General features: G+C 41.5%; 2 protein-coding genes and 1 long non-coding RNA gene across 3 annotated transcripts; all 3 read right to left on the reverse strand.

Moving 5' to 3' along the window:
- Positions 1 to 4,389: 4,389 nt before the first annotated feature.
- LOC139458954 (uncharacterized) lies at positions 4,390 to 15,555 on the reverse strand. The gene is made up of 3 exons (XR_011652677.1): positions 15,468 to 15,555; positions 10,132 to 10,269; positions 4,390 to 6,040 (listed from the first exon to the last, which is right to left on the reverse strand). It is a non-coding gene; the product is annotated as an uncharacterized lncRNA (long non-coding RNA).
- A 30,107-nt stretch (positions 15,556 to 45,662) lies between these two features.
- Positions 45,663 to 80,479, reverse strand: LOC139459660 (pre-mRNA-splicing factor 38B-like). Its single transcript, XM_071241267.1, has 8 exons — positions 80,171 to 80,479; positions 71,598 to 71,793; positions 57,877 to 57,994; positions 55,521 to 55,700; positions 54,788 to 54,877; positions 52,375 to 52,503; positions 48,735 to 48,818; positions 45,663 to 48,050 (listed from the first exon to the last, which is right to left on the reverse strand). The coding sequence occupies exons 1-8, from the start codon at positions 80,202 to 80,204 to the stop codon at positions 47,949 to 47,951; spliced, it is 933 nt and encodes a 310-aa protein (XP_071097368.1). The 5' UTR covers positions 80,205 to 80,479; the 3' UTR covers positions 45,663 to 47,948.
- Positions 80,480 to 93,150: 12,671 nt separating this feature from the next.
- Positions 93,151 to 116,556, reverse strand: LOC139459661 (uncharacterized). Its single transcript, XM_071241268.1, has 23 exons — positions 116,476 to 116,556; positions 115,389 to 115,451; positions 114,107 to 114,266; positions 113,237 to 113,430; positions 112,314 to 112,592; positions 111,082 to 111,226; positions 109,968 to 110,176; positions 109,230 to 109,337; positions 108,567 to 108,647; positions 108,073 to 108,214; positions 106,757 to 106,870; positions 105,638 to 105,726; positions 104,682 to 104,747; positions 103,386 to 103,524; positions 102,620 to 102,733; positions 101,492 to 101,580; positions 100,910 to 101,080; positions 98,528 to 98,669; positions 97,987 to 98,100; positions 97,460 to 97,551; positions 96,250 to 96,897; positions 95,264 to 95,390; positions 93,151 to 93,419 (listed from the first exon to the last, which is right to left on the reverse strand). The coding sequence occupies exons 1-23, from the start codon at positions 116,504 to 116,506 to the stop codon at positions 93,215 to 93,217; spliced, it is 3,522 nt and encodes a 1,173-aa protein (XP_071097369.1). The 5' UTR covers positions 116,507 to 116,556; the 3' UTR covers positions 93,151 to 93,214.
- Positions 116,557 to 121,896: the final 5,340 nt, after the last annotated feature.

Genomic DNA, 121,896 nt, shown 5'->3' on the forward strand with positions numbered 1-121,896 from the left:
CAAGCAGCCGCACACACACACACACACACACACACACACACACGAGTATGTGAGGGGGGAATTATCGTGAACGCGACGTTAAACCCCATCTCACCTCACCTCATAGTCCTGCACCATGACCGTGGAATATATTTATTTTATGAAAAAATAATAATCTAGAAATGCATACAAAAGCAAGTCTAAGCCAGCTCAAGCTAGCTCAGCATAGGGAAAAAAGATATTTTTAGAGTCAAGAAGGATATTGTGTAATATAAGATTTCAGAGACTAAATGTTAGTCTACTCACCTCAGCTTGACAATGAATAAAAGAAGTGAATGAAGCGCCTCAAAAATGCACCAACGGTTCTTTTCGCCTTCTTCTTAGTTTGGTTGGTTGGTTGGTTGGTTGGTTCTTGGCACCCATTCTCTTCGAGGCTAAAAACCCGTGTTCGATTCCCACATGTTTTGATTTGCTTGGGGTTTTTTGCGTTAAAGCCGCACACAGCTATATTCAAGCTTTTTGACGGCGGCCTGTAAACAATGGGGTCTGAACCAGACAATTCGGTGACTGATATTGTGAGCAACCATCCACGCGGTCGGGGTACGATGACACGCAATCAATCAGGCTACCGCCCCATCCATTTTGTGGCCTCTTACGACTAAGTACAAGTGTCAGGGGTCACCGGCAATGCACACATGATCTTATTCTTGTCGTGCATTTGAAATCTTTCCATTTGTCAGAAAAACTTATGTTTCCACTAAAACTTCGTCGTTATATGATAATAAGTCAGTGAGTATGGTTTTACCCGGCTTCTAGCAATATTTCAGCAATATCACGGCGGGGGACACCAGAAATGGGCTTCACACATTGTACCCATGTGGGGAATCGAACCCGGGTCATCGGCGTGACGAGCGAACGCATTAACCACTAGGCTACCACACCGTCCCCCACAGATGGCGTTGATCGACGCTCATGCTCTCGATCACTTGTTTGAAATATGTACGTTTTTTACTTGTTACCAAAGTAAAAGTTTATGTTCTAGGTGAGTAAAACTTGCGCCGTTTCAAAGTTTCGGATCAGAAATGTGTGTCCGAATCACCAAGGTGTCATGGCGTCTCAGATCATGTGAACAGCAAAGTCCGCGTCAGCTTGTAAACTTCCGAAAGGCGTGAACATAAACAGCCAAATGTCACCGCCATGTCACCAACTCAGTTGAGGATCAGCAGAAATAAACGAGCCAGAATAATTTGAACAAGATCTACAAACCAAATCGTATGAACTGCCCCCTGAGAGCGGAAGGTACGGGGGTCATATCAAAAGACGTTAAAAGATGGTACTTGTTGTTACCCTGTCTGGCGCTCGGCATTAAAGGGCGAAAAAAAGGACTGGTCGGCTCGGAGTCAGTATTCTGTGTCTGAGTGGGGTGTTCATGTTACACTGCGGCATGGTATCTCATTAGGCCACTCACACACACACACACACACACACACACACACGTGCATGAACGTCGCTATATAAGTGCTTTATTCTTGGACGCCACGTTAAACCCCATTTCACCTCACCTCACATCTAAACTGCGTCAGTTTAGCCAACATCCATCACCCCTACCCCCGCCACCGCCCACCCACCCTACCCCTTCCTCCACCCCTTTCTCATTAAAGATCAAGTAATGCTTGACAATCAAGTAGTGATGTGTTGTTGTAGTTAAGTACCGAAAAAATGTGTGTTGATCGAGTCATAAAGTATTACTGTTGCGTCATCCAAGAAAATGCTGAGTCGACGCTTTAATGAACAAGTACCCGGTGCCTTGCTCATTGACGATAATGAACCTATCACGATTTTGCCGTGAGAACCATTTAATGTGTTGATTCCTTGACGATCAAGAAAATAATGGCCCGTTGTTTGTATTTTCCCCTGTGTCGGATTTCCAACAAGCGCGTCTTTGTTCTGTTTTATCATTGTTTTCCCAAATTGATAGCATCGCCCACAACCACACGTATATTTATACAGTCTGTCATTGTTAATCTGTTAACAGCTCCGTCAACATTCACACAGTAATTACATGCATTTAAATGGTGCATTATCTTTTTTTCCCGCTATTCATTGTAAGCTGACAGACAAACACGTTCACTATTATTTTCAAGACTAAATACCGGATTCATAACGAGGCTAAGTTAATCGGTATTTGCCTAGCGTTATGCCATGGATAAATGCCTCAGTTGAATGATGAACGGTTTGATTACATGAAACTGTAGCAATCCATTTTGAAGCGTAACATTTACTCAATATTTGAAAAAACAAAACAAATGAACGCCATCATATTGATTTTCAATACCGAATTATACTCATGAATATACCAACTGACGTTGACCTCTTCGTGTTAACACATGACATGTATGCAACCACTGGCGTAGTTCGGGAAAATGTAAGAATAAAAGTACACCTCCAGTTTAATGTTACTGTGTCATCTTGGTAATCATAATTATGGGATTCCGCGGTTCCGCTGTAGCAGCAGTTGAAAAGACGAGGGTAGATATACACACAATAAGAAACATCCCTTGTTTTCCGAGGAAGGATTAGGATGCTTTCGGTATACGATCCACAGTAAATACTACTGCAGAAACTGAATTTCAGGATTTAACTACAAGGCTGAAAGTATTAACATCAATTTGATGCTGGTGATGAGTGTAGGATCCATGTCCTGTGTTGTTTGTACTCTTCGAGTAAACGTACTTGAGTTAAAAATTGTTGTAAATAATATTATGTTTCACGTGGATCGTTTGAACGCAACGTAACCACGGAGCGCGGGCAGTTCAGTGTAGTGTAGAGTTGCGTTCCGTAGACGTGACGGGATCCACAAATCGTGCATCTTCCCGAGGCAAGTGAGTTAACTGACTAAAAAAGTCCAGTTTCCACTGGACTTTTAAAGTCAGTTAACTCTCTTGCCTCTTTGCCTGATTATTGTCACTTGTCATCGGTAAATAGGTAATCACTTAGACCCCACTTTGGATATTTCTTGACGTTTACCACAGTTTGCAAACAGACGAGCGTGGGTGTGGTGCTTATAAATCAAGGGTCGTAATCGGGTCGAATATATTGTCCACTGATGGAGATTACTCATTGTCCTTGGTCTCGTCGACTGGTGTGTCATGTTACCCCACTGGCCGATGAGAATCCGAGGGATAATATCGGCTGATACAGATAGCGGCTGATTTTTTTCATCCTCGTTTATCAAGGGTATTATAGCACCATTCTGATAAATACTCTATTCGCGTCGAAAGCTTCGTTTTTTAAGTCCTATATGACTGACATGACCTCAAAACACTCGTCAAATAAACCTCTTTGAAAGTTGATGATAAAAGAGAAATAGATGATGACGTCAGTACCTGACGTTATATGTTATTATTGGATAAAGATCTTCTGCGCTAGATAATCGAGGATGGATTAGCGGTGAATTTGCGATTCCTTTGATCTGCCCTATTTACAGCAAAAGAGGAATACGTATACAATAATATTGATACTGTAATATTACAAGACCCCAAAAAGAACTGGGGCCTTTAAACGATCCAAATATATCTCTGTTTCCTCACTAACGTGTAAACCTATCTTAAGATAATACTTGATATACGGCAAACCTCTCAACATTATTTATACTAAAAACAAACCTCTTTCAAGATCAATGTACGAGGTTTAAGCAATTTTCAGATACACAATCACGTCTTAACTAATAGTGTGGACTCCGCGCGTGTCTACAGTGTTTGTCTGTGGTGGTTTTAGACTCCTGGAGCACTCTGCACACAACGCAAACACGAACATGACATCAGAGACCACTTTATTCTTATAAAAGAAACGCCAATGGATTGTGAGAGATGGTTGACACAGGAGACAAAATAACGGACTCAATTCGACTACAGATTACAACTAGCCTCAGATATAGCCGCTTGTCCGTTGTCCCGTGCGTACTAATATTTAGGGCGGACTAGTATTCATTTTAAACCCCTATTTCGCCAGTTTAGCGATAATTTCTAATTCATTTCACATGATTGTTGATCGAAATTGACCATTTCCTGAATCGATTATTACAATGTTATAAATAATATGACGTCATTCCGTGGCGTTTGATTGGCTAACTAATAATTTCTTTTTGCGTTTATGTTTCCGAAAACAACATTAGGCAACGCCCACCTACGGACTACAGTTTCCTGATTGGCTGATACTAGAATTGGTGGGGTTCGTGTTGCATTATTGCGCTGAACGACGTCATAGACATCGTGTTGTTGTGTACTGTGTTTATGTGTTAATGAATAAATAAAACGTATTTATTTATTTATTTATTTATTTATTTATTTATTTATTTATTTATTTATTTATTTATTTATTTATTTATTTATTTATTTATTTATTTATTTATTTATAAGAATTGACTTCAATATGTTTTTGGGTTTATGAAGTATAAACGTAAAAGCGCGGGTTTTACACAAAGTGCACATCGGCTTTTCAGTTTATACCTTCATAAATGCACAAACACATATTGAAGTCGATTCTTAAACATTCGTGAGGAATTAAAGGAGTACCAAACCCTGACAAATTGGCAGCAAATTCCAAGCAAGTTTGATTGAAACGTTCAAACGCGACGCTGCCAACTTCAGTTGTATTACAGATGTAACTCTAGCAGTTAATTATCATAGACACTGTGTCCCACATGCCCCTATATTAATATTGCTAGATCTAGGCTGAACATTCATTGAACATAAGCCCCCTGCTCTTGTAGCGGGATGATGCTACTAGTCCGCCTTACTAGATAGATATTTATAATTATCTATTATAAAGTGAAATCTCGTTAATCCGGACTTCAGTTTTCGCTGTGAAATTTTCCGTATTCTTAAATTTCCAAATTCATAGTGGTTAAGTCCATGTGTACGCATGGCGGCCTTCTCAGCAGTATTCGCACGGAAGGCAGGGTTTCCGGACTAGCGGGGTTTCCGGACTAGCGAGTTTTCACAATACAGAGCTAACTATGTACATTGCCGTATCACCTTCAAGCATATTACCACAAATGTCACACTGCAAATTAACAAACAACAAAACATATCCACGCTTTTGATGCAGCGACATCTATTTGTCCTCTTCATCAGCCATTCTTCAAGCAGAGCGTTCAAAACATTTCCGCTGATTGTGTTCCTCTGCTCTCCAACGCCCTCTCACGACCAGCGCATATGGCCACAACGCCCTTTAGCGACGAATGCACACACTCGCTGATTTAAAGTCGTTGCCACCAGCAGTACTTTCTCTGAAATAGGCTTTCTGTATTTCATTACACGCGTCACCCACATAACATTGACCGCACACATGGGGAAATGTGAAGATTAGTCTGAGGTTATAATGTCTAGGACCACTGCATCGTTACCACGATAAGGTTCACAGTGTGTGCAATGTCTGTTATTGGAAAAGCAGTAGAACCAATGAAACAAATACAGTGAAACCCTGTTAATCCGGACGGTACAGTCCGGAAATGAAACAGTCCGGATAAACAAATTTCCGAAATACAGGAATCACAGTAGGGGTCAGTTTGTATATGATATATACACTACGCACATATATATATACCTTCCAAACATACTCATCCGGAACGTGGGGTGTTCGGATTAACAGGGTTTCACTGTATATTTAAACAATATTCCCATGTCCCTTACAACTGTGTGATCAGGTTAGGCTGGCTTCAGACAATGTTATATAGTACTTCCGGTTTACCTCCTTCCGCCCAGTCCGAAACGCACTGTTGTTACCCTAAACCCACATATTCTTCCGCTCCGCAAGTACTCCAATATTATTTGAATAGTAATGCGGGTTGTATCACAGTTCAATTCAAGTCGTTTTTGAATCACAGGTTGATTCATCAGCGCACGCATGAGAACCAGCTTCCGTAACCAGCTGCCTCTTCCGGCGTTATTGTCAGACTTGCGCATGCGTGTCAAACGCTCAATGTCTTTATGTAAATCCGTGTAAGAAGAGCGGTGAGGGGAGACAATCTCTGACCGTTGCTTCGGTATGTGAAACATATCTGAAACATACAAAAGTAAGCGCCGTCACGTCACATATCATTTCTGCTGACGTTGCAAGGAGTTGGTGCGAACATAAAGATCCTCCTCCTCGATGATCCAGTGTAAATTGCGGGGCAAAAGAAAGTATACACTGGAAAATACACACTTTACTCTGCCCATTACTGTAAAATTGCGACCCTCATGTTGTCTGAGACGACAGGTGTACGTCACCTGTTTTGAGATACTAGTGAGTGAGTATGGTTTTACGCCGCTTTTAGCAATATTCCAGCAATATCACGGCGGGGGACACCAGGATGGGCTTCACACATTGTACCCATTGTGAGATACTCATTGAGATGAGGGGCGGCTGGGTAGCCTTGTGGTTATAGCGTCCGCTCGTCACACCGAAGACCCGGGCTCGATGCCCCACATGGGTACAAAGTGTGAAGCCCATTTCTGGTGTCCCTCGCCGAGATATTGCTGGCATATTGCTAAAAGCGGCGTAAAAGCATACTCACCCACTCATTGAGATGATGCATGTAATATCGCCTATGATACAATTCCCTATTTTGATTTGACCATAATTTTCCCAGATCAACGGTCTTTCAAAAAGGACGTTTCCAAATTGGGCGCATCAGGGACAAAATGATGCAATTCACAAGTTTGACTATACGTTTCTGTGTTCCTTCAAGTTAACAATTGACTTGCCTTTGCATGTGTTTGTTACGGTGCCACCGGAAGGGCAGGATACACTCACCTTATCGCGAACACCTGGTATCATCACTAGTTTATAGCGATTCATGTACACATGCTCATGATAAAGTTGGAATCGTTTAATCGACTCTGCTTTTGAAATTTCCTTTGAATATGGAAAGGGTTTTGTCGCTTTCATTAAAAACTCGCTATGGGCAAAAGGTCACGTCGGCAAAAGTGGGCGATATTTCACCCCTGATTACTCCAGGTATTACATCACCATGATAATTACCATGGATCCATGCCTTTACCATAGCTTCATTCTGAGCCCAAGACAAATAGCACGACGCTAAATAGAGCCGTCCAATCAAATTACTCTCACAAGATAGGAGCTATGACATCACTTCCGAAACGAAGCGATGGTGACGAATGCATCTAAGGCTAATATCAACAGAATGGAGATGTAATACACTTCCGGGCAAAGGAAACTATACACCCATGTGTAATAGTGGCTGAACATACAAACAAATGTTTTTCGCTGTTGATGTGTTTCATACGGGTATCATAGATGTGATTTGGACCCTTGTTGTGGTGCTTCGGCGATTTTTTTTAGCCCCGAAACGTTTTCATAACGTTGGTAACTTGTTGGTCAAATCTAATTTTCAAGCGTATGCTTTCTTTTGCCCGATAGTTTAGAAGATTCAAGGCAGATTTTTTTTATCAAAGCTTCATTGTTTCTGGAAATACGTTCATCATAAGTTAAACATAGTTTTAACATTTGCTTCACACCTATGCTTCACAGCATAGTAAATTCAAGCAATATCAAGACGGGGGACATTAGAAATGGGTTTAACACATTGTACCCATGTGGGGAATCGAACATGGGCCTTCGGCGTGACGAGCTAACGCTTTAACCTCTAGGCTACCACAAGCCCGTGATACATATACAGTGTTGCTACCCACGGCTTAAAACAACATTCACTCACTCTATACCGTCTTAGCCAGACCACAGAACCTCCCGAAACTTGCTGTGAATAATTAAAAATGCAAGGAACTAATTTGGTGGTGCAAGCAAAGATGCTTGCATCTGTTTAGTTACCGAAATCACCAATTAGTTACGTGATCAAATTAGCACTTAGCCTAAATTTCGATTGACATAACCTCGATGTGTTGTGTGCGTGCGTTCTACTGCCGGCCACCCACGCGTCATGTGATTAGTATCATATAATCAATTTCACCTTTATGACATTGATGAGTTGTTAAAGTTAGTTTGTGATTATTTTACAGCTAATCTAACGTCAACAGCTTTTCCATGTGTGAAATGAAGTGGTAAAGTTTGAGGGGGTAAAATGACTGTAGGCGAAGTCACAAGCCGGAAACATTTCCAGTGGGCGCACTGACGTGTATGTTATCAAGACTGCTTAGGAGTGGGTGAGTGGATTAACTCCTTTGATGGAGAAATGAGTGAGTATGGTTTTACGCCGCTTTTAGTAATATTCAAGCAATATCTCGGCGGGGGACACCAGAAATAGGCTTCACACATTGTACCCATGTCGGGAATCGAACCCGGGTCTTCGGTGTGACGAGGAACGCTTTAACCATTAGGGTACCCGACCGCCCCTGATAGAGAAGTATTCCAGTGTTTTATCACGACATGTCAGCTTGGGGTGAAGCCCCAAGTGATGCAGGTCTCAGACGTTTACAATTTTGGTGTAACCCACGAGCACGGGTGTGATGCTGACAAACCTAGAAGCGTAATCAGGTCGAGACTGGGATTCGAACCCACGATCATAATGGATACGCTTAAGGGACGCAACTCTGCATAACTAACTGACACGTATAAGACGACTGGGCTTCTATACAAATGCACGATGGTACATTTTCCCTCATATGTCCTCGGCATATATCTGGAATATTGCTGAGTGCGGCGTTAAACAACAAGCAAACAAATCATGTGTTCTAATACAAAATATGCACGCTTTTTTCCAGTCATTCTATGAATATCACCAAACTTGGCGGATATGTATTAGATATATGCATGCGCACCAAATTAAGTATTATATATTTAAAAAGAAGCAACCTAACAGTAGTTCATATTATTCATTCGGCTGGTACCCCTCGTAACTGTTCACCTCATATTTGCACACACTGAAACACAAATGCTGATACGATCACGGAAACTGACGAGGTTTAACGAATTGCTCGACGTTTAAGCCACTTGACCGATCGGCGAAATAACGAATGTGAGGAGATTCAGGCAAGCGGCAAATATTATTAGCTTCTCTGTCCACAAATAGAAAGCATCGCATCCCAGCGTATAAACTGTAATTTATCAAGACAACGAGATTCTCAACTCGCTTGATGAATACACTGAGAGTATCCTATTGGCTGTACAGATTTGCAGGATTTTCTAATCTGTTTATGACAGTGACGTGGTTGCGTCTCAAAATATAACTAATCGTTTTATAATGCTCTATATACAGCTTGCCTTGAACACCCGGCGGGACAGACTTGTCTGATGTGCCACTGTTTGAATAGTAACTAACAGGGCTATTGTTTATGCTTGAAGGCACCGCATTCTTACTTGTTCAGAATAAAACCGCCGTCGATATTGATAGCAATAAGGTGCGTGAGTAGGGTTTCATGGCTCCTAGCAATAGCACCAGAAATGAACTTAGCACATTGTATCCATTTACCTAGGGAATCGAACCCGTAGGCGTGACAGACCAACGCTTTAACCCCTAGGCTAGTCTACCGCCCACATGCAATAAGGTTGAAACAGGGTAGATGTCTACACACTAACTTACTTACCCGCAGTTGTGGTTGGTCTAAGGAGCAAGATTCGACTTCGTGGTGAGGTGAGGTGAAATGGGGTTTAACGTCGCGTCCAAGATTATTGCACTTATATAGCGAGGTGCATGCACGTGTGTGTGTGGCTGCTTGTGCTAGTTCGGACTGATGCCAATTAATAGTGCTAGCCCACTAAAATACCATGCCGCAGTTTAACATGAATACCCCACTCAGACACAGTATACTGACTCCGAGCCGACCAGTCCTTGTTTTAGCCCCTTAATCCCGAGCGCCAGACAGGGTTACAACAAGTACCATCTTTTAACGTCTTTTGGTATGACGCGGCCAGGGATCGAACCCCGCTTACGGGCGGACGCTCTACCACAGGACCAAGGAGGCTGTCGGGCACACCAGAAACCTATGACTGTTGGTTCAAATCCCTGTTTTAGGTTTCTCAGTACCATATTCGTGCTCGTGGGCTCCACCAAAGTGAAAATACGTCAAGTGTCATATACGAAAATACGTATCAGCATGTCATAAATAGATAGAATTATAGATAGTCCGAAGGACCATATGTATTTTGCTCTGATACATAAATAGTATTGAGGAGACAAGAAAACTGGTTGACCTTTAGACCGGATGTACATGTCGCCCCACAGCGCATGTCCCAGCTGTCCCATGGCGCGCTTCCGGTGTTGAGCGGCGGTGTGAGTCAGGCCTAGCATCAGTACCAACGCCACCAACGTCTCCCTCAACATACTGCAGGCTGTAACAGATTATTAGATTCATTTAGAAGGCTCTAACAGATGTAACACCGAGATTCTACAGGATGTAGCAAGCTGTAACGAATGTAATAAATATATTTGGAAGGCTATAACAAAAGTCTCCCATAGATTCAGCAGGATGCAGCTGTAACTGATGTAACATTTAGAATCAGCCGCCTGTAACAGATTGAACACATAGATCCAGTAGCTGTATCGAGCGGTAACGGAGGCAACAAATTTATTTATTTGGCTATAACAGATGTAGATTTAGCAGACAGTGTCAGGTTTAACACATAGATTCAGCAGACTGTAACACATTTCTACACACAGATTGAGCAGACTGTAACACATTTCTACACACAGATTCAGCAGACAGTAACCTTTTTCTACACACAGATTCAGCAGACTGTAACACATTTCTACACACAGATTCTGCAGACTGTAACATATTGAACACATAGGTTCAGCAGACTGTAACACATTTCTACACACAGATTCTGCAGACTGTAACATATTGAACACATAGGTTCAGCAGACTGTAACACATTTCTACACACAGATTCAGCAGACTGTAACATATTGAACACATAGATTCAGCAGACTGTAACAGTTGTAACACATAGATTCAGCAAGCTGTAACAGATTTAACACATAGATTCAGCAGGCTGTAATAGATTGAACACATAGATTCCGCCGATTTTAACAGATTGAACACATAGATTCCACAGGCTGTAACAGATTTAATACATAGATTCATCAGGTTGTAACAGATTGAATGAGCAGCTGTAGCAAGCTGTAATGCATGTAACAAATACATTTAGCAGGCTGTAACATACGTAACACAGATTCAGTAGGCTGTAACAGACCAACACAGATAATTCAGCGGACAATGGAATGTAGATAAATTCATAAAGCCAGTGTTCGTGCGTTTAACACATGTCATTTATGAGCGGGCATCAAAAGGTTTTCAGCCTAGCATACATAGAACTGAAAAATGATCTGTGCTCTTGGGACCACAGTGATAGATCCAGGTACCGGTCACAAGCCTAACTGAAGTCTTCTGGGTTGCTACTGTATCGGGTTAACAGAGCATTAGGGGTGATGACAGCGTGACCTTTATATGATCAGATGGAGTCAAGGAACCCATCGGGGACAAACCTTTGACATGTTTTGATGTTCTCCAAGGATTGTTTCTATTGACCCTCATAAGTTCTATTGACCCATACTAGAAGTCTGTGTTTGTATTTTTGTTTGTTGTTTAGTGCCGCACTCAGCAATATTCCAGCTATTTGACGGCGGTCTGTGAATAATCGAGTCTTGACCAGACTATCCAGGATACGATGTCATGCATCAACCACCCGATCCCGTTTGTCGCCTCTTACGACAAGCCTAGTTGCCTCTTACGGCAAGCACAGGTTGCTGAAGACCTATTCTAACCCGGATCTTCACGGGCCCCAAGAAATCCATGATCTCCTCAAAGAACAATCGATTGGAGTGCATGGTCCCGGACAGAGCAGACATCATCTTCACGATAGAGATGTAATTTATGAATATAATCTTGTATTAAACTTGCTCTCAACATGTCAGCTCTATACAGAAGTTTATCAAGGTGAACCAGCTGCACAACATTGTGTATGCTAAATAATTGTAAAGTTTAAATACTGCATGGCTGTTCCAATCTTATTACAGTTAACTACGTTTATAACGAACTCAACGGGACAACTATTTTTAGTTCGTTATAACCGTAGTTCGTTATAAGCATATATACATCATAACTACAGCAAATAGTCGGGACCAAAAAAGTAAGTTCGTTATATCCGTCAGTTCGTTATAAGCGTGTTCGTTATAACCGTGCTTTACTGTATTTGATGTACACCTTATATAGATCGGCGTATAGTGGACAAGATGAAACTCATCGTCACTATCACTGGGACAAGTTGGGCACAGTGGCTTATCATTAAATCGCTGATCCCTTCCAGTTTCTAGGCCAAATTGTGTGAAGATAGTCGAAATGTCGACAAAATGTTTTTGGTATAAAGCAGGGATAGACTTCCGAAGATTATATTGTCAAGTATTATTAGCAACAATATTTTTATAAATAATAGATTTGGAAGAACTTGCCAAATAACTTCCAAAAACTTCGAAAAAATAACTAATATTTCTTATACCACATTTCACCATAACCGATAGTCGTCAATATATTTTTTACCTGATATGTCCAACTCTGTGCGTTACGGGGTTACCTCTTAATCGTATAGCAATTCATAGCAGCCACGCAGGATACAGTTATCAGTAACTATCAATTTGCTCCAACATTTGATTATATTGTATATTCTTATATATTGTAATGGGTAGCGACCTAGCTCAGCATACACCATTGTATAAAACAAGGGTAAGCATGTACTTCCTTACAGGGAGTATCCGCCATTTACACAATTTGTAAAGAGCAAATGTTGCTCATTGGCCTTGTTCATATAACAGCATTGCCGCAGAAGTAAACGTTTTATTATAATTATCATTATTATTAAACCTAAACAATAGGGACCGATAAATTGTCCCAGTAGAAACTGCCTGCCACAAAATTCATCGTTGCAAGGTGTTTTTCTTAAAAAATGGTAGAGGCATATAGTTTTAAATAAAAATAGGTCTGATTTTGCAGCTGAAGCTGAACAAATATTAAATCCCAATACAAAAAGAAAGTATACACTTGAAAATTGGATTTGACCAAAAAACTACAAACGTTATCAAAACATTACTGGGCTAAAAACATTCGCTGCAACCTTAAGGTCCAAAGTACGACTATGATACCCGTATCAAAAACATCACCGTCGAATAAACATTCTATCCTTTTTGTTACCATCAAACATGGGTGTATACTTTCTTTTGCCCGGCAGTTTACGACGGCGTTGAAAAAAACTGAACATCTGTGATGGCATCGTTGTCTAAAGACCAAGTTATTAGTCTTTGATTTAATACAGAAGTATAAAGTTTAATGAAGCAATCAGCAAGACTGATCCCCCTGTAATTATCCGGGTCAGTAACGTCACCCTTTTTGAAAACTGGGACTAACACTTCTGAGATCACGATTTGGGGAAAAGGCCTGATTATAAAATGCAGTTAAACATCTTATGCAAAATGTTAATTAAAAAGCTACTATGTTTAATTAAATGTTTATTCAATATGTAGTCCGGCCCATGTGATTTTGCACGCTTGGGGGAATTAACTGCTTAATTTTGGATACAGTAATTTCACAGTTCAATTTCTTCAAATATGTCAGAGACCAGAACGTGGCTGATTCGCAATTCAAATACTTCTGAAATGTTCCAAACATTCAGATAGAGGCACGTTGATACGATCCTTTTGGACAGTATGCTTAGGGATACATGTTAAGAAGAAAACACAGAAATAAAGGAGAAAGTGTATTTCAAGTCATTTGCGTCACAATTAGGTGTGATAATAGCGATTACAGTGATATTGCTAACGAATTAGCTGAGCTGCATATTTTCAGTCGTATACTATTTGACAGTATGTAATATAATGTAAGAAACAATGTTTGAAATGTACTGCTATACGTTGTCTCAAGGCTATTATCGATGTTCCTAAATTCAGATCCATACCCCACTTAAAATTGAATTTTGAACTGAACGAGCGCCGGTTAAAATACAGGCAAACTAACTTTACACTGATAATCTCCTAACTCACTCAATCTCCCATTCAATGGTATCCCGTATGGAAACACTGAAGAATAAAATCTATTGTTAAATGAAACGTTGATTTTCCTTCAGTAAAATAAGAATAATAATCCTTTTAATGTAAAAAAGTCAGCGTCAGAGAACAACAGTCTCAATTAACCACTGAAAAGGGTTCCAAAACGTTGATTTTCCTGTAGTAAAAATAAGAAGTATAATCATTTTAATGTAAAAAAGTCAACGTCAGAGAACAACCAGTCTCGATTAACCACTGAAAAGGGTTTCATTGAGCGTGAAAGGCAAAACAGCAGCGACATTTTATGAATGGATCACTGACAATCAGTATTGACACCATGTATCGAACTGACTCAGTTCATTTAAGCTGATTTTGTACTGACGTTCATTTATTTAGACGTTCAACCCAACATTCCAGTTGCTCAAGGCTTCCCGGCCTAGAGACATCAGCCGCTAAGTAGAATCTTATTCATTCTGTAAGTTAAGATATATAGCATATGACTTGAAAATACAGAACAAATGCTTACGTAAAGTATTTCCTATCACAACATTCTACTTCTTAATGTTACCTTGGACGTTTTGAGAATGAAGAACACTTTGCATTTTTTAATCTTGCTATAAGAAGGGTAATGAACATGTTTGCTCCGGCTATAAGACGAGTAATGAACATTCAATCCCAACTTCTATGCAAGGTGTATGTATACCCGACAAACATTAAGGCAAGCTGCCTTCCAATTGGTGTAACTTATCGACCACTCGATGGCAATACGATGCTCATGATATCAATCATATTCACTGTGACAGCATCTTAGTGAGAAGTACTAGGGTACAAGGTCGCTAATGATATATTCTTGTCCTGTTTGGAAAATACAAAATGTCCTGAAGAGAATAATTAACCTCGATTATCTGCCGAAACAGATTCCATTTGGCGTGAAAGGCAAAATAGTGAAAATCATATGAATGTTTCAATGAAAATCAAGGATGGCGCCAGGTGTTCGCGAACAGGGTAAGTATCTCTACACGAAGTTGCATTAAATTGCATAAAATAAAAGCGTTTGCTTCCTAACGCCGCACAGCACTACTTCTACCATACGTCGGTGGCCTGTGCAGTGATGGACCAGACAATCCAGTGACATGATAGCGCGTTTAGTGTTAAGTTTGAATTAGACGTCTTCGTTAAGGCACAATTACCGAACCATAATTTTCACATTGGCACTATCAACTATTAAATCAATTGTAGGAACGTTGCATATGCGTATATGAAATAAATTCAACTGGAGAACAGTTCACTATTAATCACACAATAGATATCACAAACCTTGCATAACAGCGCATGCATTTTCTCTACTGAATAAACCCGAACATTCTCTTATTTGTTTAGAGACAGATGGCAGTTAGTCCATTCCATCTATCTATCAAAACTCTCATTCACACTGGCGTTAAAACATGCCGTACATACATTCAATTGCTGAAAATTAAACTGCTCTAACACCTACCCCTGAAAACTGTTCGTGTATTTTGCACTGAACGTGCGCCGCTGCTAAATTGGACGAACCCAGGGTGTTTCTTCGCTTTGGCTCTCAGTACAGGAATTAATCACGAAGAAGTTATCCCAAACACTGCTGCCTTTTTATTGGAGCGAATCCGCCCACAACATTTCAGATTAGATCGACTAAGAGGCTCTGGGCCGTCGGTGTGCGGAGCCAAGCGACCAAGGCCACACGAGTCTGAAGTTGACACGTGTGATACGAGTTTGGAGTAATGTACATTGATTTTAGATCAATTGTTATGCAACACTACAAAGTCAATCTTCGTGCTTTCTGAATAGGGGGAAATCAAGAATTGAACATTCAGTTTAACAAGCCATTTATACTTTGATTTGGAAGCTGAAAATTATTAACCCAATGTCACATATAGCATGAGCATACTAGAGAGAGAGAGAGAGAGAGAGAGAGAGAGAGAGAGAGAGAGAGAGAGAGAGAGAGAGAGAAAGAGAGAGAGAAAGAGAAAGAAATAAAGAGAGAAAGAGTGAGAGATAAAAAGAAAGGGAGAGTGAGAGAACACCATACGACTTATTACGATATTATTATTATTATTATCATCATCTTCTTCATCATCATCATCATTATCATTATTATTATTATTATTATTATTATTATTTATTATTTTTTATTTTATTTTTTATTTTTATTATTATTATTTTTTTTTACAGGTCAAGATAAAAAATGCAGCAAAGAGGGTTTGGGTGATCCTGGCACAGTCAGGCTGGTTAGAGTCATCATCAGCTCAGGGCCCTTGCCCCTTCTACACGCAGCCTAGACAGCGAATGGGACTTCTCCCAGGAAGCGCCGCCTAGTCAAACCAACCCAGAACCTTTCGGAGAATGTGAAGACTCCCCCACACTGCAGCCTTCTGCATTGCCCAGATTGTCAGAAGGGCTGTATTCCTGGTAGCAAACCCTGGTACTCTCCCAATGTCAGTCAACAGTTTGGGAGCTACCAAATCTAAGGCACCGAGGACAATGGGGAGTCGGACAACTTGGCACTTGGGATGAAAGCGTGACATTTCGAAAGCGAGGTCCGCATATTTGCCATGTTTTTCCTCATTCTTGTCAATCACATTAGTGTCAAAGGGGACAGAAAATTCAATGGTATAAATGATTTCATTGGATTTATCAAAAAGGACAAGATCAGGTTTGTTGGCCTGGATACGTCTGAGGCTGTAAATGGGCCTATTTCAAAGAATTTTGTATGTATCATTTTCTATGACGCCCTCTACATTTTCCGCGTCGTACCATGGATGGACCTCTGTGTCAAAACCACAAGCTTGTCGAAGACGGTAATAAAATGATCGAGCTACACCATCATGTCGTTTAAGATACTGTGTTTGTGCCAAAGCTGGGCATCCACTGACAATGTGTTGGACAGTCTCATGAAATTCATTACATAATCTACATTTCATATTTACATTTGCAAAATTACACATTGGTGGTTTCGAGTTGGAAGTGACCGGTCCTGAGCAGCAAACAGAAATCCTTCGGTTTCACTTTTCAGGCCAGACGACTTCATCCAAGCAAAGGACTCTGCAGGATTGCTGAACTTCTCAACACACTGCACATAAACTGGATGCAGTGGTCGTTCAGATAGCCTCTCCTTTAACGTCTGGGCCGACTTGATATGGCACTTCGCTTGGTTGACACTCATTTCAGTACAGAACCATCAACAAAATCAACACCAACATTGAGATTATGTCCCACATTATTATTATTATTATTATTATTATTATTATTATTATTATTCTGAGGGAGATATGACATTGACATAGTGTGACATTGCAAGAGACATACCTTTTCTGAAGATGGCATATATGTGACCAAACACAGAGCAATTCCGCACGTAAACACTCACGTGCTCACCCTAATTTTCCCTTGGACTAAGGTATATTTTTCATCTTACAAGCTCACCTCATAAGTCTAGCGACTAAATATAATGAAACCTTTAACAATAAACGCGTTCGGAAACCATGTCATGTCAGTGATGTTGCATCCACGAAAAGAGTTAATACAACCTGTTGTTAATCGATTTCTCCTTCAAGAAAAGAACGGACAATCCTCTCGAGGAGTATCTTTGATTTGCTGACCTTACTTTCATTGTGCATCAATAAATGAATTGCCACACAAAGCGGAGTAAAACCAAACTCACTAACTCAATAAAGTGTTTTTAAAATGTAATCTATCACCCTTGTCGCGCAGGATCGTCCGGAAATATATGATATAGTATCTAAAATCCTTGGGGCACGGATGGAGCACGAATGGAGGCACGATGGGGGCACGGATGGGGAAACGGATGGTCCAGTCGTTTTAGGTGCCACAATTCGCTGTGCAGAGTTGCGTCCCTTGGGAACGCCAGAAACCGATGATCGTGGGTTCGAGTCCCGGTTCGCCCCAATTATGTTTCTAGGTTTGTCAGCACCATATCAGGGCTCGTGGGTTTCACTGAAGTGTCAAATGCATCACTTAGGGCTTACCTCCAACAAAAGGCTGACACGTCGTGATATAGCTGGAATACTGTTCAAAGTAAAACCCAACTCACTCACTCAGTCACTAGAGTCCGATTGATTGTCTCATGGAAAGATATAACATTTCACCACCTGATGTCATCACTGATTTTCAGTGATCCATTCATGTAACCTTCATGATTATTTTGCATTGTACACCCAAGGGTTTCTTTTTAGGGTCATATTCGAGACTGGTTCTTCTCTGGCTTTGATGTTTGTTTGTTTTTGTTTTTTTGTAGATCGTGATTATTTCATTTCTAAATATTAACGTCACGAGTAGCATTCACCATGATTGTACAAGGTGCCAAGGAAAGAATTGTCTCGAACAAACGAACGCGGCATGGTAAGCATCAATAATTAAAGTCAAAATACCCTATGGGTGTGAAAACTAGTCGTCGTGTAGCGATGGAATGTTGTTGTTTTAACTTTGGATGTTTTGTTTCCATTAAGCTTATATGAAAAGGAATAAATGATCATATGCTGAACTATCTGTTCCAATGAGTGCTCGTTAGATTATTAAAAGTCCTTAAGCGTTGAAATTGCAAAGGAAAATATACATAGGGATGTCGTTTCTGCAGATTTGCAAGAACATTTTCAAACAACATCTTCGGCGAAACACCCTCGAGCTTGTGGTTTCAATAAAGTATTACCAGGGAGGGTCAAAAAGTTCTAAGTTTACGAAATTTAAACTATGGGCCATAACAAAGTGAACTGGTCAATGTAGTACATTGTTTGAGTAGTTCATTACAAGTGTATTTGGTCTGTTGTGGCCGTTTGTATGTTAGTGACAGCCAGCTGTACGTGAAAGAGGTCCAAATGGACACAGAAACGGATATGGAAAAGAACGAGTACCTAGCAGTCATCAAGTTCATGACTTCAGAGAAAAGTATTGTCCAAGAAATTCATGACCGCATGTCCTAAGTGTATGGCATAAATGCGCTAGCTATTTCAATGTAAAACGTGGGGCAGCTATGTTAAAGGCTGTGAGCACAAGCCTTGATGAAGACCCTAGGTTTGGACGTCCCTGAACTTCCATCAATGAAGCATCAATCAAGGACATAGGAAAACGCATTCTGTCAGATAGACTTATTACCATTGCTGAACTTGAGGAAGATACAGGTCTAAGCCATGGATCCACTGAAAGTATTATTCATGAACATTTACATATGAATAAGACATCTGCTCGATCTGACCTTAAGAACAATAGAACTGACATTGCCAGAGAATATTTTGAGCTTTCGTCAAATTCAAGAAGAGATTAGTAACGGATGATGAAACCTAAGTCTACCACTATGATAGAATGGAATGGATGATCGGTGTAGAAAGTTATGGCCACTGTATTCTGGGTTCCAAAGGGTGTGACCCTAGTTGGTTACACAGAAAGACAAAAGACGATTACCGGTGCCTACTATGTTGATTTGTTTCATCACCTAAGAGATACTATCAAAGAAAAGCGACGAGAAATGCTGATTGTTGGGGTTCTACTATTTCATGACAATGCCTCTTGTCACACCTCTCGACTTGCAAAGGCTGTTGTGCGACAATGTTGATTCAAAGAGCTTCCACACCCTCCATACTCGCCAGACCTGACACAAACTGATTTCCGCCAGTTTCCTTAACTGAAAGAACACCTTCCTGGAAAGCACTATGACGACAACGATGACCTCAAAGATAAGGGTGGCTTAAGAAAACCTCTTCCTGACTGGAATTGAAAAGCTTCATTATCGATATGAGGAGTGTATTGAAAAGCAGGGAGACTACGTTGAAAAATAAAATTGAAAACTCTTTCACAAATGTTTGTTAGGCTTAGAACTTTTTTACCAGTCCTCGTACTGACGAACCTTTTGTTTAGATATAGGCAAAGTGTTTCAAGGATTTACTTTATAACATACATTTTATTTGTCTTAAATGACTGTTAACTTAAAATTATTCTCATTATTCAGTTAGTTCGCGATTATTCATATACAACTTAATTATTTGATGGCGATTTTAGTTGCCTACAACACGTATGTAAAGTGTCGGGCAAAATAAAGAATACGCCCATGTTGGATGATGGCTAAAACTGAAATAAACACAAAATGATCATTCCATGGTGACACGGGTATCACAGTTGTGTTGAGGACCGTGTTTCGACGACTGTTTTCAGACCAGTAAGGTTTTGATAACGTTTGTAATTTTTTGGTCAAAAGCAATCGTAAAACGTATACACCAAACACATCATGGAAAAGCTGCGTTTATAATTTTATGTCTCACAGCACTGCTTTGTGACACGAATTTAATTTTTTTTTAGGAGTATTTCACAATTTGCAGATAATAGCATTTGAAACGGATTCAGGGTTGGATTTTGACAATAATAATAATAATAATAATAATAATAATAATAATAATAATATTCTCCATAATCACCGTAAGTCACCACAATAGTTACAGATTAAGTGCGTGGGTGAGTTAACAGAAGCCCAGTTACAACACCTCGTGTCAGTATAATGTTTGAGGAAGCCCGGATTGATGCAGGTCTCACTTTGGTGAAACCCACGAGCATGGGTATAGTGCTGAAAAAAACTAGGAATATGATCAGGTGAATCGTACAGATAAAGACAAAATGATATTCATCTTCCAAACCAAGTTGACATACAGGACAAAGCTGCTTTGCCATCACTGAAGTTTCTTGCCAAAATTCCACATACCACATTGCACATAATAATGGAAGCCCAGCGACATTATCCCTTTTTGGATTTTAGATATAAGTTTGTATTTTAGATATACATGTAACATAATACAAACACACGTAGCAGCTATCTTGTCTTTAAATCTATACATTCATTCAGAAATGGACCCACGTGAAACAACTGAGTTTAAACTATATTATGTTCTAATGAAACCTCTAGCAGGAAACCTTGTTTGTCTTGAAAGCCTGTTAGTCTTGAAACCCTATTAGTCTTAAAACCATGTGAATCTTGAAACTTCATAAGTCTTGAAACAATTTTAGTCTTCAAACCCCGTTAGTCTCAAAAACCATGTCAGTCTTGAAACCTTTAGTCTTAAAACCCTACAAGTCTTGTAAACCCCATTAGTCTTAAAACCCTGTCAGTCTTGAAACCAATCAGTCTTGAAACCCCATCAAACATTAAACCCTATTAGTCTTAAAACACCGTTACTCTGAAAACCCTGTCAGTCTTGTGGTTTACAATTTTGCCTCAAAAATATATGTCTTGAAAACCGTTGAGTCTTTAAACCCCGTCAGTAGGGAAGTTTTCTGGTAGGAACATTATATGATATATCTGTGCATGATAAGCAGACATTACAAGTGGTTAATTTAGAAAATTGTATCACCTGGTCTCATTGCAATTTGATAGTGATTAAAACACATGCTTATGACATAGTCGGAATCGTTAGTTTATCTAGTAAATTTTGAATATCAACGCCCAAGAATAACCATTTTCGATTATCCGAGGAAACATTGAGCATAAGAAGGCAAAATAGCGGTAGTAATGAAAATCGTTGCTGACATCAGATATTCGCGAAAAGGGTAAGCATGTCCTGCCATTCCGGTTGCAAAAGATCTGTATCCAAGATATGTAGTTCGCCTTTGGGGACAAGTCTTGGAACCAAAACTAAATGATTAAGATTATAAAATTAGTTTCTCAACAAATGGTTCCTTTAAAATATTTATGATACCATTACACGAAAGAACGCCACTTTTATTCTCATTGTCCGGCCAATAAAAACGATAACAAATATAATCTTTTTTAAACCACAGATGTCTTTAAACGATGTGATTAATCTGTCATAAATTCGCTTGGAGAACACTTTAATGATAAATTTCGAGACGATGGTACGATAATAGAGGAAATGTAACCGCAGTTGTCATGAAATATTTAGCAAAAACCCCCAATAAAGCGAAACACGCAGCGTTTTAGTAAAACACATAATTTAACAATAAGGTCAGTTAAAATGATGACAATACATTCTACTTACTCATCGTCGAGAAGAAACCTTTAACATTCATTAAATTATCAGTTCAATCTGCTATCGTCAATGTCAATGAAATGTCAAATAATGCCAATGGCCCTTAAACCCCATTACAATAAATGCCATTGAAACCTTATCCCCAATGAACACCAAATATTTAAAAGCATACCAATGAAATAACTATTTTTCCGAAAATCCTAATGAAGTTGTACTTTTGAGATACACAAACTTTAACCAAGACACTGAATACAATCAAGCATGATACACGGCCGTGTTATGATGGCTTTCCAATGAAACACAACTTCCTAACCTTGTAATCTGCACGCCTAAAATACCACTGAGCTATAAAAATAACCAGATTGTACCATAAATCTGCCAAGTGTTTGGTCGACCTGTTTCAAGATCGAATTTCAAAACCGGATTTGTTACCGGGAATAGGAAATATTCGATCGTTCCGGTTTGCCCTGTCTATAGCTAAAGTTGTCTCATACGTCTACAGCTGCATAACGTGTGATCACCAACTACTAAAGCGCTGTAGGCGAATACACTGGCCCAGCTCTCTAACGCTGAGCAATTAAGCGAAAATTAAATCATTTCCTTTTCAATTGAGCCAATAACTAAATACCCCCTTTAAGGGTAGGCAATAATCGGGAACCTGCGGGGGCGGACATTAACCTTTGGCCTCGCGTGCGGAATCGACACAGGACAATAACTTCAGAGGTTTTTGTAGACGAGGATCATTCTATCGTTTCCAGTGGAAGACATGGAAGAGAATTTAATTAACATTCCTTGATGGGTAAAGAGACAAAGTAGTGTTATTTCCATTGGCTGCGTAAGAAGATCACACAAATTTTGAGATGAAAATAGTTTTGATAGCAAGTAATGAGATTTAGAGACTTGTTTTCATTGAGATGCACACAGTAATTATAGAAGATGTACTAAATTACTGCAGGGTCCCTATTGAAATATTTTACCGAAATTTGGTAAAATTATTATATGTGTGTTCAATTTGATAATGGTAAGAAACTCGTTTTGTGATTAGAATCAATTATGGGTCATATGAAACATGGATGAGATTGCAAAATTACGAAGAACGATATAAAGATCACTTACTAAAAGGACGCCATCGAACGATACCCAAAGAATGAAGACCTAAAGTATCACGTGACATAAATACGTTACATGGTAATCCTATTTCTGCACACGAACCCAGTTTGGACATATTTCAAGAAAACGCCAGTGACGCTAAAAATAGTGCAAAAATGTGAGCTTCGTTTTTGGAATGTGCCGTGCTTGGAATGAGTGCTCAAAGGGTAACTTTATGCAACTCACTACCTGTTTGTATAGCGTTTAATGTGTATCGAAAAATACCCCCACTTTAAATAATGATTACAGAACTTGTACATATTCCCAAGGAACCACTGCATGTAATCAAAAGAACGAGCAAAAGAAAGCATACGCTTGAAAATTGGATTTGACCCCAAAATTACAAACCTGATCAAAGCGTTACTGGGCTGACAATTGTCGTCGAAATACTGCAAACATAAGGTCTTAAATACAACTATGATACCCGTATCAAATACATCATCATCAAAGAACTATTTCTTTTCTTTTTTTCTCGTCTGTAGCCGCCATCAAGCATGGGTGCACACTTTCATTTTCCCGGCAGATTAGAAAAAAGCAACAGGAACGTCACAATGCATAGGATTTTACCAATTTGTTTCTCAATGCGATCATTTCCGAATATCACACGAATCACTACCTTAACTATTGACGTTAGTCGATTAATTCGGTATAGCCGACTATTCGTTCTATCCCACTCAAAACAAGGATATCTTGCTGGAATCTGACAAATGCGGACTGCTGTCGAAATCAAACGACATTCATCACTAAAATCTACTTTTCCATGTCAATACTAAACTGTGGTCTACTAATATTAAGGGTTGTAGGGTAGGATAGTGTTTAAAGTGTTCACTCATAACGCCGAAAACCCCGGCTGCGTGCTGTTGCTGGAATATTTCCAAAAACGGCGTAAAACAATGTCCACTCACTCACTCACTCTACACATTTCCCCGTGAAGATCCGGTTTAGAATACGTCTTCAGCGTCAATGCACTGAAAACGTTCCATTATCAAAACTGTCAAGGCCGAAATTGTCAATTTGATTTATTTTGTCAAGATGCACTTTTCAGTAACATGGATTTTTTTTTAAACTGTTTCTCCCTTTATATTCATATGTCATATATGTCATAGCGTTTATTTCACAGGTGACGAAATCAGCCGAACGAATATCTGTTGCTTCGACAAATCCATCGTGTTCGAGATATAAAATAATCCTAACTTGCGGCCCTTGTGCACACCAGAAACCTGTAATTGTGGGATCGAATCCCGGTTCGCCCTGATTATGGTTCTTGGTTTGTCAGAACCAAAGTAGAACGCGCCTGAGACCTGCAATGCTTTCCTCTCACGTTAAGCTGACAAGCCGCGACGTAACCGGAACACTGTTCAAAGCGGTGTTAAACCCTACTCACTCACTAAACAAGTCAAACGTTATCATCCAAACAATGCTGTCACGACGTGAATCATGTGAGATATTATCTATAATAACGTTTTCGTTTGACTTCAAATAACTTAATTGTTCGTCGTTGGCATAAGAAATTATCTTCAAGGAGCTGATATTCTTTTATACGCTTGTGAAGCAATCAGTACACCATCAGTGCGCGCTCAAATCGTCCCTCAACGAAGCAGCGTCCAACCAACGTCTAACCACGTTGTTGAGAGCTGAAACCGTTAAGAAATTATTGGCAAAGCGGCGGTGTGTCTCTAACGCCAAAACCAATAATCTATCTACAGACTCCCACCCCCACCTCCCCCTCCAAATCCCGGATCTACCGATTCCTTAAATCAATGGACCGTTTGTAATACAGCACTGTTAGTGACATAAGTCTGAGACTCGCCACTCTCCTCAAGCGGGCCAATCATGTGTCAACACTGAACCTGGGCTTGCCGCGTGACATTAAACTGGCTCTATATTTGGAAATCAATTCTGGCAGCCGTCAAACTTAATGGGTAGGGGTGGTCAAATACAGGCGTCGATCAGAGAGATAAGCTATTTTTAGTTTTGACGAGGGCCAACTATTGAACGGAAGGTCTCGTTGGCTTCTTCGTTACAAAGCACAAACCTTTGGAAGCATCAAGGAAGAGTTATATTTAGAACTTCTGACACTGACACCCTCCCCTCTTGAAGACAGGGCACCGGCAAATGACGCACTTTAATTAATTTGCAGGGTATCGGAGTGTTTAACGGCACGAGACAACGGAGAGATATTTGAGGTCGCGATCCAGGATGTCTGCTGCTCCGGCATCAAACGATTCATCCAGCGGTCTATCGCCGACATCGCACCTCGGTGTGGTTCGCGTAAAGAGCGCCAAGGAGACCATTTTTATTACATGGTAAATATTTGTCTGACGGGTATTATATTACTTGTTCAATATTATTACTTTCTCGAACTCACTTGAACTCTTAGCACAGGTCATACAAGAAGGAAATGTTTGAATCGAAATGGTTTTTACTTCTGAAAATATTTTATTTACGAATACCTTAACATGTATGTTTTCACTTTGGATTGATCTATATGAATATTGAGCAAATTTAAACATTTGTAAATATATTAGATTTGTTTTTATATAGAAAACCAAACTGTTAATAAATTCTGACATGATAAAGCAGAGATCTGATACAAGATAGTTTTACTTGTTATAAGATCAATGAATGCGGTTTTTTTCTTGAGCATTTGGATGATCAAAGCTACAACATTCAAGGCCTCAGTAAACCTTTCAAAAAGTTTTATGCTAGATACGAGAAGGGCACTTCCAAATGTGAGGCACCAGCGATCAAAATGATGTCCGAGGCAATTCCCTATTTTCACTTTACCATATATTCCTGTGTTGCTTCGGGTGAATAATTGACTTGCCTTTGCATGTGTTTTGACAGTGACACCGGTGGTGCAGATACGCCCACCTTTTCGCGAACACCGGGTATCATCGCTATTCATAATATACTGATTCATCAACACATGAACATGAAGAAGTCGGAATCGTTCATTGGCATCTCGTTATGGAAGAGATTGCTTATGAATATGGAAAGGAATTTGTCGCTTTGATTTGCATGTGTTTGTGACTGTGGCCATCGATGAGACAGGACACGCTCACCTTTTCCGGAACACTATTTGAGACCTATTCATTAACACATGCTTACATTGTAGTTGATATCATACAATGGACTCTTTTGGTTTCTTTTGATTACGGAAATGATTTTGTCCCTTTTATATTATGATTCTTAGCAAGATCGCAGAAACCATTATGAAAATAGCAAATATTTGTCTCAGTGCCTCCAGTCCGGCACTGCAATCTACATCCTGGCATTTTAACCATTGAAGCTTCTCATCACTCAAATTGTTAAAGATGATGAGGTAAGACACTCCCAGTGATGCAGACGTTTTGCACTTGTGAAAGCCACGAACACCAGCACGGTGCTGACAAATCCAGGCACAAATTCAGCTCGAATCTTGGATTCAAACCAATGATGAGACGTTCCGGGCTCGTCTTAGGCCCCGACACAGAGAACTGTTTGCCTTAGAGGACGATGCCCCTTGTGGTTTTGGTAATGCAATGCCTGGTGTTCGATATAAACTTTAGAAGACAGTCAATATCCGATGGGATAATGATCAAATTAAAGGCTTGCTGCAAACGGAAGACCTCCTACGGCCGAAACACCAAGAACTGTCATTAATGCTTACGCAATTTGGTTTTTTGATTCAACGCACTCCATGCGACCCCTCTGTCCTTCAATATGTCATATATATTAACCCAATTTTTAAAATTCCATTTTAATTTAATTTCTAAACGCCAGTGTTGTTGATTTAACAGCTGTCATTATCAACAAATGAGGTTACAGAGCAGCTGTTTGTCCTCCACCAGTGAAGACTGCTAACAGTAACCATTTCACATTATTCCTGTAAACTTACTTTTTTGACAAATCAGGCTGTTTTGAGAAGTCTCACAACAGCAAGCATCCTAATATTTATGTTTGATCATTCATCCCTAATCGCATCTGGCTGTATATGGTATTCATCATATGGAAACATAATATAATGAATACATCATACACTACCGAAAATTGGTTTGACCAAAAACTTACAGACGATATGAAGACGCTAGTAGGCTTGAAACAGTCGCCGAAATACTGCAAATTTAATGTACACACCTATGATGTCCCTATCAAGTACAACACCATCTAAAAACTAGTACTCGTTGGTGACATATTTAGCCACCATGAAACATGGGTGTATGCTTTTTTGGCCAGGCAGTTTATAATGTCATTTAAAAAATAATTGACTGCAGTGCAAGAGCTATTAAAGGTCAAGGTCACGTTCTTTTACGTCTCACTACCAACCACTTTATTGTATAGTGCCAGATGAGTTGCAGCAATTTACAAACAACACACCAAGAAAGCCCTATCTAATACGTATTGGCGGGCGAATTGAGTCGATTGTTTATTGAGCCAGTAGGTATCGCGTCGATGTAGGGAGCATAAGGAAAGTAGTCCGTGCCATGTGACCTCATTTGCATGTTTGTCGGATCGCCATCCCAAGTTTATAGAACTGGTTGAACGCATCATTAACATCATTACTTCTGTGGTAAAATATTCTGATTCTGATATTTTCGTGATTATTAACAAGAAAGAGTACATTTCTTTTATGACAAAAATGGGGGCATTGGTGGCCCAGCCCTCGTAGGCGCCGCAATTCGCTGTTCTGAGTTGTGTCCCTTGGACACTCAAGAAAGTTATGGTTGTGGGTTCGAATCCCGGTTCGCACCGGATTATGTTTCTAGGTTTGTCAGCACCATACCCGTGCTCGTGGGTTTCACCGAAGTGGTAAACGTCTGAGACCTGTATCACTTCGGGCTTTCCTGCCACATTAAGCTGACACGCTATGCTTAACTGGAATACCGATCAAAACTAGGCTGAAAACAGTCGCCGAAACACTGCAAACCCAAGGTCCAAAACACAACAATGTTTTCCGTATTAAATGCATCACCATCGAATAACCATTTTTTATTTGTATTTTTGATTTTTAGCAACCATCTCACATGGATGTATACTTTCTTTTGCCCTGCAGTTTATATAAAGATTTGGCTCCAATAATGACTACGAATGTTAATGTGGTGTTCACAAGAGTACATACTTTCTTTCACATCGACCAGACTCTTGTGTATTCTATTTATTATTGTTTATCAAGTTCTGTTCCTCGTTGAAAATTAAATATGTTAGAATGGTTGACAATAATAAATCACAACAACTTCTTTTTAAAAGTTGAATCTTCATGATATTTTATTTTTAGATGCAAATACCACCAGAGAATTGTCCCTAACTATCTTGCAAATTTTCATATTTTGTCCAGAACGGTGAATCTACGGCAAGCAAGCTCGTTGTTATAAACTTTCTCAACATAATTATAAAAAAATGAATAAAAATGAACAAATAAAACTTCAGATTTAATAAAACATCGTAAAGCTAATATTGCCCCATTGATTCTACCAGTCTGTTTTTCTGTATAATGTCACAATGCGGACAGCAGAAATTTGACGGAGACGAGCCATATTCGTAGGCTGATTAGGACGACAATTATTTAGGTTAATCATATCTACTGTTTGGCTAGACACGTTGTGTACAAAATTCCTTTTAAACGCGGTATTCTTGTCGTCCCCAAGTATAACATATGCTTTAGGCGTTTATTTTATAATAATTGTTTTTAACATAGTAGTATTTATATCTGTCGTATTTTTGGATTTTAATAATCTTGTCTGTATCCATAAAAAGCCCGGAGCGTTCTGCACTTTACAAGTTAATTGGAAAAAATAGTTCAATAATGTCTAATCGATGGCTAAATAGATTCTTGATACCCCCAAGTCATACATGGTTCCAATGTTGACAAAATGATGTAGGGAAATATAATCTGTGGCTGAAAACGTCGCCGATAAAGAGTATACCCGAGGGCAACGTAAACGTCACCGCCATGTTGTTTTTAGCCACGTCCTGGCGTGATACCGACAACTGATATTCACATGTCGACCAGGAAGAGACAGAAGGTGTATCGGTTACAAGCAATGTATGATGTCTGTTTAATATTACACTGTTATTTAGTATTGTCTATGTCTACCAAAGCTTTCCTAAAACACGTTCCAATTTCAACTAGGAACTCATAAGTATTTAGTATTTGGTAAATTAACAGCTATTCGTTCTTTCGTTTTCTATTGCAAATATTGTTTAATCATGATAAATATGATGGTTCTGTTGTCTGTGAATATGTGTCTGTTTTACTGTTAGTCTGTGCTAAAGAATGTGCTTGCATCTGTGCATATGTCTGTGTTTAGGCATCAACACCTATCCGTGTCTTTGTCTGTCTTCAGTGTTCAGTGTTCGATCACGATCACTTTGTCCTTGCCTGTGTCTACTGTCCGCATTTTTGTTATTTGTCTGTTTCAGTGTATTCCTGTGTCGGTTGTCCATATTACACTTTTGTATCTGTGTCTGTCTTTGAATGTGTCCACTGTCTTTACCTTTGTCTTTTCTATATCCGTTGCAAACAATCGTCATCAGTTTGGTACAGCAACATGACTTGCTACCGCTGGTGTTCCTACAAAATCATAATAAACTACACTGTTCTTGTAAGACCCGCTGCCCACAGATCCGTGAAGATCCGGTGTATTAAAGTCTTCAGCAATCCATGCTTGCCGTAAAAAGCGACTAACGGGATCGGGTGGTCAGACTAGCTGACTTGGTTGATGCATGTCATCGATCCCAATTGCGTGGATCGATGTTCATGATGCCAACCACTGGATTGTCTGGTCCAGATTCGATTATTTACAGAACGCCATCATATAGCTGGAATATTGCTAAGTGAGGCGTTAAACAACAAACAAACAAAACCGACAATGTCTCTTGGGTTAAGAACAGATATGTGCATGGTCTTTGGTTTAAGAAGTTATTGCATCAAATCTTTCTACCATTACAGTGCCGACTCAACTCAGTCATAATTTTGATGATCAGCTAGGTGCATTAGACTCGCAGTAGACACGCCTTTCCTTTGGGCGAAAAACATTACATATTTGGTATTGTGGCATTTGAAATTAATAACACTTTGACAACTATCATCAAAGCTATTATAGCTAGATTGATATAAAATTTAAAGAAACTGGTATTCTTGTGGTTTTAGGACATACGATAAAGAACTCGATTATCACTGTCATTTTTCAAATAAACGGTTGAAAGCTGTAGGCAAATTTGATCACCTATTTTTACAAACACCCGGTTTCACCAAACACCCAGTCCTGTTATTTCTTGGCTTACCTCAGTTCTTCCTCACAGATTCATATCAATTTTCATGGACATTTGTGTTTACATTTAATACAGGAGTGTTATATTCTTGTTATTGCAAGCTAAGCAGAATATCATAAGAAATCTTAGCCAGACAAGTCATCGACCCTCACATCGTCCAGTCATTATCAGCAATGGTTTGTTTGCGTTCTGTTGTGTAATGTAAATATCAGAAGTCCACCAAATGATTTTCTTCTTAGTTACAAGATTGACAGCACGAGCCAGGTAGCGAAAATAATAATCCCAGGCAGCTGTACAATTCCGATCACATGAAGTAATCAAATATGGGCTATACGTGACGGACAAAACAATTTGCACGGAAAAAACATTTTGTTAATCAGAAGGTATGCAAAGGTGAACATTTATAAGAATTCCCCTAACGCCGGCGGTGTGACAGCCGTCGGAGAATGTGATGGTGTTGCGGCAGTAGATGGCAATGTTGAAATGTCTATTTTTTTCATGATTGACATATTTTAGCTTTAGTGTCGGTGCACCGGAAGAGCAGGATATGCTACCTCTTTCGCGAACATCGGGTGTCATCACTGATTTTCAGTGATCTATTCGTATAATGTTCATCACTATTTGCCTTTTACGCCCAGTGGAATCTGATTGGGCAAGTAATAGAGACTTGTTATTCTCTGGCGTTGATGTTTTGAATATTATTGGGATGTGTTGAGGTAGCAATGAAGATTTGAATATAATGTATTATAATTTTGCTGCACGTGACTTGGGGATCCGGCATTATTCTCTGACGTTTTGTGCGGTGCTGGCGGAACTCGAGTTAGGGCGGTACGATGAGAGTAGTATCCTGTCGGGGAGTCAGTGTCACAGTTTATTACGACACAGTGGGGATTATCGAGAATAGCATGTGCCTAGCATCCCCCGTTTGCTATAAGAGAAGGCTAAATGGCATCGGGTGGTTTCGAAATAGCGCGGTATCCGCGTAACAATCTGAACATATCGACCTTCTTTGTGGACGACGGTGGCTTAAGGCGCAGGGTGCCGTGTCAGGTTACGTTAGTCGTGCGTTTGAATCTAGATTCCCCGACTATCGATTCTTGGTCTGCCAGCACCATGCCCTTGCTCAATGTCTTTCACCTTTGTCTCTTTATTTTTTTCCAACTTTAAGCTGACATGCTGTGATATCCTGTTCCTACTACCACCACTCACTCACTCACTCACTCACTTTAATGTCCAAAGGCAACATGAGTATATCTCTCCTCGGGAAACGAACCAACATTTCGTTATACAGAAAATTGTTTTCATAATATTTGAATTCAGGAATAAAACAAATATAAAGGCAATGAGTATAAAGGAAACTAAGAAATGTTTCTTGGAGAATGCAGGACTCAAAGTAATAGTTCACTGGTTCAGTTGTCGAAAAATCCTGGGTATTCAAAGAATCAAAAATATGTTTCCTAGTCATACAAAGAATCACAGAATCGAGGATATGTTTCCTAGTCATACAAAGAATCACAGAATCGAGGATATGTTTCCTAGTCATACAAAGAATCACAGAATCGAGGATATGTTTCCTAGTCATACAAAGAATCTCAGAATCGAGGACATGTTTCCTGGGTATTCAAAGTATGAAGGATCCAGAGTGGAATACGTCAGTGCGCGAGGTTGTCATTGGTGGAATGCACAAACTCAAACAGAGGAAAAAGAATTGGAATAAACCCATTCTGTCCCAGCCAGCTGTCATCCAAAGTCTGCCTGACCTACATGAAAAGTTTGGAGTTGTTCCCACTGGCAAGGCCTCAATTAACATAACCATTATATGTAAGCATCGCTACATTAATTGTTTGATCAAAGAACTTGGTACAAATGACATATCAAATTATGCCACATATAAGGACATGAGTAGGTTAACTGAGGACGAAATCTGCCCAAACTATGCATCAGTACTATCAACTTTTGACTTGACTCCACAACCTGAAGACATGTCCACTGCTCTTTTGTATTGGATTCCAAAACGTCAAAACAATCCGTACAGAGTGAGATATATTTCTGTGTCCAGCACATGTACCACCAAACCCCTGTCTCACAGACAAGCCATAATCCTTAATACAATCAAGGAAGTTCTTTCTTTATTGAGACAAATGGAATTAATGCCATGTGAATGCTCAAAAGCTCAAAGGATTGGCTTGACATTTTTTTGGCAATCTCAGAAAAGAACCAAGTTCCATTCCGTCAAAACATTTGCTTTTTCAACTTTGTACACCACTATCCCACATGAGTGAGTGAGTGAATTGGGTTTAAAGCCTCTTGTAACAGTATTACAGTTATATCGCGGCATGTCAGCTTAATGTGGGAGGAAGGCCCGAGGTGATGCAGGTCTCAGACGTTTACCACTTCGGTGAAACCTACGAACACGGGTATGGTGCGGACCATCTTTTCCACAGATTTACCCACCCGACCTAGAAGTAAAGGAGACCAGTGAGATCGCATCATCTGTATTATATTTAGATCTATGTATAAAGATTCACAGTGACAAAACACTCTTCACAAGCCTGTATGACAAGAGGGATGACTCCAACTTTCCAATAGTCTACTTTCCCTTCATGTGGAGCAATATTCCAGAAGCTCCAACCTTTGGTGTTTACATTTCACAACTTTTGAGATACAATCAGGCATGCGCTTTCTACCACGATTTCAAAGAGCGTCATACGACTCTTGCTCAGAGGTTGTTTGATCAAGGTTATGACATTCAAGGTCCCAGTAAGGCTTTCAAAAGGTTTTATGGTAGACATGTGGAGGACATATCCAAACCTGACGCATCAGTGACAAAAATTATGTCAGATGCAATTCCTTGTTTTGACGTTTTTCGTGAACACCTGGTATCATCACAATTTGACAGTGATTCATAAAAAACATGCTCATGATATAGTCGTAATCTAACAATCGACTCTGCAGAGATTTATACTGGATAAGAAACGGGTTTTGTCGCTTTATTCCCAAGGTAATCACAGAATTTAGGATATGGTTCCTGTGTATTTTATAGAATCAAGTAAATGTGTCCTGATTATTTAGTGAAATAATGTCGTATTTTTAGAATGAAAATACAGTTGTTCATTCAGACAAACTAAAACAAAATGACAATGCTGTTTTTGTGATTGCCCTAACAGAACATACACTAACTCAACAGACTTAGTACGTGGGCGGTTAAATGTGTAATAAAAATTAGATTACGTAACAATAATTTCGGATACTCACTTTAAATATGTAAACATTTTTTTTTATATATTGACACACCCACGGGCTACTAAATGTATAACATGACCGATGCCAATTATCTCTAACATTCGTCCTTGTTAGTGCCGTTCAGTTAGGTAATAATTGATTAAGTTAAAAAATAATCCACAGCTAGTTCTAAGATCAGGTGATACCGTCGTTGTATATCATATTTAAGTGACATATTCTTTTACAGTTCTGACGTTTATACCAGAAGAAAATCATACATCATTATTTCCTCTTATTTTTTAATAGTATAAGACAGTTATTTTGGTCATTCGTGTATTTATATGTAGTCAGGCTAAAAATGTTTGTACCATAGGTTCTTAAAATTGGTTCATTTAGGAGATGAGAATTTTTTTTAAATATACAGTCGTCAATTTGTTATCGGGATTACCCTCTATATAATTAGTTCCTGTTGAGTGTTGATGCAGTTTCTGCCAGGATTAAAACGTTACAACGAATTACATGAATACATCGAGAGAAAAATTCAGTTCGACTTAACAAAGGTTCACTGTATACAAGTTATTGTAGACATACGTGAGTGAGGTAGTTTAACGTTGCTTTGAACAGTATTTCAGTTACATCACTGGTGTCAGAAGGGATGCGGGGATAGATTCTGAAATACGTTTTAACCGGAGTGAAACCCTTTACGCCAAATGGAATCTGTTTCGCTGGATAATCTAGACTGGTTACTCTCTTTCATTGACAATTCATATTAACTGTAATGAATGAATTAAAGTTGAATCTTGTTTGACAATTTTATGACTTAGTACAATCAATAGCGTTTTCGTAGTAGGTACTTGTAAAGGGACATCGTGTGTCTTTTGTCAAGGCCTCTTCTGAAAATCGTTATCTATCTGTGGTAAACAACACAGTGATAGATAACACAACAATGCTATAAAATCAAAGCCGTTATAGACCCGAGTCTACATAGACGCGCGGTAGCTATTTTAGGAGCCCTTGAATAGCTCTTGTAGAGCTCTTTTAGAGCTCGTAACAAACATGACGGTATTAGATAGGTATAAAAACATATTAAGCTGTAAACCAAACAGGCTCCTCCAATCCCGCCTATCTCGTATGAATCTACATGTGTGTAAATGTCAAACCATTTTGCTTCCAATACCATATTGTTTTGTTGTCGAGATCGCAAGTAGGTCTTCGTCAAGCAATCTCCTCGTTATTTACATGATCTTGACGACTGTCCATACATGTTGACTTTTATTGGAGATAAATATCATAAATGTGCCTCATCGTTGTCTCGAGACGTGCTTCCAACCACAATGACAAATCGGCAGGTAGCTAATCAATGAGAAGTTCGTGCCGCCCACTCCCGCTACGTGAAGACCACTTGGTTACAGACATAATGTACTCGTGACGTTATACCATTGAACGATACGCTGTAGCCGCGAGTGATTCGTGATACATCAAATATTTGACGGACTTGAAGATATGTGCCAGAATAGGTTTTACATTTTGACAAAGGCTTGATACAAGACATACCTTGGTCATTATATGTTAGTATTGAGAGTTAAAACAATTTATTTCGCTTGGTTAAATAGACGTAAATTCTAATGAATAAATATTTGGTATTTTTAGGCGGATTAAAAATGAAATCTAGATAACGGTTAACGGTTCCAAGAAGAGGAAATACCAATTTGAAAAAATAAACATTCTTCAGATGCTCCTTGTCCTGTCGACCATTTAGATTTATTATAATCATAGATTATGTATTTCTAGAGTTTTTGTACAAATCTCAAATCCACCTACACTATGAAACATTCGACAACAATCGAAATAACCTTACACTATACAAGGCAACCCATTAACCCAGGCGATGTCGTCCAGATTGAAAGGTTTCTCGATAAACGGAACTATTACTTCTCACTAGTGTCATTTCATAACATAGGGGTGCGGGTGGCGCAGTCATCGAAGGCGCAACAATTTTATGTATTGCGTCCCTTAGACATTTCACGATCCGATTATCCTTAGCTTGACAGCACAAGACCCGTGCTCGCAACTGATAAGTCTTTAAGACCTAATTCTTTGAGCTTTCCTCTCACATTAAGTTGGCACTTGGTGACATAAAACTGAAACCGTTGATAGAAACTGGAAACCGAACACACTCACTTAGAAAGGCCTCAGGGGCGGTCGGGTAGCCTAGTGGTTAAAGCGTTCGCTCGTCACGCCGAAGACCCGGGTTCGATTCCCACATGGGTACAATGTGTGAAGCCCATTTCTGGTATCCCCCGCCGTGATATTGCTGGAATATTGCTAAAAGCGCCGTAAAACCAAGCTCAGTCTCTAGATAGATCTCAGTTTGTCATATATGGAACCCTGAGGACATCTGGGTTTGAATTGATCTTCAGCAACCCATGCTGGTCGTATAACAAGGCGACAAGCTGATCATGGAGATTTGATATCATGGTTTTAGATAAAATGTTATCAGATAAAATCCGATAACATCTATCATGGTTCGTGACAAACGGACAAAACAATGCCGAGAGGAGTGAGTGAGGTATATTTAACGCCGCTTTAAACAGTATTTCAGTTATATCACGGCAAGTCACGTTATGTTGGAAGAAAGCCCGAAGTGATGACAGCTTATGTGTTAACCACTTTGGTGAAACCCTCGAGCACATAAGGGTATTGGTGCTGACAAACCCAGAAACAAAAATCCGGGTGAATGTTGGATTCGAACTCACGATCATATGTTTCTGGTTGGGCGAAGTGCCGAAAACACTTTGCCTTGGCCCATATGGTACTTGTTGTTACCCTGTCTGGCGCTCGGCATTAAGGGTCTAAAACAAGGACTGGTCGGCCCGGAGTCAGTATACTGTGTCTGAGTGGGGTATTCATGTTAAACTGCGGCCTGGTATCTCAGTGGGCTAGCACTATAAATCGGCATCAGTCCGGACTAGTACAAGCAGCCAGACAAACACACGCACGTACATGCACGTCGCTGAATAAATCCAATTTCACCTCACCTCAAATCGGTGGTAAACCCAACTCACTCACTCACACACTGAAAGATGTCATCTCAGTGTCCACCACAAAGCATAGAATATGTGTAGACGAAAACTCTACAAGAACCGTACGAGATGGCATATTAAGAATAAAGTGAACTGAGAAGGGCGAGGCCACCGCCCATGATATTCGACTAAATGCTATTCGACTAAATGGTAATCGACTCTCAGTTCTACTGTATACAAAAGTATGAGTCATTGATTGTGCAATTTAAATATTGACCACGGTTTCTGTACTGGAAGGGCGAGGAATACCCACTGGAATGGTCAAAGTTAAAAGACGCGGAAAAGTGTGTCATTTTGGTATGGGCATGAGACATGTTTAAGTGGCTAAGAAACTTTTTTCTGTCTAACATTTGCAAGTTTTGCACTTCTAACATGATCAAATAAATAAACATCGCGAAAATGAGTTGAAAAGCAGCTTCTCCCAGCTTTAAGACAATCCATAAGTTTTAACCATCACTTTGTACCAGTCTTTACCAACGTGTCGCACCAGTTTGAGTCAAGACTTTACCATGTTCAAACTTCAGAAAATCGCATCCGACAACTCTAGATAGTCTCCTGTAGACACACTTCAGGCTTAACAATACAACCAGACTCGTTATCAGTCCTAAACATGGAATTGTTGAAATGAACAAAGTTTAATTCATATAAACCCGTCTTATAACTTTCATAATGAATTTTTTAAAAACCTTGCTTATTTTCTTAATTATGCACATCCCGAGGGCCACAAATGACCCTTTGATATCTTTAGTACTACTTAACACGAATATTCATAACGGTCAGAAACTAAATAACATAGAAAGTAATTTTTTGAAATGGTAGCAATAATGTATATGTTTTAATTCAGTTTTAACTCACCAGTCTGATCAGCTCGTGGAGAAGTGTTGCTATCTTTCTATTAGTCTAGATCCTGCACGAGCGAGTGGCCAACACCGTCATACATTGCCTGCTGCCTCGCAATAGTTCCATAGAGCTAAAAGTTTTCAAGACGGTATGGGTGTCTTTGAGTTATGAAGCCAGTGTGAGGCACGTGAGAATTGCAACAGAAAATAGCGTAGAGCCCTTTCCTTGAGGCGGACGCCCGATTGCTCAGCGCGTGGGAGTGGGGCCGGGCGACGCGCGACGCGCGAGGGGGGCGAGGCAAGGGGGACGGCGGGTTGAGGGCGGTAATTAAGACGGTTGATGGAAAGATATATCGGTGATGTTAACAAGCTGTGAGGGAGGCACACAATAACGAATGTCAAATGAAGATGTTGATATTGTCCTAGGAGGACCAACTGATAAATGACGTCGTGCTGTTGGTCGATATGATTGTCTCACTACTCATATGGCTCGAGGCGATAGCTCGGAGAGATTTAGACGCATTTGTACAGCCTTCCCTGAAATAAACGAATGCTTTATATTCGCAGGACACGGTTTTGTGTTAGCAATACTTAATTGTCGTGATTTCAGTGCATAAGAGTTGCTAATTGTATTTACTCTGGCTATTAGCGTGCAAGGCGGTATTGCAAAACATCGATACTGATATTCGATCAACTGTTACCTGGTTAAATATATATATTTAAGGTATGTCAGATCACAACGGCATTAATCTTCAGGAGCCTATGTATGTCGTAGGAGGCGATTAAGGGGATTGGGTTGTCAGGCTCGCTGACTTGGTTGATGCATGTCAAAGTATCCCAATTGAGAAGATTGATGCTTATGTTGTCAATCACTGGTTTGTCTGGTCCAGACTGCCGTTATATAGATTGACTATTTCTGAGTGCGGCGTTAAACAACAAAAGAACACAAAGTCATAAGGTCAGTCTGGCTACATGCCCCGTGTTTGTATATTGTTTACTCTGGTAGGTTGGGTAGAGATTTACCTTAGCAACCTCGATTACCCAGAGTATTATATCTCCACTCTACTTTGATAAATACCCTGAGCCCATTCGCCACCATAGTTTCGTTTCGGAAGTGACGTCGCCAACTCCATCGCTCTTATCTCAAACTGAGCACTGAATTTCTCTCGCTCAAACGAGTAATTTGATTGGACTGCTACAGGAGAACCCGGACCCGTGGTTAGCCACGTGATATATTGTTTAATGACAAACATTATCTAGAACTCTATGGTCACACTACAAGTCACTAATGTTCGCATTTCCTTCTGACTATGCACCCACTCCTTCTGACTTTCCATATGGTTGAATAAAGACATACCTTAAGTCAACTTCAGTGTATGCATGACCAGATTGTTTAATACATGTATCAAAATACGTTTTGCCAGGGATATGGTAAAAGAATTCCCGAGCGGACATTTTGTACCTATCTCTTGAAACCTACAGTGGGTACCCGGGTAGGGCTGGGTAATAGGGGGTAGGGTACCCGGGTAGGAACTTTGGACTCGTCTCAGCCATAGACTGCTATTTTTAACTTGTGTCATTCGAAAACGGATTTTAAACGAAATTCAGTCCATGGTGGCGAATGGCTGATAAATGTGCTGAAGAGGTTGACATTTCTTGATCAAAACGTAAAGAACATACAGAAGCGATAAAACAATTCCGACAATTAAATAATTAATTCATTGTATTTTGTGATGACCTTCCAGAACTTGTGACAAGTAGGCTAAGCGAACAGGGCGCCACCAGGTGACGCTAAGCAACGCTGGCGGGTTTTACACCTGAAAGTTTCTTGGGTCTCGCTCCTGCCCAGCAACTGTAACACATATTACTTTTACGAAAAATGCCTCTGTTCACCCGGCGACGGTTATGTAACAGACAGCTAGGGTTGCATACTGCCCAGGGAGTTGAGAAAGCAATGTGAACTGTTGAGTTGATCAAAGTACAATGTAGCACCATAGGTAAGAATTGATGGGTTGGCTGTGGGTGAGTGAGTGAGTGAGTATGGATTTACGCCGCATTTAGCAATATTCCAGCAATGTCACAGCAGGGGACACCAGAAATGGGCTTCATACATTGTACCCGTGTGGGTAGTCGAACTCGGGCCTTCGGCGTGACGAGCGAACGCTTGAACCCCCAGATGGATATGGAGCAATACACATGTGCATTACTGTTGTTCAACTGAAAACCTTTTAGAGAAAATCTTTCAAATGTAGACGACTTTAATGAAGATCTGGACGAAACTGAGTATGCCTTGTCAGCACATCGAATGTTAAGTAATCCCACGAATGTAAAGGTCAACCGTGACAATATCGGAAATAATGTGATAATGACCAAGCAAGGAATCGCTCCAAAGGTCAAACGCTTATCTTGCAGTACCAAAACGGCGGCAGATATCGTCCCACCATCTCCCACACTTGACCCATCATGGCATACACAGCGCGCTTAATACCCAGAGAGACGGGACCAAGTTCACTTCTCGTAACCGTAAATGTTAACTCGAGACTTGCCCCTCCAGCGTTCTGCAGCCTGCGCTGTGATGATTCCGTCAATCGCATGTCATGGTGGGCACTGAATGAGAACTCAATTAGCGTTATCTCGCTCTGGAATCGGATTCCTGCAATGCCAATGTTAGAACCCGAATCTATTGGGTTCTGAAAGGTTAGTTTGAATGCGTGTTGTAGAATTAAGACAATTTGGCACCTATACTTTCAAGACCATGTAAAAATATATACTACACATCTTATTCAAAATAAGTTAGCCATTAAATTTTATCCTTCCATAACTAACTCTTAATAGTATACCTCTGATTTATAGAACCAATGTGACGGTCACATATTTTATAAAGGGAGCGTCTTTCAGAATCATTGTTTGTAGGTAGAATTGATTTTTTGTTTTGTTTGTTTTTTTGTTTAATGCCGCGATGTTCCAGCCATGTGTCGGCGGTCTGTAAATAATCGAATCTGAACCAGACAACCCCGTGATTGATATCATGAGCATTGATCCACGCTATTAGGATACGATGCCATGCATCAACCAAATCAGTGAGCCTGACCAACACATCCCGTTAGTCGCCTCTTACGACAAGCATAGTCGCTTTATACGGTACACATGGGTTGATGGAGACCTATCTAACCCGATCGATGCTCATGATATTAATCACTGGATTGTCTGGTCCAGACTCGATTATTTACAGACCGCCGTCATATAGCTGGAATATTGCTGAGTGCGGCGTTAAACAACAAACCAACAAACCAACCAACCAACCAACCTATCTAACCCGGATCTTCACGGTAAGGCAGATTTGAAAATGATATCAACAAATGCAGCGCACAAAATACGGCGTGGTGTTCACAGATTCTCCAATATACTGGGAATTCATTCTTGCAGAAAATCTGCGCGTTTTATTCAAAATTCAGTGCGTGCGGTCAAGCCAATGTGTATGTAAAACAAGTAACAACAGCCATAGAGCCTTAGTATTCACTGACCACTGAAAAACATTAATGGTTATGGTCACTGTAGATTTTATAGCGGTGGAGCCGCTCACTCTAACGTCTGTCTGACTTTGGTCCCTTGTCTTTAAGTGAAGGTAGAACTAGGCGACAAAGTAGCATTGTCGGTCTGACTGGTGTCCCTCACCTGTCACTCACCCGTCATCACTCCTCACTCACCCTGTCCCCGCTCAGCACGCATCCTGTCATCACTCCTCACTCACCCTGTCATCACACCTCACTCATCCTGTCATCACTCACCCTGTCATCACTCCACACTCACCCTGTCATCACTCACCCTGTCATCACTCCTCACTCATCCTGTCATCACTCCTCACTCACCCTGTTATCACTCCTCACTCATCCTGTCATCACCCACCCTGTCATCACTCCACACTCACCCTGTCATCACTCACCCTGTCATCACCCTCCACTCACCCTGTCATCACTCTCCACTCATCCTGTCATCACTCACCCTTTCATCAATCCCCACTGTCTCTGTCATCACTCACCCTGTCATCACCCTCCACTCACCCTGTCATCACCCTCCACTCATCCTGTCATCACTCACCCTTTCATCAATCCCCACTGTCTCTGTCATCACTCACCCTGTCATCACCCCGCCTCCACTCACCCTGTCATCACTCACCCTTTCATCAATCCCCACTGTCTCTGTCATCACTCACCCTGTCATCACCCCGCCCCCACTCACCCTGTCATCATCCCCCCACTCACCCTGTCATCACGCCCCACTGTCCCTGTCATCACTCACCCTGTCATCACCACCCACTCACTCTGTCATCACTTACCCTGTCATCACGCCCCCCCCACCCTGTCATCACTAACCCTGTCATCACCACCCACTCACTCTCGCATCACTCACCCTGTCATCACCCCGCCCCCACTCACCCTGTCATCATCCCCCCACTCACCCTGTCATCACGCCCCACTGTCCCTGTCATCACTCACCCTGCCATCACCACCCACTCACTCTGTCATCACTTACCCTGTCATCACGCCCCCCCCCCCCCCCCAACCCTGTCACGCCCCTCACCCTGTCATCACCACCACTCACTCTGTCATCACTAACCCTGTCATCACCCCCTCACCCTGTCATCACCCCCTCACCCTGTCATCACTCCCCCACTGTCCCTGTCATCACTCACCCTGTCATCACCACACACTCCCCCCCTACACACACACTCACCCTGCCATCACCACCCACTCATCCTGTCATCACTCACCCTTTCATCAATCCTCACTGTCTCTGTCATCACTCACCCTGTCATCATCCCGCCCCCACTAACCCTGTCATCACTCATCCTGTTATCACTCCTCGCTCATCCTGTCATCACTCACCCTGTCATCACATCACACTCACCCTGTCATCACATCACACTCACCCTGTCATCACCACACACTCCCCCCCTACACACACACTCACCCTGCCATCACCACCCACTCATCCTGTCATCACTCACCCTTTCATCAATCCTCACTGTCTCTGTCATCACTCACCCTGTCATCATCCCGCCCCCACTAACCCTGTCATCACTCATCCTGTTATCACTCCTCGCTCATCCTGTCATCACTCACCCTGTCATCACATCACACTCACCCTGTCATCACATCACACTCACCCTGTCATCACATCACACTCACCCTGTCATCACCCCCACTCACCCTGTCATCATTCACCTTTTCATCAATCCCACTGTCTCTGTCATCACTCGCCCTGTCATCACTCTCCACTATCCCTGTCATCACTCATCCTGTCATCACCCCCACTCACCCTGTCATCACCCACCCTGTCATCACTCTCCATTGTCATTGTCATCACTCATCCTGTCATCACTCCCCACTCACCCTGTCATCACCCCCATCCATCCTGTCATCACACCCCCCGTCATCACTCCCCACTCACCCTGTCATCACCCCCATCCATCCTGTCATCACACACCCTGTCATCACTCTCCTTGTCATCACTCCCCACTCACCCTGTCATCACTCCCCACTTACCCTGTCACCACTCACCCTGTCATCACCCCCATCCATCCTGTCATCACACACCCCGTCATCACTCTCCACTGTCCCTGTCATCACTCCCACTCACCCTGTCATCACTACCCACTCACCCTGTCATCACTTACCCTGTCACCACCCGCCCTGTCATCACTCCCCACTTACCCTGTCATCACTCCCCACTCACCCTGTCATCACTCCCCACTCACCCTGTCATCCCTCCCCAATCATCCTGTCATCACTCACCCTGTCATCACCCCCACTCACACATCGCGATACACCAACTGCTTACTCCTGTAGTGTAACGAGAATCTGACAGTTTACTCCACATTCTATCGTGGAAGTTGCGCGGGCGCTGTGACATGCTGTCGTATACGGAAGTCACAATCAGACAGCTGTTGCTAATCAGTTTAAGTTGGAGACCTTCTCACAGTAAAGTTATTAACCGAAAAGGTCAGCCTAGCGGCTTAAGGATGCGACAGGACGGCTTCAGTACAAGATCTGAGAAAATCTTCACGCCGACTTGACATGATTCCGGCAACTGGCAAAAAAACGTTAATATTCTCAAATCATATTTTAACATTTTACATAAGACTGGATGAGTTAATTTGATAAAGAACCAACTTCAAGAGATTTCAATATCTTGATATCGCCAAGAGGACGCCAAGAAGACGCCAAGGTCATCTACCACAAACGCCATTAACTGCGTACTACAGAGTACTTTAGGTTAAAAATAAGATATCAAATCGGGACCTTTCTTTCTATTTTGCTAAAAAAGTACTCCTACACCTTTAACCTTTCACTTCCCACGACGTACGGATACAGCAAGAATGTATAGCCACCATTTTCTAATGGGTGCTCCGTCAAGGTGGGACGCAAGGCACTTACCCTGGATCGTCATGCGTAGTGATACGTCATCAAGGATGAAACAAACCTGACCTTCTCACCCCTTGGGTCAATGTCCCTCCGCGGAGGGTCTTCGAGATAGAGCCATCGAATTCCGTACGCGTTTCTTGTTAATTCATTAAGAACTGCCCACTCATGCCGATCTCAATCGGATATCGCACTGCAGAAATGAAACTTGTCTAATGCTTCGTAGTGTATGCTAACGATAACATCGGAATAGATCATGGCGAAATGGGGAAAGACAGCTTAAATATTTCCACTCGTTTGCAAGAGATCAGATATGTAAAAGGAATCTTAGCAGTGTACACACTAAGTAGCTTATCGTGTCTGTTGGAAATATATATATAGTTTTTTCAAACAGTATTGATTATGTACTTAGTGACAAACGTAAAAAAACTTTCATCATGTATACAGGGGCTTAAATAAGGTTCGTTACTTCATGCAAAGTGCAAGGACGAACACGTATTAGTCCCACTAAATTAGAACTACTTTTGTCTGGTCAGATCGCCTCCGTGGTCGAGTGGATAGAGCGTCTGCCCGGAGAGCCGAATATTGGTGGTTCTATCCCCGGCCGCGTCATACAAAAAGACGTAAAAAGATGGTACTTGTTGTTGCCTTGCCCGGGGGTCGGCATTAAGGAGATCAAACAAGGACAGGTCGGCTCGGAGACGTAAACTGTATCGAGTGAGGTATTGATGTTAAACTGCGACATGGTATCTCACTGAGTTCGCACTTTAAAACCGACCTACAACAAATATCAACTTTTTACGTCTTTTTGTATTACGCGGCCGGGGATCGAAACACAGACTTTCCGTGCAGACGCTCTATCCACTAGACCACAGAAGCGGTTCACTCTCTATAAACACACGGTACTTCTCACCATGTCTTTTTATGATCTACTGTCGTCCTTTTACCTTACTTTACATACAACACATCAGGTAATGCAAAGGGTATATATTTGTCAAGAAATTAATTTTTTTTTAAAGGAAACTTTAATATTGCGTTTGTACAATAACATAGACCGACGACAGTTTAAATGCATATAACATAGACTGACGACAGTTTAAATGCATATACATCATAGAAGTTTCGTTCTAACGTCAGCCTTTGGACAGTGCAAATAATAATTACATCTCTTCACACAATGTGACGTTTTTGTATTTCCGCCGTATGAGATCAAAGAAACCGTTTCTGCACATAGATTTATGCTCCAATCACCTCGGCTATTTTCATTCAAACATACACCTCTGACGAAACTAGCGCTCATTTCCTAGACCGTTTCAGGTATAATTCTTGTCAATAACCTTGTCCAATAGTCTTTTCTCAAATAAATCATGCCTGGAACATTCTGATAAGAGCATGCAATTCTCGGAAACTGTCGAGGTCATCCGACCGATGATGAATGATCTCATAGTGTGTGACGTCATTATGTTCCCTCCATAAAGTAGCAACACTGAAATCATGTTCAGGAATGACGTCAGAAATCTCGTGAATCACGTCGCCGTTCATTATAAAACAGATGACTGGGACCCCGTAAGGCAACTGTCTTTCAAAAGCATCCCGAAGAGATACGACATGGTGTAAAAATACCCAGCCGGCATCGTCGAAGGAATTCGTTTTCGCTATCCCCTACAAATACTTTACAAAGAGGACAAGACCATCGATTTTCGAAACAGACTTTTATTGAAACTAAATGCTTTTCTTTGCAGGGAATGCTTCGGTTTACAACTTGTAAAATGTTCAACTAACGAAAGTGATGTAATGTGCGTGACCTGAGAAATTAATTCAATGTGCATCTGAGAAACCCGGATTTTTTACTTAAAAAACTGATTAATTGCGAACTAAGAAAACTGATTCGATTGTGCTTTAGAAACCTCATTTTATGTGTACGTTACTTAGAAAAACCGATATAATGTGTACAATAGAAACCTGAATAAATTTGAAATTAAGAAACTGAGTAATGTGTAGCTTAGACAACTGATTTAACGTGTACCGTTGTAAACTGATTGAATGTGTAGCTTAGAAAGCGGATGTAATTTGTAACTCTCACGCTGATTCAGTGTGTAACTTAGAAAACTGATTTAGTGTGTAACTTAGAAAACTGATTTACTGTGTACCTAAGAAAACTGATTTAGTGTGTAACTAAGAAAACTGATTTAGTGTGTACCTAGTAAGAAAACTGATCTAGTGTGTAACTTAGAAAACTGATTCAGTGTGTAACTTAGAAAACTGATTTAGTGTGTACCTAAGAAAACTGATTTAGTGTGTAACTAAGAAAACTGATTTAGTGTGTACCTAGTAAGAAAACTGATCTAGTGTGTAACTAAGAAAACTGATTTAGTGTGTAACTAAAAAAACTTATTCAGTGAGTACCTAAGAAAACTGATTTAGTGTGTAACTAAGAAAACCTATATAGTATGGACCTAAGAAAACTGATCTAGTGTGTACCTAGTAAGAAAACTGATCTAGTGTGTAACTAAGAAAACTGATTTAGTGTGTAACTAAAAAAACTTATTCAGTGAGTACCTAAGAAAACTGATTTAGTGTGTAACTAAGAAAACCTATATAGTATGGACCTAAGAAAACTGATCTAGTGTGTAACTAAGAAAACTGATCTAGTGTGTAACTAAAAAAACTTATTCAGTGAGTACCTAAGAAAACTGATTTAGTGTGTAACTAAGAAAACCTATATAGTATGTACCTAAGAAAACTGATCTAGTGTGTAACTAAGAAAACTAATTTTGTGTGTAACTAAGAAAACTGATTTAGTGTGTAACTAAGAAAACTGATTTAGTATGTAACTAAGAAAACCTATTCAATGTGTACCTAAGAAAACTGATTTAGTGTGTACCTAAGAAAACTGATTTAGTGTGTAACTAAGGAAACTAATTTTGCATGTAACTATGAAAACGAGCTAATGTGTACCTTAGAAATTAATTGATTTGGCAGTATCTTAGAAAACTGATTTAGTGTGTATTGACCGGTGCCATGACACACGCGTGATGGGCATACCAGATAACAACCTTTTATGGGATTTTATGGGATGCGATCTAAACATTCGACCATTGTTCATCAGCCTCGTTTTAAAGAAAATACTTCTTAGGAACAAATAAATGTGTTGGCGTTAATGTAATACATACCTTTTCTTTTTCATCCATAATATGTTAAGATATGTGTCATACAATTTAGTAAAAGATGATTTGAAGCGATTTGCATAACCATCTCCATCCCTTGAACTTACACAACCTCCTTCCGATGATAACTGTACTGTCGGTACTCTATCTGTGCAGAAATATTTCTACACTTGCAACATGTATTATAGTAAGAACAGTAATTGCATTAACAACGATTATATACATAAGGCAAATATCAAAGCGGTACATGTTTTTGCATCATGACAACACTGGTTATCGAAGAACTTAATGTCATTCAAACTATGAGAAGAGACAGACACTATATACACTATTTTGACGAATTCGTTGCGTATATAATGTATGGATTAATAATGATTACAATCACTTTGAATAACAACAAAAAACATAACTATCTCCTACTTCCCATGGTAACTTTCATGGTTAAGCATCTGTCAGATAGCTACTTATAACAAATTCTTAACAAAATCCTAAATTTGAAACAAAAACTCAAGACTAATTGCATATGGAAAGAAAGAGAGGAAAACAGAGTGCTGCCATTGAAAAAAAAACACAAACCGGAAGTGACGTTGGCGGAAGTGACAATGTCATAAGCGACATGTGTTAATGCCGCTTATGACAATAATTGTTAATAGTGTTAATTCCACTACGTTTCAGCAGTATTGCACAATGGGTTTGATTGCAATGGCACTTAGTATCTCCTGTACACCAGGTACAGGTGGTAGATGTCCACGGAATATCTTGTACGGGCTTTGAGGAAGAATCAGAAAGGTCGACACTTGTCCTATGCGTTACGTCTCAATACGTCACAGTAATCGTGGCGTCTTTCTTCCCTTTGGGTTTCGGATGGCGGTCCACATAGACTAGCCTCTCAGCCATGACATATAACCCATCAACAGTCTGAAACATAGCAAGGATTAAAATTCATTTCTTGTTGCTCGTCCAGTATGATTTAGGTGAATGTTTAAGGTGCAGATAACGACCACAGTATGAGGTGAGGTGAGGTGAATTTGGGTTTAACGTCGCGTCCAAGATTATTGCATTTATATAGCGACGTGCATGTACGTGTGTGTGTTTGTGTGGCTGCTTGTACTAGTCCGGACTGATGCCGATTTATAGTGCTAGCCCACTGAGAAACCATGCCGCAGTTTAACATGAATACACCACTCAGACACAGCATACTGACTCCGGGCCGACCAGTCCTTGTTTTAGCCCCTTAATGCCGAGCGCCAGACAGGGTAACAACAAGTACCATCTTTTAACGTCTTTTGGTATGACGCGGCCGGGGATCGAACCCCGGACCTTCCGCTCTCCGGGAGGACGCTATACCACTAGACCACGGAGGCGGTCATACCACAGTATGACCATGAACAGAGCATCGAAATGCAGATAGATATAATGTGACTTTAGAGATCACAAACAAGGACATGACGATAGACATATTGTAACTACGTTGGGAATCAAACCCAGACTTGGCTTGATGAGCGATAGCGTTAACAACTAAGCTGCCCAACCACCGCCACTGCTTCATGATTGTCGATATGGTTATTAAAGAAGCATTCGTGAAAAATGCAATAGAGTTACCTCCTCCTGGTATAAGTCCTTGATTTCCCGAGGCCGTTTCTGACGTGACCTCGCACTTCCTTCAGATCCGACCGGTGACGTGGACTAAACGACACAACATGTACAACATACATATTGATTATTATATATATCGATCGATAATTTGGAGAACAAACGATGTATAAGATCAATACGATTGACAAGCTTAAAATGGCATCAGTTTCAATACGAACGTAACGTTCTGGTAACTATGTATGCCACAGCCACATGTTAAAATTAACATGAAACGAAGCTCATATCTGCAGAAATACCAGGTAATGTTCTGAACAGTGTTGATATCAGCATTATATGTTCTGAAGCATGTGAATATAAACTTGATGTTCTGAACAATGCGAGTGCCAACTGTATGTTGTGGATCGACGTTAAGCCATCAACCATCAGTGTTACATATCAGATAAAGTGTTGACGTTATCTCATAATTTGAAGGTGTTTCAGGAGAGTGAAAGGTTTGACGTTAATTCATCCACCATCTGTGTTTCAGGTCAGTGAAAGGGTTGACGTTAAGTCATCAATCATCAGTGTTTCAGGTCAGTGAAAGGGTTGACGTTAAGTCATCAACCATCAGTGTTTCAGGTCAGTGAAGGGGTTGACGTTAAGTCATCAACCATCAGTGTTTCAGGTCAGTGAAGGGGTTGACGTTAAGTCATCAACCATCAGTGTTTCAGATCAGTGAAAGGGTGACGTTAAGTCATCAATCATCAGTGTTTCAGGTCAGTGAAAGTGTTGACGTTAATTCATCAACCACCAGTGTTTCAGATCAGTGAAAGGGTGACGTTGTCATCAACCATCAGTGATTCAGATCAGTGAAAGGGTGACGTTAAGTCATCAACCTTCAGTGTTTCAGATCAGTAAATGAGTGAAGTGAAAAGATCAATCATCGGTGTTTCAGATCAGTGAGATGTTTGGACAATGTCAATCACCCAATAGTCATTCAACATAATGTTTATCAGTGCACCCGGGGCATGCAAGAATAATCAAGGACAACAAACTTTTAGCCGTCCGTTTTTTTGCTTTCTAAAATATATGAACAAAAATCAGTCAATCCAGTCTGGCAAAATGGTGTTTGGAGCTCAAAAGCTTTCGGGAGCCAAAACTTTCATTGCAATTTTACTATTACCCAAGATGAGCTCAGACAAGGCTTTCATAAGAGAAATCTTTCATGCCAATTCCCAGACCAATGTCTTTGTTCTTTTTCCAGTGTCTGAAGTAGCCAGGAGGTGGTCATTTTTCCCCATTTAAAGCTTAATACCTTTAAATATCTAGTGCAGTGTAAATGAAATAATTGAGAGGACAGGCATTATTTTATTATAGCGACGCTATTCTGAAAAGTTATTTCTGTAAAAGTGCTTTTACATTACATGTATTTAGTTGTCCGTTTTTACAATCCATGTCGAATGTTGAGGTAGAGTATAAATCTAGCTTTCTTTTGCAGATGAAAATATTAATATCACATAAAAGACTCTAAATGAACCCATTCTCTACTCGTAGCCAGAAACCGTAATTTTACGACAATAACATTTTCTTCGCCTTAGGCTTAACGACATTGCTATAGTATAGCGACCAGATTACGGCATCTAATGGTGGTCGGGGGTGGTATTTGCATTGCTTTGACAGGCAAGTAATGTGACAAGCGAACAAACGAGAGTCGGGCCTGGGAAGCTGTATATACATGCCAGCGAGGAGAGAAGACTTGATTGATTCTGGCCTCTTTCAGAAAAACGCCGTATTACGCCCAGAAGAAAAAACAAACATGGCTAACCGGTGAGATTAGAAGTCTTTCAAGCAGGCTGCATAATAAACGCTGCCAAAGCAGACCATGTAGCGCCGGAAATAGGCAAGAAGAGGAAATATTTGCATTTCAGATTTATTTGACATGCAATTTTAACCTTCCGTTTCTTTCTAACAAAACTCCAGGAAGAGCGCCGAATGATTTGCAATAAAAAAGGCTTGATGTTTCTATTTGCGTCTTACTGCGACATTTGCCGAGACTGTTCCAAACAGCAGTATCGATGGCGGTCTACCATGAAAATAAGAGGGCCTATGAGTTAACTCACTTTTTTCGAAAAAAATGTCCCCCTTGGTTCATGCCTCGATCATTCCGTAATATGGCTTTGGATATCAATACTTGACAAAACCGGAGATCAATTCATCCGGAAATCACGTACAGTTCATAGTTATTGCTCAATCTACTTCGGCTTGTAAATATTATAATTTAATATATATGTATCCCTTGGGGTAATGTCGCGGGTACGGCTAAGGCGCTGCGATTTGTTGTACAAATGCGCCCATGAGGCGTGCAAAAAAAAACAACCTACGATCGTGGATTCGAATTAGCCCTGATTATAATTCTTGGTTTTTCACCACCATACCAGTGCTCGTGGGTTTCATCAAATTGGTAAACGCCAACACATACGCCACGTCCCTCCCACGTGTAGCTGACACGCTGGGATATAACTGAAATAATCTTCAAAATAGCTTTACATCAAACGCACTGATTTAAGTGGTCAACACGATGACCAGGGGGATCCGGTAAACATTTACGAGTTATTTAAACATTTACGTGGCACAATGGGTCATCATTATTTAAACGCTTACCCATTGTAGCATATACTGAACAAAACATGTTTGGGAAATCATGAATAGTTTTGGAGATTTTTTGTAAAATACTTCTTATTAATATATCCATTATCCCTAACGGTTTTTTTCCAGGATATATTATATACTTCGACATTTACATAGCTTGAATATCCCCTCCCAAACATTGTTTTTGGAGGTGAGGTGAAATGAATGAGGTTTCACATCGCGTCCAATATTGCTGCACTTATAGAGCGAAGGGTGTGTGTGTGTGTGTGTGTGTGTGTGTGTGTGTGTGTTTGTTATAACGTACACTGAGTAGTCGAAGTGAGAAGGTAATCCAGCACAATGTTTACCTCACAATATAAATATAAACACATATAAGACGGGATCGGGCGGTCAGGCTGACTAAGTTCATGCATGTCATCGCATCCCAATTGCGTGGGTAGATGCTCATGATGTCAATCACTGGATTGTCTGGTCCAGACTCGATTATTTTCAGACCGCTGTCATATAGTACAGCAAACAAACAAACAAACTAAACATGTTTAGGAATGTGTTTAAATCCTAAACGGTATTCACATTTAGTGTGTTCTACTTGAACACATTTAGTTCAAATACACGAAATTAGCTAATTTCTCCAAGCCTAAACAAAACGTCCCCATAACCTAAACATGTTTAGAACTGAAACATGTTGAGATTATTAGAATAACAATGATATGGACATTGTCGGATGGATACGGGCCTTTCCCACATTTAGACCCTAAACACGTTTAGCTGCTAAACACAATACGAATATGTTTAGACCCTAAACACGTCAAAATTATGGGAAAAGGAACGCGTTTAGGTTTGTGTTTGGGATCTGATCTAAACACATTTTAGAGTGTATAGTAATATGAAAGAATCGGCTGTTATAACTTCTTATGATTTGTATATATACATTCCCTCATCATAAGAACAGGGTCAAAAGATTCACCGTGTTCTCTACGCCTAATGTAACCATTAGCCTCGCTTTCAGTTTACTCACTCTGTCTTCTCTGGGGGAGCTTTCGTTGTTACCACTTGACGCATCTCTCGATTTGGAACGGCCGCGGCTCCTCATGCTGTGTTTACGGGACCTGCGCTTGTTCATGAGCTCCACTTGAGTCGGGATGTCCTGTGAGTGAGTGAGTGGGTCTTGGTTAATTGAGCCAGTTTGTGACTGAGTGAGTGGGTCTTGGTTAAGTGAGCCAATGAGTGAGTGAGTGAGTGGGTCTTGGTTAATTGAGCCAGTTTGTGACTGAGTGAGTGGGTCTTGGTTAAGTGAGCCAGTTTGTGACTGAGTGAGTGGGTCTTGGTTAAGTGAGCCAGTTTGTGACTGAGTGAGTGGGTCTTGGTTAAGTGAGCCAGTTTGTGACTGAGTGAGTGGGTCTTGGTTTAGTGAGCCAGTTTGTGACTGAGTGAGTGGGTCTTGATTAAGTGAGCCAGTTTGTGACTGAGTGAGTGGGTCTTGGTTAAGTGAGCCAGTTTGTGACTGAGTGAGTGGGTCTTGGTTAAGTGAGCCAGTTTGTGACTGAGTGAGTGGGTCTTGGTTAAGTGAGCCAGTTTGTGACTGAGTGAGTGGGTCTTGGTTAAGTGAGCCAGTTTGTGACTGAGTGAGTGGGTCTTGGTTAAGTGAGCCAGTTTGTGACTGAGTGAGTGGGTCTTGGTTTAGTGAGCCAGTTTGTGACTGAGTGAGTGGGTCTTGATTAAGTGAGCCAGTTTGTGACTGAGTGAGTGGGTCTTGGTTAAGTGAGCCAGTTTGTGACTGAGTGAGTGGGTCTTGGTTTAGTGAGCCAGTTTGTGACTGAGTGAGTGGGTCTTGATTAAGTGAGCCAGTTTGTGACTGAGTGAGTGGGTCTTGATTAAGTGAGCCAGTTTGTGACTGAGTGAGTGGGTCTTGGTTTAGTGAGCCAGTTTGTGACTGAGTGAGTGGGTCTTGATTAAGTGAGCCAGTTTGTGACTGAGTGAGTGGGTCTTGGTTAAGTGAGCCAGTTTGTGACTGAGTGAGAGGGTCTTGGTTAAGTGAGCCAGTTTGTGACTGAGTGAGTGGGTCTTGGTTAAGTGAGCCAGTTTGTGACTGAGTGTGTGGGTCTTGGTTTAGTGAGCCAGTTTGTGACTGAGTGAGTGGGTCTTGGTTAAGTGAGCCAGTTTGTGACTGAGTGAGTGGGTCTTGGTTAAGTGAGCCAGTTTGTGACTGAGTGAGTGGGTCTTGGTTAAGTGAGCCAGTTTGTGACTGAGTGAGTGGGTCTTGGTTAAGTGAGCCAATGAGTGAGTGAGTGAGTGGGTCTTGGTTAAGTGAGCCAGTTTGTGACTGAGTGAGTGGGTCTTGGTTAAGTGAGCCAGTGAGTGAGTGAGTGAGTGGGTCTTGGTTAAGTGAGCCAGTTTGTGACTGAGTGAGTGGGTCTTGGTTAAGTGAGCCAGTGAGTGAGTGGGTGAGTGTGTGGGTCTTGGTTTAGTGAGTGAGTGGACCTTGGTTGAGCCAGTGAGTGAATGAGTGAGTGAGTGAGTGAGTGGGTCTGGGTTAAGTGACTGAGTGAATGAGTCTTGGTTAAGTGAGCAAGTGAGTGAGTGAGTGGGTTATGGTTTAGTGAGTGAATGAGTGGGTCTTGGTTTAGTGAGTGAATGAGTGGGTGGGTCTTGGTTAAGTGAGCCAGTAAGTGAGTGAGTGAGTGGGTCTTGGTTTAGTGAGTGAATGAGATGGTTTGGGATAACTGAGCGTGTGAACGTGCGTTCATGGAGCAAGAATGAGCGACAGTTTTGTTTAGAGTTATTGCACTGCAGAGCACAAACCCATGAAATATCAACTGAATCAGAAAATGCAAAGAAACGCCCAGGTTCTGTTTGGGAAATGCTTTCAAACCTCAATGTATTTTACAGAAGTAGTAAAAGGCACCAGTTCACCCCAACATCAATATGAATACAAAGTTTCGTCCACTTAAAATTAAGAGACGACTTTATTGTACCCCAGAAAAGCACCCCTCCGTTATCGCACCGGGTATGTCAAACGAAGAACAAGGTGCACGGGTGGCATATTGTACTGTACAAATTTGCGTTGCTTAGCTGCACCAGGATCTGCTGATCGGGATTCGAACACAGTCAGACCTATACCGTGCTCGTTGTTTTCAAAAAACTGGTACATGTACATGCTGACCCCCGCTGACTCGAAGATACGTGTATGTCAAGGTAATCATACCACAGTCACCAATTGAACAGTTGTTTTTGTCACTGTATTCTGTGAAACTGCGTCAATCCGTACGTTCGCAGTGAAGTCGACCGGATTAACAAAGTTATTTATCATTGAATCCATGTTCGGAATAATGTCCATTTGTATATTCTCAAGCGTTCCAATTATCAACAGGATCCGGACAAACGAGGTTTAGCTCTGTCAGTTGACAACCCCAGCTCAAACATAAGCCTACCTCTGACGGTTTGTACCACGTGACTGGCCGAGCCGGCGGTGCACTCCTGCATCTGGTCCCACGGGGAGAAGGACTGGGGGATCTTTTTTTCTGGAACGAAAATATTTAACAAACAATGTTTCTATTTCCGAACTAATCCTTACCTTTAATAAATGCCTTATTTGTATAAACCAATGTGAATTCCACCTACATGGTGATTAAAAACGCCGTTTTAGAACGCATGACATGCTATTGATGATGCTCCTTTTTTCCCAATAAATCCCAACAATGTACACTTCACATGAACAGGTTTAATATGGGATTAGTTTTGAAGCGAGAGTAGCACGCTCAGGGTAAACAGTTAGCAGGATGCGACTTTGTGAATGATTGTATGACAGGTGACACAGTGCACACCTGACAATGCATTGTCAAGTTGAGGATGGAGTGGACTAATATCGATGTGTAGGGGGCGTATGAACAGCGTTAATTACAAGATGTCTTCATTTGAAGTCAAAACGCGTAGAAATACATGAACCGGAAACATGGCGGGGATGGCGGAAGAATATCTGCTGATTAATGTCAACACGCTGTCTTTGTATGATTTCTATTATTGAAAATTTCACCATACCTTTTGAATATTTCATGAAGGGTGATCATTTGTCTTGAATCAATGTGTATCTCCTATTATATTACATGATGTATGTGTACAAAAGCAAATTTTGCCATTTTTCCTGTTTAGAGCTTCGACACTTACCCTAGACTTGTGCCCTCTTTTCCTCTTTTCTTTTGACCTTTTACCACTTCCTCCTGTCACGTGGCCGTATTCATCCGCGCCATTTTCTGCTGACATTGGAACTAGGCCTTCAAGCTTCAACTTCCGGATGCGCGCGGCTTCGGCTTCTGCCAACTCATCCTCCTTCCGGTCAAGTCGTTTCTATTTGATATAAACAATCACAAGATGGCAAACGAAGATAAAAGAATTTATAACATCTTGAATCCATCTAACGAATTCGTCTGATTATACTATAAATAACGTACCTTTAATGTTTATAATTAATCAAGTTTTGATGGGCATTAGGGAGATGGAAAAACATGAAGACATGATATTTTTTTATCTTAATCCTTCGGTCGGGCGTTTTATGATCAGAGTTTGGACTTTCATGGAATTAGTTTAGTCATTGTGTTGCCTGGACAGAAATAACTACTCTCTGATGTCGATATTAATATTTGAGGAAACATTCTCCCACACGTCTGGGTCGTACGCCTTGTCTACTTGCACATAAAGTTTGCCTTTCAATAGTAAGGTTTTACCGATATTTGGTCTGCATTAATACTTCCGTAAAGTTGAATTGTTTATAAACTGGCGGCCAAAAGAAACTTTACCACTTTTTTTTAAAACATGAAATTGCAAGAATTTTAAAAACACAAGCTCAAACTAAATCAATGCAAAACACATCTTCCAAGCACAACAATGCTCCATGGAGAAAGTGACCACGTCCACGGCACGACCTATTTCTAGAAATGTTGGAAACACGTGCCGCTTGGGCAGTCGAAACTACAATTGAAATAAGGGTATATAAACGATACGGACTGCATGTCAGACACTTACACTGATTAAAATAACCCCCAGAAATGCAACGACTGACATCCAAATAATGGAGCGGGACCCGAGTATGATTCAGATTGGACCCACCTATGCCCACAACTTTACAGACAGACCGGGCGGTCATCAGACAGGCCAAGGTCAGGTAGACCCAAGGTAACTACGCCCAATGAAGACCGGCACTTGCGTACTTTGCATCTCCAGAATCGTTCCTGACAGTGACATCGTCAGCGACTTAGGGAATGAGGGCATTAGGACTTACAGACCTTACAGAGAATAGTTATTGGCAGCGCAACATCATCGTCAGAGATTGAGATGGGCCCGGACTGTACGTCGTTGGCAACGACGTGACTGGCAGAGGGTCGTCTGTACTGACGAAAGCCGGTTCTGTCAGTTCAGAGCTGATGGAAGACCACGTGTTTACCGCCGAAGGGGAGAACGAACGGCGGCATGTCGAGTTCAGGAGGTGGTTTATGGTGTGGTGAGGAAGTTGTGTGCAGGAGAGAGCACTGCTGGTCATCGTTACTGGAGATTTGACAGTTCAGCGTTACATGGATGACATTCGTCGTTCTTTAGTCCTCCCATTTCTACAACAGCTGCCACGTGGTGTCCTTTATCAGCATGACAACGCCAGACCCCATACAGTCCGAATCGTACAGAACTTCCTTGCAGCCAACAACGTCAACGTGTTGCAGTGGCCGTGGCACGCTACCCAGACTCCCAAATAGAACACCTCTGGGATGTCATGGATCGTAGTATTCGACAGCAACTACATCCTCAGGCCAACCGACAAGAACCGATCCATGCCCTCCAAAAAGAATGACCACGTATCCCGCGTGACGTCATCAGACGACTGACTTTTTCGACTGACGAGTGTCTTGTAGCATGGGGTTGTCATTCACGCTATTAATGTGACGTGTCATTGAACTTGAGCGATTTTAGTTGTGTGTGCCATTTGTCCATCACGTTGAAAGTTTGTTTTTGCTACCCCACCTCCGTTTGGGCAACTGTCGTTTTAAATATTGATTTCGTGTTGCCAGTAAAATATCAAATCACACAGTGAGTGAGTGAGTGAGTTGGGGTTTAACGCCGCTTTTACCAGTATTCCAGTTATATCGCGGTGTGTCAGCTTAATGTGGGAGGAAAGCCCCAAGTGATGCAGGTGTCAGACGTTTACCACTTCGGTGAAACCCACGAGCACGGGTATGGTGCTGACAAACCTAGAAACATAATCGGGGCGAACCGGGACTCGAACCCACAATCATAGGTTTCTGGGGTGCCCAAGGGACGCAACTCTGCACAGCGAATCGCGGCGCCTTAGACGACTGGGCCACCCGTGCCCCCTCAAATCACACAGCGATGTGTTAAGCGAATATGTACAGTATTTGGTGGGCAGGTGTTTATGGAGTGGCTGCCAATACTCCCGATATTTCACAGCGCATCAGTGGTAAGTCTGAATATGAATGGCCGTCCAACTAACTACTAGACCGTAGTGCTGCCCCTTTACCTCGTATTCTTCCTGAAGACGGCGCTGGAATCTCTCGTTCCACTTCCGGTCATTCAAGTGTATGACTTCTGACCCCATGAGTCTGCGCATTTCAGCTCGGAACTGGTTGTCTGCAAGACTGTAAAACAAACATTTCTATAGTATTGATAATGCTCCAGTGGAATGTTGTAACGGTATGCAATGGTATATTGTAACGTTATGTGCCTATGTTACGCTGTTACGGTATGCGACACTGATCTGCTGTAACGGTATGTGTTAATGCTATGGTGTAACAGTATGTTATAATGATATGCTGTAACGGTATGCTATACTGATCTGCTGTAGCAGTGTGTCAATGCTATGGTGTAACATTTTGCTATTATGGTATGCTGTAACGGTATGTGTCAATGTTGTTGTGTAACTGTATGCTATAATGATATGCTGTAGGGGTATGCCACACTGATCTTCTGTAACGGCATGTGGCAATGATGTGCTGTAACAGTATTCTACAATGATCTGCTGTAACTGTATGCTATACTGATCTGTTGTAACGGTATGTGTCAATGCTATGGTGAAACAGTATACTATAATGGTATGCCTTAACGGTATCCTAAAATGGTAAATATTACAGTATGCTACAATGATATGCTGTAAGGATATGCTACACTGATCTTCTGTAACGTTATGCGACAATGGTATGCTGTAACGGTTTGTGGCAATGATATTCTGTAACAGAATTCTACAATGATCTGCTGTAACGGTATGCTATACTGATATGCTGTAAGGGATGCTACAATGATTGCTGTAACGGTATGCAAGAATGATCTGCCTAAACGACATGCTACGGGAATATGCGGTATCGGTATACTAGACCGATTTTTTTTGTAACGGTATGTTGCATTGGTATGCTGTTTTGGTACACTACAATGATATGCTGTAATACTGTGTTACGGCGGAATGCTACAACGATGTTATGTAACGATACGCTACAGTAGTATGATGTAACGGTTCGTTAAAAATTGTATGCTATAACGGTATGCTACAATGATATGTTATAACGGTATGCTACAATGGTATGCTATAACGGTGTGCTACAATGATATTCCATAACAATATGCCACAATGATGTGATGTTACGGTACAGTTATACGTTGTAACGGTTTGCAACAATGGTATGCTATAACGGTATGCTACAATGATATGCTATAACGGTATGCTACAATGGTATGCGACAACGGCGCAGTATAATCATATGCCAGAACGAATATCCTGCAATGGTATGGTGTAAGGGTCACCGGAACTTCGATCCGAATTAACACCGAACTTAGGAAGATTAATCCAGATTACTGGCGTATTTTACCTCCATTCTATTTATCACAATAGACTTATAGAGAAATGTGTTCCCCAAGAAACTAAGGGCTTGGGTTAGTGTCCGCAGCTTCGCACACCAGATCTGCCTTGATTTTGAACCCATGTTTGTCAACACCATACCCGTGATTGTAGGTTTGTTTATTTGTCTGTTTGTTTGTTATTTAACGCCGCACTCAGCAATATTCCAGCTATATGACGGCGGTCTGTAAATAATCGAGTCTGAACCAGACAATCCATTGATTAATATCATGAGCATCGATCCACGCAATTTGAATCGATGACATGCATCAACCAAGTCAGCGAGCCTGACCACACCGATGACAAGCATCGTCCCCTTTTACGGCAAGCATGGGTTGCTGAAGATCTATTCTACCCCGGAATCTTAAAGGGTCTCAACACAGTGGCAAAAACGTCTGAGACCTGCTTAACTTTCCACATTAAGTTGAAGTTATTACTGAAATACTGTAGATCAACCGAATCATTGAAATTTGCCGCTCTCATATCCACCTTATATGCTAATCAATCCAAAAAAGTTCAAATGTATTTAACCAATTCAGTTATCATCAGACCCGCTTGAATATTAAATGTGCACACAATGATCAATACATCTCCGTGTTATGGGTTTTCGGACGCTTAAGAAATGGTCGTAGTTTTCTCTCTAATCACATGAACAATTGCAAAACATCTCATTCAACCATACAATTTTACAATTTTGGTGCTACAACCCCTGTTATAGCGCGTGTAATCATTCGAAAACGTTTGACGCCCGAAACCTAGGATCCGACGTTACACGAATAAACTGTACACTAAGGATTTCTTCGCAAAATAAATATTGTTTGCGCAGATTTGACTGTTTTTTTTAGAATGAAGATGCTTTATTTAGATGCATGTGTTGTATTAAAATGTAAAAAAAACTTAAGGTATACTATCTGACGTCAGTTCACAGTTAGAGGCTTATAAAAAAAACCCGATAATGGCTAATGGTAAGTTATTGATCTGTTAGCAGATCTGTACTTCCGGTCCTAATCTAAAGTCGCCACAGAACACGATCTTACTTCATTACACACATTAATGGCAACATGAATGGAACAAAACATATATAAAACATATGACATCAAAGGGGACATCCCGTTGGGCCATGTCGCTACGATTCGCTGTTCAGATATGGTCCCCTTGGCCTCGGGATCATAGGTTCGAATCTCACACTCAGACAGATAATGACGCATGGTGTCTCGGTAGTATTTCGTCCCCTTGTCTGACCAAAGTAGTCAAAGTCTATCATTTAGTTTATTTAGGGCAATAACCTCAGTCTAAAGAAATATGTTGCATAAACTGTTCAAAGCAGCTTTAATCCAAAGTCTCTCATTATCTCACTCCTTCAAGAAAACCAAAATAAAACAGAGCTATTCCAACTCGCTCATTCCCTTACTCAATTCCCACTCACGGCAGTATACAAATAGCGTCGAGTTCATTGAGTAAGCTTAAGAACAACCTAGAAATGCTCTTAAATTTAAAGAATTTATTAAGGACATTTATCAAAAGTTTTAAAAGAACTTACCGCACAGGTTTCATTTCAATAACTGACGCCTTACCCCGATAGCTAACGGTTTATATTTATGTATATCACTATGAGCACACTACAACCTGTTTGTGTACAGAATAATCTACCCAGCTATGACAATGAATGCGTGAAATAAATTTATGTAGATATACAAAATAGCACAGGGGTAAGTAGCTCTCCCCAGGAAACGCCGTGACCCACCTTGGCCTCCAAGTGACCACCTCCATGTCACATGTGCTTCAGAGGGCTGGGCTGGTACACACACTACTCAGTCGCACGCTAATATACACTGACAGTACTGGTGAGCACAATAGCGTCCACGAGTTTTTCACCGTTATCAACACATAATATACAACACTACACTCCAAGCTTCGCTGGCTATAGACTCGTCGCTATAGAGGCTCACGTTTAGTACTTGATAGTCTTTTTCACGTGGCCTGAGTAATTGCTTGCTAAGCGGCAACATACAGTATACACAACGCTTGAATTTTATTAGCGTCGCATGCAGGGCCGATCTCAAACTGGCAGATCGTATAGGTAACAATTTGCTCTGTGACAGGTTTATCAAATGTAAATATTTGATTTCGATATAGGGTTGGACATTTTGAGGGTCTGACAGGTTAATATCAAGTTGGGAAAAGACTTAATAAATATATGATATATGACAGGTCAAAGCAAAGCTTAGATACATATTAACCCGGGGCTCTTTGTGAATGGTATAATGTTATCGACATATTCGTTACGCGCCAGGTGGTTGCAAAATGATAAAGCTGTATGCGGCATTGACACATACTGATATCCGACTTTGAACGTATTGGTTTTCTGTCGAATAAAAAAAGTAGCATGTTCTAGATGAAAAGACGCTCAGCTCTGTTACTTGATTTAATCTTTTTTTCACAGTTACTGATTTAAGGTCATCTTTGACAGATATTGCGTATTGTCACGAATTTAAACATGATAGCATGTGTCAACTTTAAACCATCCTATACATCAAATACCCATTAAAAATTACGAAGAATCCCAGTGTTATTTGAGGGGTAAGGGTGGCTTCAATAGTCTCACCAAATGAAGCGGCATAAACATGAAAGTCGTCAAACTGCCCTCTTCGTCAAATGTGTGCCATGGAGCTTTAACGAGCACAAGTGAGCTGATTCTTGCTGTCACAGGTATACAAAGCTTATGTTACGTCATCTGCTTTTTGTTCAAGAGAAGCTGATTAACTCGTCTGTCTCTGTTTCAAGATAGACCTATGTCCATATGATCGACGTCGAGAGTACCCGTTCATACCACCTGACACTGCTTTGCATTGCTATCCCAGCAGGGTGTGAGATAAAAATAGATTCACCAGAAAAAACATGATTTTATTGTATATGTAATGTAACAGCCAGGACCAATTTATGTGAGAAATTCTTTTTGGCAACGAACCACCCATTCGCTACAGACATGCAAATGAAGTAAAGCTGTAAGAGTTAAACCAAAGGGGCTTGGCGACAACCATACTACCAACTGATCCAACCCTTCACCGCGCTGCAGGCATTTCATACAGACCCTGAAAAAAATAATATCCAATACAGCCCTTCCAAGTCTATAAAGTGGGTAAATCTAAATTACTGCAGTTTTTGAAAATAAAGGCTCCTTTTTATTATAATTAAGAACATCTTTTCTGTTTATTTCAGAGACTACCGTGTTAGTCTGTTTAATATATAACATGTCTACATGCCTGGCTCACCATGTGTTCGTACAACTCTGGGTGTAAGCGATATGATCAATGCATGGCTGCTACCTACAAGTTTATTAATAATCGTTACGTGGGTCTTCTGTGACAACAGTTCCATTCATGCATATGACATTGCCATGTCCTGGATTCCGGAGTGAGTGATAAGGGTTTCACGTTGCTTTGAACAGTATTTCGGTTATATATCGACGTTCGTGTCTGTTTAATGTGGGAGGAAAGCCCGAAGTTATGCATGTTGTACAGGTGTACCATTTGGTGGTACCAGTATCAGTATCATGGTGCTGACAAATCAAGGGTCATAATCGGAACAGCTCGAGGTTAGTAATCAGCTGACGGGCACACGCAATGCCTGCGGCGCCTCAAACAGACAATTAACCTACCAACCAGTCAGTGTTTATTCATAATACCGAGTGAGTGAGGTGGGTTTAACGCTGCTTTGATCAATATGCCAGTTATATCACGGCGTGGCAGCTTAATGTTGGAGGGAAGCCCGACGTGATGCAGGTCTCAGACGTTTACCACTTCGGTGAAACAAATATATAGCACGGGTATGGTGCCGACAAACCTAGAAACATAATCGGGCGAACCGGGATTCGAACCCATGACCATAGGTTTCTGGCGTGCCAAGGGGAGGCAACTCTGCAGAGCGAATTGCGGTGCCTTAGACGACTGGGCCACCCGTGCCCCTTATAATACGTAATACTGACGGGACATGGGCCTTCAGTACATGTTATATAATAACGAGTGCATATTTAAGAAATAAACAACGAGTGTGAGTTGTTTATCGTACAGTAAACACTGCAGGGAGAATAAACAACAGGGGCGATTTATCGCGTAGCTATCATACATAAGTTTATATAATATAACTACGGGATAAATCGCAAAGAACAATAAAGAACGAAGAAAACATTGTTCTGTCCTGACATTTCTTCTAAGTATTCGAGGGGGCACGGGTGGCCCAGTCGTCTAAGGCGCCGCGATTCGCTGTGCAGAGTTGCGTCCCTTGGTCACGCCAGAAACCTATGATTGAATCCCGGTTCGCCCCGATTACGTTTCTAGGTTTGTCAGCACCATACCCGTGCTCGTGGGTTTCACCGAAGTGGTAAACGTCTGAGACCTGCATCACTTCGGGCTTTCCTCCCACATTAAGCTGACACGCCGTGATATAACTTGAATACTGTTAAAAGCGGCGTTAAACCCAACTCACTCACTCACTCTAAGTATTCGAACATGCGCTCGCAACGTGATGAGTTGAGTTGTTCCCCATAGATTTTTGTTTGTTTGTTGTTTAACGCCGCACACACCAATATTCCAGCTATATGACGGCGGTCTGTAAATAGTCGAGTCTGGACCAGACAATCCAGTGATTGATATCATAAGCATCGATCTACGCAATTGGAATCGATGGCATCCATCAGCCAAGTCAGCGAACCTGACCACCCGATCCCGTTAGTCGCCTCCTACGACAAGCATAGTCGCCTTTTACGGCAAGCATGGGTCGCTGAAGACCTATTCTACCCCAGATCTTCACGGGTCTGTTCCCATAGATGGGGATTAAACGCAACGCAAATAAACGCAATGGCCGGACGAGCGCATCCAAAAGTGGGCGAGACATGACAATCGATATTGGGAGAAAAGGTACAGATAATCGACATGAGAATTAACAGGATATGCGGGAAAAACCAAAGTCCCCTGTTAAAAAAAGCAGACTTGCCGAGTTTGGATTGTATACAGGGAGTCATCATTATTTAAATCAGGGTAAATATTGTTAAAGCGTGTACATAGTATTACCATACTTGAAGATGATGTACATAATGTTGATATCTCATATAAGAAATAAACGAGTGGGAGTTGTTTATAGTATAATAAAACACTGCGAGAAGAATAAATTTAAAACCACTCTTGCGCCCCTCATGTTTTATTCTCCCTGCAGTGTTTTATTGTACAATACACAACCCCCCACTCCTCGTTTATTTCTTAAATAAAGTAACATATTTGGAACTTCTTAGGTTAATAGTATTCAAAATGTACATTGACACCTAGAAGAACATTGACTTAGTCAGGCTTGTGATTTAACCACTGTATAAAATGAATACGATTTTTACTATAAATTCTTATCCGTTTTTCAAGTATGCAGAAATTTGTTTTGCTGATGTCAAGTAACAACGTAATTATAAACCAGTGGTGAATCAGGGGAGAATAAGTCCCTATCCATAAACGTTTGTTAATTCTGTGTACGGCTAACAACATGAGATTTGGCATTTTACGGAGACATTGACGGTTTCTACACGATATGTGACAATATATATGTGATATATCGCTCATTATTTTGTGTATTGATAGGTCTAGATATAGTTTAGAGGATATTCTGTTATTTTTAAAAATATCTTTTACGATTTCTAATTGTTCGAATTTTTATAGCTTTGTATGTGCAGGTAGAAAACATACAAGTTGCTGTAAGTCGATGTGTGTAAAGTCTATCGTTTTGATAAGAGTCTTTAAGTTGTCTGACAAAAGAGCGGATTCTGTGTCACTTCAGACTTTGTCATTGGCCAGTCATGTAATCGCTCCTTGCACTGATACAGCAGTAAACGACGGTACACATGGTGGTGGTGGTGGTGGTGGTGGTGATGATGATAATGATGATGATGGCGATATTAATGAGAATGATGATTAAACTGATGTTGATGATGACGTTGATAGTGATGGTGATGTGATGATGACGATGAAAAGGAAGAAGATGATGACGTTAATGCTGATGTGATGATGGCGATGTTGATGATGATTAACATGTGGATGGTGACGTTGATATGATGATGTTGATGGTAACGTTGATGTGATTATGGCGATGATGATGTGGTGGTGATGGTTGTAGTAGTGGAGGAAATGATGGTGAAGATGACGATTACAATGATGATGATGATGATGATGACGACGTTGATGTTGATGTGATAATGGCGATGCTCATGATGATGATGATGATGATGAGGTGGTGGCGGTGGTGGTGGAGGAAATGATGATGGTGAAGACGATAACGAAGATAATTTCGCAGCCAGCAGCGCTACATCAATACATTTCCACACGCTATATGATCAATAAATTATCGGTTATGGTGGTTGAACACGACACGACAAAGGATAGATATTTTTTCCACATACAGAAAAAAGGAACAGCAGGATTACTAAACATGGATGATGTGTTCAGGCGATTTTGCCATTCAACCAAATAATCCTTTGAACTATATTTTGTTTAAAACAAAACAACTTTCACTGGTTGAAAACATGCCAACATAATATGCAAAACCTTTAAAGTATTTAAGAAATAAATAGCTATTGACAAGCTGGTCGCTCTTCCTTAAAATTCAACCTTTTTCTATTAAAAAAAACATTAAAAGGGAAAAGATCAATTTGATGTTAACCCCGGGTTTTCACCAAGAATATCAAAGCTTTTAGAGAATCGCCACTTTAATATCAAACTTATCGCAGAGTAAACGTCCTGGCTGGATTTCTAAATTCGTATTTTCAACATAGTGACATCAAGTACCGTCACAGAGAGTGGGGTAATGTATCGGAACACACCATGCTCTTGACCGGATTGTGACGACTCGGACAGTTTCCTGACCCTCCATGACTAAACGGGACGAGATGTCTGACTACTTCCGGTTGGAGATTGGGATGCTTTCGACAGAATGAGTGATTTTCTGGGTCAAGTCATATGCCTCTTAATGCACGAGTCTTTAAGGGACAAGACCAATCAGTCTTTGATACAGTCAGCCCAATAAGTTAATAGTAAAAACTGTTACTTTTACTTTTCATCACTGTTATCTTTACTGGAATAAAACTTAATTTGTTTTAGTATAGTATTGAAGATGGCGAATATGAATAAAATATCAATATGCATAAGGTGAGGTGAATAGTGGTTTAAGATTATTGCACTTATATAGCGACGTGTGTGTGTGTGTGTGTGTGTGTGTGTGTGTGTGTGTGTGTGTGTGCGTGTTTGCGTGTGTGTGTGTGTGTGTGTGCGTGCGTGCGTGTGTGTGTGGCTGCTTATACTAGTCCGGACTGATGCCAATTTATAGTGCTAGCCCACTGTAATACCATGCCGCAGTTTCACATGAATACCCAACTCAGACACAGTATACTGACTCCGAGCCGACCAGTCCTTGTTTTAGCCCCTTAATGCCGAGCGCCAGACAGGGTAACAACAAGTACCATCTTTTAACGTCTTTTGGTCTGTCTGGCCTGACGCTTCACAGTAATACTCCTGCCATGCGTCGGCAGTCTGTCAAACAGATGCCAGGGACCGTAGAGACCATGAACTTGATGTCTTTGGCCTGTACGATGTCGCAGTGGGAGTTATACCGATTGTCTAAACCAATGTTGAATGTTCTGTTGACGTGTGTCAACCAAAGTTGAATGTTCTGTTGACGTGTGTCAACCAAAGTTGAATGTTCTGTTGGTGTATGTCAACCAATGTTGAATGTTCTGTTGGTGTGTCTCAACCAATGTTGAATGTTCCGTTAGTGTGTGTAAAAAGTTGTTCAATGCTCTGTTGATGTGTGTAACCAATTTTGAATGTTCTGTTTGTGTGTGTCAACCAATGTTGAATGCGCTGTTGATGCGCGTCAACCAATGTTGAATGCTCTGTTGACGTGTGTCAACCATGTTGAATGTTCTGTTGGTGTGTGTCAACCAATGTTGAATGTTCTGTTGGTGTGTGTCAACCAATGTTGAATGTTCCGTTAGTGTGTGTAAAAAGATGTTCAACCAATGTTGAATGTTCTGTTCGTGTGTGTAAAAGGATGTTCAATGCTCTGTTGATGTGTGTAACCAATTTTGAATGTTCTGTTGGTGTGTGTGTCAAACAATGTTGAATGCTCTGTTGACGTGTGTCAACCAATGTTAAATGTTCTGTCGGTGTGTGTCAACCAGTGTTGAACGTTCTGTCGGTGTGTGTCAACCAGTGTTGGATGTTCTGCATCCGCTCAGACAAAGTGGTTTCAGTCTAGTTTGCTCGGCAGACTGTTTCAGATTACAATACCTTGGGTAAAGAGACTTGCGCCGCGGATGCTTACTTATATTTTACCTTCGCTTCACACAATTACTTCGCCATAACGGATGGAAACATTATACCGCGATATCAATCAGAGCCAACATAAAACCTTCATTAGCAACGCAGACAGGTACTAGTAGGATACACATACTCTCCTGACTTCACCGACTATTTCTGACACCACCAACTTGACATTACTAGAAAGTACTGTCGGAAATGCTGGAATTTTTTTTCTGGCTTCATTTAATAAAGACGACCGCAGGTCTATGAAAATAGCACAACAAAATAATCTAGCCTATCCTAAATGACACTGTGATTAGCCCCAAAATGTACCTTTAAAAGAAAAAAGATAAACTTAGAAACTATAGAAACTTAGAAACTTGTGTGTTGCCATGCATGTATGGAACGGCCTATCACCTGCCCCGAGGTGGTGACCTCACACTGTCCCTGCATGGCCACAAGCGCAAAAAACAGTTAGGGGTGGTCTCAAAACATTGCTAGTATTGTGCATTTTTTAGATATGCGTTGTCGATGAAGATAGGTACTGCATTCCCTTTGCTACAATGATGGAATAGTTTAAAGCTATGAACCGGTATGGGTATTGAGGTTGGGGATTTTGAATCAAGAAGTATTTGTTGTTGTACAGATGATTTCTTCAGCCGGCATCTGACTCGGCTGATGACGTATCTGAATCTGTATTTTCACCCAAGGTATGATAAATGTGCATCAAGGCTGATGAATGCGCCGTCAGGTTGGCGGTACTGACGCTCTATTTCAAGAACGTATTCTTTAAGCCTTCTGTCATAGCTCTGGTGCGATTCTAGCAAAGGCTGCGATGATCAACCCTTTGCCATGTGTGAGTTTGAATGTTTTGTTATGTCTTGCCACGAAACCTTTACAGTTAGCCGAGATAATCTCAATCGGGTTGAGCTCACAATGTCTGACTGGCGAACGAAATACTTCGTTACCGTGTTCTGCTGACGAGACATCTTTTTCTTATTCAGACGAATTTTCTCCATGAGTTGAACTTTCCTTTCAGTTCGTCTGAAGTCGACATTGCAAGATGTCAGATATTCCTACATGGTTGCCTTCAGACTACTCATGGTTGGCGCGACAGTATCGGGTTCCCGGACGTAATGATAACTAGCGTTACTAGTATTCATGACAGTGATACTGGGATTGTTTGGATTGGACAGTAGCTGATGTTGCAACCAGTCTATGAAAACATCACCATTCATTTCTGATAATCACCAGTTTTCTTTTTCTTTTTCCGGCGTGCAAAACAATGACACGATTACCTTTACCTGAATGTAGCATGGGTGCGTTTCGTCCCTCTGATGGTAGCATCATGAAGTCAGTGGAATGATTATTATTCATCCAGGTTTCATCAAGGTAAATGATCTAGAAGTCCTGACTGCGATAGTCATGAATGGCGCGGAGATTATGTGACCTCATGGACAGGATGGCATCATCAACTTATCCTGGCATTACCAACTCATCCTAGCATCCCCACCTTGTACTAACATCACCAACTTGTCCTGGCATCACTAACTTGTCCTGGCATCACCAACTTGTCCTGACATCACTAACTTCTCCTGGCATCACCAACTTGTCCTAGCGTCACTAACTTGTCCTGACATCACCAACTTGTCCTGACATCACCAACTTGTCCTGGCATCACCAACTTGTCCTGACATTACCAACTTGTCCTGGCATCACCAACTTGTCCTGACATCACCAACTTGTCCTGGCACATCAACTTGTCCTGGCATCACCAACTTGTCCTGGCACCATCAACTTGTCCTGACATCACCAACTTGTCCTGGCACATCAACTTGTCCTGGCATCACCAACTCATCCTAACATCACCAACTTGTCCTGGCACCATCAACTTGTCCTGACATCACCAACTTGTCCTGGCATCACCAACTCATCCTAACATCACCAACTTGTCCTGGCATCACTTACTCATCCTAACATCACCAACTTGTCCTGGCATCATCAACTTGTCCTGGGATCACCAACTTGTCCTGACATCACCAACTTGTCCTGGCACATCAACTTGTCCTGACATCACCAACTTGTCCTGGCATCACCAACTCATCCTAACATCACCAACTTGTCCTGGCCTCATCAACTTGTCCTGACATCACCAACTTGTCCTGGCATCACCAACTCATCCTAACATCACCAACTTGTACTGGCATCACTTACTCATCCTAACATCACCAACTTGTCCTGGCATCACCAACTCATCCTAACATCTTAGAAATGTTCTTACATTAATGCGCCATATACACGTCTAATATTCTGTAAGGTGAATCACAAATATATTCTGTTGGTGTCCAACACTTCCACACACTAGTCACTTCCACACACTAGTCACTTCGACACACTAGTCACTGTGAGACACTTCCGAGTGCCAACGAGTCCACAGCATTCACCAACACTCGCCCTCTCCATAACCAACGAATAGACTCGACGTGTGATAAGAGTGATTATGAATGTCGCAGCGGTACATGATGACTCTCCCCTTGCTCCAGATGACACGAGAACTGGTAACGAATGGCACCAATTGTCTAGCCCCCTCGATGATCATTGTATGTGACGATTTCAACAATCGTCCGACAATATACGTTTATATATTATAGACCGCCTCCGCTGTCTAGTGGATTGCGACCAAAAGACCTTAAAAGATGGATAAACAGGGACTGGTCGTTCCAGAGTCAGTAAACTGTCTGGTGGGTATCCATGTTAAAATGCGTCCTGGTATCCCAGTGGGCTAGCATTATAAAACCAGTAAAACTAGTACAAGCAGCCACACGCGCACACACGCGCACACACGCACGCACGCACACACCATAAATCCACACGGGCACGGGCCTATGCATGCACCTCGCTACATAAGGGTAATAATTTTCAAGGCAATGTTACATCTCATTTCACACCACCTTGTATTATATATTTTACATGTATTGGTGCTACTAAACACCGAGATGAAACGGATAAATAGATTGGTGCTACCTCTACATAGACTCACATAACCATAGTAGGTGGTGAGAGACAGAGAGAAAGGAAACGGAAAGAGAAAGGTAAGGGGGCAATGGTTAAAGAAGACATATAAAGAAGACAACAGTCTCCGCCGAATATAACTCCCCATAAATAACTAGACGGAGTTGTGTACAATGTCAAGGGGTAATACACACAGAGTGTTTATGTGTGAGAGACAGAGGAAGAGAGGGAGGGAGGGAAAGAGATAGAGAAACAGAGAGGGGGGAGACATACAGAAAGAGAGAGAGAGGGGGAAGAGATAGAGAGAGGGAGGGAAAGAGAGGGGGAGGGACAGAGATGGAGAAAGAGGCACAGAGACAGAGGGGGGAGGGTGAAAGAAACTGACAGACACAGCGAGAGACAGGCAGATAGGGTATGCACTGAGGAAAACTGATAGGTATGTGGCAATAGACTCATTCGACAAGAGAGAGTACTCAAGATAGACGAGTGCCCTTACAACGAGATGCTACAAAGTCAAACACACACATGGTGTGAGGCAGTTTTAAGAATACAAATGTACTAATAACCCTTGATTCTAAACTACCTAAGCATATGCACCTACTGAAACTATTAAAAGCACTATCCCTGAAAACAACATCCCAAAATACACTGCCGGGCAAGAGAAAATATATAATTGAATTTAATTTATCAAAACGCTACCAGGCTGAAAACAGTTGCCTTAACACTTCAAACTTAAGGTCCAAAACACAACTATGATATCAAATACATCACCTTTGAATAACCATTTCTTGTTTGTTTTATTTTACCCACCATGAGGCATAGGTGAAATACTTTCTTCTGGTCGGCAGTTTATGAAACAATCAAACAGTAGGAGGAGGAATAAAACACAGCAGAAAAGACCCCCCGACAGATCACCTCAATGTAAGCTTGTTCTACAGGTACATTCACAGCACAGAGATATAGAAACGGAAGCAGAGAGAGAAAGAGAGTAGGACTTTCCCAACTCACCCCCTGCGCTTGGGAACATAAGTAATTTCACCACGGCTGCATCGATACTTGTCCTTTGTGTCCTCGATGTCAAAGTCCTCCAGCAGCTTCATGACAACCTCCTCGTGCTTTTGTTTAGTCAGGTCCGAGTACTCTCGTTGTAGTTCCGGCCTTTGTTGTCTCCCCTTGTGACCTCTAGGAGAGTCACTGTTCATATCTGCCGTTGAGATAAACAACTTAACGTCATCGTCTGAAGGCCTTAGACCGCGTCGAGAATATCGCAACATCGTTGTTACTCTTCAGTCGGTACCTCTATACACTTTATAGTCTTTTAAAATCAGTCGATCAACAAGTTGCCCACAGCAGAATTAAGTGATGTAGGTCTTGCTACCCGCGGTATTTATAGATCGCCCTCGAACACGATCTTATACCATGATGTCGCTTTACAAAATAGCAGAACTATCTTGATTCTACTTTCAAAACCATCGCCTTTAGTTGAAGTATTATGGTTTCCTTTTAAGACATAAGATGCTAACGCGTGACTTAAAGAACAAGAAAACAAATAAAATACTGCAGCCGTTAATGGAAACCTATCATTCGACGTCAATACTAGACTTTCTATTCTTTGCATCTAGATGTTGCACTCAGTGTCCAGGCGGTCAAACGTGACGCTGTTTTCACAACCAAGACTGTCAGAAACTATCAAATCATAGTGAGTCGTTGAACTGAACTGAGACAACCGGTCTTTTCCATGGATGATTATCAGGATCCATTTTAAGCATAACTACCATTGTCAATTATCCAGGATTCGTCTTGCAGAACTCAAACACGTGGTCTATCATCACGCGCCTTAAATCAATTCGAAATCATTGTTCTTCAGAACTAGGTCAGAGAAACCAGGATATCTATACCATGGAATCTATATCACATAATGTATATCACAGAGTCTATATCACATCCAAGCATCCTTCTCTGCCCGAGCCAATAACTGATGAAAGAACTTTAAGAACATTTCAAGTTTACACTTAATGGACCCATCCTACGTGGCGTACCTTAGCAACGAACTCCGCGTACCTAGTAACCGTGTGTGAATCTAGTTGAGCAGGTGCTTTAGATAGGTTGCGGTAATTGGGCGGACATTTGATCAGTGTGGGGGATATATGTGTTTCAATTTCTAATAACATTCGCGGACGTGTGTTCCAGAATAGGTCAATCTGTTCCGCTTGCGTGCTCACCTGATTCAGATAAAATGTAATTGCTTGTCGGACTGTTTCGACAAGCCAGGCAATTAGGTTGGTTGGAACCTATTGTAGCGAGGACTCCATTGATTACCTTGCTGAGCTCGCATAATGTAACCTTAATGTAACTATACTATGCAACACGCCATCTTGTAACCATTCTTGCTATAATAGTGTACATTGATCGCCATGTTAGGTCCGGGTAGTTTAACCTGACAGTCTCCCTAACGATTACGCTCTGGAAAACCATGCTGCAGACTTAAATTATTAAACGGACTGGTTAGATATCAACAGCAGCGATGTGAGACAGCTACACAGGACAAAAAGGACAAAAAGCGAGAGTGTGAGTGAGTGAGTTGGGTTTAACATCGCTTTGAACAGTATTCCAGTTATATCACAGGGTGCCAGCTTAATGTTTGAGTAAAGTCCGCGGTGATGCAGGTCTCAGACGATCACCACTTTGGTGAAACCCACGAGCACAGGTATGGTACTGACAAACCTAGAAACTTAATAGGGGCGAACCGGGATTCAAACCCACAATCATACAATCAACCACACCCGTACCCCCAAAATAACTAACAGTATACCCAAAGCATTTGCATTCTACTTTTAATTGCTCACAGCAGCAACCAATCGCAATGACCGAAATATCAAAATTGTTTAAGTTGAACGGTGTATTTTGTTCAATAAAACTACAAAAATACCCATATACTTTCTTTTAGACATGTTTTCGGTCTTGTGTTTTAGCAAAAAACTTGATAATACTTATATATAGTGGCACCTCGTTTAGTCGGTTTATTTCGGTTTAGTAATCTTCCTATATGTGTAGATGTTCCAAATAGTGATTGGCCGGAAAGTGAGGTGTCCGGACTGGCAGGGTGATTGTGGGCAGCGTGATGAAACCGTGATAAAGGATGTAGTTTATCTCTTGCGCAACACTGAATACAATCATCCAATCAAATACGGGTGAATTTACAAAAAAAACCACAATATATTTAAATGGTAATTTGGGTAACATGATGCTATCATTGACGCAGAGTGATCTGTTTCCACGGGATTCCAAAGGGAAACGGTTCTTTCAGCCATGGGCAATGTCAGTCCAGATCATGAGATATCATTACTGTCAATATTATTCAATTAACTCCACAGATGATAGATTTTGTCTATTTTAGCACACGTAATACAACACACTTCTCACCTCCACGCAAGGACCATTATTGCGAATGCTCTTTCACGTTAGAAGATAGCTAATCACATTATCCTAACACAGTTATCTCCCTTTACACAAATCAATATGGCCAACAATTACGTGTTATGAGCCATGAACATAATTGCATTTGCATGTTATTGTTAGCAATTGTTATAAACGAGAGCTTTATGTTTTGCTTCAGTAGTTTTCTTCTAAAGACCCGTTTCGACAAACAAAGCAACATACTGTCAACCTCATGGGACTACAAAATGAAGTACATGACAAGTTTTTGTATCGACTATTTGATTGCCTCCCCTTTAACGACCTTTTATGTCTAAATGATTCTGAATTAGCGGCGAGACCACCTCTCTAGATTCTGTTATTCTAATCTGTACTTTTACACTGGCGAAGGTGTTGACTCGTCCATTGCATGGTCCAAAGTTTGTTTGTTGGCTAACGCACTCAACAATATTCCAGCTATATGACGTCGGTCTGTAAATAATTCAGCCTGGACCAGACAATTCAGTGATTGACATCATAAGCATCGATACACGCAATTTGGATACGATGACATGCATCTACCAAGTCAGCGAGCCTGCCCACCGATCCCGTTAGTCGCCAAATACGACGAGCAAAGTCGCCTTTTACGGCAAGCATGGGTTGCTGAGGATCTATTCTACCCCGGATCTTCACGGGTCAAATAACCCAAAGACGGGCTTTGCACCACGGCGCCTATTGCCAGTGTGGGTCTGGGCGTTGTGTTTTGCGCCATGTTTCTAACCGAGGCAGTAGAAATTTGTAGTTAGGGTAATCATTGTCACCTAGACTGATACACGTCATAAATTGGGAATTGGCAGACAATCCAATTCTCAGTCTCTTTGGCTAAAATCATAAAGCTTGCTGTCATTTGGGGTTAAGTAGCTGACAAACAAAATGACTGCAAATTAGTCGAGTGAGTCACTGTGTATATTGTTTTGCGACGCTTTTAGCAACATTCTAGCAATATCATGGCGGGGTCACCAGAATTAGGCTTCACTATGGTACCCATGTAGGGAATCGAACCAGGACGTCCGGCGAAACGAGAGGACGCATTAACTACCAGGCTGCTTCTCCGCTAATTTTTCGAATTTGGTTATACTATGATACCCTGGTAAATAATGTAGCCAACCAGAAACATTAATTTCAATAGAATGTAACACTTCGAGTGACACACTGCGGTATTGAGTGGACTATTGATATTAAATATGTAAACTGTGCATATATTAATGAAACAGTAAGCATTCTTGTATTCAAAATGGATACCTTTCAACGTGGATTCCAACGTCTGTTCCCCATGTTAAATGTTTTACAATGTGTTTGAGCTGACGTTATCAACATCTGCTCGGAAAGGGGGCTGGTTCAAAGACTAGCTTACGTTAAATGTATATGAAATGCTTCCTGAACACCTCTAAGGCCAGCCTTTCGTTGTAATAAGTACAAAAAAGTTTTCATTTATATGAACCGAGCTGATAATTTGCATAACAATTCCTAAATGTTTTGCTCTTTTCTTAAATTATGCACATCCTTTGGGTCAAAGAGTGCCCTTATGCCACCTCTTCCGTTCCATTTCAAAACAAAAAGGGGGCAGTGGTTAGCCTAGTGGTTAAAGCGCTCGGTCGTCTCACCGAAGACCCGGGTTCGACACATGGGTACAATCTTCTGGTGTAGCCCGACGTGATATGTCTGGAATATTGCTAAAAGTGGCGAAGAACATACTCACTCTCTCCACTTTAAAACCGCTTCACGTTATTTTAGCAATCCCCTTATAAGTCAAAAGACATAACATTAAATCTCACTCACTCACTCACTCTGTTCCCGTAAAGATACATACATGCGTTCTTATAGCGAGGTCAATTACCCCACCCCTTATATATATAGCATAACGTTGACATGCAGTCATACCACGGTTTTTATGGTGAATATTTATTGTGCCACACCGTAGTTTCTTGGAGGAGGGCTCTTTAGACAATGGGGTTTGTTTAAGGGGAGGTAACCAGTATTCTTCACTATTTATGCCTATTGTTTCACAAATGTTTACGACGGACAGGCTGATAAGACATGGTTACTGGTTTCGTTGATCAGGCACGGCCAAGTCAATACCGTACTCGGTTTAATAAGCGCTGAGGGGGCATGAAACGTTTTAAATGTTCAGCGTCAGGACTACCTAGTTTCAACTTGGCTTCAACAAAGTAAATATTCTCCATATTGGGTTTTTACGTTTTACAAATAATTATGAGCATGTAGGGTAAAGAAATGGCTTTGTGTTCTCTAAATAGGAACACTTGAAATTTTGTTTCCAAAACATGTTGGGCGCTTACGCCGAATATTGTAGTTGATATCGCATTGACGTCACAAAGATACGTGAAGAAAGAGAGGCATGATGTACACTCGGGACCAGTCGGCGTATTCCGTCAGCTACGTGCTTCCTCGTGCGACAATAGAGTAATGCTATTCCTGATGTATATTTATATTAGACCTTGCCTTGTTCGTCTTGCACGAGGTTGCCTCTGTGGTCTTGTGGTAGAGCGTCCGCCCGGGGAGCGTAAGGTACTGGGTTCAGACCCCGGCCGCGTCATACCAAATGACGTTAAAAGTTAGTACTTGTTCTTACCCTGCCTGGCGCTCGACATTAAGGGAATAAAACAAGGACGGGTCGGCTCGGATTTAGTATACTGTCTCTGAGTGGGGTATTTATGTTAAACTGCGGCATGGTATCACAATGGGCTAGCACTATAAATCGGCATTATTCCAGACTAGTACAAGCAGACACACACACACGTGCATAGACGTTGCGAAATAAGTGCAATAATCTTGGACGCGACGTTAAACCCCTTTTCAACTCACCTCGCCTTACCTCACCAAGTGTTGCACGATGTACGAGTTTAAAACGGCTTATAGTTTGTGTACACTTTGATTTGGAAATTGAAACCATACAATCAAAACTTACATCATGTTCACCACTGCTAGTAGGTTAGGTTCTGCCACGCGGGCCGAAATGACCCTTGGGGTGATCCGCATGACACCGAGACTGGTCATGTACCATAAGGGTGGGTGATAAGTCTTTGGACTGTATCATATTTTGCTGATCCCCAATTTTTGGTAACATATTTGTCAGCCCCCCACCCCAAATACATGTAACATGCCCCCATCCCCTCCCCTACCCAATTCCCACCCTCTACTATAATAAATAAACAGTTATTAAATAAAGTTAAATAAGTTAAAATTGATATTTACATGTATATTATTGATTAATAAAATAGAACTATGTTATTTTTTATGCCCCCTTCACCCCAACCATAGTTTTTGCACCCCCACCCCCCCTTTCGCGGTTTCACTTATTTATGAACAACCCTCTCCTTCCCCCTCCCTCAACCCACCCCACAACTTTAATCTCACCGGCCCACACCCACCCACCCCCACCCACCCCAATAATAAATTACCACATCCTAACGTGACTTTGAAGAACTTAATGCGCAATTTACGGGAAAATGAATGCAAACTTGCGTAGTATCATATTTTGTTGTTCACCTGCCTGAGTGAAATACTAACCCAAACTAGAAGGACGGGACACGTATTCCTCCTTCATATTTCTAGTAATGTCCCTAAACATGAGATCGTAGTGTGTATATATGCTTCTCTGATTTGCTCATTAACTTTAGAACATTATCATTACTATTTGTCATCAAATATCTCCTTACGGTTTTAATAACTGCAGAATTTGGACGTCTTTTTTAACAATTTACCAGTCATAACATATGACTAACGATAATCTTGCCTACGTATTTACGCCGTTGAATTGATGTATGGTAATTCTCTGAGTAGTCAGATTAAAGGGTTTGCACCCCCGTGTTTATTGCATTTTGAGAGTGAATCAGTTGATTTTATGCGTCTTTCAACATTATGTCAGATACATCACAGCATGCAGGACATTAAACATGCAAGGGGAAACTACTCGGTGGTAAGTGAAGTAGAAATATGTACGACTTTGTTGAGGCGTGGTGAAATGGTTTTCAACGTCGCGTACAAGATTATTGCACATATATAGCCAGGTCTGTGTGCTTGTGTTTGCGTGTGGCTGCTTGTACTCATTTTATCGAGTTTATATGCTAGCCCACAGCAAGCTCACGCCTTACACGAGTGGATCACTTTCACTCCTTTGAAATGCACAATTGATGTAAGGTTGTTTTAAACGCCAGTCTACCCCCAAACTTGCCTGTAAGGAACGTAAACGACATCTGTGGGTGAGTGAGTGTGGTTTTACGCCGCTTTTAGCAATATTCAAATAATAACACGACACAAGAAATAGGCTTCACACATATGGGGGATCGAACCGCCAAACAACATGTGTCATTATGTCAACATATGTTATACAAAAAAAACTGTAGAGCTAGACCGATTATGGGCACCAGATCGTTGACCACAGCCCCCTTTATAATTGGAAAACGTCTGCAAAGGCCTTTCACCAATGTCATCGAATGGAGCAGACAGGTGCATCACACCATCTGTATATCTAGGTGTTTCACGTAAGCCTCTAATACCTTCCACATGGCCGACACGAGCCGAACAGGTCAGCACAGTTTTATCACTTGTTTGTTTACCTATATACTTACACGGGCGCGCAACACAATTACCTAACCGCGATAGGGGGATCCCGCATCTTAAGGACGACTTGATCAGTAGGATACTTGACCGAGTGATGACCTCACCTACATCTGTCCATCACCATCTCCTTCCCCCTACCTGCCCATCAAACACCCCATCTGACCACCTGCCCATCAAACACTCACCTACCTATCTTCCCATCAAACACCCCATCTGACCACCTGCCCATCAAACACTCACCCACCTACCTTCCCATCAAACACCCCATCTGACCACCTGCCCATCAAACACTCACCTACCTACCTTCCCATCAAACACCCCATCTGACCACCTGCCCATCGAACATCCCATCTGACCACCTGCCCATCAAACACCCATCTGACCACCTGCCCATCAAACACTCACCCACCTACCTTCCCATCAAACACCCCATCTGACCACCTGCCCATCAAACACTCACCCACCTACCTTCCCATCAAACACCCCATCTGACCACCTGCCCATCAAACACTCCATCTGACCACCTACCTGCCCATCAAACACTCCATCTGACCACATTCCAATCAAACACTCACCCACCTACCTTCCCATCAAACACCCCATCTGACCACCTGCCCATCAAACACTCCATCTGACCACCTTCCCATCAAACACTCACCCACCTACCTGCCCATCAAACATCCCATCTGACCACCTGCCCATCAAACACTCACCTACCTACCTTCCCATCACTCCCCCCGCCCAGCTGTCAACTCTATCCTATAACTCTACCACCCATTGCCCTACCTACCCCCACCTACTATCATCCTACATGTCAACTACCAACCTTCCCTCACCCATCCCTCCCTATCTGTCGACCCCCTTACCATTGTCCATTACCACACACACACACACACACACACACACACACGCACACGCACATACACACACACACACGGACCCCAACGACCCACCCGTTCCAAAAACAGTTCCTTACCTGCCACCACCACCTTAAACCCCACCCCGTACCCCCGACCCCACCTTCACAGATATAATCACACGCCAATTGACCAACCCATCACCCGAACCAATTACATCCACGTGTTCTCATCCCCACTTCTCCTCCAGTCTCCCTCTTCCTATCTATAATTACCAACACCGACAGTCTCACGTTTAACATTCAACATCTCATAATGCTCCTCACAATCTGACATAACCCTGTCAGCACGACACTGGTGAACTTTGGGGCAATGAGCTCAGATCACACCAACTAATCTCATTAAAGGGCATCGAAGACACGATACAGATAATACTAGCTTCCCGGCGACAGCTTACATTGTTATACCAGTTCCGGGATATCTGACATGAAGGCATAGTTCAAGACGCGCATCGATAAGCCCTAGTTACATAACCCATCTTACCAACAACGTGTCTCACGTTGAGATACATACTATTCAATAGACAAAAATTTAAACAATCGATGTCATGTGAATTTAAAATCGAAACTGAATTAATCTTAAGATTGAAATTAATAAATAAATACATACCCGGGCTACTAGAATCGCTTTCCCTGTTGCTCATTGCATCGGTAAAATGTCCATCGTCAAAACAAACCGAGCATTTAGGCAACCGCCAGTCAGGAAGATATATTCATATAATATTTATGACCCCAACAGCCCAAGTGTGACAGTAGGCTTGTGGAATACACCTGAGAACATCTCACAGTCTGTGGTCGACAGTAGGCTTGTAGAATATACACGAGATCATCTCACATATCTTCGAAAGCAAACGGCTCAACTGTATTATTTATTTAACATCGTGTATAAAAATCTCCATGTCAATGTTCAGCGCCTCGCTATAACGCGGTAGGTCCGACAATATACGGGCATATCGCGCGGCATGTTGTTGTAGTACAAGTGAAATGAATTCATTTTCTCCTTTGTGACTTGGACAGAAACTCGAGATATAATCAGGACATATTAAACTCGGGTTTATTGAATTATGATCGTCAAACATAGGTCAAACGTGTAGGCAATCAGGGTCAAACGTTTTGTGGAGGGAGGCGCAGGTCAATCTGGCGAGGTGTACCGATCAATACTCCGTGATGACAACGTTGTGGAAAAAAGTGAAGTTTTATTCAACGTCGTTGACGCGACCAGATTTGCATGTTACAACCGCACGCCGGATAAGCAAACGGGCGTAGTTCTTTTGTGTTCCTTTTGAATAATGTCAAGTATAGTGCACAAATCGTTATTTGTAATAAGATATGTATGTTAAGCGGTAATAGGTGTATTAGCACTATGGGATAATGTTTGTAGCCGGTTGGTTGCTGTCGACAGCACAATGAAGCGGACACATGTATTTGTGCAGATGTATTGCTGTGAATAAGTATATACATTGCATTGAATGCATGTATGGTTCGTCGTTGTGGATGTTGTGTGTCGTCGCTGCCGCAGATGTCAGTGAACACCCCCTTGGATAAAAACCTGTGGGTGGGGCTGGGTTCCATACAAAAACTCTGCAAGGCGTTCGGCTTAGACAGGGTCGAGGCCAAGTTAATGTGGCCTCAAGGTGTTTACAGTTTGGTCCTTGGAGTTGGAGAATATTTACAAGTTATTTGGGACCTTGAGACGAGGGAAGAGTCCTCCTTAGAATGTAATAAGAAAATGGGTTTATACCAATTGGAGTGCCCCGAAACGTCCAGAATAATGTTAAACGTAATTTACCTCCCAAAGTACTTAATATGTATGCACACGGGATTTTTCTGGTTTTGTGTGTGTGTGTGTGTGTGTGTGTGTGTGTGTGTGTGTGTGTGTGTGTGGTTTTACGCCGCGTTTAGCAATAGTCCCACGATATCACGGCGGGGGACACCAGTAATGGGCTTCACACATTGTACCCATGTCGGGAATCGAACCCGGGTCTTCGGCGTGACGAGCGAGCCCTTTAACCACTAGGCTACCCGACCGCCGCTACTTTACTGGACCCTCATATTACCTGCAAGGACCCTTTAAATTGGTTTTGGGGTTCCGTGGACCCCCTCGTTTGTAAGTCAAGGTAAACCCCGGTCTTAGTGCTTCGTGAACTCCTTGGGGTGAATCCTTGGGAGGTTTGAAGGTGCAAAGCTATCACCTGTGACTTGTCCCGGGCCATGCAGCCTGTATTACTTAATGTATATAGTGCATACAGACTATACATAAGGATAGTGGACATACATATCATGCATCTATTTTCACACATACCGTTTCCCACATTTAGATCATTTAGTATGAGTATGACTTATTACTTTCACAAAAGTCAAGATTTTTATTTGTCCCACGCTTCAGTACTCAAGTGATACTTTTTTATCAGTTCTGTATTTTTGCAAAATAATTTATGCTTCAGAACTCTGTCCTATAGTGTTATAGTAAGGCCAATGTGGCTTTGGGCTTCGGTCAGATATATTCCAGCTGTATCAGAATTTCGTGAGTGAATGAGTTGGGCGTCGATTTGTATTCCAGTTATATCACGACGTGGCACCTTAATAAGGGACAAAAGCCCGAGGCGATGCATGTCTCAGACGTTTACCACGTTTTAGAAATCCACGAACAAGGTATGGTTCTGACAAACCAAGAAACATAATCGGGGCGAATCGGGATTCAAAGCCACGATCAGACGTTTCTGGCCCGCCCAAGGCACCCAACTCTGCACAATGTATTAGGGCGTCCAAAACGACTGGGCCACCCGTTCCCCCATACCATAAATAAAATAGTCCGGCCCAAATAAACTGGTGGTTAATATCGCGATCATAACCATGACTAGCGGGTAGGATTACATATAAAGAGCCACGTGGAAACCACCCAATCCACATTTATTTCTACTCTTGAGAAAAAATATGATGGCCTTTAAAACTCTCATGCCCCACTCGGCTTTTTCCGAATAGCCCATATAAACATTTCACTAGGAGTCAAGTATCATTGAAGTATACCTCGTTATAACGAATCGTGGGGAGCAATGCGCTCGTAGTCAAAATTGTATTAAAGTGCATGTACTCGTAATAGCTAAGGAGACGCTGTTAGCCTATCGTGGGCTCGTTACGCAGTCGTGAAAGCATGTTTTGAGTACGTGCATGATAGTCACTCGCTACCTACAACAAACATGTATCAAGGATTATTACAACAGGACGCGGAGATAATGCTAGGCCTTGTGTGAAGTGCATTAAGTTGAGAACAGAGGTGTACCGAGGTCCGTTCCACAAAGCGAACTTACTACTATGATTGTCCTAAGTCCATTATAACCAAAGACTTTCGGCCGTCGTACTAGGGTCGATTTGTGGCCAGTTCAACAATATATTACACGTATTTCAGTTTGTCAGTATTGAGTTGAAGCTGATACATACCGAAGATGAATAAAGACATCACTCGTACTCTCTTCATCTGAAGTTAATTCAATTTAACTTTCAAGAGTTCGTTTTTCGGGAAGCGTCAACTCGTCAATAGAGACTTCGTTTCGGAAAGGGCCATGTTTGTTACGTGACCAGAGTATATTCCTCCGCTTTCAACAGCGGTCTCGCAGCTTTCAAGAATATATTTTTGAAGTTGATTTTTTATATGATCACATACAAATGTATGATAAAGAATTATAGTCACATCAAATATTTTTTATTACTATTGTTTATATGTTTTTAATTTTTTGCTCGGAACTACTTTATAAGTCGCAATTACAAAGGGTGGAAAACGTCCCAGCGTGTCAGGTAGGGAGAATTTATGTTTCAAGGTTTTACATTTGTAATGGAAAAAAAACAAATTCGATAAACAAATACACAAAAGGTATAATAAATAAGATATTTCACGTGTCTCGTGAAATACCATGGTGCTCTCATCTCGTGACGGGCGAAAGGAGATATTTTCACGAGTGGCGTGAAATATCCTCTATAAATGGCGTCATACGTTCATACGTCACATACGTTCCACGACGTTACGCACGACATTAATACATAGTGTATAAGTGATATTGATAATTATTTCATTAAAAAATGTCGTCTGTATTTTCATTGGTTAAGAAAGGGTCTTTGACATGCTGCAATCAAAAGTGGTACTACCCTGCGTGATTAAGCCAATGAACTCCACGGAGATAAATATTTTCAACCAATCAGCGAGAGCCTAATATAACGCCAAGCTTGTTGTTTAGCAGCATATCCATGGTGAACAATATGGCTGCGCGTTTCGCCGTCATTTGCGAAAACGAAAAATAGAAGGAATTCTCAACTCCAATTGAAATATTGCTGTTTTTTTGTTATGAAATAATACAATTAGTGACCACAATTCGGACTGCTGGCCTCGGTCTATGCCAGTTTTTAGCGCTCATAAAACATAACCCTATATTGGCTTTGTATAAATGGTCAATAATTGACAAAAATAGGCCCATATACCTCACTCACTTTCATACACATGCCATGTATAAATGATGAACACGTCACAGCGACGCCGTTCCCTTGGGAGAATCACGGCTTGACTTGCGTCTCAGAACTTCTACCATACTGTTTCATCTATGACTATTTCATCGATATGTCTTGTGAAGAAATGTCAGATATATGCCACATAGGTCATGATATTTGAACACAGCCATTCCCATCACAGATAGCAGACAAGGATAGAGCTCGTATTGGTAAGCAGTAATTGGCGAGTTTTTAACGCCGTGTGGAGCTTTTATTCAACCAAGGGGCCGATGGTCAAACTGGTCAACTTCAGTAATCGTCCTACGCATCCCACCCACCTGTTAGAGAAACTGTCTACGTTTTTTCTTATGGAAGATGAAACGCGTTAATGCGAGGGGGTATTGATGCATGGGGATGCTGATCAAACGTTGCTACCCTCAGTTTCGCCTTGTAGCAAGGTAAATCGATTCTGACATTTCCTATGCGTTTTCGATGACAAGATATAACTCACGGATATTGTAAACACGATGAAAAGAATATATGGATGTTTCGCACGACTGCAGAGTTACCGTGACCGTTTCATAAACATTAACGATTTGTGGTTTCAGGATATTAAAAAGGCCGTAATGAAAAAAAACTTTTAAGCGATGCAATAAAAAAATTCTCACTAGACATTATGTCGTAATGTTAACGAAAGGTCGTGTTATAACGATGACACCCACAAAGCTAATGTGACGTAAAGAGTGAGTGAGTATGGTTTTACGCCGTTCTTAGAAATATTCCAGCAATTTGACGGCGGGGGACATCAGACACGGGCTTCACATCGTGTACCCATGTGGGGAATCGAACCCGGGCCTACGGCGTGACGAGCGAACGCTTTAACCACCAGACGACCCCACCGCTACGCGACGTTAAGAAGTACATTGTCCTCACGTATGAGACACCGAGGTTCTACTGTCCATTATGATACTTATGTTTATATATTCCTGATTGTATTGAGTGAGTGAGTTGGGTTTAACGCCGCTTTTACCAGTATTCCAGTCATATCACAGTGTGTCAGCTTCATGTGGGAGGAAAGTGATATAGGTCTTAGACGTTTACCACTTCGGTGAAACCCACGAGCACGGGTATGGTGCTGACAAACCTAGAAACATAATCGGGGCGAACCGGGATTTGAACCCACAATCATAGGGTTCTTGTGTCCAAGGGACGCAACTCTGCACAGCGAATTGCGGCGCCTTAGACGACTGGGCCACCCGTGCCCCTCTCGTTTTATTGTGTGTTTGAATGAAGATGTTGATATTACAAAAAATATATATTAATATAATAACCAATAAATCTCTGAATGATTCATATGTGAACTGTGGATTTTGATAATGATAGTAAACAGAGAAGAAAATATATTTGGAGAAACGAGTGACGCCATTACTCGTGATGGAAGGCAGAAACTATTGAGATACGTAATTTCAGCAGTAAATCGGCATTCTTTCAAATAGTTTGGGGGGATTCGAGGTCGGAATGGATCCTCGTGTTTGTCGACCAGATCGGGGACAGAGTGGCTAAACGTGTAGTGTATTAGACGACCTCATAAGTCCTTTTATTGCAGGCCATTGTAATGCCGGAATATTGCAGCGGCGTTAAATAACATTCACTCACTCACTGATTTATACCCGAATATCAAAGTAAATCTGACATGAGTATAGCATTAAATTAATTGTTTCATGTGATCATAAAGTGTTTATCTTCACGACCATCGAACGTGCATGTCAACTTTGACAAGTATTCCCAGGTCGGACCACAGAGGTGTCACGTTCACATACACAAACACCACGGCTCGCCCTGCACGGAGATTACGTGCTGACTCAAATATGACTTGAATTGTCGAGATCGGGTTATTGTCACCTATAGATCACTTCGTGTTTCTTTGTTATTTCCGTGTAAGACGGAGGGGTGATTACCACAGCAAACCGTTAAACTTTATACTGCTTCAAACGTACTTTGGGTACTAATTGGTTAAACTGAGAAACCCCGTGCAAGAACATACGTTTTTGAACAAGGCGCTGCATGATTTTTTAATTTATGTTTTTCAATGTGTTTTCGTTCAGTGAGTGGCGTTGCCTTCATGAAAAAGAGGTAATATAATATCATTTTTGGAAAATTCCACATGGCTACCAATTAATTTATCATTTGAAAGAGTATATATGAGGCCAGTGGCGTTAAAGTTCAAAGTGTTACCAACACACTATGCGAACCTTGATCATCAACGCGACGACAAAATCAGTGTTGAAATATTGTGTTCCTCTCGTAGAACACCGAGCGACAATTGTTGCAATCAAGTGCCTCCTTGGTCTTGTGGTTAGAGCGTCTGCCGGGAGAGAGGAAGATCGGTGGTTCGATCCCCGGCCGCGTCATAAAGACGGTATACTTGTATCACTGCCTGGCGCTCGTCACTAACAGGATACAACAAGGACTGGTCGGCTCGGAATCAGTATACTGTGGGGGCGGTCGGGTGGCCTAGTGGTTAAAGCGTTCGCTCGTCACGCCGAAGACCCGGGTTCGATTCCCCACATGGGTACAATGTGTGAAGCCCATTTCTGGTGTCCACCGCCGTGATATTGCTGGAATATTGCTAAAAGCGGCGTTAAACATATTCACTCACTCAGTATACTGTGTCTCAGTGGGGTATTCATGTGGCATGGTATCTCAGTGGGCGAGCGCGTGCAGTGTGCATAAGACTATAGTCAAGATTAATACAAGCAGCCACAACCACTATCGGGGGTAGAATAGGTCTTCAGCAACCCATGCTTGCCGTAAAAGGCGACTATGCTTGTCATAAGAGGCGACTAACGGGATCGAATGGTCAGACTCGATGACTTGGTTGATACATGTCATCATATCCCAATTGCGTGGATCGATGCTCATGATGTCAATCACTGGATTGTCTGGTCCAAACACAATTATTTTACAGCCCGCCGCCATATAGCTGGAATATTGCTGAGTGCGTTAAATAACAAACAAACAAACAGTTGGGTGGTTTGTACAATTTCAGTTTTGTCACGGACTGTCAGAAAAAACATTGAAGAAGCGAGTTGTTTTGACGCAGCTTAGAATAATACACTTCTTTCAGTTATATCACGACATGTCAGCTAGATGTGGGAGTACAGCCCGAAGTGATCCAGGTCTGAGACGTTTACCACTTTCGTGAAACCGAGGCACACGAGTATGAAGCCGTCACCCCGAGAATCATTTTCAGGATAAATCCAGAATTGGAACCTGCGATCGTAGGATCCTGACATGATCAAGGGCGTCAACTCTGTATAGACGACTGGGTCATCGTACCTCCCCAAGACTCAGGTGACCCAGGTCGTAATCATGTACCCGATAAAGTCATCTCGACTACATAGTCACCGTGCCCACATTTGTTGTATATTCTCATAATTCTTTTTAATAATATTTCCGTTATCGGCGTGTTTGGGTTTAAAATTAACCCGAGTAAATCGATCGCGTTAAATACGTATACATGTCGCAAACAAACATATCTCTTGGGACAAGATATCGTGAAATAAAATAATCAATGACTTGCTTGTGAATGCACAATGGTTTCTTTTAAGTTAAACAACGCAGGGTAATCTTGGAGGTTACCCTTAAAGATAACTGTAATTTCAGATTTGCCAATATCACTCTAAAGTAAACAAAACCTTGCAAATACTGTAGATTATTTTTTCGTTTGTTTGACAAGTAAATTATTCCTTCATCCATTTACAGCTCATTACACCTATGAAACAATAGTAATGCCACAGTTCTCAGTGTAGAGTTAGTGAGTGAGTGAGTGAGTATGATTTTACGCCGCTTTCAGCAATATTCCGGCAATATTACGCGGGTGGATATCAGAAACGGGCTTTACACATTGTACCCATTTGGGGAATCGAACCCGGGAAGCGGAATGGGACGAGCGAACGCTTTAACCACTGGACTACCCCACCGCTCCTATCAGTGTAGAGAACATGAGTAAGGTGCCACGTAACATCGTTTACTCGAGCTCCGATATATCAGAAAGAAGGGTGCAATGTAATGGCCCCAGCATACTTCTTACGTCGCTTGTCTCGAAGTACCAATAATTCTCCGTGCATTCTACACGGTTTCAATGAGATTTTTGATGCAATATTTTGTAAAATTTTATTAAAATGTTTTTTTAGTGATAAACATAATTATAAAACACAATCAACGTACTGTGAAATAACATTCAATATATACACGTATTTAGTTATAAAAAAGTTGTTTATTGCCGTTCAAGCTGTAGCAAATGCATATACTTTACTGATATACCAGTGCCCCTGCCAGGTTCAGTGAGTGAGTTTGGTCTAAGGCCTCTTTGAATAGTATTTCATGGATCAGTTACATATCACTACAGCTTGGACCCGTGAAGATCCGGGTTAGAATTAGTCTTCAGCAACCCATGATTGTTTTAGGAGGCGACTGTGCTTGTAAGCGAATCGGGTCTAATGCTTTTAGCAATACTCGACCCACATCATGGCGAGGGGCCACCAGAAATTGGCTTAACATATTAAACCCATGTCGCGAATTGAACCCAGGTCCTTTTCGTGACAAACCACTTGGCTATCTCGCCGCCCTTTATATAGTAGTAACTCCATGACATGCAAGTGAACGAAGTCTATATTCTCATTCATAGGTACATATATGATTACTTCCCAAAGTACCCGTGAAGATCCGAATTCATCTTCATCCACCCATGCTTATCTAAAGAGGCGACTAACGGGATCGGGTGGTCAGGCTCGCTGATTTGATTGATGCATGTCATCGTATCCCAGTTGGGTGGATGCTCATGATATTAACCACAGGATTGTCTGGGCAGGCTCGATTATTTACAGACCGCGGAGACCGCCTCCGTGGTCTAGTGGTAGAGCGTCCGCCCGGAGAGCGGAAGGTCCGGGGTTCGATCCCCGGCCGCGTCATACCAAAAGACGTTTAAAGATGGTACTTGTTGTTACCCTGTCTGGCGCTCGGCATTAAGGGGCTTAAACAAGGACTGGTCGGCTCGGAGTCAGTATACTGTGTCTGAGTGGGTCATTCATGTTAAACTGCAGCATGGTATCTCAGTGAGCTAGCACTATAAATCGGCATCAGTCCGGACTAGTATAAGCAGCCACACAAACACACACACGTACATGCACGTCGCTATATAAGTGCAATAATTTTGGACGCGACGTTAAACTCCATTTCACCTTACAGACCGCTGGAATATTGCTGCGTTTAACAACAAACAAACAAACACTACAGCTTGATACGGGGGGAGTCACGTAGGACTGAGACGCCCAACACCGATGAACCCACGAGAATGCGTATGAAATATAATCAGGGCGAATCCGAACACAGAGTTTTCTGGCATGGGTGAGGCACTCGTCTCTACAGGACGAATTGTGACGTGTTATAAGACGATTGGGCCACTCGTGAACACACACACACACCCACACACCCCCACCCCCACACCCCCACACACATGTAGACTAGGTATATGTGTACATACGTATTGATATTGATTTTAAACAAAACTTGTAAGCAATTATTTTTGTATGACCCTTTTGAAATGTTTTGAATATATTTGTACATTTCAGGCGGTTTTTTTTATGTTATACATTAATTAAACGTGGCATTAAAACACTGAATAGAGATCATCGGCGTCTATCCTGAGCAGATTTCTATCATTTTATGAGAGCTTCTGTTAAATATATAACTGCCGTTCACTTCTAGCGTGTTGGCGTCGACTGAACGAAGTCATGTGTTAAATGTGAATATATCTGGCTATGGTACAATAACATTCAGAGAGTTAGTGAGTCAGAGAAAGAGAGACAGATAGACAGACAGATAGAAAGACAGACAGACAGATAGATAGAAAGACAGACAGTCAGAAAGTAAAAACATCTTCCTTGTGTCTGTACCATCTCGTGTATTCACTGAATGTTAGATATTTGCTGTGAACACAGCAATTCTGGTAGAGTCAATTTTGCACAACAGTAAAAGATACATGTTCGCAACAGGAAGCCAGAATACTATTCCTTATATCCTTAAAAACCGAAGACATACAAAACTGTAAAAAAACAATAAGAAAACGATCAGGTTTGATGGTTGAATGCCACCAGTCAGAAGTAAAACACGTTCACATGAAAACCCAGTCGGTTTCAGATCCTCAATAATTGGGTAAATCACACACAAAAGAACATACTGCATCAGTAAGTAAATACAATAAGCATCAGTGAGAATTGTTGAAATGCTAAATAGCAACCTAACCCGGCCATCTAGGAGGGGTAGCGACAAGAATGCAGTGTACTGGACTCCTTCCGCCATTTTGGTGAGGGGTTTGCTTGAGGTCCTTCCTTAGAAACGGTTTCTGAGTTAATCAGATGTGGATGTGGATGTGGACTCACGGCCCACAGAAACATGCCAGGGTCCAAAAACCGATCGTAGCGCTGAGGTGATCGTAACTCCCATACTTTAACATAGACTTATAACAGTAGTAGCGCTACGATTCCTTTTGTGATACTCGACCCAGCCTCCCTCTCAGACATAAAACTAATACTCACCCCATGAGCGGCTTTTTCACAATGATCACATCATCCTGATACACTTTTGCTGCTAAATCTTCATATTGCTTTACATTGTTATCAGTCTCCGACTTGTTACGCCGTTTCTTCTTCCTTTTGGTCCTTACTTTGCTGTTGCCGCCCATGACATTTTGTTCTGCTGGTAACAATATAAGAACGTCATAATACTTATGACGTCATGTGTTTGTGACGTCATTTAATTGTTGTTTCCTTGTGACGTTATGTTTCATTTCGTCCTGAGACCCCGATCGTGTTCAGATAGATTCAGGGCATGTCTGTTGTTCGGTGGTCTCCACAATCCACAGGAACGCGTGTCGTTGCTAAAATATTTCTAGTTGACATACATTTACACAGGGCCAGACACTCCGATAAGGCGACTGACTGAAAGAGGCGAGTAACGGCTGCGGGTAGTCAGGCTCGCAGACTTGGTTGATGCAAGTCATCGTATCATAATTGTGTAGATCGATTCTCATGACGTCAATCACTGGATTTATTGCTCCAGACTTGATTATTTACAGACCGGCGTCATATAACTTGAATAATGCTGTGTGCGGCGATAAACAACAAACACTCCGTATTGCACCGCTCGCCTTATATTGCTGTTTCTTGAATAAAATCATAAGCACAAGAACTTCATACATATCTGCGTTGTCTGGTAATTATTCGCTCAATACCGATGCATGAAACCTCCCAATTCTTTGTTGTGAAATAATCGATAGTCGGTCACTCGCAACTTTGTTCTTGTTTGTAAACAAACGCGTTTATTCTGAAATCAGTAGCCCGGCCGTGTGAAAGCCTTTCAGTGCGACTCACAGATTGTTTTGCATCATTATTAAGATATGCTCCTACATTGCGACAGTGAGAAGTATGACAATATATCTATACACATTCAAAAAATACATTGAATTACACTATCGCAAGCTGGCCGAAGGGCTATTAACACGATATTCACACGTGGAACCGCACAACCATTGTAAACAAAGCTTAAATACACATATGGCTGATATGAAATAGTTTTTGACGGTTTAGGATATAGGCATTGGAAATTAACGATTTGATATTTTCCCTATGAAAAATAATCACATACGTGTGCCTAAATGACTTTTCGAAAATGAAACAGATGAAAAACATGAAAATTATTGAATGAACGGAGAAAGATGTGAGGAATCGTCACATATCTCTGGCCTGGGGAAGATGTCCTAAAGTACTCACGGAAATGAAAAAAAACTTTTTTTTCGATCTCAGGTTTTAAATAAATGCAGTTAATATACAAAACATATAAATATTCAAACAACTCAATTAGTACTAATTGGGCATTGGCACAAATACAGCGTATCAAAGTTTTTTTGGTCTTTTTACACGTAAAAGTGTGTAAAAATATAAACAAAACAGACTATTGTGAAACTGAGCATAACCAGGTGTTTCTGCCATGTCAATTTGGACTTTTGAATGTTGAAAGTGCCTACAAATTACCTCCTGTAGTGTACATTTTGTATTGAGCACTGAGATAAAACTAGCAAATCCAGACTAGTACTTTTCCAGTTGTTTTGTTATTTCGTATTTACATCTACGTAATGCTTTGTGTCGATTATTAAATCCAGCAAAACAGTTTTTTTCCCATTTCCATGAGTACTTTAGGTCGACCGCAAGCAAGCCCGCGCGATATCATTATATCAAACCAAAAGAAAGAATCTCCCTCTGATGTGTGTCAAAGGCCTGTGGCTGTCTCTAAGAGTCGTCAACTGGCAGACGAAAGTTTTATTTTGGGAGGATGTCATAGACCTTACGGGTTGGCCAGTCTCCTTACTGTGTACACACCACACCAGTTGCCAAGATTTGTTTGTTGTTTGTTGTATGTTTGTTTGTTGTTTAACGCCGCACTCAGCAATATTCCAGCTTTATGACGGCGGTCTGTAAATAATCGAGTCTAGACCAGACAGTCCAGTGATTGACATCATGGTATCTAACGACAATGAGCGTAAGATTCTCTATTTATGAACGCCAGGCAGAGTAACAATAAGTACCATGTTTTAACGTCTTTAGGATAGACAACCCAGTGATTGACATCATGAGCATCGATCCACGCAATTGGGATACGATGATATGCATCAACCAAGTCAGCGAGTCTGACCACCCGATCCAATTAGTCGCCTCTTCCGACAAGCATAGTCGCCTTTTACGGCAAGCATGGGTTGATGAAGGCCTAATCTACCCCGGATCTTCACGGGTCTGTTTTATAATAATACAGAAACTTTTCTAACGTATCGTTCAGTAGCCCCGATAAAACAAAAACATGATGCAGAAAATCTGATATTAAACGATGAACGGATTTGCGGATACAGGATCCGTAGCCCTATATTTAATGAGTTCGCGCGTCAAGGTTCGATTCCCCACACGAGTACAATGAACAACTTATGTATCCCTTGTGTATTTTCTTTTGTTTTATTTTATTTTGAAAATACAATTTCAAACGTTTAATCAACGATTAATCGTTTTATTAACGACCTATTTAAGCAGTACAGTACACAATCACAAAAAGCTGACGTGATCAGTGGGAACTATCCAAACTGACTGTGTTTCCCATCAAACAGGGTCTTCTTAGGTGGGAAGTCGCCCTTGTTGCAGTCGTCGGAGTCGCAGCAGAAGCTGCATATGATGCTGGCGCCGGTGGGAGCAGACGTGTGGTCCAGCATGTTGAGACACAGATCCGTGTCGGATGTCTGCAGCCACCAGTCTCTGTAGCAGGTGGCCTCATCCACACAGCTGAAGATGACGACACAATGGCATGATGACAACATCTGAAACATCCTCTACCCGCAGGGCTGGTATTTCGGTAAACCTACACTAGCTCAGTGACCCGTTCCCGTGGTTCTTGCGATCTCAAATTACTACTCTTGTGTTTCATCAGCTAATTTGATTTGCTACGCTATTAAGTCAAACGGGGCAGCGTGCGAGTTACAAGCAAACCTCAATGTTGGGTAGTTGATATCAAAAACATGGCGGCTAGTCCCATTGACTACGATAGAGTTTGCGAGAAATTCAACTTTGAAAATTGACTGACACTCCAAAGAACACACAAAAAATAAAAAAATAGATGAAAAATAAAAAAAATAAAAATGAATATATATATAAAATATATAAAAAATTAAAAAAATATAAAAAATAATGTTACCCATTTCCTTTTTCCTTATCTCGACGTTTGATTGGTCGGTAAAGTGTCATTGAAAAGCAAGGGCGGGTAATTTGAGTTCGCCAATGGACCCAGGAGAATGGATCCAGGGGTTAGTGTAGGTCTACCGAAATGTGAGATAAAGAGGATGTGTCTGACACGTACGACACATTTACTGATCGTTATAACTGTGGCAGTGTTAACGACTATTGTATCCGATACCGTATTTATTGTATCCGATACCGTATTTACTCACAATGAAAAGTTGTCATCCTTTTGTTCAAAATCGCTACTGGTCGATCCGCATCCACAAACATATTGAACATCCAATAATAAAAGACGAAGGGTTGAGGGGATACGGTAACCGCAACGAAGTCAACTGCCAGAAGCCGCATAATTCATGGTATACGCAGTTGCGTCCCTGGACATGCCAGGATACAGTTATCGCGGGTTCGAATCCGGGATTATTGCACTTATATAGCGACGTGCATGCAGGTATGTGTGGCTGCTTTTACTACTCGGGACTGATGCCGATTTATAGTGCTAGCCAACTGAGATACCATGCCGCAGTTTAACATGAGTACCCCAGTCAGACACAGTATACTGACTCCAAGCATTGTTTTTGCCCCCAAATGCCGAGCGCCAGACAACACGTACCATCTTTTAACGTCTGTTGGTATGACGCGGCCGGGGATCGAACACCGGACCTTCCGCTCTGGGCGGACGCTCTTCCGCTAGACCACGGTGGCGCTCTCTTTACATAATAAGTTGACACTGATAAACTCCAAAGTTTTGTGACACTCACTCTAACGAGGTAAATCCCTGAGCAAACCTACTTACCTTATCGAGGTCAGGATCATCTTCCCGAGGCAAGGGACTTAACTGACTATAAAAGTTCACTTTCCATCCTTGCCGAACTAGGTTGGTATTATGGAGTTACATTTGGCTGGACAAACGAGTCTATGCATAGTCCAATCAAAATCGGGCAACGAAATCGAAATCCGGTTCGTAGACTGTTGTGCTGATTTGCAAAGCATGTGCACCGCCAACTCGTTATCAACAGATACTTTCCAAATCTTTTCATGATTTTAATCAGGGAGCTCACGTGATTTGGTGCATTTTGCAATGTAAGACCCGTTTATATCACAACATAGATCTTGATTATCGATCAGATCGTCTTGACTGGGCGCCGCCATTTTGTTTGAATGAAATGCAAGTGATACGAGAGGTGGAATCTGATTGGTCTATAGGAGAGGTTTAAAGGGACATAACTCGTAATACCCACTGGTGGCGCTTAGATCGATCCCAGGAATTCCAGCCTAGATCGGCAAGGGTGGAACCTGGACTTTTAAAGTCAGTTAACTCTCTTTCCTCGGGAAGATGGGCCAGGATCCGCTGATCACGGGTTCGAATCTCAGCTTGGCCCTGAAACACTCACCTCTTTCTGATTGTCCTGGTGTACTGGATGTCGTCTGTGACCGTCGTCAGACAGTACCCGGATGAACACGTCATTGGATGCTGAATGAAGGGGCAGCCATTGCTGCAGTCCCAGCACGTGGTTGGACCTGGAAATCAGACACGTTGATACATGTATGTAGTGATTTACAAGGAACGAGTGGGTAGATGATAAGCGTGTAGCTGGAGAATAGACAATCAGCCCGGAGATCTTGCGGAGCATCTGTTCTAAGTCAAATGAATTGTATCAGTCTGCCAACAGAGGGCGCAAGCATAAGCTCCATTACCAGTGACCTACCAGAAACAGCCGAACGGGAGATTTGAATAAAATAGTTTGTTTGTTTGTTGTTTAACGCCACATTCAGCAATATTCCAGCTATATGACAGCGGTCTGTAAATAATCGAGTCACAAACCTTTGATCAACAGAGATCAAGGGTATTACATCTCGTCTGCCTATAAAGAGCTAATCAAACAATAGGCCTGTGTAATTGGTATTCAATCAGCTTGTCACGACTTTTAATCCCTTTCAGAAATGTTTTATCCTGAAAAAGAAACATACACCTGCAAGTGTTCCTTGAAGATGACTCTGCCCAGATTCTCGCCAGCGTTAAGACATGTCCGCCGAGGCGATAATGTGGTAATTGTACTTTCACAGAAACCCAAATCACACTTCCGAAACTGTTAGCGCCCCCCCCCCCCCCCCCCCCCCCCCCCCCCAAATCAGCAATCAGTTATATATAAATATATATATATATATATATATATATATATGTTGCCCGAGATTTCTTTTCTTTAAACGTTTGCGTGCGTGTGTGTATCAGATATTGTCACACACGAAAGGCAACAAACAACAATCTGAAACTCTGTGTGTGTGTGTGTGTGTGTGTGTGTGTGAGAGAGAGAGAGAGAGAGAGAGAGAGAGACGCGGTCGTTAACTCGACTGAATACTGATCATACTTGCTACATACTTGGTGATGATATCGTTGTTGTAGTCGCTGCTGTCACAGTTCTTGTTGTAGTCGCTGCTGTTACTGTTGTTGTAGTCGCTGCTGTCACTGTTGTTGTCGGCGTAGTAATGGACGCTTTTTGTGTTGTAGATTTCGTTACGCTCGTTGTTGAAGATGTGGATGGTGTTGTCGCAGTTGTAACAGGTGATACAGTAGACGTCGTGTTGAAGAAAATGCTGGAGGCCGCTGTAGTAGAAGGTGCTTCAGACGTAGTGTTGAAGAAAACACTGGATGTAGGTGTCGTAGACGATGCTGCAGACGTTGTGTTGAAGGACATTGTTGATGTCGGTGTAGTAGACGGTATTGCAGACGTTGTGTTGAAGAAGACTCTATGTGTTGGTGTGGTAGATGAAGTAGCAGACGTTGTGTTGAAGGACATTGTTGATGTCGGCGTAGTAGACGGTACTGCAGACGTTGTGTTGAAGAAGACTCTATGCGTTGGTGTGGTGGATGAAGTAGCAGACGTTGTGTTGAAGGACATTATTGATGTCGGCGTAGTAGACGGTATTGCAGACGTTGTGTTGGAGAAGACTCTATGTGTTGGTGTGGTAGATGAAGTAGCAGACGTTGTGTTGAAACTACTTGATGATGTCGTTGGAGACGTTGCTGCTGAAGATGTGTTAAAGAAGCTGGTGAGAGTTGATGTCGTAAGACGTTGTTTATGAAGATGCGAGGTGTTGATGCTGTAGTAGATGTTGCGGAGGTCGTGTTGTAGATGAGGTCGTGTTTGTGTAAGCTGTAGTTGCGTTTGGGGATGTCCCGGTATGTCGTTCTTGGGTAGGCGAATTTACCAAAGCGCGACAATGCGACATTTTGACCATTTTCCGGTCAATGTGTATAACCAACACGGTGACCCACGGGACTTTCTGAGCAATGCCGCGGGGTTCGCTCCGCTCAAAACAGAAATCACAAGTTCTTAAACAAATGAAAATGAATGTCTATTGCCTTGTAGCATACACCTCTTTTGATTTTTTATACAGGGCGTTTAATTGGTGTTTCGTCTAAAAACGGACAATTATTATTTCATTATTATAATCAGAACTTCAATTTCCTGCGGCTCATCGTACTCCAATATTTCATCTCGGCTGCATAAACCATATCTCATCTGTATTCACTACTTAAACCCAGCTCACTCACTCACTCCTACTTACGGATCTGTTTGTAGACCTACCTGACGTCGTGATGATGTCGTACTGTGCTAGGTTGGATGGTGTGATGTCCTCGTTGCAGGGTGTGGCCGGAGACGTGTTGTTACAGCACCACCTAAAGGAAAAGGATGTGGTAAAACAGATCATGGCATATTAGTCGTGGGGATTACAAATTCCTTTTTATAAAATTGGAATCGATAGGAAATTGTAAAACATATAAACTTGTCTCTTAACCAACATACGGCGACGTTTCAATGCATGGCATGACGCTTGGTCATATGGCAGAGGTGTGGAGGCGGCTATAGAATAGCATACAGGGCGGCTGGGTAGCTAAGTGGATAAAGAACTGGATCGTCACCCACGAGATACGGGTTCGATTCCCAAAATGGGTACGATTTGAGAAGCCTATTTCTTACACCCCCCGCCGTGATATTGGTGAAATATTGCAGAAAAGCGGCGTAACACCCAACTCACTCACTCATCTATGACTATTCTTATGACAATACACTGATCAACAAAATATGGAAACGTATGTCGGTGACCGACATACTTGCAGAGCAGACCGTGGTTTCCGGCGTGGATGTTGGTGAGGTTGGCCATACATACAGTCTGGGTTCGAGTCTGGAGCCACCAATCCGAGTAGCACACTGTGTCGCTTACACATCTGAAGTTAACAAATGTCGAATATTCATGAAAGAAATACAATTTTAAAAACAATAGAAATTCGTTAATGTTCATTCTGTAACTGTCAGTTTTACAGTATGAACATGTAGTGATACAAATCGCCTCTGCAGACTGCATAAAGCTTAAAAGGGTCATTCTTATCTTAACGGGGGCAGTCGGGTAGCCTAGTGGTTAAAGCGTTCGCTCGTCACGCCGAAGACCCGGGTTCGATTCCCGACATGGGTACAATGTGTGAAGCCAATTTCTGGTGTCCCCCGCCGTGATATTGCTGGAATATTGCTAAAAGCGGCGTAAAACCGTACTCACTCACTCTTATCTTAACTTCAACGACCATTGGCTTGTCCCGAAATGACACGAGCGTTTACGATTGACATCGGTCGACACAAAAGGGCGTTAACTCTACTCACTCTTTAGTGACAACCTTGTCCCCCTTCCCGTCAACCTCCAGTATGTTCATGCAGAAGGGCTTGTCATCCGGGCAGTCAACGAAATCTGTGACGTCACATGTCGTCACTCCATCATCCACACAAACTTGGCACCGGTTCTTCACTTTGGGGTAAAAGGTCAAATAGTCATTAATATCTCGCTTTGCTTTCTGATACAGCTGAATGTTGAACAGAGACACATTTGTGAAGAGAGGCGCCACATGTGCTTTAAGGACGATCCCAATGTATTTGCCAGATGACTCAGTTTGCCTCTGCATGTGTACAACGAGCGAGCAGTTTTGCCTAGTCTGCTCTTTGGTCAAGAGGGGCATCGGGTAGCCTAGTGGTTAAAGCGTTCGCTCGTCACACCGAAGACCCGGGTTCGATTCCTGACATGGGTACAATGTGTGAAGCCCATTTCTGGTGTCCCCCGACGTGATATTGCTGGAATATTGCTAAAAGCGGCGTAAAACCATAATCACTCACTCACTCACTCTACTCACTCTTTGGTCATGTGGACAAGGCGTCCGACCTCGGATCAGAAGGTCCGTGTTTCGAATCCCATCACGGGAATTTTATTGCCTGCGCAATATACACACCCGATAGCCACGTGCACGACACTGCGATGCTGTATCCGAGGTTGAAGACAATACCTGTAAGTACTGAGGGGGCACGGGGGGATCAGTCGTCTAAGACGCCGCGATTCGCTGTGCAGAGTTGCGTCCCTTGGGTACGCCAGAAACCTATGATTGTGGGTTCGAATCTCGGTTCGCCCCGATTATCTTTCTAGGTTTGTCAGCACCATATCCGTGCTCGTGGGTTTCACCGAAGTGGTAAACGTCTGAGACCTGCATCACTTCGGGCTTTCCTCCCACATTAAACTGACACGCCGTGATATAACTGGAATATTGTTAAAAGCGGCGTTAACCCAACTCACTCATTCACTCACTGTAAGTAACTTGCTTTTTAAGTGCGAATTTCTCTCCTTTTGAAATTACAGATGGAATGTATCAACAATGGTATAGTGCAAACCTCATTTGTCGGGTACTTTTTCTTTGGTTGGTAAGCTCGTGTATTTATTTTACAGTCCTTTTTATTTCATGTCATAAGCCGTTTAGCCAACACGTGCTTCAGTTCTGCATAATATCCGTTTTGGGTCTGACGTTGCACAAAACAAACACGTTGTCATCTTCACAGAACATCCTTCAATTCGGGGGTATTTCGTATTCAAATTTATCAACATGTATAACTCTATAATTCAACATGTATACATGTATGTTTTGCCACAGCATATACGTTAGTGAGCGAGGTTCCTGGTTTTATTTATTGTTTTTACAAAATATATTATGTTTAAGAAAATACTGAAAAACTGTTGGCCCAGGTTTTATAAAACATTGTTCTATAGAAACTTCAAAGCCCTTGCGATAGAAACATCATTTGGTGCACGGTGGCTATTGAATCAATTGAGCAGAAAGTCTTATATGCCTGTTTCCTGTCACCTTACATAACCAGCCTTTCGTTCACTACTACGGGAAATTATTACATTACTGTGACGATCGATGCTTACTGACTATAAGTGACAAGCGTCAACACATGCCACTTCCTAGCTAGCACTGATGGCTAACATCTATTGATCAAATGCTAGCGACGTCCGTGCGTCATTGTGCTGGCTCTGGTAATGACCACAGTAACTAAGCTGTCGGGCAAAAGAAAGTATACACTTTACAATTAGACTGATTAAAAAATCATCGAACAAGCATTTCTTGTTTGTTTCATTTTAGCCACCCTCAAATATGGGTGTATACTTTCTTCTTCCCGTCAGTTAAGTTTAAATGGATCATTTGGAGAAGTGGAATGAAAGGTAGACACCTCTAGCTTGCTACCTTGAATTGCCACGTGAGGAGAGTTGGATGTATTTGTAACCGTTAATCTGTGGTATGCAATACCACGTGAGGAGAGTTGAATGTATTTGTAACCGTTAATCTGTGGTATGCATTGCCACGTGAGGCGAGTTGAATGTATTTGTAGCAGTTAATATGTGGTATGCAGTGCAACCTCGTTAAATCGGACCCCGTTAATCCGGAAATGCTACTTTCCGGACGATTCTTTTTGGAACGTCTTTATGTATACAAATGATTTTATAGGGTGGTTCTTATCCGAACGAATACAGTGTGAACGATAGCGTCCGGTTTAACGCGATTCATTGTCACAGTACTGGTCAGGGGCAATAACCCTGACCTCACTTATTCAGACATTACTTTGTTATAACTGTCATCGCCTTTCCGTAGCAGATTAATTTTTTGTTACTTATTTATAGTTTTAGAATAAAACTATACCTACCCCAAGTTAAACACAGAGGCATACCTAATTTTGGTGTAGTTGTTGTGGTCGTTGTCGTCGATGTTGGTGGTACAGTAGCCGTTGATGGCACAGTAGACGTTGATGGCACAGTAGTCGTTGATGGCACAGTAGACGTTGATGGCACAGTAGACGTTGATGGCACAGTAGTAGTTGTAGTAGATATTGGCGTTGTAGCTACAACAGACATGCATTCTAAGCTATGAAATTATGAGATCGAAACAGAAATATCACCCGATGGTTCATTCCTTCATAAACATTGTGATATATAGAGAATATCACCCGAGCGTCTTTTGATATCAAATATATCAACACGAGTTGATAAAAGTGGAAAGACTCCGAGGCTTGCCAAGGCGTTTTTCCACTTTTATCCTCGAGTGTTGATATATTTGATATCCAAAGACACTCGGGTGAGATTTTATTTATCTAACAATGCATGTATGCTTGTCATAAGACAAGCTCGGTGACTTGGATGATGCATGTTTTCGTATCCCAATTTTGTTGATAGATGATCATGATGTCAATCACTTAAACTGAATAACTTTCACCACAAAGAAAGTGGAAAGCTGGGCTTATGTTCTGACCTACCTTTCGTAGTGATGTCGTACTGTACGAGGTTGTTTGGTTGAACGTCACTGTTGCAGGGTGTGCCTGAAGACGTATCGTTGCAGCACCATCTACAGAGTGAGTGAGTTGGGTTAAAGTCAATCACACATTGTAGCCATGTGGGAAACGGACCCCCGGTCTTCGGCATGACGGACAAACGCTTTAACCACCAGGCTACCCCACCACCCCTAGGATTTATGTTTGTTGTTTAACGCCGCACTCGGAAATATTCCAGATATATGACGGCGGTCTGTTAATAACCAAGTCTGGACCAGACAATCCAGTGATTGATACCATGCGCATCGATCTACGCAATTGGGATACGTTGACATGTGTATCAACCAAGTCAGCGAGCCTGACCACCAGATCCCGATAGTCGCCTCTTACGACAAGCATAGTCGCCTTTTATGGCAAGCATGGGTTGTTGAGGACCTGTTCAACCTTGTATCTTTACGGGTCCCTAGGATTTATGGGAAAATGTGCTTCTTTGAGATACCCATACAATAAAATAACAACGTCTAAAAATATCAGATGTGACACAACTTGCAAACTCACATTTAGAGTCTGGCCGGCTAATATTTAAACAAGTTTCATTCAGTCATGCGTTCTATTCATCAATAGTTTTCATAATTGGTACCACCAAAGGGTTAGAAATAACCGAGTTCATAAAGTCTTTTGTGAACTAGTTGAAATATCACGTCTCGCGTGTACTATTTCCGTCATCCGGGCGGCACTGATGATATCATTTCGAATCTTATTGTGGCGTAAGGTCGGAATGACGTCACACTAGAAACGACGTCATAGCTAAAGATTGTTGACGTCATTCAACAAATTTTGTTTTTCTAGGACAGCGGTGGTTCTCAGTGGAGTTTTGTGAAGGGGAGCTCAAAAGGATTAAGAAATAATGGGTAGTAAAGAAGTTATGACACTCACTCGTGTGTCATACTGATTTTACGAAACTTGTGTAAGAATTCATGTATTACCCTCGCTCTCGCGCGAGACATACACGAATTCTGACACTCGTTTCGTAATATCAGTATGACACATTTGCTCGTATAATAATTTCTATTTATTATCCATATCATGTAAACATAATAGCTGTGACCATACTTGCAGAGCAGACCGTGGCTACTAGCGTGTATGTTGGTGAGGTTGGCCATACACACAGTCTGGGTTCGAGTCTGGAGCCACCAGTCCGAGTAGCACACCGTGTCACTTACACACCTAGGAATAAAATTGTATTTCGTGTCTTTGAATGAAACATATATGAAATGTATCAATATCGAGCCGTTCTTGTAAATACAGAAGCGTATGGTAAACATGAAAGTGTCTTGGACTGTAATCATGACTTTCTTATCTTTAGTTATATAATCAATAATAAACCAGTTGGTTTTTTAAAAAGATTAAAGCTTAAAGGTGTGCAAATCATAATATTGTTTTATTCGAGTTATATTTGATATGAGAAAACGTACCCTGAATTAGGTCATCTATTACCCTTATTAAAGGATTGTCTCAACACTGCGGGCTAAAGTTAGATTCATTAGAGTATACAGAATCTGTCGTTACACATAAAGATGATGGAACCAGTGTGTACATGTGACATTGCAGCGCAGGATATATGCGTTACACTCTCGGTAGGCACCAATATATCGCTGTGTGGAGCTTAGGGTTTATTGACGTACTCTGCGATGTCATAATTGGTAACATGTGTCAGTGAATGAGATGAAGTCTGTTAAATAATTGAACATACACTGCGGTGGTTACACAATCTAGATGAAATCTGATCTTGCAGTTAAACTGAAAATAGTTTCAACTTGGATTTTAAGGTATTTTGTGATTTCTTCTTGAGAACCAGACACAACAGTTCTATACTCACTCTTTAGTGACAACCTTGTCCCCCTTCCCGTCAACCTCCAGTGTGTTCATGCAGAAGGGCTTGTCATCCGGGCAGTCAGCGAAATCTGTGACGTCACATGTCGTCACTCCATCATCCACACATACTTGACACCGGTTCACTAAAGTAAAGATAAGAATTTTTTTATTTTCTTAATTTTTTGCAATTGTTAGATTTATTAAAAACGAAAAATATTTCTTTCTTACTAACATAAGAACAAGATATTCTAAGATTTGGCCCCAACAAACTGCATATGTTTTTAAAAAGAGCAACCTTGGGAAGTTTGTGTTTAACACCACACTCAGCAATATTCCAGCTAGTAGACGTCGGTCTGTAAATGATCGAGTCTGGACCAGACAATCCAGTGATTGACATCATGAACATCGATCCACGCAATTGGGATGCGATGACATGCATCAGCTAAATCACGGAGCCTGACCACCCGATCCCGTTAGTAGTCTCTTTCGACAAGCATGGATGCGATGACATGCATAAGCTAAATCACGGAGCCTGACCACCCGATCCCGTTAGTAGTCTCTTTCGACAAGCATGGGTGGCTGAAAATAAATTCTAACCTGGATCTTCAATTGCATGGTTTGGACTATATAAAGGGCGGAGAGATAGCCAAGTGGTTCGTCACGAAAATGCCCCGGGTTCAATTCGCGACATGGGTCCAATATGTGAAGCCAATATCTGCTGGCCCCTCGCCATAATGTGGGTCGAATATTGCTAAAAGCGTGAAACCCGATTCGCCCCTCACTCACCATACAAAACGTAAATGTGTTCGTAAGGCTAGAAAGTATGAGACGGCACAGTTGTAGTTTTCATTGTTGACACTTTTTGTAGCAGCGTGAGTCACATTACTAAAGTTACGGCGCTGTGGAAGAGCTATATATGTTAAATTAGGAAAAGATACACCATGAAAACTCTTCACTAAGGAGGAGGTTTGTTACTTTATATAGATCATTACAGGAAGTGCGTGATGTGCTTCGAAGGGTAATTTGATACACATCGATCCTCAGTTAAACCTTAAAAAAACGGACTTAACTATCTGTTCACGTTATCCTAGAAATGACCCTTTAATTATATATTCCTCAACATTTATTAGGATAAATTTTAACTTTCCATGATGCACAGAATTGATTCTCATAATATGTGAAGTGTATATTTAAAATTAATAAAATGACATGTCTGATTTTTCCTATCAAAAGTTGAGTAGTATATATTAGACTTTCCTAATTCCGGATTGACGGGTAGTTTCAGTATGCAAGTACGTACCTAATTTAGGCGTAGTTGTCGTGGTGGTTGTAGATGTTGTAGTCGGTGGCTGCGTTGTCGACGGCGCTATATAACATGAAAAAGGCAACATATTGTTTATTTGTTCCTTGTTTAACGCCACACCCATAAATATTCGAGCTATATGACGGCAGTATGCAAATAATCGAGTCTTGACTACACAATCAAGTGATTGATACCATTAGGATCGATTTTCGCAACAAGGATACGACGAGTGAGCGAGTGAGGACGCCGCTTTTAGAAATATTCCAGCAATATCACGGCGGTGGACACCAGAAATGGGCTTCACACGTTGTACCCATGTTAGGAATCGAACCTGGGTTTTCAGGGGTGAAGAGCGAAGGCATTAACCACTGGGCTACCCAACTGTCCCTGAGATACGATGACATGTATTGACCAGCCTGACTACCCGATCCCGTTAGTCGCCTCTTACGACAGACCCGTGAAGATTCCGGAGTAGAATAGGTCTTCAGCAACCCATGCTTGCCGTAAAAGGTGACTATGCTTGTCGTAAAAGGCGACTGCGTGGATCGATGCTCATAATATTAATCACTGGATTGTTTGGTCCAGACTCGATTATTTACAGACCGCCATCATATAGCTGGAATATTGCTGAGTGCGGCTTTAAACAACAAACCAACCAACTAACCAACCAACCTCTTACGACAAGCATAGGTTGCTGAAGACGGATTCTAACCCGGATCTCCAAGGGGCGCAATATTTTGGATAAAAGTTAGGTGGAGTGTTACTATTGCTTTGCGCAGTAAAAACACTAATCAATATAAACAGTATAGTGTTTTTCACCATGTCGATTCACGTACGTCCCATTAAACCAGAGCACGGTGATACTAGTTAAGAAATCTGACGAATATGTTCGCTGGATGCACAGCGATTACACAGAATGTTACGAGAAAGTGTAAACACATTGTAAAATTTACATGTAGTCGGGATGTCGTACTGCACGAGATCGTCTGGCCTGACGTTGCTGTTGCATGGCGTCCCTGGTGACGTATCATTACAACACCACCTGGAGAGTAAAAATGGAACCTTAGCTAGACCCATTCTCATAAAAAAAACATCCTGTATCTCAAAAACGTTCCGAAATCATATCACGTGACCCAGCAATATTCCAGCTATATGGCAGCGGTTTGTAAATAATCGAGTCTGGGCCGGACAATCCAGTGATGGACACCATGAGCATCGATCCACCCAATTGGGATACGATGACGTGCATCAACCAAGTCAGCGAGTCTGACCACCCCATCCTGTTAGTCTTTCGACAAGCATAGGTGGTTGAATCGATCTATGCAGTTGGGATACGAAGATATATGTTTCATCCAGGTCAGCAGCCCAGACTTAGTAGTAGTAGTAGTAGTAGTAGTAGTAGTAGTAGTAGTAGTAGAAAGAGGTAGTAACAGTGGTAGTATTAGTAGTAGGAGAAAGAATACATAGTAGTAGAAGTGGTAGTAGGTGTAGAAGTAGTAGTAGAAGTAGTAGCTAGTAGTAGTAGTAGGAGTAGAATTGGTAGTAGGAGTAGAAGTAGTAGTAGAAGTGGTAGTAGAAGTGGTAGTAGGTGTAGAAGTGGTAGTAGGAGTAGAAGTGGTAGTAGGAGTAGAAGTGGTAGTAGGTGTCGAAGTGGTAGTAGGTGTAGAAGTGGTAGTAGGAGTAGAAGTGGTAGTAGGAGTAGAAGTGGTAGGAGTAGAAGTAGTAGTAGAAGTGGTAGTACGAGTAGAAGTGGCAGTAGGAGTAGAAGTGGTAGTAGGTGTAGAAGTGGTAGTAGGAGTAGAAGTGGTAGTAGGAGTAGAAGTGGTAGTAGGAGTAGAAGTGGTAGTAGGTGTAGTAAAGGTTGAAATGTAAGTAGTAGTTGCATCCCAGGATTTACTTGGCATGGGTTCGAATCCCAAATTCGTCCCGATTATGATTCTTGGACTGTCAACACTACACGCTACTGTCGACAAAGCCAGGAATGACAAGCGAACATCAAATACTAACTATTCTGGCGTGGTGTGGTAGCAGCTGCCCACCATTTTAAGTTACCATCAGTATAGTGTACCTACTTGCAGAGCAGACCGTGGCTACTGGCGTGTATGTTGGTGAGGTTGGCCATACACACAGTCTGGGTTCGAGTCTGCAGCCACCAGTCCGAGTAGCACATCGTGTCACTTACACACCTAGGTGAAAATGTTCAATTTTTAATTTTGGGCGTTTATTAATAATTTCATTTCACATGTTCAAGTTTGCAACAGTTTAAATTTGGCGGGACTGGGGATATAACAGTTTATATGTAGGGCATTGTTATGCTGATGTCGACGTTGACGTGCCGTGTTGATGTTGACCTTATGTGGTGTTATGATGAAAATATCTTGATGTTGTTGGTGTTATGTTGATGTTACCAACTTTGGCGTTATGTTGATAAATGTTGCTATATTTAACGTGTCGTGCTGATTTCATAATGTTTATGTTAACAACATGTACAGGAATGTTGATCTTATCAATATCACCACATGGGTAAAGTGTGTGAAGCCCATTTCTGGTGTTCCCCGCCGTAATATTGCTGGAATAGTCACTGTGCAAAAAAAGGCGTAAAACCTCATTCACTCGATCTTATCGATATCGAAGTTGGTATTATATTGATCAGTGTTGATATATTGATGTAAAATTATAATGTTGATGCTATAATGTTGAAGCTGTTGTTGTTGTTGTTAAGCTGATGTTTTCGATACTGGCGTTACGTTGATCAATGTTGAGTTGATGTTTCGATATTGGCGTTACGTTGATCAATGTTGAGTTGATGTTTTCGATATTGTCGTTACGTTGATCAATGTTGAGTTGATGTTTTCGATATTGGCGTTACGTTGATCAATGTTGAGTTGATGGTTTCGATATTGGCGTTACGTTGATCAATGTTGAGTTGATGATTTCGATACTGGCGCTACGTTGATCAATGTTGAGTTGATGTTTTCGATATTGGCGTTATGTTGATCAATGCTAAGTTGATGTTTTCGATATTGGCGTCACGTTGATCATTGTTAAGTTGATAGTTTCGATATTGGCGTCACGTTGATCAATGTTAAGTTGATGGTTTCGATACTGGCGTTACGTTGATCAATGTTGAGTTGATGTTTCTATATTGCGTTACGTTGATCAATGTTGATCAATGTTTTCGATAACGTTGATCAATCGTATCTTCACGTTGTAATGTTTGTTTACTATTGTGAATACATTTGATGGCCTCCTTGCTTTGTCAACACAGTAAATGGGTTTGTTTACTGTTTAACGCCCAAAACAAAGGGTCCAACTTTGGTTGACATTTGAATCCGAGTACAGGGCTTAATGTGACCGAATAGGGAACTCTTACGATAACTCTACTCACTCCTTAGTGACAACCTTGTCCCCCTTCCCGTCAACCTCCAGTGTGTTCATGCAGAATGGCTTGTCATCCGGGCAGTCAGCGAAATCAGTGACGTCACATGTGGTCACTCCATCATCCACACATACCTGACACCGGCTCTTCACTTAGGGGTAAAAGGTCAAATAGTCATTAATATTGCACTAAGTATTGTCATCCAGTTGATGCTGAATTTTAGAAGATGCACAAAGAACAATTTGGAATAGGAGTTGCTGGAAACGTTTCCCGTATATTTGAAAGGTTATTTCAATGAAACAAACAAGAATGGTTATTTGATGGTAATGTATTTGAAACGGGTATCATAGTTGTAAGTTTGCAGTGTTTCGGTGACTGGTTTTCAACGTAGTAACGTTCTGATAACGTTTGTAATTTTCTATACTTTCCTTCACGCGCCAACTTATATTTCTCCGTGCTAGAGATAATTGGGTATAAATAGTTGAGGTACGTGATAAGTTCACCTGTTGGTGATGTTGTTCTCGCAGATGTTAGCGTTGAGGATGACGTTGACGTTGATTTAGATGTGCTCTTGGTTGGGATCACTATGAGTTTAAAGAAACCAAACATATTCAACTGTAGTATTTGGACATCTTCCCGAGGCAAGGGAGTTAACTGACTATAAAATTCCACTTTCCACCCTTGCCGAACTAAGCTGGAATTATGGAGTTAGATTTTGGCTGGACCGACGAGTCTATGCATAGTCCAATCAAAATCGCCTAACGAAATCGACATCCGGTACGTAAACTGCCGTGCTGATTTCGATCGATTGCAGGATTTGCAAAGCATGTGTACCGCCAACTCGGCGTCAACCGATATTTTCCAAATCATTTCATGCCATTTTCTTTGAAGCAAGTACATGCGTTATAAGAAATCTGATTAGTCAGTTGGAGGAATAAAGCAGGGACATAACTGGTAATAGCCACTAGTGGCGCTACGATCGAGCCCAGAAATCCAGTCAAGTTCGGCAAGGTTGGATTGGTGACATGCAGTTGTAGGTAATGTATTGCCTATGCTGTTCTTACTTCGCCAAAGGCTTGAGCAATTCCTACACATCAAGGCCTAAATTATTCCTGCATACAAACCGCGGCCTGCTCTCTGTGATTGAACCATGGGTAAACACGTACCTGTAGGAGACGAAGTGGCAGCTGTAGAAGATGGCGTTGTCGTAGTTGTAGTAGTTGTCGTTGTTGTAGTAGATGTCGTAGGAGAAGTCGATATAGTTGTTTGTGTTACTGACAATGAAAGGTATATCCTTTGATTGAATAGGCTCCAGTAAAGATAAAGTTAGTATGGGTCATGACGGCAGGTCCTTGGTAATTTCAAGACTTTATCTCGAAATGCATGTTTTAAATATACCCCTATCCGTATGTACACGAAGCAGTCTTCCACATAGCTGCCTTCCCATCATCCTGTGGCCAGTAAAAATATGCGGGTAAATATCATAAGTATCCTGTCCTGTCTAGGCATTGTACTCGTACGTCAGTGCTACCAGTGCCGGCTGGACAGATTACAGTTTAAAGCCGATAGTCGAAACTAAGCCATGTGTCGCTGTTTTGAGCTAATGCGACAAGTGTCACACTGGCTCCAATGAAGTCAAAAATATGAAGACTATAAAAAAGAAAGAACTATCAAATGTCCAATGTGAAGGATGACTTGTGAGTTTGGCCGGAGCCCTGGGATAATGGGACATTCCTACATCTGCCGTCATGTAGCTGCACTAAAGTTAAACAACACAAACATTCCTACTTCTTGACTGTAATAACCCAAGTCCGATTACAAGTTTCACGTCACGTCAAAATAGAAACGGATAACTATTTAACTGTTTAACATGAACTCAACTAAGTGGGAAAACAAAGGTTCACCTTGGGGCAGGTTTGCAAACATAACTAGATGTGAAGGAAGTAGTGTCGCAAGGTTGTTGCAGAACGCACTGACACCCACGGCCCTACAGCAGAAGTGACAGGAAGATGGCCGACTTCCGGTGGAGGTGAGAAGGTCATCGCGGAAGCACTCCGGATCTGTGGATGTCCTTTGCCACCAAAGTTGATAACACTCGCTACGGTCTGCGCAGCTGGGGAAACAATGACCATTTGTTACCATGGTTACTATGATTCTTAATAAAGGAAATGCTAAACAGACTAATTTGTTATATGTATTCATATCTGATACCAAGTAATATTTCAGCTATGTATGCATGTCATCGTATCCCAACTACGTGGATCGATGCTCCTGATGTCAAACACTGGATTGTCTGGTCCAGACTCGATTATTTACAGACCGCCGTCATATGGCTGGAATATGTGCGTCGTGAAACAAGCAATCAAATTTCAGATATATGGGAGAATGGGAGTGTTGTCTGCAACACCTACTGTTTCTTCGAATGACGGTTCGCCCCGAGTATGTTTCCAGTATGTTCACCATACTCGTGCTCGTGGGTTTCACCGAAGTGGTAAACGTCTGAGACCTACATCACTTGGGATTTCCTCTCCCATTAAGCTGACATGCCGTGAAATAACTGGAAACGCGGCTTTAAAACCAAATTCTGACATTCACCTACTGTTTCATTCAATTAATACATGCTGATTGGGATAGTTCTGCTTCATATTACATTGGCATTTACAAACTCAAAAATGTTTCCGACCAAAAAATCGGATGTCTTTCGACATAAGAAATTGTTTTTACTGTCTAGGAGTTGTTTGTTATCCATTGTGCATTTCAAAATGCAGTATGACCTTTATTAACGTTATTCAAAAGTTGGGGGGGGGTCGGGTAGCCTAGTGGTTAAAGCGTTCGCTCGTCACGCCGAAGACCCGGTTCGATTCCCGACATGGGTACAATGTGTGAAGTCCATTTCTGGTGTCCCCCGCCGTGATATTGCTGGAATATTGCTAAAAGCGGCGTAAAACCTCACTCACTCACTCACTATTCAAAAGTTGGACAGTTTGTTGTCCGATCTGGTTTAAAGAAACAGCTCACTCCTTTTCTATCCTGTACGAGCTACCCTGACTGTAGTATGACGTCATGCAGTAGGGGGCTCTGCCCCCACAGACACGGTGCTGATGGCCCTGGTCACAGTGTAGTCCCTTGCTGGGGTCTTCCACGCAATGCATACACACCGTCGCTAAAACACGGGTGAAAGCAACTTAATACATATTTAATCTCTGGTGTTTGTATCAATGCCAGTTAAGTTAAGTTACGTTTGTATAAGTCAGTTAACTCCCTTGCCTCGGGAAGATAGTATCAATGTAATTGCATCTGTTTTATTTCAGCAGTGTCATCTACATTCAGAACCAGTCGTTTAAATTCGTTTTCGAGAAATAAGATATGCTGGTCTAAATGCTTCGTGTCGAGAATTTATAAGCCTCGACGCTCGAAGTATCGTATCAAGAGTAAACGATCTGATTTAAATGATATTGCACTTGACTGGTAAAGCACGCTATATATGTGGAACTGGCGAGTCCTGCCTCATCTCACATTACATCAAGACCAGTTTTCGTGTGAAGATCGCTTTTCCCCCTGGTGTTCATCCTAGGCCTATCTCGGAAGCTTGACCAGTAATGCAGGTGATTATTATTTCTTATCATCGTCATTTACGGGATCTGGTAAGCAGACTCGCTGACTTGGCTGATGCATGTCATCGTGTCCCCAATTGCATTGATCGATGCTCATGATGTCAATCACTGGATTGTTTGGTCCAGACTCGATTATTTACAGACCGCCGTCACATAGCTGAAATATTGCTGAGTTCGTAAAATAACAAACGAAACAAACCATGACTAGAAATGGCGATGACTGACCACGCTTACTTTGACATCATAATACTTAGTACGTTAGTAACTAGGAAATATAATCTGCACATTATAATCAGTGTCAATCAGTGTCGAACACTTTAGCTCCCATTATATCGCAATTACGTATCGCAATACAGCTACATGTACATGTATTGTAATATATAAGATACCTACGCGATAAATCGCAAAGGACAATGAAGAACGAAGCCTGGTTTATTATGCGACGTTAAACAACAAACAAACAAAACATTTTATACTGCCCATGAATATTGTACTACCATTCTATTATGTACTTATGCCTCGACGCTCGAAGTATCGTACCAAGAGTAAACGATCTGATTTAAATGAGATTGCACTGTGGCCTAATGCACATCCTGTACGGTACCGTGGTTTAATTCGATCGCCTGACATCCTCACCGGCAGGAAGTGGAGTGTGATGCTGTATCCCGTGCGTACTCCGGTAATGGTGGGGATGGTACGTCGTCACAGGGTGATACGGGGAGAATGGTACACGATGTGTTGTTTGCTTTGTTGTTGCAGCTGGTGTTGGCTTAGGGGTTGTAGTTGTTGGAGCTGGCGTCGTCGTTGTTGTTGGTGGTGCTGGCGTTGTAGTTGTTGGAGCTGGCGTTGTAGTTGTTGGAGCTGGCGTTGTAGTTGTTGGAGCTGGTGTTGTTGAAGTCGTGGTGGTTTTTGGAGCTTGCGGCAAAAGATATATTGATGTGTTTGTGTTCAGGGTATATAAGATTTTGTTTAAAAGGTGAATAGTGAATTGTGAGTCGGTATACCTTATAAGACTTACATTAACCCCCGTTTTAAGCAAGTTCATCAAACGAATCCTGCAGACGGGAGGCAATACAGGATATCCGAAAGACCATTTTGACACACTGTGAACGAACTCGGGTCTGAGACAACCATATTACAATTTGAAATATATAAAATGAAGTGGGAGAGAGAAATAAAAAAAAAATCCTTCTTTTCATTTTCAAGTAAGAGTTACCAGTGACTACTTAAAGTGTAATCAATCACGCATTCAAAAGAATTTTAACTTGACTTGTTCTTCGTCCTAACACGTTTGTATCTTAGAATATTAATAATACCCGGGTTCAGTCGTCTCTGGCGTCTAAATTCGCTGCCAAGAATTGCTCCCCTTAGACGTACCAGCATCCTATGATCGTGGGTTCGAATCCGAGATTCGTCCTGATTTTGATTATTCTTTATCACCGTACCAAGGGTTGACCAAGGGTTTATCTGAGACCTGCATCACTTCAGGCTTTCCTCCCATGTAAGATAACTGAAACATTGTAAACCTAACACACTCACTCACTCACTCGCGTATGTACCTACGACCACTGTGTCAGGAAACTGAAGCGGAAGTGTGGGCCAGTTGTCATCATTGCAGTGTCTTCCCGCGCAGCACATGCTGCACGTGCTTCCTGTTGCTAGGTGACCAGATCTGACAGCCGATTGGCTGCAAGCTGAGTTTTTACTTGTTCTCTGCCACCAAAGGTTGTGGCAGGTGTCTTTGGAGGCGCACCTAGATGTTGAAAATGAAATACACATTACAATAAAATATAAAAGATCAGTTATAAACTGTAGTATTTTCTGAGATGTAAAACTACAATTTCCGGAATACAGGTTGTCTGCCACGAACAGGGATCCCATGAATCATACGTTCCTAAAAGTATTCGCCCATGGAATGTCTATAAAATCGAGGTCCAGAATACCGGGAATACACTGTATATATATAACGTATTTGATTGTGTACGCCTGTGTTCAAACAAACTCACAATCATCATCATAAATCATGATGACACATTAGTATCTGTCGTCACATAATTTGAAATGGGAAACCTGGTGGGCATTTTGTGGTTAGTAAGTCAATTGGGTTTAACGCCGCTTTTAACAGTATTCCGGCGTGTCTGCTTAATGTAGGAGGAAAGTCCGAAGTGATGCATGACTTAGACGTTTACCACTTCGGTGAAGCCACTAGCACGGGTATGGTGCTGACTAATCTAGAAACATAATCGGGGCGAACCGGGATTCGAACCCACAATCATAGGTTTCGGGCGTGCCCAAGGGACGCAACTCTGCACAGCGAATCGCGGAGCCTGGCACGACTGGGCGTCCCGTGACCCCTATTTTGTGGTTAAAAACCGCCACTGACTTATTAGGTATTATGTGATGTTGAAAGAGACGAGAAACAAACTCACTGTTTAGTTATTTTAACACCGCTACCGTCTGATGTTAATGTATTCATACAAAATGGCGCCCCCTTAGAAAGATAGCATATTGTGTAAGCACTGCTGTCGTCTTTCTGCATGCTGCACGTGTTGCTTGGGTCATTGTCGTCACATATGCGGCAATACGATGCTGGAAAATTTAAAAACATGTTTGTTCGTTTAAAATGCTTCTACATGTAACCTGTACATGTATGATATGTTTCTTAATAACAAGGCTTGTCCGTACCGTACACCCATCATCGATCCGACCCCTACCATAGCTACGTTGTAAGTTCGAGTGATTTCTTGAAATCCTGATGTTATTACCAAAAGTATGAAACTTGGGAGGTTTAGTAGACTAGCTGATCACGCCTAAGGACCGAGTCCGATTCCCCAATGTTGTTTAATACTTTGCAAAAATATGCCTGCTATATGACGGCGGTCTGTAAATAATCGAATCTGGACCAGACAATCCAGTTATTGACATCGTAAGCATCGATCCATGCAATTGGAATACGATGACATGCATCAATCACGTCATTGAGCCTGACCACCTGATCCCGTTAGTCGCCTCTTACGACAAGCATCGGTCTGTAAGTAATCGAGACCGAACCAGACAACCCAGCGATTGATATCATGAGCATCGATGTACGCAATTGGGATACGATGACATACATCAACGAGTCTATTCACACGACCCTGTTAGTCGCCTCCTTCGACAAACATGGGTAGCTGAACATCAATTCTTCCCCTGAGCATTCCCCAAATGGATGGGTATACAGTGTGTCAAACCAACTTCTTCTGGCGTCCAGCATCATGATTATATACGGCGACAAAAAAGCCGAAAGCGGAAAAAACATAAGTTTGTATGCAGAAGGTACGGAATACTTTTCTTCTTCGCCTGAATCGTAAGTCCGCATTTTTTTCACTGGAAATTTTATCGTCTGGATTAGCGGGGTTTCTATGTATACTCCTGCCGCGAATATAAACTTCGGATGTACATTATAAGCAACACAATGAAAAGCTTTCATAGTAGTTCATGTTATAGATTATGTATAGAGAAACCTCTTTAGTCCGGATACCGTTAATCCGGAATTCGAGTTCCGTACGATTACTGTTGGTAATGCCTATATATGATGAAAGTGAAATTACAAAACACCGATGATTCCCTTACCCGGCAATTTGTTAATCCGGACAATGTCACGGGGAACGGTACTGTGCGTATTAACGAGGTTTCACTGTACATCCATTGATAATATGTAAGAATCGTTACCTCTGGTGTCTAGGGGGTCGCCTCCTAGTAAAAAGGGGTTTACCCAGGGGATCAAATTGCAAGCTGAAACAAGGTGACGAAAACTACATGTAACATCATCATCACCGTAAAGGTGCATTATTATTATATTTTGACAGATAATCAGTTAAATTTCCTTAATAAATAGTTTGTTTAGAAATATGTTTTTTTTTGGAAAACATCTTAACGTCAAAAGGTTTGTGTTATAAGTGAGAATAAATAAATTGTATGATGATGCTCAGTAGACAATGGTTTGTTGGATACAGCTGGGGAAAAAAAAATTTGATCATTAAAGACCACACACCCCCCCCCCCCCTTCTATAAATCAAATAGATGCTCCCTTAATGGTGGCCCAGTTGTCCAACCCACTGCAATTTACTGTAAAGAGTTGCGAGCCTTAGTCATGCCAGGATTCGAATCTCTAATTCGTACCGATTATGATCCTGATCCTTGGTTAGTGAGCACCATATCTGTTTCTAAGGGTTTTATTTACAAAACCCAAATCCGAGCCCTTACAAGATCTGTATACGGCCAGTGGAGTCTCGTGAAAGCGGGGTTGGGGTGTGTGTGTGGGGGGGGGGGGGGAGACGCCTAACTCGATATATCGTCTTAGACGACGACACGACATCTTGCACATATCTCTACACTCCGCTTGTCTCGAACTACGCATACCTCTATATTATTATTATTGCCATTTACTTCAAGTTAGTAGGTTTTACTGAATATTCATTTAGTGCCTCTAAGTACAGACTTATGTGAGCTACACAGTGAGATAAGATCGATGTACACTGGATGACATTCGTGACGGTCACAGTGACCCCAGCAAGAGTGAGGTCTTAAGTAAGAAAATATGTAATGTGAAATTATGTGATACGGATCTATAAAAGAACCTCTCATCGTTAAATAATATGACTTGTCATGATATTAATATAAGAACTCATAGTCTTCGAACGTTAGCATTTAATGTCAGTTATTTGACATATTTTAATGCCAGGCTCCATTTATAAAATACTAATTAGATGAGTGTGCTTCAAAAACGTAGTATGAAGACAAAATCGCGATTACTCACCGAGTATATAGGTGAATATCCTTGAAATCATTGCAGTGCGGTGGGACCAGCTTTGTTCAGGCGTAATGTGACGAAACGTGACGAAATTCCCAATGTCGCTTATCACCATTTCGTAAGATAACGCCACCATAAGACCAATGGCCTAATAGCGCCAGATAATACACTTACCTATAAAGACTTTTGTTTTTTCACCCAGGTAAGAATAGATACGTAATATTGAAGAGCTAACCAAAGCGTGGACCGGGAGTTAGTTTTGTGATCCCGTGAAGATCCGTTTTAGAATTGGTCTTCAGCAATCCATGTTTGTTGTAAGAGGTGAGCACTATAAAATCGGCATAAGTCCGGACTAGTTCAAGCAACCACACACACACACACACACACACACACACACACGTAACACGCATGCACTTCGCTATATAAATGCAATAATCTTGGACGCGACGTTACACCCCATTGTACCTTGTTAGAGTTGACAAACGCGATCGGGTGGTCAGGTTCGCTAAGTTAGTTGATGATTGTCATCTCATCACAAGTGCGTGAATGGATGCTCATGATGTCAATCACTGGATTGCCTGGTCCAGATTCGATTATTTACAGACCGCCTTAATATAGCTATAATATTCCTGAGTGCTGCGTAAAACAACGAACAAACATTGGTTGAATAGGCTGGCTGGGAGGCATCGTCTCAGGACGGCGTGTGGGTCGTATCTCATGCTTTCGGTCACTGGTGTGTCTGCCCCCGACTCGACTGACTTCAGTCCGCCGTGATGTACAATTAAATCCCCCACCATACAGCCCAGACTTAGCCCCCAGTGACTATTTTCTGTACGGCAAATGAAATCTGCCCCACGTGGAAGACGCTTCCAGGATGACGAGGACATAAAGGCTGCCACAGAGGCGTGGTTAGAAGGCCTTTCTGCGGATTTCTATAAAAGTGGTATTAAAAGCTTGAAGTACAAATGGAATAAGTGTATTGGGGTGAATGGAGATTATATTGAAAAATAAAGTGCGAAAGATATTCTGCGACTTGGTCTTATATTGAAGTTGCAAAACTTATTGAACGTCCCTCGTATGTTCTAATAATAAACCATTTCTTTGGAATAAGCAACAGTGTAACCAAGGTGCTTTTTTAAAGGCTCAAAACGATTGGACCATAAAATAAAAGTAAAAGTTCACTAACTCAAAAATAGCTTACATTATATAACACAAAACTACAAATAAACATTGCATTTGAGATAATAAGTACAACAAACATCTATTACTTTTATTGTTCGGTTCGATAAGCCATTTACTGCTTCCAATAATGCAGATGTAATCCTTTGACAAGAACCTGGAGGTATATATATATATATATATATATATATATATATATATATATATATATATATATATATATATATATATATATATACAAAAATGAGGTAAATGTTCACTCGGTGTACATGTAATATATAATAAAATAATAAAGTCCACGTTAGTCCATCATCTTCTTTATATCAGTTTCATACATAGTACTTTCGCTGTCTCATGACAGCGAAAGTACTATGTATGAAACTGATATAAAGAAGATGATGGACTAACGTGGACTTTATCATTTTATATATATATATATATATATATATATATATATATATATATATATATATATATGCATCGCCTAATGATTTTATGACCGCTTCTAGTTACCCCACCGAGAACACTGATAAAATCCCAAGATATCCAATTCATTCATTCAATGTTGTTTGTTTGTTGTTTAACGCCGCACTCAGCAATATTCCAGTTAGTTGACTTCGGTCTGTAAATAATCGTGTCCAGACCAGAAAATCCATTGATTGATATAATGAGCATCGATTTACGCAATTGGGATACGATTACATGTGTCAACCAAGTCTCACCACCCGATCCCGTTAGGCGCCTCCTACGACAAACACAGTCGCTTTTTAGGGCAAGCATGTGTTGCTGAAGACCTATTCTACCCCAGATATTCACGGGTCCAAGCCATTCCATGAGATTCACGGGTTCGAGTGAGGTGGGTTTAAAGCCGTTTTGAACAGTTTTCTAGTCATATCACGGCTTGTCAACTTTGTTTTTGAGAGGAGGCCCGAAGTTGCTGGTTGGTTGTGGGTTTCATCAAAGTGGTAAGCAAGGGGGTCGATCATCATCTATATATCTTTGTATAGTCTCCCTGGGTAAACGTAAAAAATCTGTGTCGCTTTGCGTTTCCTCGCATAACAAGCTGACACGCCGTGATATGACGTATATACTGTTCAAAGCATCGTAAACCCAACTCACTCACGCATACCGCCCTGGGCGACGAGGGTGCACAAACGCGTGTTCTCGATGCAAGGGAGTTATCTGACTATGAAAGTCCATCGTCCCGAGCAAAGGGAGCTGACTGACTGTGAAATTCCAGTTTCCACAGTTAACTCCCTTGCCTCGGGAAGACGGTTCATACGACCGGGTGTGTATAAGTATAAGTATGTTAGGTAGGATATCGATCGGCAGTTTGCGGCGACCTGCATGTCTCGCTCTTATCTATAGGTAATCAGGTGTAAAGTAGAAAATCAATAAAACGGTTATTTCATACAGCACCCGAAACACCTAATTGGAAACAAAGAGTTTGCGAGTGAAGGTTCCGCAATCAGCATTATCATAGCAGCTAGTAAATAATATAACCAAGGCCCGTCAAACCAGTGGATGACAGTATGAACACCGATACGCACATATGATGTCAAATACTCGCTAGAATATTTTGGACCAGGCGTTAAACAACATTCACTCTCTTTGTGACTTTTGTGTCCCCAGTAATATTGCTGGAATATTAAAAGACGTAAAAAAGTACTCACTCGCAAAGCAAAGGGACAATTGGTACCACGCTAATTCATGCAGCCGTGTATTCCCTGTACTTGAGTATAGTGGTGTGTCAATGCATATGTGTAAGTAAACAGCATATGGTTATCTTACTGTATCCGGCATAATCCTGCAATATACTAATGCCGGGAACTATCGCGATCTAGCAGTGTATTACCAAACATGTCGTTACACTGGCATAATAACCGAATGCATTTATTATATCGATTCAAATGAATATAGTTTATATTCATCAAATAATCTTTCTTCCTCAATAATCAATATTGCTGATGCGGCGTAAAACAATATTCATTCATGAGTGTTGGTTTGATTATGTAATAAAATGTAAATAATGTCTCACATAGTCAAACAAGTCAAAACATTATTTGACATACAACCAAAATGGTTAGAATGTTTTCAATGCATTTGGAGCACACCAAAGGTGAGTGAGTATGGTTTTACGCCGCTTTAAGCAATATTCCAGCAATATCACGGCAGTGGACACCAGAAATGGGCTTCACACATTGTACCCATGTCGGGAATCGAACCCGGGTCTTCGGCGTGACGAGCGGACGCTTTAACCACTAGGCCACCCCACCGCCCCAGCACACCAAGAAAGGGGAAACAAATATATCTCTGATCTTTCAGAGAAAGAAAATTTAAACAGACTGTTACGAGTCAAATCCCATCTCACGTTCCTCGCTATTAAAATAGTCATTCATTCCGACTCCATCCCGTGCGTTCGGTTATTATAATTTGTGTGACCTGAGTCTACTGATGTCACCACGGTTTTGGCAACCAGAGTTGATTAGATTGAACCAGTCACCCAGTGTTAAGTATGGCTCAGAGCTAGAGGACCTGGTGTTTAATCGTTTAAATGGTCAGTTAGTTTCCAAGGCGCTGAACGATTATACATCTGTCACGGACTCCATTTGAACGATCAGACACCAGGTCCTCGTGCTCTAACAATAAATACATATAGACGCTGGAAACAATTATTGTCCGAAAGACAAGGTTTCCGGATTCACTGGTCCGGACTACAGAAATTTGACGTAAATGTTGCACGACCAAACTATACTGAGACAATCCCCTTCTCAGCTGATGTAGCTATACGACTGTGTATATACCACCACCACTAAACTATTCTATTGAGATGAGGCCGCCTACTGTGATTGTCAATTACTGATTGTATAGAGCTTTCTCAACGGCGGTCAATGCCTCATTTCCGTGCCCAGAGAGACCACATGGGCAACACTATTCTGACGTTATGGGAAACAGAAACGCATGACATCAACTGCAATCAGACCATATATCTATTCTATGGTCTCTAGTGCAAAATATTATCATATTGCCTCATTCGTCGAAAAATCGTAATACGCAAGAAATTTATTTCTACGTACATGTAAGAGTTATGAAATATATCATTTAGGTGAGGTGAAATTGGGTTTAACGTCACGTCCAAGATTATTGCATTCATATAGCGACGTGCGTGCGTGCGTGAGTGCGTGCGTGCGTGTGTGTGTGTGTCTGCTTGTACTTGTCCGGACTGATGCCGATTTATAGTGCTAGCCCACTGAGATACCATGCCGCAGTTTAATATGAATGCCCCACTCAGACACAGTATGCTGACTCCGAGCCGACCAGTCCTTGTTTTAGCCCTTAAATGCCGAGCGCCAGACAGAGTAACAACAAGTACCATCAATTAAAGTCTTTTGATATGACGCGGCCGGGGATCGAACCCCGGACCGTTCGCTCTCCGGACGGACGCTCTACCACTACACCATGGAGGCGGTCAATGTATTATTTAAGTGACATAAGATCATTTCAGATGAGGTGAAATGGGGTTTAACGTCGTGTACTAGTCCAGACTAATGCCGGTTTTATAGTGCTAGCCAACCGAGACACCATGCGACTCCGAGACGACCAGTCGTGGTTTCATCGCCTGTATTATGAACGACGACAGGCAATAAGTACCATATTTTAACGTCTTTAGGCCAGACAACCCAGTGATTGACATCATGAGCATCGATCCACGCAAATGAGATGCGATGGCCACTCCCTTTAGTCACCTCTTACGTTGGGCATATACGCCCTTTATACGGCAAACATGGCGCCACTTTTACCCGCTGAAAATTTCGATGTAAAATTCATCCCCTGTCATACTTGTCCCGCGATCATGTTCGTTTGTTCGTTTGTTGTTCCAAAAAAAATTCAGTGAAAGAGATCATGAGCATCGATCTCTCGGCAGTTGGGATCCGATAACATGCATCAACCAAGTCAGTGAGTCTGACCAACCGATCCCGTTAGTCGCTTCTTACGACAAGCAATATTAGTCGCATTTTGCGGAGTGGGTTGATGAAGACCACTTCTCACCCGGGAACAACCCGGGTCTCCAGAGTGAGTGAGTGAGTGAGTTTGGTTTTACGCCGCTTTAAGCAATATTCCAGCAATATCACGGCGGGGGACACCAGAAATGGGCTTCACACATTGTACCCATGTCGGGAATCGAACCCGGGTCTTCGGCGTGACGAGCGAACGCTTTAACGACTAGGCTACCCGACCGCCCCGGGT

Source organism: Haliotis cracherodii, unplaced genomic scaffold (genome assembly GCF_022045235.1).
Source record: "Haliotis cracherodii isolate W230 unplaced genomic scaffold, xgHalCrac1.p SCAF_13, whole genome shotgun sequence".
NCBI classification, from domain to species: Eukaryota; Metazoa; Mollusca; class Gastropoda; order Lepetellida; family Haliotidae; genus Haliotis; species Haliotis cracherodii.

Bases quoted from the DNA above. Each gene is read 5' to 3' on its own strand.
- LOC139459660 (XM_071241267.1), bottom strand. From the start codon at position 80,204: ATGAGCAACAGGGAAAGCGATTCTAGTAGCCCGG. The intron at 71,794-80,170 runs GTATGTATTTAT...TCTCAACGGCAG, and splicing joins AAGCGATTCTAGTAGCCCGG to ATATGAACAGTGACTCTCCT. The intron at 52,504-54,787 runs GTAGGCTTATGT...ACTCACTCACAG, and splicing joins CGTGGTACAAACCGTCAGAG to GACATCCCGACTCAAGTGGA.
- LOC139459661 (XM_071241268.1), bottom strand. From the start codon at position 116,506: ATGATTTCAAGGATATTCACCTATATACTCG. The intron at 108,215-108,566 runs GTGAACTTATCA...TTTACCCCTAAG, and splicing joins GAGAACAACATCACCAACAG to TGAAGAGCCGGTGTCAGGTA. The intron at 101,581-102,619 runs GTATGGTCACAG...CTCACTCTGTAG, and splicing joins AGCCACGGTCTGCTCTGCAA to ATGGTGCTGCAACGATACGT.